Genomic DNA, 142,114 nt, shown 5'->3' with positions numbered 1-142,114 from the left:
TCTTTTGTTGGTTTTACTTTGAAAGCAATTACTTTTCATTGTTGTATGTTTTCTATTTCTAAAAATTTATCATTTCTTATTGTATTCTTTTTGACAATTGAACTAGACACATGGTTTCTACTATGTGAGTGCACTTTCAGAAAGTATAAAGTAGTTTTTCCCATTATGACATATGTTTAGGATGGTGCTAAGTTGTTCAGTCATTGCTTTGCAATAAAGAAAATAGATTGAAAGGTTATGAATAGCAGTATGGTGGTAATTGGGGTGCTTGGAATTTCATGTTACTACAGTATGTAAAAGCAATGTCTTTACGGCGGTGCATGAAAGTTTGAATCTTAAAAACCAACCTTTTTCCTAAAAAGGGTGGTCTGTTATCTCATGGTATATGAACTTTCTCCTATTAAAATCCAGAAAGAGATCTTAGTGTGTTCATTTACATATTATTCTCTCTATTTATAATGATAGTCCATCTTTCCATTTTTGACTGTCTCAATTTTGTTCAGCACTAAAAATAAGGAACATTAATTGTGTTTTAGAAGGATGATGGATTGAATAATCGTTGCTGTAATAGGACAACATATTTCCATTTGAAGACAAAACATAATAAATAATTGAGGTGACTTATGCATAAATTGTCACATTCATCAAGCCTTGTGCATTTTCAAATAAGACAGATATTGGCATGTATATACCATATTCCTTTAAGCTCCATTTGCTTCTGACAATGTGTATGATAGGTTTATTACTGTTTTTTGTTTATAAAGCCACGTTTTACGAAATTATCAATTCATAATTCTTTTACTTTTCTTGGTGCTCTGCTTATTTTCACCTTTTTGGATGCGAGTAAACTTACAAGGAAACAAATATTGAACATCTACATCACTGCTAATGCTCATTGAACTTATTTGTATTTCCTAGTTATTGATATTTTTCCCTTCTTTACATTGTGTTTTTCTTTTTTCCAATCAGATTAGTAGTTGGCAGATCCCTAGTGAAGTAGCAGAGTTGAGAAAGAAACAGGATAATGATGTTTCAAAGGAGCATGCTGTGCCAGTACCAAATATTGATGTTGTGGCGGAAAAAGGATCTACTCCAATAAGTTTGAGTGCTCCTGCTGTTAGCACAGGTGGTCGTGATGCCATGCCTTTAAGAACCTCGGTGGTGCCAGGTTCCTCATCTGCACTGGATTTAATTAAGAAGAAGTTGCAAGACTCTGGAGTTCCTTCTTCTTCATCATCATCTGTTCCAGTTATGCCAGTAACAGCAGCACAAGAATTAAATGGCTCAAGAGCAGTTGATGTTAAGGGCTTGCAAAGTGAGAACAGCAAAGATAAGCTAAAAGATGCTAATGGGGATGGTAACATATCTGATTCCTCTTCAGATTCTGAGGATACAGACAGTGGACCTTCTAAGGAAGAGTGTATTATGCAATTTAAGGTGTCTGTAGTGCTATAGTTTGTTGCATATTCCAAAATGTGGTTATTCTTGGTTGTATTACTGCAATTTGATTTCGTAGCTGTAGTCTATTTGTTTATCATGCAAGTGAAATTTACAGGAAATGCTCAAAGAACGGGGAGTAGCACCATTCTCAAAATGGGAAAAGGAACTGCCAAAGATAGTGTTTGATCCACGTTTTAAGGTTTGTTGAGACTAAAGATTTTATATTACTTTTTCTTGGTAATTATGGGTGCCTTCCCTGTTGGTGAAATTCCTTGAGTCTTGTTTATTGGATTCATTACTTTGTGCACTTTAGGTGAGACTCGTTTCTGTACTCTGGGTATATTATCTTTTTGTATGTCTATTCAAATGGGTGATCTATTTTGTTGAAGGGCGTTTTTAAGAGGGGACCTTTTATTGTACCCTTTATTTTTAATTTGTTTTCTCGGATGAAAGGATGCTTTCCTGGTAAAGATCCTTGTTTTTAAAAAAGTTTAAGCTGAAGCCTTCCTTTTATTTTTCTTGCCGTGTTAAAACGTTGAACAGAATGACAAAATGATGGTTTAAGTATGCAAATGAAGAAAGCTTACAAGGCTGTTATTGTCAAAGTAACATGTGCGTTCTCTTTGTTGTCACACTCTTTGAGTTGGTAATAGATTTAAGTTTTCTTCCTTGATGTGCTTCATTATGAAGTCCTCCTATTGAGCATAATATTAACTATTGACTAGCAGGTTTGGTTGGAATTCTAATTGGTAGAAGTGCATACTATTGCAGGCTATTCCAAGTCATTCTGCTAGGAGGACCTTGTTTGAACACTATGTTAAGACGCGAGCTGAGGAGGAACGGCGAGAAAAACGAGCAGCTCTGAAGGCTGCAATAGAGGGATTTAAGCAGTTGCTGGATGAAGCATCAGAGGTTTCATTGATTGCTAAGAATTGAATGTCATCATTTGTCAGCTGTGGTAAACATCCTACTTCATTGAAATTGTTGAACTGTAGATTTCTTACAGGCCGATTCTCACCCTGCAGGATATTGATCACAACACCAATTATCAGACTTTCAAAAGAAAGTGGGGAAGTGATCTGCGATTTGAGGCTTTGGATCGTAAGGATCGGGAGCTTCTATTAACTGAAAGGTAATGTTACTAAGATAGACTCCACTCTTTCTCGATTTAATTTGTGCTGCTTTGCCTAGTTGTGCCAACCTGCTGTATCTACTTGGTTGTAGTGGCGATGGTGCTTTTACAAATGCCTAATGCACAAAGAAATATGTGCTTGGGCTTTCCTGAGTGCTTTAATTGACTGAAGTTTTTAATAACTTGTCAAAATTTTACTAAAAGAATTTGAATTGTTTATTGTTCTAGAATATAGATGGATGGTGCTATTTTCTTATGTTAACTTCGCCTTGCCCTCCTCTTTTTCTCTGTTTTCTTTTTGATCTCTCAAATTCGATGGTAAACATTTGGTACTCAACCTTTTCTTTCCCTCCCTTGCTTCCTCCCTTTCATTCCCTTCTTCCCCTTCTACTCTCTCTCCATCTCTCTCTCACGCAAACTAATGCGTGCAATGCTCACACAAATGCTATTGCACTAGCGGGCATGTTTGAAGACACACTCAGAGAGATGTGCACATGTTTAATTGAGCACTTGTGTTTCTACCATTGCAACAAGAGAAACAAGATAATTCTGTATCTGGCTGTGAAGGTCCCTGTTTAGACAATATTAGAACTTATAATATAGAATGCTTATAAGCAATTAGTGCGGCTGTGGTTCCGTAGTAGAAGAGTCTATGGCACTAATGTGAAAGAGCTATTCGTCTAAACATCTATTGATCACCACAGTATTTCACAAGCTGGACATGCATCCTGGACACTTTAAGCTGTTTGTGTTTTTGTGCTACTTTTAGCTTTTACCCTTTGATTTTTTTGGTAGACTTGTTAGACTAAAACATACTCTTTTCTTCCCTTTCCCTTTTTGGTTTCTTTTTATTATAGAAGTAAGATAAATGGCCTAGTCATATCTGTTGCTCACATCCAAATTCCTGTTTTGATCTCCCTGCACAACATGTGTTACGTCTCCACTGTGCTATTACAATTGCATATGATATTCTTTTGACTCAATCCTTATTAAAATTTATGTTGAACTTGTTCGGTTGTCCCTAGATAGAGGAAGTTTTCTAATGATAAACCTTGAAAGCAACATTTGTCAGCAGGTGGTAGGCTAGGGCCCAGATGCTTATATTCAATTTGGGCTTGTCCTTTAGCCCTTGATCTCTTTTGGTTTGAATGGTAAATGTCTCGTATTTTCTTCATATTTTTATGATCTGGTTATGAAATGTCTTTGCTTTTGTCTCAGGGTTCTTCCTTTAAAGAGGGCTGCTGAAGAAAAGGCTCAAGCTATTCGTGCTGCTGCTGCCTCTAGTCTTAAGTCCATGCTTAAAGAGAAAGGAGATATAACTGTTAATTCCCGTTGGTCCAGGGTATGTGAAAATTTAAATTGGGTTATTGGGTTTTTCATACCCTCTGGAGAGTATGTTCTTTGACATTAGGCATCTTGCATATCTTTTGTCTAGTTGAATTGGAATTTATCGGGACCATTCTTTTCATGAAAGTTTTTGTGCATCTTCATTGGATTGCTCATGTTTGTGTGTGAGTGTGCAGACATGTAAAAGAGAGAGATATCTTGGTTGTTATATCTTTTATGAGTGTGCCTTATGCTGGGAAATATGGCCCACTTTCTCACCTTTATTTTTTTGGCTGTTTCAGGTGAAGGATAGCATAAGGGATGATCCGAGGTATAAATGTGTTAAGCATGAGGATAGGGAGGTTTTGTTCAATGAGTACATATCTGAACTAAAAGCTGTAGAAGAGAAAGCAGAACGAAAGGAAAGAGTGAAAAAGGAGGAAGAGGTTTATATACTCTCTCTTGCTCTCTCTTTCTGGCATAAACAAACTGGTATTGCATGTTGGTTCTGATGTTTCAGGTTGTGCATGTTAAACTTCACTGTAGCCTCATGACCCATTAGTTCTGCGTGTGGAATTGTTCTGCCATATATGTATTAACAAATCTGATGTTCTTTTATCTGGTTCATCGATGTGTTATGTATAAAAGGAGTGATGGATGAAGTATTAAGAGTATGGTTTGAAAATTTCTAAGAAGCGACTTCATTTTGAAAGGGATTTTGAATTCTAATATCTCAAATTGCTTTTTCAGCTAAAACAATGATTGAATTGGCTTTTTCCTAAGGTTATTTTGGGTGGTTTTATAGACTCACATCATCACTTGAAATAATGTGCAAAGCGGTGTCATTTCACAGTTCCATAATAGAAAAATGACATTAGAATGGATGAAGGGGAGAGATAAACTCTCAAACAGACCTTCTAGCCATTGGTGGACTGTTTCCAGGTACCAGTTCTGTCCTCCTTCCTGAAGCTATTGAAGCTTCTCTACCTCCTTATGAAATTTAGTGATATTAGATTTGCTTTTTTTTTTTTTATTCCACTCATCTCTCCATAGAACTCTATTAAATTCTCACAACCACAATTTTGGCAATTTAACTTCTCTCTCTCTCTCTCTCTCTCTCTCTCTCTTACTTTGTTCTTGCCGCACATGTACACACTTAACTTCCTATTTTGGCTCTGGTGGTGGTGTTTGCTTGTGGTTTTGACATTATAGAGATGTTTTAGTGGTGTTGGAAGGTTGGGATGAACTTACAAGTGTAGTTAGATGGTGTTTATACAAGGATGCACAGCTATGAATTGCTGAGCAACAAAAGATAGAATTAAAAATTTTGAGTTGTTTCTCAAATAGATTCTAACTTCTTGAATTCTAACTTGCTGCATTTTTTATTCCCTTGATTCAACATTCTTAAAAATTTTGGAACCCTCTTCCAAGCACAGCTTAAAATTTCTTTCAAGAATGGGTTAATAGGGCATGGAACTTATGGCCCCATGAAAAATTTTGTTTTGTGGGAATATTGGAACAGATTTTTATTTTAACAAGTCAGACAAAAGAGATTAGACAACCCTTCTCTAATAGGCTTCCTAAATGATAGATCTGTTTATATGTAAGAGAAGGCTGTAGTTATTATGCTTTTTGCTTTTCTAATTATACCCAATGTGATTACATATTCATGTCATTTTTAATTTCATACTTTGATTTGTTGTTTGTTTTAGTAGGGAATTCTACAAATATTAAAAAAAACAGTTATGTATAATCAGAATTGCCTAAAGTATTTGAACAATTTTGACCTTTTATTAATCATTTGCAGGAGAAGCTGAAGGAAAGAGAGCGTGAGTTGCGGAAAAGGAAAGAGAGAGAAGAACAAGAAATGGAAAGGGTGCGGCTAAAAGTTCGCAGGAAGGAGGCGGTTGCATCTTTTCAAGCTTTGCTTGTGGAAACAATTAAAGATCCTCAGGTATATACTATTCTCTAACAATTTGTTTCTGGATGATACAAGACTAAAACAACTAATATTTTAAATCTATTTGATGCATGGACATCTGTATAGTTCCATAATCCGAGGTCTGTTCCAATCTCATTCGCTTTTTTTCCCTGTTTTATAATATGTAAATGGATTTTTTTTTTTTTTACATTGCCAGTAATAGAAACTGAATGAACAATTGAAATATAGTTAATTTTGAAGTCTGGATATGTAAATGTAAGCATTTATATTTTCCTGCTAGGTAGTGAGTTCAATTTACTTGTTCTGTGTTGAGTATACAGTTTCATATCTCAGGAAGTAAGCACTAAGTTTCCTAATTGGTTTTTTAATGTGAAAGACAAAGGTGTCAAGAAAAGTCAAAATTGAGTTTTTAGAATACCAGGAAATATGGCCTTCATTTGGTGTTTGAATGATTCAAGACTTTATTTAAGTTAGAATAGATAAGAATAACCAAGTTTTTTCTCTCTATATGGTCGTGTTTTTATCATTGCATTGCTAAACTAGTACAATATCTAGTTTGAATAGGTATCGTTTAGTGTATTTATTTTTTTATTATTATGACATAGACGAGGCATTCATCTATAATCCTGTCAGATGTAACTAATTGCCAAACTTTTTCTTTGAAGATTATGTTTTAAGCTTCTAATCTGTTTGAGAATTCAAATCTTCTTGAACCCTCATTTTTGGCTGGCTTATTTGGAATTTGACTAGTTATTCACTACCTGCTTCTATTAATCTTCATAGGCATCTTGGACGGAGTCAAAGCCTAAGTTGGAAAAGGATCCTCAGGGACGTGCAGCGAATCCTGATTTAGATCCATCGGATACAGAGAAGCTCTTCCGTGAACACATAAAGATGCTGTTTGAGGTAATTTTGCAACTATATGTGTCAATATGCTGATGAAATTATAAGATAATTCGTAATACAGTCCTGCTGCTCCCATTTTTTTTTTTTTTTTGAAAGGCTGCTGCTCCCGTTTATAGTTGATGCTAAGTAATATCTTTTCCTACGCTAGTTCTTTGGCAACAGCTGCATCATGTTAATTAGTTCTTTCCAAAATATGCATTTTCCCAGTATAGGCGTATGTGCTATGATGTTATATGGGTGTTCTCTTAGCATATGTGGTGAAGATGAATTTTTAAAGGAATGCTGTTTCAAAGAAGCTTCCCAGTAAATGTAGTCATTACATAGGCTTCAGGTCTTCTGATCCAAATCTATTTTCATCATCTTTTAATCCAAACACAGTCTTTTCTGTTATTTGGTGGTTTGGTGAGGATCACAACCATCTCTGGTGAATGGTGCAGCCAAGTTGAGGGTTACTTGTTTCGTTATCAGACATGAATAAAGCCACCAATATCTCACATACCAAAGTGGGTTAGTAATATCTGTTAATAATTTTTTTGTCATCTAAGTTTGGTGAGATATCATAATGATGTTTTGCTTCAAAAGTTTTGAAAATTTACATTTCTCTCTTAAGTTGCCCTAAAAATATATATTTATCCCCTTAAAAAATGTATATGGTGGCTTTTATAATTATTATTTTTTGAAATGACATCTCTAGCAAAAAATTGTATGGAACAACAAAGAAGCCTCATCCCGTTATTTTAGGTTGGCTGCATGGTTTATGTTGTGCCATTCTTCCCTATTTGAGACCTTATCCTCTGTAAACTTAGTAAAAGCAAGGTCCTTTTATAGTTTCCACTAATTTTTTCCTCAGCCTTAAACTTTTCTTTCATGACATGGTTGTCCTCTATCAAGTCACATCTTCTTACTGGAGTACTTGTAGTTGTAGGTGTTGCTGTGTTTCTATCTCTCATTTGTCCTCAATTGGTGTTATACTCGCCTTTTCTCAAATGCATTCAGTTTTAATTTTATCCTTCCTTCTGCACAAAGACATCCATCTTGGCATTCTCATCGCAGCTACAATAGTTTTCTGCTTAGGTTAGTACTTGGCTATAAAAGATTAAGTGCCACAGAGAAATGCAAGTCTTACCATTGTCCATAATTTTACCTTGAGTTAAAAAGCTACTGATGCATATCACTACTTCACAATCTCTTTTCATCATATTTGGTTAGAACTTATTGGTGTTGAAAGCAAATAGCAAAAGAAATTTTTGTTGTTGCCCAAGGTTTTTATTGTAACTTTAGGTGATCTAAATGCCGTATTAGTCTTTGTCCAGAAAAAAAAAAGTGCCCTATTTGTCATATATTGTATAAGTGCACTCTCAACTGTTGTTAATAGGACTAGATCTTTAATGGCCACTCATAATTTATCATTCTTTGATGGACAGTATATTGGTTGTAGAATTACAAGCATGTTTATGGCACCTTCTCGACACTCATTGCTCTAAAAGACTTAAATTTTTTTCCTTTACTAACAATAATTATCAAAGTTTATTAACCAGAGAATATAATGGTGTCTTTGATCATAGAAAATGTTCCTTTTCTGTTTCTATTGTCAATAAAAATAAAAAATTATAGTGAAAATGTGTTTGTGACTAGTATTGAAAGATGTGTCCACACTTATGAGCCAAAATGAAAAGGATGGCTATGGCTATATAGTCTCAATTTCTGCTTTGTACTATGGCCGTGGTGTGGATTTGAACCACTTCAAGAGACATGAAAACATATGCCAAAAGAGTTACTCCCATTTCAAGTCAACTTCTTGTGCGAAATGGCAATAACACTCAATCATGTTTGAGGTCTAGCTAATAAGCATCAGCCACAAAATGTCGTTTTAACAATGGAAAAACCTCATACTGCATATAATAACATGCAATATTCACTTGCATTAATTGACTTGATCAAGAACTTAACTTTAAGCAATAAACAAAGTCTGATGCTCATGTTTCATTTTTTCTGTCCATCTTTTTTTTTCCTTGGATGTTCCAATAACTGAGACAAAATAAAGTATGAAGGAATAGAAGTTATCTGAATCAAATGCATTTTGGTTACCTTTTCTTAAACATGTTATTTAGTCAAATGGGGATGATGAAAATAGGATTGTGGGAGAATCAATTGTTTAATGCTTCATCACTGTTTTTCTTTTATCTTCATGAAGAATCTCAATGAACGGCCAACACATTTGTTAATCAGACTTATTTACTATCAACGTTGATAATACCACTAAAATGTAGATCAGATGCGATGTGAATTAGGTTGATATGATATGGTATGATACTTACACATGCACACGTGTGCACACACACTCACACACTCTACTGATTTCCAAAAGTACAGAAATTAATCAATTATTTGTTTTATTACATCAGCTTAAGTAGGGGATGGGATGCATGGGTTATTTGTCAAAGATGCATTGGAGATAAAAAAGGTTAAAGGAGTTTTTAACCAGCCACTGGATTGGTTATGGAACTTTTCTGAGTTTGGTTTGACAGATTGGTTGTAGAACCAACATAACTGATATTCACTATTTGTAAATTATGATTGTTTCATCATTACACTAAGAAAATAATAGTAAAGTCCACTCTGATTTACAAGTTTCATTATTTTCAAAGCACTAACACAATTCATTTTTGCTAATTTCATTCAAAGACTCAGGTTTTTGGTTTGTCACCAAATACATTTTCCCAAAATTAAGAAACTAATTGGAACTCTTTCAGAGAATTGAAATAGGAAATGGTTTCAAAAACCAACTTCATCCTAAACCTTAGTAAATTTAATGTCATTGAGATGGGGTTCTTTTCTCGTTCTCTTTATCTCCCTCGCTCTCTCTCTCTGTGGAACCTGATATGAACTCAAGTTGTTGTTGAAGTTACCCTTTTACTTGATCAGTTTTTGTTGTCTTCTTGGTATAATTTAGAGGAAAAAGGACAATAGTTATTGTCTACTTTTTGTGTTGGACAAACAGTTTTAGGTACAGAAAATAGAAAGTTTGTATAATTTTAAGAGACAGGGTATAGTCCCTGTTTGTTTTGTGTGCATCTTATATAAGTGCCCTAACAGTAAGAGCAAGTGGTTGAATGTGCTATGTTTCCGTCATGAATTCTTTTGATCCTGTCAAAGTAAATGTTCGTTGTGCACTTTTTGTACAAGTTCAACTACACCCAGTGCTTTTAACTTTTAAACCTATAGATAAATTGCTACTATGTTTCCTTTGATTTAATACAAGCAGAATAAAAACCATGTAGGGATAAACTGAAGATCTCTTGTGTTAAAAGACAATCTCTATAGATCTTTGTTTGGATTTGAGATCTAGTTGACATCATTATTGCTCTTTTTAGTGAAATAATTCGTAACTCTAGATAGCTTCCCTTTCCGCATAATAATCCCTTAAAGAGTTACTGGGCGTCAGCTTTGCTCCTTTGATTTCTTTGAACCGATTTACAGTGGAATTTTTTTCAATTTAAGGCTCTCAGTTGCTGAAGTTTGATAATTATCAGCGTGGGGAAAGTTATATGGTTGAAGTTAAAACACTTGCAAGTGTTCTGTTTGTTTACCAGTAAAAGAAGTGGAAGGGTGTGATTTAATCGTAGCCCATCTGAAGTATGGTTACCATATTTAGATTAATTTGATTGTTTTGTAACTTACAAGTTATTTATACATTATTTTTCAAGGGGCAACAACTATGAACATGAACGTTTGAATAATCATCCGACATAACCCTTTTATTTGGCCTTTCTAGAGATGTACGCATGACTTCAGAGCTCTGTTAGCTGAAGTTATAACTCAAGATGCAGCTGCCCAAGAGACAGAAGGTGGGAAAACAGTCTTTAATTCATGGTCAACAGCCAAACGTCTTTTAAAGCCTGATCCCAGGTATAGCAAGATGCCGAGAAAAGAGAGGGAAGCTTTGTGGCGCCGGTATGCTGAGGATATGTTGCGGAAGCAGAAGTCGGCATTAGATCAAGAGGAAGAGAAACGCACAGATGCAAAAGTCAGAAGCTCTGGTGATTTGGGTAGATTTTCATCAGGTTCGAGGAAAGTCCATGAACGAAGGTAGCTTGATTTCTTGGGAAACTAGTTGTTTGTAGAATTTACTGATTTTTTTTTGCTTTTGCTATGCATAATATATATATTTAAAAGAGTTAGGCTGATTTAGTTCTTGGGGTTTCCCCATGCTATTTCCTGGAGGAAGAAAATGAATGGTTCAAAACAAAAGTATATTCACCCATTGATTTCAAATCTTGTGCACCCTAGCAGACGTGAGGTAGCTTCTGTGATCATTTGGGATGTGTATATGAATTAACCTGCTTATCCTTCCAAAATTCCCGTCTTGAAAGAAGTGTTTAAATCTTTATAGTAGACTTAAATTTTTCATAATATTTATTCTATTCCTACATGATTACTATTTTATTCTACGAACATGCCATTTGTCATGACTCAAATTGGGGAGCCGTGGTTGACATGCACGAGCTTGGCAGGCAAACTCGCGAGATCCGAAAAAGTCTCATATATACATCTTCGTTAACACATTTCACTCATAACAAGGCATTATAGCCATCATCATTTGCATAAAATCATCTTGTTTTGATATTTAATATTATCCCTATAGGCTTTTGAGTACATAAACATTGTCATATCATTGATCATATGGTCAAACGTTGGTTAACTCATTCAGTCTTTTAAACTTTACAATACAGAAGACACAAGGCAATGCAGTGCCCACATAATCCATTTACATTGAGTGGAAGCATATATCATATCTGTGACTTAGTAGACTCCTTAGCAGGATAATTCACCGGATGCCAAAATACGTCTGTCTAGACAACAATGCTAAACCACTAGAATTTCAATGTTTGCATGATACAATCGAAGGGGTGAGTCAGATTAATACTAAGTGAGTGGGAGCATAAATTTGAAAGTAAATGTGCATGGATAGTGATAACACATATCGTCTAGCATAAATACAGTATGGTTGGTGAAACATATGTATAATAAATCAGGTCAGACATCCCTTGTCATGAACCTTTTATCATTATTGTGGCAGTTGTACTACATTACTTACATATATGTATTTAGAAAACAAGGGTATCGTAGTCTATTCTTACAGTACCTTACCAACCTTATCATCCTAGTCATCTATAGGCTTCGTTTATCATATAAATGGACCCACCATATGATCGTCTATATACATGATTGGTATACTTACCTCATAAGCGCTCACATTGACGCCAAAATCCTTCAAACTCCAAAGAGCTCGCATTGCATCATCTTTCGTTCAACATACAAGTATGGCTCTTACCTCAAGCCTTTATATTCATGATAATTCATAAGCATAGCATAACATGGTTCATATTTGTACATCTTAGGGCATGCCATTATGTAGTCATAACATCATATTATAAAGTGGTCATCCTTGGACATAACAGTCACATACGGTGGCCAACCGACGGACAACATAGCATCATCATATCATGCTTAGTGCCAAAGCAAGTAGCAAAAAACATAACCATTCAGAGTATTCTCGAATCTCAATGGATGGTATTATAGCACTATAGGTGGGAATCACAGGTCGGATGAAACCATCATCCTTGCTTACTACCATCCCTGCAGGCGAAACATAACATTGATGCACAACAAACGAGACAAAACCACCATCCCTGCAAGCTGGAATCATAGTCACAAAGGGAGATTCACTCAAGCTCATGTCACATCATTATTCGGAATTATCCACGGATGGATCATACATTTCATCATGACATAATCAATTATTCATATTCATACCATAATCTTATCATATCATCACATCATCAAAATCATCAATCATGGTGCTAGGATGTAGTTCATTCCTAGAACACCAAACATCATTCTTTAATTTCATCTCAGGAGCATAATCATAACCACATTATTTTACTTAGCTTAGGTACAATACTTCGAGGCAGTTCACATGACTTTCATAGCATATACTAGTCTAGACACAACATTTCTAAACATACATAACACATAACATTCATACTATCATTGGGAGCATATATGCACACTTAGTCATCATGCTCTTAGTTCGTAAAAATCCCTACTCACTTTGACACTTCAGGTGTCCCTCCATCAACCTTGTGCTTGTAGCTCAACGATGCCTTAGCTTTAATCCACACAATTTAGTATTTGGGTAGCATTCTTACTCCCATAAAAACCTAACATTCAATAAATGCATAATCATCATTATTGATGTCGTTAGTCTCTATTTCATAGCTAAACTCTAGCTTTCAAGTTATTTCTAACTTTTCAAAATAGCTCAATCTATAACTAATCAACATACTATGCTCAAATCCTTTAAATTCTGCAACAATGGGCTTAATCTTTACCTTAGTTGTTGATTTGGCTCACTTTAAATCCCAAATTCTCAGCACTCTACATGCATAGTCACTAAAGTTAAAACATAGGATTTCTACATTATAAACCATTTAAATTGAAAATCAATAGGTCAAAGGCTTTAATCTTACCTCTAGATTAGATTTCTAGCCTCAAAATGCCTTCTCCAAGCTTTAAATTTCCAATATGGGACATGGGAGTCAAAAGGTAGTAAAAGGCTCTTGTTTCTCCTTTATTTTCTAAATGGACGGATTGCCGAAAGCCTTTTTTATTTTTGCAAGTTTACATGAAGCTAACGATAGATGACATGCATCTATCGACAGATCCTTCACGGATCTTAACTTTTTGCCCTTCATCTATCGATAATTTTTTCGAGTCTATCGATAGATGTCATTCTGTGCACTTTTTTTCATTCTCATAGTGCAACCTATTGATAGTTTCTGGGCATCTATCGATCGATTATACCCCATTCTCTTCATCATCATTCCCAGGCATTCATCTATTGATCGTCTTCGAACATCTATCGATAAATCATATCCTTGTTGCATTCAATTCATTCTTGGGAAGCTATCTTTTGATAGTTACCGAGACTCTATCGATGGTTATCTTTCAGCTATTCATCTTTTACTCTCGTGTGGACATCTTTTTTTCCTTAAACATTAAATTTCATTCAAGATAAAATGAGTGTCCAAAAACAAAAAAGCAAATCCATATCTATACATAATCAGAATGGTTACAAGAAACGTACTGGTTAGCGAAAAAAAACCCTATACTATCCTATTGAGCAATACAAAAAAGACCAGGTCACAATCAAGGAATACAAAAAACCAAACCAACACTCAAAAGCGCACAGCAAGGGAGACAAATCAACAAGAATAACAAACACAATCATCAAGCCTGCTTCCTATTCTTGCAAACCCTTGACTTGTCATGAAAAAGCACCACAAGCACAAGTTTATCCTTGGCCTTTCTGACAAGGTGCATAATTTCCAAACACGTCATAAACTGGTCCCAAATATCCCTCTCCCAATCAAAAATTGCTCTCTTAAGCTCTATTTACCAGTGCCAACCTAAATTATCTCATGTACCAAACTCTTCAATTGTTCCGGTCACATTGGTCGCCAAGGCAAAGATTTTAGGGAACTTAATCCTTAAGGTGATGCCATCGCGATCCATTCATCCTCCCAAAATCGTATATTGGCACCATTCCCCACAGAGAAGCTAATACCCGCACATTACAAAGAAGCATATCTCCCTAAAGGGGTAAATGGGTTAATAATAGTTTTCCACATAGAGGATAGTCCTCTACCACTCGACACATATGGAGTAAGACTCAAATCATCCCCCTCATTTTTGGCAAAAATGACAAAACGCTACATATTCTCTTTTTCCTCACTATACCTTTAAATCTATTTATTCAGCAAAGCTCTATTTTTCAATCAAAGATCAAATAAATAGCCTTCCCCCATTTTTCAAGTTGCACACGGAATCCCTGTCAACCCAATGAATACTCCTTTTCCCATTCGAGTCGCCCCATAAAAACTGTCTTTGAATTTTATCAAGTTCCTCTTCAACACCTATCGGCATCTTAAAGAGTGACATGAAGTACACTAAAAAACTAGCACGAACTGATTTGATGAGAGTAACTCTGCCACTAGTAACAAGTAATATAAATTTCCACCTCGCGAATCATGCTTCAAAATCTCTCAACCACAAGACTCCATATATTGATAGAATGGTGTTTAACATCAAAAGAGAGGCCAAGATAAGTAGAAAGAAGACTACCAACCTGACAAGGGATCATACTAACCCATGTCTCCACCTCACTCCCTACCTTGATACCATACAAGTTACTTTTTTTGAAATTAATTTTAAGGCTTGAGATAACTTGGAAGTAACGTAGCACCCTCTTAATATTGAGAACACAATCTTTATTAAGGATGCTAAAGATCATAGTGTCATCAACATATTGGAGGTGAGAAATCATAAGCCCATTACCCCCAACCACAACACCCCTACATAGGCCAATATCCCTTGCTTTGTTCATTAAAGCACTAAAAGCCTTAGCCACAAGGTTGAATAGAAAAGGAGACAGTGGACAACCCTGACGAAGCCTTATCCTCATTTTGACCTGTCTAGTAAGAAAATTATTACTCATAATTGAAACCGTTGCAGAGCTAATACAGGAAATAATCCACTTCCTCCATCTCTCCCCAAAGCCCATCTTACAAATAACAAAGTCCAAGAAGCCCCAATCAACATTGTCGTATGCCTTCTCAAAATCGACCTTAATAAAAACACTTCCCCGCTTGCTCTTTCGCATAGAATCCACTAATTCATTAGCAATGAAAGTGCAATCAATGATCTATCTTCCTTTACTGAATGCAAACTGACTAAATATTACAACCTCTCCAATTACCATTCTAATCCAATTAGCCAAAACCTTAGCTACCACCTTGTACATATGTCCCATTAAGTTGATTAGTCGATACTCATTCAATAAGGTGGGATTGATGCATTTAGGGATAAGAGTAACTAAGGAATCATTAATTTTATCAACAAGCTCACCACTGACATAGAAATTCATCAAGAAGTTCATCACTTAATCTTTAATTTTTAGCCATTGCATCTTAAAAAAGTTATGATTAAATCAATTGGGCCCTAGTGCTTTATTCCCATCACAATTGAAAATAGCTTCATTTACTTCTTTTTTTGCAAAAGGACTCTCCAACGAAGGAGTCGAGCTATTCGATAGAGTCCTAAGGTCCACATTTCAATCCTTTAGCTTGAGAACCAATCTATGTTCATAGAGATTTTCAAAGTATCGAACAATATCACCCTTTATCACTTGCGGATCCTCCACAACCAAATCATTCACCATTAATCTATTAATCACATTTCTCCTTTTCCTAGCAGAAACAGAGGCATGGAAACACTTGGTATTCCTGTCACCTGCCAAGAACCATCTAGGTCTTGATTTCTGGTGCCAAGATCTTTCTTCCATCTTGTAGAGAACCCATAATTTTATTTTCAGTTTAGATATCTCAACTTTATGACTTTCATTGTCTAGCCTGTTCTGCCATTTTGTTAACTTCCTTTGATTTTTTCCTCAAGAACTGCGATTCTTTGTTGGCACTTTCCCAAATTTGCCACTTGCCATTCCTTAATAGCTATTTAATCATTTTTAGTTGCTACTAAAGATTTCTTTCCTCAACTACCTTATTCCCACTTTCAATTCAAGCTCTTGAAAAAACCTCTTAGAACTTCTTGTCCTCAAGCCAGTGGTTGAAAAACCTAAACGGTTTCAACCCTAAATCCGAATTATTTTCCCCAAGCATCATAGGATTATGATTGAAAATGGCAAAAGGTATGCACTAGTGTCTCAAATTTTGAAACCTCACTATAACCTCTCATCAACAAGAAATTTGTCAAGTTTGCTGAAAATCACCTTCTTACGATTATTGCACCAAGTAAACTTGCTGCCACCCAATGGAAGATTAATTAAACCTACATCATTGAAAAATCTCTAAAAAGATTCAATCTTTTTCTCATCGGAATAATCCTTAATCTCTCTTCTACATTCAAAACTACATTAAAGTCTCCTCTAAGGCACCAAGGAATGTCCAAACTACTTATTCTTTATGCAAGGTCCTCCCACAATTCCTTTTTAGCCTAACCATTAGCTGGTGTGTAAACATTGCCAAATCCACATTCCCAATTGCCATTATTCAGCCTGTCTACAATTAGAACATAATTTTTGAATACATAACTATCAATGACAATAATAAAACTCTCTTACCATAAGGAAATGATACTCTCTGACACCCAATCAGATTCCCTAGAAAGTCATTTGTACTCCATTCTCCCCTTAATAATATCATAGGTTATACTATTCACCTTCTTCAACTTAGATTTTTGCAAATAAATTACACATAATTTGACCTTACTTGTCAAGTTCCTAATTGCCCTCTTTGTCTCTTGTTTACCTAAACCTTTTGCATTTCAAGTAAATGGATACATATGGTTTAAAAACTTACCCTTAGAAATGTACAAACTTAGGAAGCTCAGCTTGACCTTTCCTTCAACATTTCTCTTTCAAGTCTTAAAAATTCCTTTATTACTACTCTTAAGCGATCTGCGAATACTAACCCCAGCTTAGTTGCAACCTCACTATTTACTTCTACCTCTTCTTGGATAACCTTGATCCTACTATCAACATTAGTGTCTGTTCTGCACACTTGTGTTGGTACTTTACTAGATCCTTCATACAGACTTTGTACAATGGCTTACCTCAGTCTCCGTTTACGTTCAACTGCCCTTTCCTTTTGCACACCATTTGTAACTTATGTCCCACCATGTTCTACCTCGATTCCATCGTAACACTTCTTATTCTTTCACAGTTAGTTCGGATCATCGCCTAAACTTGCTCTCTACTATGAATTCCTTTATTCAATATCTCTCCAATATGACTTTTGGCCTTAAGTTCATGCCCACTAATTGGCTTCCCTACCTTTAACGCTTGAACTCTAGCTTTTTTGCATGGATTGCACCACCATTATTTGCCTCATTTCCATCCGTAACTGCTATAACCTTTTGATGGAAGTCACTGTGAATTCCTTCCAATCCTATACCTCTTGGATCTTTGACCAGTCACTTTACCTCAATCCCTGAACCATCAACTTTATCGTCCTTTGTGTCTTTAGGCTTTTTAGTTTTCCCTCTGCAAATCCCCAATTTCCTTCCTCTCACTAATTTGTTAATTCTACCCTCATTCTTACTTCGAAATCTCCTAACCTAACTAACAACCGTTACGAGTGGGATATTGTCGTCCCAACAGCTATTGTGATCTTTGTTCTCCCGTGCCATATTTTCCTCAATCTGCTTACCCAAACTCAAAGGATCCTTTGTCTTCTCCACCTTGTGACCCTATTCATCAAACCTCTTTCCCAACTTGCTTTGGACCTGGACCCCTTTCATAGTGTCCATAGCATTCAACATGAGTCCAGTCATCAAAACACATTTACCCGAATTATTAGGTCCCTCATTCACCATGGAGACTCTTCCATTTAGGCCTTCACATTCGTTTTGCGTTTTATCTTGTTGATAGGCTTTATCATGCTTACTTGAGGACCTAATCTCCTAGAACCTAAGAATAAGACTTATATTCCAAGTTTAATATAGTTCATTTTTAGAAGGGTGAACCCTTATGGAAAAAAAGAGTTTTGGCCCTTGAGGCCTAAGAGAACTTTCATCCATGTGAAGCTGCACCTTCTCACTTGTTCCAAAAGCCTTAACACTGTCTTTCCCCTAAACATTTCCTGTAGCACTATTATGCTTGTCATCCTCAAGCTCCACAATACAAGGTTTCTTACATTTTCTATGAAGGAAAATCTCTTCCGTAATCTCAATCCCCTTAAGACACTTAACCTCTATCCTTATTTGATTGGACATCTCTACGTTTTGTCCCCGAATCTTTATTCTTTTAATTTGAATTATGTTGACTAGAGGTTAACTCTGCACGTATCTCAAAATTACAGCATGTCCCTTGGTTCTCCACCGCTTCCGACGTTGGTTTTACCCTCTAGTAGCCATATGCTATCTTGAGCTTACATCGCTGTACTCAAAGTCTTCTTATCATTTTGATTCATTACCAGACCACCACTCCCCCCCCCCCCCCCCCCCCCCTTGTGTGTCTTTTTTCTTTCTCTGCTAAGGATTGAACATAAACAGTTAAGCCATCAATGTGGAGCTTGGTCACCAAAGGGATATGTGAAGGGTCATCCACCTCCACCAATACATGAGCTTGATCGAACCTGTATTTGTTATTGGTGGATTCATTAGTCATAATGAATCACCCCCATTTATCACCTAACACCCTGAAAAAATCCTCATGCCATAAATACCATAGGATGTTCTGTACACTTAACCAAACCTCTTTCATTGCACCAACTATTTCTTTCTTAAATGGTATGAATTCAATGAACCATGTCTTAAATTCATCCCAATAGAGCTCAATAAGTGTTTTCATCTCATTTTTTCCACAAAAGGTTACCACCACAGAGCATTCCTCGAGGATTCTCAGTTCCACCACTATTCCAGTTTTTACCAAATCTTCTTGAATGTTCCACAACCCGAATTTCCCTTTTAGTTTGCCAACTGTACTATGGGTCACCCACTCCATCTCCTCCTTTCTAGTCCCAAGTTAAACCAAACTTCCAACATGTTGTTCTCCGGTTTTGGTCCAATCTCTTCTGAAGGTTCATGCTTCATTGATGGATTAATCCTTGAAGAGCGCAATGCAAGGAATTTTTCCCCTCCTAACACCTCCTTAAACGATATTCCATTCGTTCGCACACACTGTTTCTGGACATTATGAATTCTCTCCCCACCTAGCCAAACTGTTTTCCTCTTTCTTGGAGCCCCTTGCTTGACAAGGAAGTATCTCCCACCCATCACACAGTTATCACCACACTCAATGGCCTTGAGCATCTCATGTTTGTCCATGAATCATACAAAGGCAAAAGAGCCTTCGTCTTTGTTATTCCCTCTCTTGAAAAAAACATCCATGGCTTTCCCAAATGGTTTAATCCAATTTTTTACTTCAATCTGAAAAACATTTGGGCTAAGGTTACCCACAAAGATAGAATGTAGACTTTCTCGCCAAAGATCAATGCTCTAATAGACTTTTGGGTTCCATTCCTTTCGTGTGTTTTGAAATCTATTGGGTTGTCCAAGGTTTTTCCAATCTCCGACATTCGAAGGAGCTATGCCATAGCCGTTTAACCCAATCCTCTTGGTCTCTCACTCTCACTCTCACTCGCTCTCTTTCTCATTGTAATGGCTTAGACGCCTTCACTCCCGTATGGACATTTATTGATAGTTACCGGCAATCTATCGATAGATGTTCTTCAACTTTTACATTTCTTTCCCTTTATTTTTCATCTATCGATAGGCCATGAATATCATCAATAGATCATACTTAAATTTCAATTCTTCATGAATTTAACCCTTCAAATTCATTCCTCTAGGTTCTCAATACATTTTCCTTCAATAATCATCTTATTTCGCCATGTTTTACTCATCATCAAGACATATATTTGTCACAAAACTTCAAATTCTCAATCATGCTCTATATCACATCGCATATCAACCATACTTAGCATAATTTACTTAAGTATCATATTCATCTAAGTGCCTAACAATTACACTATATCATTCATTCATGTGCCAAACATACACACAACATCATTTAGGTGCCAAACGAATGCAATATCATCTTAGGCCTTTATACCCATATATTTCATAATCATTTTGCTATAGACATAGGCACATCTTTTCTTCTTTTTTTTTGAAACGTACATCCTTAAGTTCATAAGCATTAAAGTTCAAATTGGTCCATAAATTAACTTAACTTCATACATAGCCAACATCAAGATCAAGGGCGGTATACTGTTAAGGTTTGAAATTTAATTTAACAATTGTATTTAACTCAAGTTAAAATCTTTAGCAGCTAAAGGACAAACTTAACCATGCCAATTGAAAGTCAATTTTACTCTTTCATTTTGTAAAAATAAAATTCTTTGTTCACTTGTACATAGATGGCTATTTTTTTTATATTTTCTTCTAAAAAGATTTCCTTTTTAATTTTATTGTTAGTATTACTTTTTTTAAGAAAATGAAATGGTTATATTTTATTATGGATTTATATTTGATGCACTGACAATCTATAACTTTTGTACACTGTCAGTTCACCAAAATGTGCCACCTTATTTTGTTTAATTAATTATTATAAACTTTTTAATATTTAATTTTTAGTCCTTAAAGATTTTTTATTTTACCTCATTAATGAGGTGCCATATTTTGGTGAATTGATAGTGTATAGCTTCAATACACTGTCAGTGCATCAAATATTAATCGCTAAAAAAATAAAAAAAAATCTAAAAATTGCTCTTGGAGTTGTAGAATTTTACAAAACTTAATTTTAATGGATGAAGAGGAGAAGAAGATGATAGAGTTGGAGAGAGATAAAAGATGAGAACAAGAAAAATAATATCCGAGAGAGATAGAAAAGTGAATTTTTTTAATTAATTATTTAAACTTTTTAATATTTAATTTTTAATCTTTAAAGATTTTTTATTTTATGAAGTGTCATAATTTGATGAACTGACAACGTATAAAAACTATACATTATCAATGCATTAAATATCAACCTTTTTATTATAAGTCTAATACCGTAAAAAAGTTTCTTGCAACTTAAAACATTTTTGGAAGACCAAAATCTTTATCGGCATTAATTTACGAGGAAATTCAATTCTTGGGTGATGTAAATGCAACCCATTAAAGACATCCTTGAGATGTAAGCAAATTTTGGAATATCATTACCAGATCATCAAGCATGATAGTAGAAGAAAAGAAGGATGGCAAGTTGCAAAATGAGAGGATACACTCTCCATCGAGATTTTATGAATATAAATTTGCAGTTGTTGCAAACAAAGAATTATAGCTTACAAGATTATGAACCCAGTGACTAAAAATATCTGACAAAATTTTGATACATGGAAAAGAATACAAGGTCCTGGGATTTGTTGCTGCGGTATTTTCCCTAAAACAGTATACAGACGGGTGCAAAAAGTTCCCCTCCTTCCTCATAAACTGTGACAAAAGAATCAAGGAAAAAATTCCTAATAATCTCAGAAATTACATGAACATGAACGTATGGAAAAGTTTTTCCAACAAAGGTGGTTTCGTGTTTGCTTCTATGACAGAAATAATGCCTCCAAATAATCATCAATGTAAGCTAAGCATGGCCAGTGATCAGTTCTAATCCGAACTAAAGTTGAAACATCACTTACTTCCATTTGGAACAGGAGATGGAACATAGGGGGAAGGAATACCAATATGTGAATGCAACCCATACTTCTTTTGCTGATATTCAACTGACTTTCCCTCTCGTCTTCATTTCCAGTGAAAGTAAGATGGAGGGGCGTTCTGTCTAATTCAGCAACTGAGGTGGTGGCATCAAGCAAAAGACCAAAGGCCTCATCCTTCCATACAATGTCCCTGATAATTCCTCCATCCTTTACCATGTTAACAAGATGCTCGCCACTCACACTTACAACAAATGGTGCCAGATAATGCTCAGTAGCACGAATTAAAGAGACTGCAGGAATCTCAAGCAGCTTCACTGATCGGGTTCCATTGACTGCTGCAACCCCCTTGCCTCCCTTCAGGGGGAAAGCCTCCCGCCCAGTGTTGGAAGTAGTACCACAAGCATCCCACAAAGCATTGAACAAGTCTGTGTAATAATCAGGTAATACATCTTCTAGGATGTCTGGTGGGGCAATAGCCTTGAGAAACAAGTCTTCAATGCCTACAGTAATACTCTGCAGCTGACCAGAGATGATCTGACCATCTTCCCCATTTGTTTCAATGAAAACATCAACCAGACCAGGTGTTGGCTCCCGTGGTTCCAGTTCAATTATCACAGGAGCTTTATAGATTTCTTCTTCACCAGAACCATTGTGTGTAGCAACGACGTCTAATGAAGCAGTTTCACCAGGGAAATAATCACCCACAGGAGGTTGACCAAGAAGAAAAGGTATGTGACATGATGGAATAGACCCATATGGTGCTGGTGATGAAAATTTCAACACAGTTGCATATATGGCAGGGGAGGCATCTACTCCATGTAACCCACTTTTTGGGGACTCACCTCCCCATACATGATTGAAATGCTCTGAATCAAATCTCAAATTGCATGGAATTTTGACCTTAAGCCCCGGCATATGTCTAAAATCAGGAATGCATGAGAAATGTCTCCTCAATATTCCTAAAATCTCTGAAACTTTTGAATCCATCACATACAGTGGAACCTGTTGTTTATCCATTCTCTCATCTTCTGATATAGTCTGAAGTTGAATATTGGCATCAAGCTCTCTTTCATCTGTTGAGGCTTCACTATCCCTGATACCACCAGAAAAATCATTTTTGTTACTCCCAAAACCTAAAGGTAATAGAGACAATGACCAAGACTGTTTGACAAGTAGTGGTATCATCCGCTCAAGATGGATATAGGATGAGATGTTTCTAGATTTCTTGAGATCCTGATAATGTCGAGGAGATGGCACGCTGAAAAATGAACCAGAATGAGGTGAGGAGGAAACACCAAGGAGTTGCTCTCCAAGGTTTAGCATGCCTCTAAGCTTCACTCCAGGTACACAAATCAGCATCCTCAGGTAGATCCTGTAAAATGACATAATGGAAAATAATCAAATCCTCAGATAATAATGCTTATATATCTCTTCTTGAGATTCCCTATTGTTTAGATCATTCCTTTTCCAGTTTTCCTGTAAGTTTGACAGGAAACTGCAGATAATTTTAAGAGGAATGGAAAAGTTAAAAGGCAAAAAGCAAAGCCATTCCCTTCATCATACCTTGCATGGTCACGGACCTCTAAATCAGGGAAGTAAAGGCAGGTGAATGCAAGGAGACGAGATAATCCGAGGAACAATCTAGAGCTCTGATGGTGAATCAGCATGGTTCTGCAAATGCCAAGAACCTTACTACCCTGAGACCAAGATTTCCCACCAGTATCTGGGCCATGTTTCTCAACAAGGAAAGCCATGAACTTGGTTAGCAGGTCTAACAACCTACGAGGAGGTATTGTTTGATTTTCAGCAATTCTGTCGAATATTAGAAAGTACGAAACTAGTCTATAATCAATTATGACTCTTGGATGCAGATTCTCATCGACTGTTTGAAGCAGGCGCTCTCCCAACCAATGATGCTTTTGGCAGCCCAACAAACGGTCAACAAAAGCAACAATGACAGGGACCAACCTCTGAAACTCCAGTATCATGTCAACCAGCATCCCCTGAACAAAAGAAGTTGCAAACATCAGCATAGGAAGTATTGTTTTTTTTCGTAGCTAGTTAGGAGCAGATAAAACATAAATTTCAAGTCCTCTAGCTCTGAATCCTTCCTTTGAGTGCCCTGTAAAGTGCCATCCAAACAATTACAGAATCTGCAAAATTATCTATTTCAGAGAAAGATTACAGTTAATGAATGCTGTGTGTGTTAAATAGATGTAAGTTAGACTTGTCAAGTATTTTTACTGACCTAGATGAACATCTAGTCCCACTGAAGAGATGTTGAAGTAGACTTCCGTATTTATGATTTATTTAGAGAGGTAAGAACTATACATACATTCATATGTACATACATAAATGTATGTACACATGTACATATGTATATATATTTGCAGTACAAAACAGACAAGTGCTATTCTATAAAAGCTAGTGCAAGTACAGACCAGTATATCTATTCATTTTCATTTAAAGTTAATGGTTTAACTTGTAATTTTCTTATCATTTTTATAAAGCACCAAATGGTTCAATACTTTTCCAGGACAAGAATAATCAGAAGGTTTAGAATTAGGAGCAAGGCTAAAAGAGGAAGGTAAAAGAAAAAATAAATACCTTCAGAAAATTAAAGATGGCAGATTCCATGAGTACAGTAGTGGTTGAAGGATCAGCATCAAAATGAGATGAGGCACCTATCAAAAACTTATGTAAGGTGCGGAACGCCACTACAGTTTCCGTGCTCCAAGGAGGCAACCACTTGAAAGCTGAAACAGATACTAGACCATCTTGAAACAGTTTCACCACTGAATTCCCGTCCCCAATAATCATATCCGACACACTCTGAGGTTTCAATGAGTCAATACAAACAGAACAAAAAGCAAGTAAATCAAGCTTCAAAGCTTTCAAGGAAAGTGGATCGAACACACTCGGATAAAACATGAAACCCATCTCAACAATCGACTTCTTATTCTCCACATTTCCTCCATTCAACATCAATCCATTCAATAAACCCATCAACCAATGCACTGAAAGCAAGCGAAACACCAAATAATGCTGCATTTCCAACGAAACCAACAGAAGTCTTCTCACAATCTCTCTCTCCTGTTCACTGAACGCCTCAGCAAAACGAGAATACAAAATCAAAACAACATGACACAATACAGGATCAAAAGAATAAATCATCCCGAAAAACTGAACTTTCAGCATAGAAGGCTGCAAATCCAAAGCTACAGCAAGTGGCATTACCATTCCCATGAAAACCATCATTCCACAAGGAGTAAAAACCTGCGGCCATTCCAATAAAAACGCCATGGCTCTTCTCAATTCCTTAAAATTCAACCCTAACCCTTCCTTTTCCGATCCTAAAATCCATTGCGGTAAATTAAATGGTATTAAAGGAACAGAAGTATTCAAAATAGAAATACTCAACTTTCGATTCACAATACTATAAATTACTGTGGTAAACAACAAAATGTAACTCTGCGAAGCGTGAGTTCGCTCGCTTTGGCATAAACTCCACAAATGACCAGCGATATCGGAGAGCAAACAAGGGTAAGAATTTTCTAATTCGCGTAAACATTCACAGGCAATGGCACGCGCGTGGCGGTCCGATCCATGGTTCGGCCGGTTGATAACCGCCAGCAAAAGTTCCACCACGGCTTCCGTTAACCGAACCTCAACGGTTTCGACGGAATTCGTTGAGATCAAAATTGAGGTCGCTGAAACCATCATTTGTTCTTTCAAAGCGTAGGTGATGTGGACGCCGTCGATTGGGGATTGGACGATGGTGCGGAGGGTTTCGACCAGACGGTCCAAAAGGAGGGAGAGGGAATTTGGGGGGAACAAGAGGTGGGAGAATTCGTCGAGGAAGATTACGAGGGGGATTTTGACAGGGAATTCCTTTTTGACGATGGAAGAAAGGGCCAGTTCGGCGAGTGACGGGGAAAGGGAACTCCATTTCTCGCGACGAGCACCGCCGTGTTGGAAGTCTTCCACTACGGATTCCCAGTCCTGAGGTGTCACTGGCTTTGGCGGTGGTTTTTCTGTCATTTTTGGAACCTTTTTGAATGGAATCTAGATTCAGCTTACGTTGAAATTTGGAAATTGAAATACCATTGACATTGTTTTCCTGATCAAGGATGAAATTTCCTAGTGAAACCCAAAGCGCAATTCACAAATAAGGGAGACACAGCGAGCGTGGGCGCCTACAGCAGAGTTCAGTTGAGACAGTAAGCCAGCAGATTACGATTTTTTGAATTCGGATCGGCGACCCACCAGCCCGGCTTTTATGCAACAATAACCCAACAACAGATCAAGCCCACTTCATATGGGCCAATGGCCCATTATCACATCCTATTAGTTCCCTTACATGGATCATAGTGCACCGTCTTGTATTAATTTTTGAACTTTTAAAATTTCATAGACGAATTTCGATAAGAATTTATAACGGGTGAGCCTATTTTCACGTACAGTGTTTTCTTCTCACACGTCAATTAGTCACATGTAATGACATGTGAATCATATAATATACTTGTTTGATCATTTATATTTACGTGAGAGAAATCAAATTATGCGTGAAAGTAAATTCACTTATTTTTAATCTATTAATTTTTCTTAATATTAGTATTATCCACCAATTTGCAAAAATTTTAACGGTGAATCAATTTTTGAATCCTTAATCCTTAATTTAATTAATGTTGATCCCATATATTTCTTTTTATAAGAGGATTGATCCAGTAGCTTTTATTTTCTAAATTCATATTTTTAATAACATTTAGTTCTAATATGCATGCTATAGAATTGTAATTTACATTTCAATTTCTAATACCAAATCCGACAAAAATTTACCTAAATCAATGGATTTTTTGAAAGATAATATAACTATTAAGATATTATTAAAGCAAATTAAAAAAATTAATTTCCTTTTATTACAATTTGTATAAAATTTCATAGGTCCATCAAAATTGACACAATTATGCATTTACATTGACACGACATAACATGGCATCAGTAACAAAGTCAAGACTTAACATTTGGGAAGGCGACTAAGAGGTGAGTTGACCGTGGAGCCTTGGAGTAGTGAAGTTTGGAGAATAATTTTACTGCAATAGGTTTTACTTTAATCCTTAAATCTATTAAAATTAATTATTGATTAATTGCTGCAGGACATTTTACCAAACAAACAAAAATTATTGTAAGAAAAAATTAGAAACTTTTTTTAAAAAAAAATTATGAAATTTTAAGATTTTTGAGAGGATGGGAACCCTACTAGCCCCCATTCCTTTCAACACTGCACGGTACTAAAGTGGTCGTTTTCGTCGATGGGGTGATAACATAATGGTACAATGATCTCTTTATTGAGTCAAAAAATGCAATGTTTGATTTGAGAATGAAAACCATTACGCCTTTTTGCCATGATTTTTGATGAAATTAAGAAAAATTATTAATATATCATAAATTTTGATTATTATCTATATTAACATAACATGACATATTATTATGGTATGATACAGGATAACGTGATATTTCATTCTTAACGTTAATATCACGTTTACGTCATTAGAGTATAAAAAGAATAAATGATATTTTAATTAAAATAGTTAATTAAAGGTTTATTTAATTTAAAATAAAAATATATAAATTTAATTAAACGTAATATAAAAAAATAAAAAAATTTTAAATAATTCAAAAACTTTTTAAAACAATATGATTTCGCATAACCTTGCTCTTCTTTCTTCGTTGTTCAGTTTCAGACTGTCTCCCTTTCACTCTCTGTACCTCTACTAGCATTTCTTCTTTCATTTCTTCCGACGTACTCGCGGCCGGTTATTGGCCACGTTCTGGCATGGGTCCAACCTAAGGTGATCCATATTTCATCCCTTTCTTTCACGTCTCTTCTCTCTCTCTCCATACTCATTCTCCCTGAATACCAGAATTAAGGAGAAGCAAAGGCAACTGGGAAGGAAACGTGGGGCTGAAGAAAACCTTTTTCCAATGGCCACGAAGCTTCTCTCCCCGCCAAAACGGGCGAAACTCGGCTGCCTGTGCTTCTGATCTGAATAAAATATAGTGTACGCATCATGCATGTCAATTCCCAAAATTATTTAAGTTAAAAGATTTAGCACCTTTGCTTCCAAACAATATTGTAGGTAAGTATAATTAAGTTCATAGATACACCAATAGTTAGGCGGAATAGACATAAACCGGTGCCCAACCAATAATAAGATATACAACAAGTTCCTTCCATTAGCAAAGTGGAAGCTGTTGTTCTTGTTGTTGTCCTATCCCCAACATTGCCTTTTACTATATAACTTTTCTCAATCAAAGGCAAAGGGTTTTTCTTTTTCTTGGCGTGTGACAATGGCGCGCATGGGTCTTCCACTAACTAAACTTTACTTACTTACTATTTATTTTATTCATTTATTGTTGAATATTAGACTAGATTGGAAAGGTGGCCTTTTGAGAATTATTATATATAAAAATGTCTCATGATAATTAAGTAAAAGGTTGATTTAATTAGTAAAGTGAAAAGCGATTTGCGGTGTTTGATTGTTTAAGTATTTACCAGAAGCTTGTTGACCTTTCTTTTTAGGTTAAGAGGTCAGTCACGACTTTAATAATTCATTTTACTTGGTGTATGATTTCTTTGTAATTTTTTAATTAATGTCCAATATTTTTCCACTATAAATTTGTGGTCCCTCTACATGGCAACGTAAGAAATGACGACCATGGAACTCCCTCGTGAGTGCAAAATCGACGACTTAAAACCAACCCTTTATATATGCACCTACCCATACAAAATACATTTCAAAGATGAGTTGAAAGACATATCTCAGATAAGAATATGTACATAAGAGAATGGAGTAAATTCGGGGTTAATATTTATGTATTGACACCTCCTTAATGAGGTAAAAAAATAAAATTTATTTTTTATTTACATCAAATTAATAAGGTTTCAAAACGGCATATCAATATTTTATTTTCTTTAAAATAATATCTTATTAATGATGTATCAAGATTTGATGATCTGATAATATATAGAAATTATACACTCTCAATGCGTCAAATATTTTTTTATAAATTTAATTTAATTTTCTAAACACATCCTCATATTTAACTAAATTACTACTTTAAGTTGTCGTCATATTGACTTTCATGTTTATACGACTAAACTCAAATTTTTTTTTCAAAATACTTATAAATACTTGCTGTTATAACATAATCCACCTACCCAAAATCTTTAATCTTGTTCCATGTTTTGATATTCTTGTAAAAAATTTACAAATCCATTTCAACCACTTCAATTTCGTAAATTTAATAATTTAAGAAGATTACTCGGAAGTTCCTTCTTTCCTTCTCTATGGGCTGCACTTACATCCCTAACTAGTGTATAGATGGCAAGTGTGTCTTCACCAATTTTAGGGGACAAACCATATAGAAAGCTAGTGGAGAACGATTTGTAGTTATTAATTAGCTCAAATCTTTCCCCAAGTTTATTCACATAGCTAGCCATCATGGGTGGGTACGTTATCATGAAATCTAAGGGCAACTAGTACAAAATTCCTTCATATTTATATTTTGTTAAATTAAAGTGGAGGATATATATATATATATATATATATATATATATATATATATATATATATATGTTCCTATTATCATAAAATGTAAGGACAATTAGTTTAATTTTTTTTTCTCAATAATTTTAAATGAGAATTTTTTTTCCTTAATATTGAAATATTTTAACTTGTTATAAGCTTTTTAGTATCGAAATTTTGAGTTCATCAAATATTTTATGTTTCCTATTAATGAATCTTCCTCACCCTTAATCTTATTTATATTTTCTAAACATCGATAGTTCTGATTATCACTAATCTGGCCACAAAGCATTTAATATTTCCTAGATCAAGTTTATAGGATCTTCCGATCGAAAATAAATACCAATAATCAACAATATGTAAAATATCAATTAAAAATATTATATTGATCTATATACAAAATTTGATTAATACTTAATAATAATTTAATAAAAAAAACCTATTAATTAAATAAAGTATAAAAATTATTTAAATTTTGTATACTTGACCAATTTAATAACTCTTTTTTTTCAATTTATCAATTTAATTATCTTAACTTTTATTTGATTATTTTAATAAAAAAATCCAACGATTTTGATAGAGAAATCTAATTTAAATATTTGTATAATTTGCCTTTACACGATGGATATAATGGTGTCGGTAATAATATATATATATATATATATATATATATATATTGACAATTTAAAAGAAAAAGTCAACTAATTTTTTAAAAGTAGAAAAAAAAAAAAGGTTCTTTTAGTATTATTATTTGACCACAAGTTGATGGGTATTTAAATGGACATGCGTGGCTGGTGGAGACATCGTATTGCCAACAATTATAACAGAGCCGAATACTAAAAGATAAGCACCACAATTCCAAGCACAATCCATAACATGTATACATCTTGATAAATAAATGCAATCATTTGTCATCAAGAATTTACCATTGTTTCTTGACTAAAAAAATTCCTTTAAATCACTTAATCAAAATCACTTTAAATAGTATCAAAGCATAACATTCCGTACGTAAGAAGATGAAATGAATTAAAATCTAAAAGTCACTTACATAACTATCAAATGAGATCTTGTCGACTCATGCCTTAATAGATACTCGAAAGCTAGCATCTCAAAATTCTCTTAACATTAATTACCTTATCAAACTTGAGTTCTGCAAAAGATTATGGTGTCGTCCGCGTATCTTGAAGAACAAAGACTGCTGCAACTCCTAATTTGTCCGTTCCCTTTTGCATTTCCTCCTTGATCATTGATCCTTTACTGTTCTAAACAATCAGTCCCAGCTTGGACGTGACTTCCCATGTATCTTCAACCTCTTTCAAAGTAAGCATGTTAGGGTGCACGATATCCTTGTCTGAGATCGAATCATCGGATAGGAGTGGCACTTCTCTGCTAGCTGTCACCATTGAGCACGTTCACAATGCGTAGCTTCCTTCTCCTTCTCAACGCCGACCCTGGTTTGAAGACTTTGCAATTTATGGCAACCCAACTTAATCTAGATCTTTCCATCCTTCTGTACACTTGACTTTGACGCCTCTCCAGTTACTATGCCCTCCTCCTCTTGAATCAGAATAGCATCATAGCTCGATCCTAGTGTTGGCTCTGAAATCAGAAGTTCTCTTTGAGACCTCTCTTTTAAATTCTCAACCGTTCCTTGTCACTCTCCTTTACCCCCAATGTTCCTGCATCTTCCATGTTCCCCGTGAGACCCTCGATCCCTTTCTTATCACCCTGTTTGGTTGTCGCCCTCTTCTTTCTTATACAGTTGCCCTTTTTCCTAGAATTCTTCTACTTGTCCTTGCTGTCGGGCTCAACCCCTCCACGCTTAAGCCTGTTCTCCAACTTCTCATTGCAAGTTTGACTAAGGGCTTGGACTGTTGCTCGCCAAAGGAGGCAAAGAATTTATATATTTGTCCTCAGATTTTATGTGTAAATAAAATGACAAACTCATTCTAGATACTAAAAAGGAGATAATTATAAAATCACGTTCTTCTATTTATATATATTTTTATGTAAAATTTCAGAATTTTTGAAACGCAAGTCTTGCTTGAAGAGACAACAAAAAGATTAAATCTCAAATTTGGATACCATTCGTCTAAATAAATTATATAGTTAAACTCCTACTCAGGAGTTTGCAGAATCAAGAAACATGATCTATATATGAATTCCTTGTAGCAGACCGTCCATAGTGTTTTTGTTAATAGGACAATTGGGTACCCAGGAGTTTGCAGAATCAAGAAACATGATCCATTTATTAATTCCTCGTAGCACGCCGTTCATAGTGTTTTGTTAATTGGGCAATTGGGTTCCCTTATTTCCTCAAGAAGCAGTGGTGTCATGCAAGCATGCACCTCATCCATTTAACTAAAGTTATGGTGTTTTCACTCTGGAAGGAAAAGAGAGAGGGGAAGAGGTGTACAATACATTGAAACACTATCAATCCCATAAATGCTAAAAACTTGTTTAAGTTAGGTAGGCCAAAAGCAAAATCCTTGATGGTAAGGATCAGTAATATAATAATTGTCCCACGAACTTAGTGGAAAAACTCACGTTGCATTGTTTATTGTCTCCCCATATTATTGATAGATATAACCTTATAAAGGCCCCCCCACACCCATTCACTAACAACGGATGCATATAGTCCTTAAATTCTCCAACTCCCACCCAAAGCAAAGGAAGAAAAAAAGGAAAGGAGTTAAACCCAATAGCAATTTTCTCCCACTACTAGCTTGCTACAGATATGGCTGAGGAGTGCACTGCTAGCTCTGCTATAACCTCTTCTCCTGCACCGCACACCTGGTGGGATATTCTCCACCCTGCAAACTCTCTTTCCTCATGGAATAGTAGCACTACTAACAGTCCTACTACTACTACTACCTCTTGGCACCAGCATCATCAAAACCCTACTTCCAACTCTTCTAATAATTGTGATCAGGATGATGTTTCAATCTCTACTTCCTTGACCAATGCTTCCAACCATTCAGGGCTAACAGTTGAGTCGTCCGGCCGCCAGCTTGTTGATCAACCTGTTCCTCCGTCGACCAATGACTTTATTGGAGAACATGCTTCGGATAATCATCTTTGGAGCCAGGTTTTATCGTAAGTTTTTTTTTTTTGTTGCGACTTGCACCGTATGGAAATAATTAAACAGACCATTGATATTAAGAAAGATAATCCTGTAAATTACCGAATTCCACAATTTCCATCTATTATGATTATTTAGCTGAGAGGAAAGAAAGAATCTTATATTAAAACAAAAAAGCTCTCCAGGGGAAGCCTCGTATAGGTGAAATGAGAGAAAAGTTTCTCATGTTTTTACTTTCCTTTCTTTTATGTGTATGCATGCGTCCATGCAGATTCAAGTAGTTGCATGTACTATTAGCTTATTCCTTTCTCTGAGCAGTGCTATGACTTACGAAGAGAAGTATTACTTAATAGACTGATTGCCTTAGCTAATTTTCTGTAATTTTTTGTTCTTTTGTTGGTTTTAGGAAAAGGGTTTTTTTTTTTTTTTTCCTTCTTTGGGTATAAATTTCCAATTATCAAGGAAAATTTTATCTGCATATATTGTCCAAAATCATTAAAAAAATGGGGGGTTTTGATTATTTTTGGCAGGAGTGTTGGAAGCAACTTGCGCAACAGTCAAGATGTTGGAGAGAACTTGTTTGAGGCAATTTCGTCAAAGAGCAGCTCAGCTGGAATCTTTGAACCTGCATGTGACTACTTGAAGAAAATAGATAACAACTGGGAATTCCCAAATCCCTCATCAGTTTTCAACAATTTTGTCAAAAATTTAAATGGATACACGACTGATGATAACCAGAGCTCAATTGAAAGCGAAAGGTTAACCAAGTTGTCCAACTTGGTCAGCAACTGGTCCATTGCCCCACCAGACCCTGAAGTCACTCTCCAGTTCAATCCAAAATCTTGTGATCAGATCCCTTTGACTTCTTCAGTGGAAAACTACACACAGCCTGCGTTTGGTGGAATGGCAACAATCAAAAACCCAGTTTTCTTATCATGTTATGGTCATCATCATGATGTAAAAATGGAGGCCGAAGGTCTTGATGTGGAAGCTCCAACTTCCCATTTTCGAAGGGCTTTCAAGGGTAATAATAGCAATGGATATCATCATAATAGTCTTATCAACAATTCATCGATGGAAGCTGACAACTTCTATGGATCATCAATGTCTCATTCTCCATTCACAAGTACCATGACTTATAGCCGATTAAGCAAGCCTTTGATTGACATTCATGCATCAAAGCCCTGTTTTAGGCCCTTGAATAATTTATCAGATTGCAAGAAACAAGGGATCCAAGCTGCAACTAATTCTCTGCAGGTAAGCTAAATCAACCTAACTACTACCATATCAGACATGAGTTTCTTTTTCCTTTTCCTTCGAAATTAATCTTTTATTAAACCATTTAGCAATAAATGCAGACAAGAACCAGAAATGGAAGAACACAAGGGATTACAAATGAGGCAAAGAAGAAAAGAGGTGAAGAAATCTCGTATGACACAGTGTTGAAAAAGCCTAAGCATGAAACTTCCACAGCTTCATCTGTAAAGGTACCCTAAAACTTTTTATTATAATGAAACAGAAAATAATTAGAGAAACGTAGTCATAGTGCATATTATTACTGGTGAGAAAACTAATTTCATTAAATTAATAGATGCACGCCCCAAAAGTCAAGCTTGGAGACAGGATCACAGCACTTCAACAAATTGTGTCGCCATTTGGAAAGGTAGAGACACCACTAAGATAGTAGCTTGCTTTTTTTCTAGTGAACCTGACGTCGTATATCATCTTCTTTGTAATCTGATCCAAACTTTGTTGGCTGACTTTCAGACTGATACGGCCTCTGTGCTACTCGAAGCAATTGGATACATAAATTTTTTACAAGAGCAAGTGCAGGTGAAAAGCTGCTCAAAACATATATAATACTGCTAAAAGAACTAATGATTTTGCAGCTTTCATTTAAGGTAGCAAAATGTATTGGAACATTATATTTACTAATTGCTAAAGCTTTTCTTTGTTTGCATTCTTTGCAGTTATTGAGTAATCCTTACATGAAGCCCAATTCTCATAAGGTAAGCAGGTTTTATATATAGTAGCATATCTTATCATTAAATCAGACACAACATAGAAATTAACTAAGGTTATTCTTGGTACTCATCCTAGGATCCATGGGGAAGCTTGGATAGGAAAGATCAGAAAGGAGATTTGAAGGTTGATCTAAGGAGCAGAGGTCTATGTTTAGTTCCAATATCTTGTACCCCACAAGTTTACCATGAAAACGCTGGTTCAGATTACTGGACCCCAACATATAGAGGATGTTTGTATAGGTAAAAACTTTGTGATTTCTGAAAACATATATAGTAACTTAAATTTTACATTGGAATTGGAATTATTGGTGGGCAGTGTTAATTTTCTCTGAAGTTGCCCTCTTCTTTGCAGTTAAGTGTTTCCCTTTGCTTACCATTTTGATTATAGGAGAAAAATTAAATATGGTAGGTACTTTCAAACGCAAGCATTGGAAGATGAACATCATCCACAGATCCAGCCCCCCTTGGACAAGCAATTCATGCAATGTAAAAACTCTTAATAAGGGGCAACTGCGAATATTCTGGAAAAACTTTGGCATAGTCAATAATTTCATTGTGACTTGCCTTCAAGACAATAAACTTTATGTGTCCCACTGTAGTTTAATTTATTTAAAAGCTTCTACTGGCATTATTTAAAAAAAAAATTAAAGAAGTTTTGCATGTTTATAACTCTCAAATTGATAAATGCATTTGAAGAACCAAAATGTGGGTCACTCCATTTTGTCAATTTATGTGTGCCATTCATTTGACATATAGTGATGGTTTTTTAGGTATATTATGACTCGAATTTAAGAGTTCTATTCAAAATTCTGCATTATCTTTATTATTTGATTTTAATCCAAATGACAAATGAAACTATTTCTTTCTTAAATAGTTAATCATTCTCACTGAACTTTTAAATGGTATAAAAAGTACAGTGAAAATCAATTCTTACAAAAAGAATTAAGTTTCAAAATGGGTGATTAGGTATCACGAAAAGAAAATTAACTAAACCATTATTTTCATATTGTAATATAAGTAATTATAGTATAAAAGTTAACCATATATGAAATAATATTAAAAACCCATATTTATGAAGTAATTAAGGATTAATTATTAAAGAAATAGAAAGATAAATTGGATTGCAAAATATGGTTATTATTATAATTAATTAATGAAATAAGGTCACAAATATAAAATTTATAAATTATGCTCTAACAATGTAAAAATGTTGAATCACTTTAAATATCTATTATACAATTAGAAGCATTCAAAGTATCATGTACTTTTTAATTATTTTTATCTCTTTAACAAATTTTAGTTACGTTTCTATCATAATTTAACAAGACATTTATTACCATTACAAGTATCTTAATTCCAGCTAGGCCTTAGGTGAAAATACAAAGATTATGAGAAAATAAGACTTGAGCTATATCTTAATCTCTTTTTCTCGGTTTATGTATATATACATAAACATGTACACACAATTCTAATACTTCTTTTTTTATTTTTTATTATCATAAAATTATATTCTTTTGTTAATATTTAACAGTAATTTTTTTATATTGTAAATATTAAAAATTATTACAGACATCATTTTAGAAAAACTATTGTATTAATTAGTTATATATTTTTTTTTAAATTACATGAAAATCATAATAAAGACATGGAAAATAGGACAAAAACGAACCACATGACATGCCATAATTTAGTCCTAATGGTCTTTTCCACGTGTCAAGCTTTCATTAGTCCACGTCCGTTTTAGACTAAAAGAGTCGTGGGAGTTGATAATTAGACCGTTCTTAATTTGAGCAATGACAGATCCGTCTCTCAAGCACCTCCTTTCTCAGGTCAAACAGAAATTGCTTTGACTAGAATTCAAAAGACATAAAATTGATACTTAATGCTTTTTTTAAGTTAAATTTTGAATCTTTGGCTTTAAAAAATGTCATTATGAATTAAAAATATAATTTAAATTTAGCTATTTTAACCAAAAAAAAAAGAGTCCGTTTGCAGGGATTGGGGTATCCAAGGCTCATTATCCAGAAAATGGGAATATATATATATATTAAATATTAAAATTTTATATTTCATTTTGTCACTTTTCTCTGTGAACATTGTACATGGCATCCAAGGTATAAAATTTGCTCTCTTTTCTTTTCTTTATTTTTTTTTTCACAAAAGGAAAGTATGAAGTAGACTTGACAATTTTTATTTTCGTGTCTTAAACGTGTCAGACACGAAACACTTTAAGATTAAATATGAACACGACACGTTTAATATTCGTGTCTTAAATTTAAAATACGTACACGTATACGTTTAATACACGTATAACACGACACAATTAACATGTTTTACACGTTTACTAAACGTGTCAATATACGACACGACACGATTAATAATACATTTAACACGATTAACATGTTTAACACGATTAAATAAAAATATTTATAATTAAATATAATTTTATTATTTAAATTTAAAATTTATAATTATAAAAATAATTATAATAAATAATAATAATAATAACATCAAATATAATAAAATTTAATATAAATAACATACATAAAATTTATTATCATAAGGTTAAAATATACATCAAATAATTATTAAAAATTATTTATATAAAGTTAAAATAATCTTTAACTATTAATGTTTAATAGGTTAATAAACATATTATGTATACACGTATACACATTTAAACACGATTAAGTAAACATATTTAAACGTATTTTAAACGTGTTTGTTGTGTTTTCGTATCTTAACGTTTCAGACACGATTAGATATGAAATACGTTAAAGATAAATTCAAAATCTGTTTAATTCGTATCTTTTGTATCGTGTTAACGTATCATGTCTAAAATTATTAGGTCTAGTATGGAGTAGTAGTAATGAAAAGGGAAAAAAGATAGGGGAAAGATGGGAAGCAATCTGTCAGTTTATGGGAAGGAAGAGAGACATACGACTTTCATTTCCCTCACTGTACAATTCTTGATCCCTCAAGCAACAGACAAGCAGCCAAATTTCTAATTAAAACAATCGAACCAAACCCAAAACAAAAAGTTGAGCATAAGTAAAGGAATAATACTAGTAAGAAATCCAGTGTTGAGAAAAGCAACATGATAGTAGTAATAATAGCAATGGCAGTCCACTGATAGCTTGCTTTCTCCTTTTTTTTTTTTTTTGGGAGTGTTAGATTGAAAGCAATTTGGTTTCATTTTCATGGATTACGAAAGAATACAAAAGCCTCAGGTACTTACGCTTCTCGCAATCTCTTTTTTTTTTTTTGTCACTTTTTTTTTAAATTTTCTTTTGGCTTTCTCTTCTCCCAATGCTTTGTTTCTTTGTTATTTTTAGGCAAGTAAGAAGGAAAGAAAGACGAGATTTCATTTTCGAATTTTTCATTCGTTTCAATCCCCAAAAATCAACCTTCGATCCGTTACTCAAATCCATCTCATCTTCATTTATATATATGAAAAAAAAAATCTTTGTTTTTGTTTAAATGCGTAGGGAGGAGGTGGATTTTCCCCTGCCAAGCTAAGGACTATGCTGTTAGGAGTAGAGAAGAAAAGAAAACAAGAAGAAGAAGAACAAGAAGAAGTTGAATCTTCTATAGATTTAAGATCTCAACTTTCTCACCTTGATGATACAGGTATTTATCTTTCTTCCTTTTTTTTTGACGTATTTACTTTTTTTAAAAAATTTCTATCTTTTTTTGAAGATATATATCCGAAAATACATTTAACAAAATGATTAAGGAGAGAGAGAAACAAATAGGAATAGAAGCGGAAAGTGGTCATTGTTGATTTTATTTATTTTTACAAGTTTTTAATATTTCTTTTTTGTGTGCGTGTGTGTGTGTGCAGGGGGAAGTGGTTCAGATAGTTGCAAAGATGTAGATGTGGTGAGTGTGCTTCCAGAATGTTCGACTTTGACGACAGCTGATTCGATGGCTGCTGTCCAGAATGGTAGTGAACGGAGGTTAAAGGATCATTCTTTAGGCAATACTCGAAACCGCTTCATTGAGGATCATCCTGGTTTAGATTATGATAGTGGACATGACAATATGAGTGTGTCCTCCTCGTCCGTCTTTGAGTTTCAGAAGACTGAACGGGCACAACAAAGAGTTCCCATTGGGCCGTTTTCGAAACCGGCACCTTCTAAATGGGATGATGCTCAGAAATGGATAGCTAGCCCTACTGCGAATCGGCCAAAGACAGGGCAGGGTGGACAAGGGGTGGGATCAAGAAAAGGTGGTAACTTTGGTTATGGGAGACAATCATCCACTAAGGTGGTTGTTGAAGTTTCTGATCAAAAGATGGTTGCTCTTGAAGAACCGGATACAAAACGGATTGATATGAATCATGCTAAGAAGGATAACGGGTTGCAGAAGTTTGTAAATTGGGAGAGTAATCCATACCCAATCGTGGATACATATGGGAAGCCCGTATTGATGTTTGAAAACTCTGTTGCAGAGTCAGCTAGTAAGGGTTTATTTTATGTTGAAAGTAGTTTATGCTTAATTACATTTGCACTTAAATGCTTTCTGTTGAAGAATTAGCCCTTGTATCCTTACTTATCATTTGCAATCATGCTTTTAATCGAAGAATTAACCCTTGTGGACATACCATGTTAAACTTAATATTGTCTTCAATATTTAGGAATTGTTTTGGTACCAATGGTTGATAAGTTCACCATAATAATAACATAGTCACCAAATTTTGGCTGACAAAAACAAATATCATTCGATGAGGATGCCTTCTACTTAAATCTTTTGTGCATAAAAAAAATTTTCTTCATGTTACTGATACTTTTAGAAGTATTATGTTCTTGTTTAATCAACCTTATGTAATTAGTTTTTATATTTTCTATAATATTTTAAGTAAATATCCAGTGTTAATTTTGCTGCCACAGAGCAAAAATCTTAGCCGTGACCATGTTAACGCCCAAACTTAGCTTAAAGAGATTAGCATGCCATTTTGTCTTCCTTGGTTTCACTAAGAAAGGTGGTTCCAAAATATGATTTACAGCCTTTCTACTGGCTGGAAATATGTTGCTTTTCAAAGCAATTCAGGGAGCAGGTACCTTAGTCTTTTAGATCTTTAAACCCCATTATTTAAAGCTGTGAGCTGCTCTGAACAATGAGGGAACTTGGAAATTTTTATGCAAAGCAGATATGGTGAACTTGCAGTTGGTGCTGCCTGAATGAAGTGCCTAAACTTAAAATGCTGGTATATGGGTGTTTAGTTATTTCTATAAATATCTCAACTTTTATGCATAGATTGTGTCTAACATGAAGCTTCGGTAGTAATTCGCAATGTACTATGTAAGAAAATTAATTGTTGATTTCCTTGCAGTTAGTCTTAGCCAGCATGATTCGTCAATGTCTATACATAGTGCTACTACATTTATTCCTCCTCCTTCAACAGCTAGATCAGTATCCATGAGAGATATGGGCACTGAAATGACTCCTATCGCTAGCCAAGAACCTTCAAGGACAGGAACTCCTGTGCGGTCAACAACACCAATTCGCAGCCCGAATTCATCCAGGCCATCAACTCCCAGCAGAGCTGTGCCAGTTTCATCTCCAGCAAATCCACCTTATGACCACTTAGATCTGAAGATGGAGTTGTCGGAGAAGGAGCTACAAATGAAAACAAGGAGAGAAATTATGGTTCTTGGGGCCCAGTTGGGTAAAACAAATATAGCTGCATGGGCTAGCAAAGAGGAGGAGGATAAAGATGCATCCACTTCACTGAAAACTGTAACACCAGAACAACCAGCTAAAAGTGTCATTGAAACCCGTGCAGCAGCATGGGAGGAGGCAGAGAAAGCCAAGTATATGGCCAGGTATTTTCGTTCTAAGAAAATGTGAATGCCTCCTTTAATTTTTTTTTCCTTATTTTGAACCATGCTTTACAGTTTTCAATGAGAAAACTGGCATTGCATGGATCTGTTGATTTAATAAAATTTTAAACAACACTAAGTCACAAATCATAATGCCTTATTCGGCAATTTTTAAGTCTTTAAAATGCTGCTGAAATGTTTATGATAGCCTTTGAGATATTGATGCCTGGAAGGAGCAATATGATATATTTAATTTATCTGAAAGAATTAGTGATGTTATGCCTTTTCATTTGGTGCATGGACCTGTACAGAGAATATATGCTTCCTTATATGCTTGCTGTACAAGATATCTGTGCAATAATCTTCTTATGTCTTTGGAATAGGACACTTGGTTTTAAGGGTAATTGATTTACATAAAAATCTGCATTCCACTATGCACTGGTAGTTGTTAGTTAACACTCCATTTGAAGTGAATACTTATGATGCAATTATATAGGTTCAAACGTGAAGAAATGAAAATTCAAGCATGGGAGAACCATCAAAAAGCAAAAACTGAAGCTGAGATGAGGAAAATTGAGGTATTACATAGCATCTTCCAGCAACATTTTATTTTTTATTGCCATGCTGTTATTTCTTGAACCACTACATTGCAAATCCTAAAATTAATAAAATCAACTATCAAATCATTTTCTTTGTCGGTACAATCCTTGCAGATAGTTTTCTTAAATTCTTATGTTCATTATATCGCAAGGAACAGGTTACATACAAGAAGTGTTAATGACTTCTACTAGATGTGTTTATGTGAATGCTTAGAGTTGAAAGAACATTTAAGGGGAGATAATACAGATTCAATCTATGTGAACTAATTAGGGTTGAAAAGGAGGCAATCTGGACCAAGCAGCTTATTATTCAAGCTCTGCTGGGTCACTCTCTGTTAGCTTAAGCTCAAGTGAAGTTTGACTCACATTACAAGGCCAGATTGACCTCAGCTCATACACTTTTTGCCAAGCACATAACTTTAGCCTACTGATTATCCTCAATATCTTCATACCTATCTCGTATTTCATTAAGATGAATATGACTAGCATAATAAAGTTCATCTGATCTGCAGTACGCAAAACTGAAAATGTAGCTGTCACTATAGACTTTTCTTTTTTTGGAAAGTAGCTGTCAATATGGACTTAAGAGAGCAATGTCCATTTACCTCTATTTTATGGATTGTTGTATTGTTTTAAATATTAAATTCATGCAATGAATGTGATTGCTGCTTAGTCTTTATGTGGAGGTTTAACAAATCTAGTATTTTCACTTGCTATCTCACATTCTGCTGATACTGGTTATAAGTTCTATTGGTAATCAATAGATATGAATTCATACATGACTGTATGGTTTGTGGCTTTCAGGTTGAGGTTGAAAGGATGAGGGGGCGTGCTCACGATAAGCTCATGAATAAACTAGCCGCTGCAAGGCACAAGGCAGAAGAGAAGCGTGCAGCGGCAGAAGCCAAGAGAAACCAACAAGCTGCAAAAACTGAGCAGCAAGCAGAATATATTAGAAGAACTGGCCGCATCCCTTACTCATTTCCCTGCTGGAATTGGTGTTCCTGAAATCTAGATTTCTCTATAAGATTTGCCTGCTCAAGTCATAAACGTTTTTGCACTTCCCAATTTCTATCAGATTTTTCTTTTTGGCCCTTTCATGTCATGCTGTTGTCAGGTATCCAGCACCTCATACACCCATATTGAAAATATCAAACTCCTTTGCACTCCCACTGTAAAGCTAAGTTGTTATAGCAAAACCAGATAAACTGGTCAAATCTAAATGCAGTTCTCTTTGCCTCTTTATTCCTTTTTCAAACCTGTTGGGATTGAATTTTAATTATTTAGGGATGTGTTTTGTGAATTATATATTTTATTGGATCAATTACAATTTACATGTATTTCTATGTGTTTTGGGTATTTAAGCTATATTATCATTTGGGTTAGGAGTAAGCTAGGGTTCAATGCTTTTCACTATGTTCTGGAACTAGGCCAGAAGAAATTGAGATGGAATGGGTGGAGAAGAAAAGGTGGGCCCAATTTACATATATTTCTATAGTATTTCTCTTCCATTAAAGTGTTTACCATATTAGGAAAAAAGAGCCACTAACCCTTTTGATCCCTTCCTTTTAATGGAAACAAAATGTAAGAAACAATTAGAATTAACTACAAATCACACTAACGTATCAAGTAGACAAAGTAGCTTCGTCTTTATGGTGACAATTTAAAGTTTGTAAATAATATAAGATAAAAAGGGCAAGGTGAGAAAGGTAGAAGAACATGTAGAAAACAACCCTTTTTGTTTAATTTGAATAGGAAAGAAGAGAGAGTAATAAAATTAAAAAGTTTCTGGGGTAATACTATAACTGAAAAAGAAGGGAAAAAGGTTTACAAATAAGAAATCTCAAGCTGAAAAAGTAGGATGCTCTGCTAGGATCTTCATGATTTGAAGGCAATTTAGAATCATCTGATTCTCCTCCAAACTCTCCACTCTCTTCATATTGGCTCCAAGCACATATAGGATAATATAATTTTGCAACATTAAACATTAGAGCACACACTATTGCCTTTTTAAAGTCATGAAACATGATGTTTACTTGCAAGGGATTCCATTGGTTATTATTGTTTAAGCTAAGTCAATAATAAAGAACCAGTAGAGAACTAGCAGTAAAACAATTTTCCATGGGTTGCTATGGATTCAAGTGAGGCAAATAGATCATGTAACTACAAATTAAATTCAGTGGACGATGCTGGCTCACTTGATCAATCTACTTGTAAATCCATTCATTTGCACGACCTCCAGACTCATCCATGTCTATAAATATGCTGACTGCCTGCATAACATGGAAAAACCATATAAACATGAATAATGGAATAGTGATGTAATCCAACTCAACCAAATAAAAAGAACACTAAAGTTCAGCTTATAAAACAGCATTTTGCTAGCCAGCTATTTGTAAGGTCATATGCTATCAGTGATCCCAAAACCCTTTAGCCACCATTTGTGCAGCAGTAAACTTGCGTGTATGAAGAAAGGAAATATAACATTCATGTTTTAGGGCTCAATCAATCTCCAAAGATTAATATGATTTCATGTTTTCATCAATTCTGATTTGAAAAATTTTTATACACCAATGAAGGGTGTCCATGTGTGCTCCACATGGAAAATTCAAAACAATGTTATATTTCATGCATGGCATAGACACGGTGTGTTCTTATCGGCTCAATGCCAAGCGGATTGGGTTAACAGTGTTAGCTGTTAGACTAACTTGATACACAGAACTAAAGTTTGGTACCACATTGAATATATTTTTAATTCAGGTAACACATTAGACATTTTACTATACTATAGGGGCCAAAGGAGTAATCATTCCTACATTTGCCAAATAACCTTTGCAAGGCAGTGATAAACTCAATAATCTCCTTTGGTTGCAAGTGAATAATTCTCCTATTGGCTATTGCACAATGCTGGCTGCATTCAAGAAATCAGAACCTTCATAAGCAAATGAGTTCCTTTATCTTCAGCAATCTTCAATTATATTCTTGATAGCTTCCCAAACTTGTATAACAAAACACTCATTAGATTGCTTGCAAGTGCAATGACTGATTACCCTTTCATTTTCTTAAATACCACTTATCCACCCCTAGTTGCATTCATGTGGCTATTTAAGTATGTAATAGCTCCCTAGAGGTCTCTCTTACTTACAAGGCAGCTTCACCTGAATTTCTTGTTTGAAAATAACATAAAATCCCCAATAAGCAAAACAATCCCCTATTTTGCTGCACTCCACAAAAATAAGTTCACTTAAAATATGTGAAAAGCATCTTTCAGAATTTGCTTCAATCTTGCACTCCAGTTTTGATCTTTCCTCTATAGATTGATTCCTGTATATGGGTTGCAAAACCACTAAAGCAGTTAAACTACTCACAAGATCCCATCATCTCCTTTCTTATATGGTCCCTAATCCATTATCCTATACATTACTAGATAAGCATGGACGGTATGTTTTCTAACAGAGCAGTTTTAGAGCAACAAATTTTGTCAATCTAGATGGCAGCATTTATTTTGCTTGCAACATTTCCCTCAAATGCAGCTCTGTAATGAGTACTTGTCTAATTCCAAGTTAAGGTCATGTATCTTCTTCAGATTTGACTTGTGACGATTGGGGAAGCATCATTGCTAGATAATAAGAAGGGTTGGATCATATTGGCAAGAAAATGGTTCCGTTGCAGGGGAACAAAAAAACTAGAGTTTTTATAAGGTCAATCAAAGTCCAAAGGAGTGGGTGATAAAAAGAAATGTTCAAAAGGATAAGAAATTGTAACAGAAATTAAGGTTTCTACGAGATTGTAATGAGATTACAATTACAACAAGGAAATTAGCAATTTGGAAAACCATACAGAAAATTGAATGAAGCAAAGATGAAGGCTCTAAGCTTCACATCAACAGTTCCTTAGCTTTCACACCTAAGGTTGAGACAATCAGCAAATAATGTTTCAAAATTATCTAAAAATCACTTTATATTTGCATAAAAAGATCACGTAAATACATAGAAACTTCTATCATTCCCAGCCCAATATGGACTTCAATAAATTCTCAAGCTTGATATTAAAAGTTTTTATAACTGAATTAAATCATATAAATGCTCAAGTATTTCTCCTTTCAGATACGGAACTCTCATCCTTGCATAGTCTAGTAATGCTCATTTGATGCTATTGTACATCTTAGAACAATCCAAAATGTGCATTATAACGGATCATTCTTATCACTCATTTTATGCTATCATGTTTCTTGATTGACAGCAGATTGCACAAGACAACATTTTGATAAAAGTCCTCAGAACTCAAATAATAAAAGATGAAATTACCTTTAGTTTCTGACATTGTTGCACACAAATAAGGTTAAACTTAATGAAAATATTCCATTTGGCTGTAAGTCAAGCAATTGATGGACAAAACTGAAGTAAAACACCCTACCTTCCCTATTCGAGGCCGCTCTTTCAGTTTTGCTAAGCTGTTTCGAATGTGCGAGACCGCTCCCCAACATTTCAATGTGTTTGCCACATCATCAAGCCTTAGAAGATATTCTTCTTCAGTCAAGGGAAATGATCTCTTCACACAAAAGAAAAGATGAACTTAGCACATGCATATAATGCACGCTAACATCAACCAACATGCCAGTAAAGCTTCTCCATTCTTGCTCAAACATTACAGGATATCATGACAAATACACACCAGGAAACAAATTGGGGCATTTTTCCAAAAAAATATAACGACATAGGTTTAACTAGAGAGTATGATGCAGGCGCATATGAAAATTTATTTAGTATTTTAGTTAGTTTAGGATTTTATTTTATTTATTTAGTTTGAAATTCTTTTTCCTATCTTTATTAGAATTTTAGTACTTTAAGTCTTTATTTAGGATTAGAATTACTATTTGATTAGGATTTATCTTAACTATTATAAATAAGTATCTTAGGTAGAAGATTATCATTATCATCTTTTGTTATTTTGAATATTTATTCAAGAGGTTTCTTTGAAAACCCAATTATCTTTTTATTGTTCCAACACAATCAACCCTATTCTAGCCCTAATTGTTGAGTTCTAATTGCCCTAAACCTTTCGGCTACATCAAGTGGTATCAGAGCAAACGATCTTACTATCCTATAAGGATTTGAGTTAGGAGATTATGGTTGGTCGAGCTAGAGGTCGAGGTAGAGGCAATCAGCCCCAACAAGCTGAGTTGGCAGAGATGCGGAGAATGATTGATGACTTGACCCGGGCTGTGCAAGCCTTGCAGCGTCAGGAACCAGTGGAAGCCCGAATGGAGAATCCGGAAGGTGACCACAACCCCCTTGAGATTCACGATCTCGAGGATGATGACGAATTTGAGAACGAGAACCCCTTTCATGAAGATGGACCCGCAAATCAAGCGGCAAGAGTTGGATTGGAAGGCCGGTTATTACATGCTCTTGATTTAAACAGTGGAGGAATCAGGATCGAAGTAACTGATTTTCATGGAAAATTTCATGCGGAAGAATATTTGGATTGGAAAGCTAGTTTGGAAAATTACTTTGAATGGAAACCCATGGCAGAAAATCGGAAAGTGTTATTTGTAAAGTTGAAATTAAAGGGTACTGCACTTCAATGGTGGAAGAGAGTTGAAGAGCAACGTGCACGACAAGGTAAGCTTAAAATCAGCACTTGGGAGCACATGAAAAGCAAATTACGAAAGCAATTTTTACCTGCTGATTATACTATGGAATTGTATGAAAAGTTTCATTGTTTGAAGCAAAATAACATGACCGTTGAAGAGTATACATCGGAATTCAATAACTTATCAATTCGGGTTGGGTTAGCTGAGAGTAACGAACAAATTACTTCTCGTTATCTTGCTGGTTTAAATCATTCTATTAGAGACGAGATGGGAGTAGTTCGTTTATACAACATTGAAGATGCTCGTCAATATGCTCTATCAGCAGAAAAACGGGTTTTACGCTATGGTGCTAGAAAGCCTTTATATGGCACCCATTGGCAAAATAATTCTGAAGCAAGACGAGGTTATCCAACATCCCAACAAAATTATCAAGGGGCTGCCACAATCAATAAAACTAATAGAGGTGCAACCAATGTTGAAAAGAATGATAAAGGCAAGAGTATAATGCCTTATGGAGGACAAAACAGTTCTGGTTCTTCTACAAATAAAGGAGGCAGCAATTCCCATATTCGATGTTTTACTTGTGGGGAAAAGGGGCACACTTCTTTTGGTTGCCCACAACGAAGGGTAAACTTAGCAGAATTAGGGGAAGAGTTAGAGCCTGTTTATGATGATTATGAGGAGGAGGTAGAGGAAATCGATGTTTATCCTGCACAAGGTGAGTCATTAGTGGTACGAAGAGTAATGACAACAACAGTAAATGAGGAAGCAGAAGATTGGAAGAGGCGAAGTATTTTTCGCACACGAGTTGTTTGTGAAGGTAAAGTGTGTGATCTTGTCATTGATGGAGGAAGCATGGAAAATATTATTTCAAAAGAGGCAGTGAACAAATTAAAGCTTCCTACAAACAAACATCCTTATCCTTACAAGATTGGGTGGCTAAAGAAGGGACACGAAGTACCAGTAACTACTCAATGTTTGGTGAAATTTACTATGGGAGATAACTTGGATGATGAGGCCCTATGTGATGTTGTGCCAATGGATGTTGGTCATATTCTTGTGGGTAGACCTTGGTTGTATGATCACGATATGGTTCATAAGACGAAGCCAAATACCTATTCTTTCTACAAGAATAACAAGAGGTACACTTTATATCCTCTTAGAGAAGAGACTAAGAAATCAGCAAACAACAAGATCAGCAAGATCACTGGGTATTTATCTGCTGAAAATTTTGAAGCTGAAGGTAGTGAGATGGGTATTATGTATGCTTTGGTAACTAAGCATTTAAAAAGTGATCAGATGAGTAAATCTCCTCAATATCCAACAGAAATTCAGCAGTTATTGAAGGAGTTTGGAGAATTGTTCAATGAGGATTTGCCGAAAAGTCTACCACCTTTACGAAGCATCCAACATGCAATTGATTTGGTACCAGGAGCAGCATTACCAAATCTGCCAGCATATAGAATGCCACCTATGCAGCGAGCTGAGGTACAAAGACAGGTTGAGGAGTTGTTGGAGAAAGGTCTAGTGCGTGAAAGTAAAAGTCCTTGTGCTTGCCCAGCTTTGTTAGCTCCTAAGAAAGATGGTTCATGGAGGATGTGTGTGGACAGCCGTGCCATAAATAAAATTACAATCAAGTATCGTTTTCCCATTCCTCGATTAGATGAGATGCTTGATCAATTAGTTGGTTCAAGAGTGTTTTCAAAGATAGATTTGAAGAGCGGATACCATCAAATTAGAATGAGGGATGGAGATGAATGGAAAACAGCTTTCAAAACCCCTGATGGATTATTTGAATGGTTGGTGATGCCATTTGGCCTTTCAAATGCACCAAGCACATTCATGAGAGTCATGGCAGAGGTACTCAAGCCCTTCTTGAATTCATTTGTGGTGGTTTACTTTGATGATATTTTGATCTATAGCCACACTAAGGAAAAGCACTTAAAACATTTACGACAAGTTTTAGAAGTTCTTCAAAAGGAGCAGCTTTATATAAACTTGAAAAAGTGCAGTTTTATGCAACCAGAAGTGGTATTTCTTGGTTTCATTGTGTCTGCAGAGGGTTTGAAACCAGATCCAGATAAGATTCGTGCAATTTCAGAGTGGCCAGCACCTACATCTATCAAAGAAGTAAGGAGTTTTCATGGTTTGGCATCTTTTTATAGGAGATTCATTCGAAATTTTAGTTCTATTATGAGTCCTATAACTGAATCTTTGAAGAAAGATGGATTTGAATGGTCACATTCTGCACAAAAAGCCTTTGAAAGAGTTAAAGCTTTGATGACTGAAGCCCCAGTTCTCGCACTACCAGATTTTGAGAAGTTATTTGTTGTTGAGTGTGATGCTTCATATGTAGGAATTGGAGCAGTTCTTAGTCAAGATGGAAGGCCTATAGAGTTTTTTAGTGAAAAGTTGACAGACTCTAGACGACGTTATTCAACTTATGACTTAGAGTTTTATGCTTTGGTAAGGGCCATTCGTCATTGGCAGCACTACTTGGCTTATCGTGAGTTTGCTGTTTATTCTGACCATCAAGCTTTAAGGTATTTGCATTCGCAGAAAAAGCTTAGTAATCAACATGCTAAGTGGAGTTCTTTTCTCAATGAATTTAATTTCTCTTTAAAATATAAATCTGGGCAGTCTAATACTGTGGCTGATGCTTTGAGTAGGCGATGTAAAATGTTATCAGTTATGAGCACTCAAGTCACAGGATTTGAAGAACTTAAAAATCAGTATAGTTCTGATTCATATTTCAGCAAGATAATAACTGATTTGCAGGGTTCATTACAAGCTGAAAATTTACCTTATAGGTTGCACGAAGATTATTTATTCAAAGGTAACCAGTTGTGCATTCCAGAAGGATCTTTAAAGGAGCAAATCATTAGAGAACTTCATGGGAATGGTTTAGGAGGACATTTTGGGAGAGACAAGACTTTGGCAATGGTGGCTGATCGTTATTATTGGCCAAAAATGCGCCGAGATGTGGAGAGGTTGGTGAAAAGATGTCCAGCTTGTTTATTTGGTAAAGGCAGTGCTCAAAACACTGGTTTATATGTTCCTTTACCTGAGCCAGATGCACCTTGGATTCATTTGAGTATGGATTTTGTTTTGGGACTTCCAAAGACAGCAAAAGGATTTGATTCTATCTTTGTGGTGGTGGATCGGTTTTCAAAAATGGCACATTTTATTCCGTGTTTTAGGACTTCTGATGCAACTCATATTGCTGAATTATTCTTTCGTGAGATTGTAAGATTACATGGAATTCCAACTTCCATTGTTTCTGATAGAGATGTGAAGTTTATGGGACATTTTTGGAGAACTTTGTGGAGGAAATTTGGGACAGAGTTGAAGTATTCTAGTACTTGCCATCCGCAAACAGATGGTCAAACAGAAGTTGTGAATCGAAGTTTGGGTAATATGTTAAGATGTCTTATTCAAAATAACCCAAAGACTTGGGATTTAGTCATACCCCAAGCTGAATTTGCTTACAACAATTCTGTCAATCGAAGCATAAAGAAGACACCATTTGAGGCTGCATATGGGTTAAAACCTCAACATGTGCTAGATTTAGTACCCCTACCACAAGAAGCTAGAGTGAGTAATGAAGGAGAGTTATTTGCTGACCATATTCGAAAAATTCATGAAGAGGTAAAGGCTGCTTTAAAGGCCAGCAATGCAGAATATTCTTTTACAGCAAATCAACATCGTCGCAAGCAGGAATTTGAGGAAGGTGATCAAGTACTTGTGCACTTGAGGCAAGAAAGATTTCCTAAGGGTACTTATCACAAACTCAAGTCTAGAAAGTTTGGACCTTGTAAGGTGCTAAAGAAAATCAGTTCAAATGCCTATTTAATTGAGTTACCACCTGAGTTACAAATCAGTCCTATTTTCAATATTTTGGACTTGTATCCATTTGATGGATGTGATGGAACTGCATCTACCATAGACGCTCAAATTCAGCACCTTCCAATTGCTAAGGTTGAAGTTATTGAGGATGTGCTAGATGTAAAAGAGGTTCGATCTAGACGGGGGAACCCGTATAGACGATTTTTAGTGAAATGGCTTGGTAAACCTGCTAATGAAAGCACTTGGATTGCAGAAGAAGAATTGAAAAGAGTGGATCCCGACATCTATGAGGAGTATGTCAAGGCCTACTCGTCGGAGTCGAGTCTTTTCTGACCCGAGGGGACTGATGCAGGCGCATATGAAAATTTATTTAGTATTTTAGTTAGTTTAGGATTTTATTTTATTTATTTAGTTTGAAATTCTTTTTCCTATCTTTATTAGAATTTTAGTACTTTAAGTCTTTATTTAGGATTAGAATTACTATTTGATTAGGATTTATCTTAACTATTATAAATAAGTATCTTAGGTAGAAGATTATCATTATCATCTTTTGTTATTTTGAATATTTATTCAAGAGGTTTCTTTGAAAACCCAATTATCTTTTTATTGTTCCAACACAATCAACCCTATTCTAGCCCTAATTGTTGAGTTCTAATTGCCCTAAACCTTTCGGCTACATCAGAGTAGAATAACATAAATGTCAGTTAATAATAAAAAAAGGATAACAATATTCATAACCTCATTGAAATCAAATTGTTGTAAGCTTCCTTCATATTTTGAGAAAGATAAACTTAACAGTCACTTTAAGTTATTTGAAGCAGTACACAAGGTTTCAGATTTAGTTTCGACATTATCAGTAATCAGACTTGGCAGAACTTTGGGCAGCTAGTGGAGATTTTGTCATAAATGCATCCAATGGAACACAAGGTTTATGTATAAAGAAAAGCTAGAACCATAAGGGCATTTTGGTTGATAATATCTAGAGACTAAAGTCTCATTTACGAGATTATAGTGAGCAATTCTATAATAATAATTTTTCATAAAGAATTTTTTTTTTTTTGGGGGAAGGGGGGGGGGGGGGGGGGGGTGGGTGTGGCAGGGGCAGAGGGGGCATATAATTGGTGGGCATGTCAGTGCAAGTAAAAGTACCCAACACCAAAGTCATCACAATTTATGAGGAGAGAAGTGAAAAAAAAAAAAAGCCTGGTTAAATGAGCAAAAGTTTTTACACAAAAGGTCTCAAGGAAACTCTGCAATTAGTGATTTCAACAAGTTTTTATATACAAAAAATCATAATCAGCTCAACCAGTTTTAAAACTTAGTAATATTTCTTGTAACGTGATATTACGACTTTTTTAAGGCACAACTCTGTAGCTCACAATCTGCTTACCTGCTCCATATACTTCCACATAACATTCAGTGCAAGGAGATTTCTTCCCATGAACTCCTAAATTAAGGCATGCAAAGGTAAACTTAGTCACACAAAAAATATTAGAAGCAAACACAAAGTACCAACAGAATAAACAGTTAATCCAACCACCATGGCACAGTATTGAATGAAACTTTAGAATATGCAAATATGGTGCTGAACTCTAAATTTACACCTATTTAGGGCAGTGCACCTAACTTGCCGTCCATAATAAGCAAGTCTTAAACCATAATCAAGTTATGCAATACTCAAAAAAGCATACATTCGTTATCAAATATCGTGTTATCTACTATTGGTGTCATAAACTTGTTAGTCTGCATACTATAGTTAGAAGGCCCACATGGTTTTGCATACGGTGGACATAGAGATTTTCTCTTTACCCCATCAGACAAGGTGATAAAATATCAGTAGATAATTCCAAATGAAATGCTGAAAAAGGGACATCATGGAAAAAATTCTGTACAATTGAGCTACATGTTGGGGCCCCATTAATGACATTCATCAACATTCTACACATGGAAGGGCCATTTCAAACTTTTGCTTAGCGAAACCCAAATCTCATTATAAGTTATCGTTTCAAAAAGCATCATCAAGAATCCAAGAAACTATAATTTAGAAGAAGTAAGAAGCTGATAAAGCCATCTTCTCCTTTGGAAATGCATACCTTCTTTATCAATTGAACATCATAAGACCTGCCATATTTGTTCCTAATAAGAGTTGCAAGGTCTAAGCCATTAAATGTGGAATCATCTCTGCCAACTATTCGTTCAAGGTTTTCTCGAAGCATTTCACTGTTTATCTGAGACAATTGTAAAACAGGACCATCAATAAACACAAACCACTAGGCACGCAATAGGATCTTGTCTGTAAAAAGAGAAACCTGGAATGAAGTTTTGTCCACAAAGAACAATCTATAAAAAGAAGATCACGTGAATCCACCAAATTACTAATTATAGGACAAAACCAGCTTCTAGTTCATCCATACATTCTATCAAAATGCCAGTCCACTCCAGCAAAATGGACATATTCCTTACCCATCGCAGCCAGATTTTGCCTAAACCCAATCTGACCCTACTGGCAATAACTGAAAAAGTAAATAACCAAAATCCAGCCCTTATCAAAATAAACTCCAAAAGTCAACAGCTCAAACCAGACCTTGACACAAACCTGAAGCAACTGAAAAAAGTCAAAACCGATAATTGACCCAACCAACCCCATTGCCATCTCTGCGGATATAGCTTTTTATGGTTTATAAACAAAAATTCAAAGATAATTACCCATCATTTTAACCTTCATGAGTAATGAATTCAACAATTACAGGAGTTAAAGAGTAGGAGATTCCCACTTGAGCTTAAATCAAGTGGCAGGGTGGGGCGTGTTATCGCTAGAATTCCTAGGTTCAACCCTTACCTTTGTACCAAAACAAAAAAAGGAGCAGGAATGACCCTTTGTAAGTTATAAAGGTAATGTAATTGGCTATTATGATCAATGGCATATTAACAAAGTAAAATCCAATAGGCAAATTCCATGGCTTTTAATATTTTTCAAGTATATAGAATGATTAACAGCAGACTAGAATAGCAACCCAACATGCTTATTCAATGAATATGAATAATTGAATACCTTAAGCTCAAAGACATCATCTTGCAACAAACAAAACGGAAACTCTATTTTCTATTTTATTAAAAAGAGAAGATGAACGTACTCCTCCGGTCTCGCCTTGTGAAGATTCTTTCTTGTCATTCCCATCCTCAGCGTCATCTGGGTCCACGCCATCATCATCCACGGCACTGGAAAAGATAGGCCCACATCTCCCACGACTTTGGGACGTACTAGCAAGGTATTGACCCTGGCCCTGGGAAAAACTAAATCCTCCCAAAGGAAAATAGTACGGACCACAACATCCCAAGCTTGGAACCTTATAAAATCTTCCCCTGCCCTTGCAGACGTGTTCCGAAACTCCAACCGACCAATTACAACTGTGACTTGATAAAAAGCTCGTCATTTTATCCTGTAAGTTTTGAAAGTCTCGAAAGGTGAAGAAGAAAAGGGGAGGTGGGGATGGTGAAGAGGAAGAAGGAGAAGTCCCAAAGTAAGAGAAAAGCAGAGAAGAGGAGTGATGATGGGTGTTGAAGAGAAGAGACAAAGACAGTCATTTTTGTTGGGGAAGGAAAGAGTTGTGGTTTGGGTTTCAGATAGCGTAACCGTGGACTACTCATCTATCCTTCTCCACTCGCTCAATCACCACCGTTGCCTTGATGCCTTTCCCGGTTCCTTGGAATTGACTGAATTCTTTCAACAAATATATAAATAGAATTTCAACTTTAATAAATATAATAATAAATTTACCACATAATTTTATACTTTTAAAAACAAAAAACAATTGACTCCCGCAACGAAATAAATAGTTTTGATGAATTTACATAAATAAATAATTTTTGCAAAGAAATGTAAATCATTGGTTTTTCTAAATTATTAAACAATTACATCACATTCGCATCATATCAACCTTTTAGTTTTACAATCTCTTTTCTTGTACTTATGGTGTAATTACTGGTTATTTTTTGGGTTATATAGTCTTTTATTAATTACTGTAATATCATCTTAACAAGTGCCTAAGCACTCTATAGCATTTGCCTTGTAATATTGTGGTGGATTGAACTACAATTGCTAATGATAATTAGGTTTTATCTAAGCCACAAGGGTGTTTCCAAATTTTTAAAACAACAAAGCTAATCTCATTGAGCAAAACCTGTAATATTGTAGCATACTAAAAACTTGAAGTAGGCCAACATTTAAGGCCAGAGAAAGGGTATCCCAAAAGGGGAGTCTTCCATTAGCAGTTTATTTAGTATTAAAGAGATGAAGTAATTAGTAACTCAATAAACAGATAGAAAACATAGTCAGCAATAAGCATGATATCATTGGACAATATTAGTTACATGATGTACAAAATTTGGCTCCTAAAGCCAGCTGAGGATCACTGAACTGTGACAAACCTATCACAAAAAGTGTCTTCTGTAAATAGGCAAACAAAATTTGTGCAGTGAATCCCCATAACTTTTGCCTTTCTAGCAAAATTCAAGTGGAAGAATATCGATTAGTTTGCATACAAACTGACAGCACGAATGATGACCCTTGAAATCAAAGTTGCCAATCTATCGGGGGCATCCCCATTTGCTCCAAAAGCTGGTTTGTGCGAGAGAAATGCCTGTTTTAAATGTTACAAAAAAGTGATTGATATCAGACAAAATAGCATCATAAATTCACATCTTGACTTAACCATAGTCATTTACAAGAGACACCTAATCTTATATAATCTGCAAAGAATTAAGATCTCAATGCTATAAGAGTGTGTATATAGCAATCAAATAAATATAAAAGGGCACATAATCACTGTTCAATTGTTTGTGTTTACCTACTATTTGATGCTGAGTTCAATCCATTGTTGTTACCACAAAACACAATCTCAATAAACCAAACAATCCCATCTCACAATCCAAAAAACCAATATTATATATATCAAAACCAGCAGTGTGTAACTCACAAAGGAGTAAACTTGTTTCTCCCCAAAACCATACTAACCTGCAACCAAAGAAGCCTCTATTTGCAGATAAACCAGAAGGATGCGCTGCTTTGAGAATGTGATGCTTTTTCTGATCAATCAACCTGTGACAGATTAAGAGAAGTCCCAACCAAGGTTGTCAATGTGGTCATGGTGAATGCTTTAGTTCCCCTATTGAAACAGTGCACTTTATACTAATTGTTGTAGTGCAGTATCTCAAATTTACCAACATAGTATGATACATAAAACAAGATAAACAAATTATAATAGGAGATTTTCTAAAATTCCACTACTTTACAAAATTATAATAAGCTGGGTTACGTGGACTCAAGTACAATATGCTGACACAGTGCCTTACTCAAAATTCAGAGTCACAAATTCAGCTAAGGAGTCCAAAAGTAAAGTAGGGTTTCCTGGACACATCTTACAGTTTTCTCATGAAATCATTCATATCTAGCACTTATCAGCAAAATTTAGGAATGCCACACAATTATAAACAAACTACACCCCCCCCCCCCCCCCCCCCCCCCCCCTCCCTTCCTCTTCCTGACCTATACTTAAAAAAACTAAAAACAAAAGAAAGTGGAAGATATTCATTAATAATTTCTTTTGATTTTAATTTTTGTAATGGTTTTCACTGTGATAGACTTTGCATGATGAAAATAAGCATTAGAGGGTCAGACATGTAGGTAGCCTTATCAGCCCAAACCCATCAGCAAACTAAATACCCTAACAATTAAGTTATAAAGATTTACTGTCACAAATACTCAACCAAGTCAATAGGTCAGATCTGCCATCTATATCATTTATCTTTCACTTCTCCTCTCCATCTCATTCTCTCATCTATAACTCTCAAACACAATGCATTGCTCCTTTCCTTTCTTCTCCATTTTTTCCCTCTTTCCTCATTTTTTCTTGAGCAATTCTGGAAGATCTACTGGTTTAGGACGAGCATCAAATTGAGTGAGAGGCAACAAGATTCAAAGAAGCCAAATCCATGCAGAACTGCCACGTCAGTCACATATTCCCCACCCACACACATGTTGTGCTGAGTTGACACTTGTATAGAGCCTAAAATGGCAAGAACATATAACATAGAAAATAAGTGAAGATAAAATATTGAATGGAATTTATTCTGCCAATAATGAGTTGAAGAGCACTATTTAACTTCTGCAGGAAAAAAATAAAAGTCCTACAATCATGAATATAGAAAGAAAGTGGGGAGAGGGAGGGGAGGGTTCAACCATTAATACTACTATTGAAAAGTAGAAAACCTGGATTTCTCTTGAGCTGAGTTCCCCCAGAGGAGGAAAATAACTCCTTCCTTCTTTTGTGAGATAGTTCTAATAATAGCATCAGTAAATTGCTCCCATCCTTTCTTGGCATGAGAATTAGCTTGGTGCTTCCTAACTGAATATCAAGAATGAAAGCAAAAACATCAGGAAAGCTATAAATTAGAGGGAGATGGATAACAAGAACCAAAAATAAAGCTTCATTTCCAAAGGAGGTGATGCCCTGAGGCGTTAAAACATCCCACTGGTTATGACTGTATAACATGACAATTACTTCGTTATCTAAACAAGCACTGCAACTATGTTAATGTCCACAGCCTTTCAAATCCTAAAAGAGATGACACTTTGAAAAACTTGTACCTGCATCTAATTTTGAACGAAAATGTGGAATATACAGACTTCTCCTGGTGGTTTTAAGCTAGCTTCTTTCATGAACGTGCTATGACAATACTTGTTTGCTATACAGTTCCCTTTTAAATTCATATCATGCATAACTTTACCGGTAAACCAGCCTTTGCCAAACCATTGCCATAATCATCTTTCCATGAATCTAATCAAAAACTTATTTCCATGAACAAAGTCATAAAAATCCAATTATAAGATCACGTAAAAAAATATATATCAGAATCTCAAGTGTGGATAAGAACATCACCTGTGAGAACAGTATTGAGCAAAAGAACACCCTGCAAGATTGCAAAAATTAGTGTCAGCATGTTTCTATTAAAACAATTAGAGAAGAAGCTAATGGTAAAAAATCTCTATTTTTATTCATAGGTTCAGTTACTAGTGCACATCTTGGTGCTTGTGATAATTAGATTCAGTTGAGGATTCACCTGAACAGCCCATTTCTCTAGATTTCCATGGGACGGAATCGAACAGCCAAGATCTTGCTTAAGTTCCTTAAATATATTCACCAGACTTGAGGGAACCTTCACTCCCTCTGGCACAGAAAATGAAAGCCCCATTGCTTGACCAGGTCCATGATAAGGGTCCTGAAACAACAATTTCATATGCTCATAATCATCAATAAAACTCTGCTCTAGTTTCGGGTTTTTATCAATGGTCATGTCACGTCTCCATTTAACTACAAATACAACACTGAATTTGTATAAATTAAATTATACGAATCAATTGAATTCGTTGGTAAAGATTTTGAACTGTACCTGTCCAATAATAACTGCTTTGACCCTGTGAAATGGAGTAGAATTAAGGGCATTGAAAATCAAGTGCTGGGGAGGATAAATGGGCACGCTGCCACTGGATATCTCGCTCTCAACAATTTTGCACAAGTTATTAGCGTAAGGCTTCTGAAGCTCCCCGGGTAGGGCCTCGAGCCACGTGTCCTCCACCAAGAGTTCCTCCAGTTTGACGAAACCCGATCCTTCAACCTTGGACTGCGACACCTTCTGGGAACAGATTTTGAGGTTGCGTTTTGATTTGGCGACACATTTGTTAAATTCCATGCGAGATTTTTGCTCGGCGGTGAGAGAAGGAAAAGGTTGGTGATCATCGGAAGGAGTGGAGAGTTTCTGACGCTTGGCTGGGCCTGGGTTTGCTTGGAAGAAATCGGTTATGGTTTTCGAGGAGGCGGCCATTGCTCTGGCCTGTAGGGAACACGGCGAGGAACACACACGAAGGAGCATCAATTGGCAGTAAAGGGGAGGATTAGGAGGGAAAACCAAAGAGGGATTAGGAGGGAAAGGTGGAATCTTTCGACCTTTCGTCACAGTCTTGGCCTGGCCCAAATTATAATATCGAAAACTACACAGTTGTTTTTCAACTTGAGCAATCAAGTGTCTCCAACTTGGATTAACAACAATCGCAAAATTATGTATTTACCCCCTAAATTATGACAAAATATTCAATTTGATATTCAAAATTTAAAGATTTACAATGTTTATGTTCAATTTTTTGTTTCTGTTTATTAATATGCACATTTTTGAACTCCGTTAATGACATTTCTATTAATTTATTACGGATTATATTTCATGTATTACCCTTATTAAAATGTATTATTTTATTAATATAATAAATTAAATATTTAATAATAAATAAAAAAAATTTCACATTCTATTTTTTTCATTTTTTTTATTTCAATTTTGCACCAAATTTGAAACAAAATTGAAACTTTTTATTTATTTCAAGGAATGGAAAATCTTGAATCATTTTTTTATTAAGACTTTTAGAAAGGAAGATGAGCAAACAAAAAACATCGTTTTAAATAATTTAAAAGGAAGAAAGCCGGATAGACAATGTTTTGGATGATGTGATAAATAAATCGAAACATCTAAACTTTTTTGAAAAGATTTTAAGAATATTTTTATCAAATTATGATAAAAATAATTATTATTTTTGAAATGAACGTACAAAGTTTACAAAGTTAACTATTTCTTACAATTTGCTTTTTTTTATTTTCTTCCTAAATTTTTCTCTAACCATTTTGTCAAAGGTGAAGTAAAAAATAGATTTGGAATATAAGAGCTATTTTTTTGTTTTTTGGTTTGACACACTAAAAACTTTTTGCTCAATTAAAGTACAATAAATCACTTCGATTAAAGTGCAACAATTTACTTCAACAAGAGTTGCTACCTCACTTATTAACTTATGCGGTAATTACATAAAGGGTGCCACGAGATAAGGTCGATGTTCAATACGGTATCCAAGCTACATAAATGTTCAATGTACCACTTTACCTATAAAATCTTGGTCAATTTTCTCAATTAATTAAGACTAGTAACTTATGCTAGTGAGGGCTGAGGTATCTTAAAACCCTAAAAAGGGATATTTGATGTGATATAAGTGAGGGACATTCTTTGTAATTAAATTATAAGGAATCACATTACGATGTTTGGTTTGTGTTTTATACAAGGTAAAGTGATCCCATGACAATCGCATTGCAATGATGGAGAGAAAGTTCCATTTTTTTTTTCCTAAATTGTCCCTCCCATTAGCTCGACCTCTCTGCTATTTTCTCATCATCTTCTCCTTCCTCTTCTCGCCACTCGCCTGCACATTTCGGTCAAGCCCTTTCTTCTATTCTCTCTTGTTCTTCTTTCTCCTTTTTTCATGGTTGGCTATGGTTCCAGAACCATCTTCAATCTATATGAGTTTCCTTGAGCTAATTTTTTTTTTGTTTGAATCAAAGCTTTTGTGGGCCTTTTGGATCTTTAAAGTTTGAACATTCCCTGTCCCTGGTTTGTTGGATCTTTAAAGAGAAAGGAAAAATTGTCAGTTCTGATTTTGTTTTTCTTGTTGTTATAGGTTTGCCTTGATTTTCTTCTTGTCTTTCTCATTGCTATGCCTTTGTACCTTGTTGCATTCGTGTCTTGGATTTTGTTTCTGATGTGAGGAGTTCTATTGTTTTGATGGCTCCTCCCTATTTTTATTAATAAAGTTGTCATTAAAAAATATTTTAATAATTAATATTTATATATTATATTATTTTTATCATATTATTATTTAAGATAAAATATATTTATTTTCAAAATTTAATCAAAATTACACGAAAATTTATTAATTTTTAAAATAAATACTTCACCATAAAAAAATATTTTACGTTAGATATGTCGGTCTAGTTGTTAATTAACCGTTTATAATTTCGTTAACTTGTTGATGTGATAAAAATAAAAAAATAATTTTATCCTTGATTAAAATTTATAATCACTATTATATAAATTTATTATTTTTTATTAATTAAAAAAAAAGGTCTCATCTAGGGAGCATCGGTGCTTCCTTGGATAGCCTGATTTAGGGCTCCCACAATTGGGCCCAAAGGGAGCACTGGTGCTCCCCTTTCTTGGTAAGTCGGGGAGCACCGATCGGGCTCCCTTTTTTTATTTTTTTAAAATATAATAATAATATTTTAAGTTAATAAATAAATAAAGAGTATTTTAGTTTTTTCATATTTTCTGTTAACGATGTTTGTATTTTTGGACGCGAAATATTTATTTCGAAAATTAATAAACATCCGTGTAATTTTGATAAAAACTTAAAGGGATAAGTGTATTTTACCTTATTATTTATTATGTTAAGGACTAAAGTTGAAAAGTTAAAAATTACATTAAAAATAAGATTAATTTATTCAACTTTATATTTCATATATAAGGATAATTTAGCAAAATTATATTATATTCTTTCAAACCAAATACTATAATGTAATTTCTCATCAATCACGTTCCTTGTAATAATCATTTTTCTATATAATACTAAACGCTACAAAGTTTTCTTTCTAACAATCACATTGGCGTTTGATACTTTACAATGCAATATGATTATAGGTAATATAATTACAAATAATATGATTGTAAGGAAAATAACATTATAGTGTTCGGTATATAAAAAAAATAATGATTAAAATACAAGAAAAATAATATTATAACGTTTGGTTTACAATAACTTTATTGGGAATATAATGTCAATTTTTATAATTATCTCTATTTATTAAAATGTAAATTTAATATGCTTGTATATTTTTATTGTTAATTTTTATATAATATCATCTCTTAAATATATTTTTAATGTCATATATTTTATTTTAAATTTTTATTATAATCTTATAGTTTATTTTCATTTCTTTAATATAATTTCGTATATTATATATTTTATTTTAAATTCTTTTTCCTATATTATACAAACTTTTAACTTCTTATATTTTATTTTATTTTAATTTCTAATTCCTATATTATATATTTTATTTTATTTTTTATTTTAATTATAACATTACAAAATATTTTTAACAAAATAATAAAGTTGAAATGTAAAAATGTTTTTAATAACATTACATAGCGTAATACAATGTGATTACATTGATTTTAGACTGCAATCACATTACATTCATTAGTTGTAATGTGATTTTATTATAATTTTACATTATAGTGGTTTGTTATAAAAAATTATACAATGTAATTTAATTAGATACATTACAGGGAATGTGCTCTCACTTTTCTCATACTAAACTCTTTTATAATCACATTTTTTACAAAATACCAAACACGACTTAAAAGGTAATTGCTTCAAATTACATAATAATCTTGAAAACAAGATAGTTGGTTATATATGAAACCAATAAATATTGTTAAGTCAATCCAAAGCTAATAATAGAATGGAACTCGTAAGTTAAGGATATACTAAATACAAAGTTCTACCCACGTAGGTATGTGATAGGTAATAACGAGAAGTGGTATACTAAGGCGTCGACGAGTGGTATATCAGCATGATGACCGGATGTGGTGTTGAGAAGAAAGACAATTACACATGACATGCGTTCGGCCAATACAGAAATACTCTCAAAAAGGGTGTGAGTGATGTTTGAGATCATTTCTGTTTGATACGCGACTCCACTTCCATAGGCAAGTCAAAGCCAAGAGTGAACTGGATGAATCTGCTCCCCGTAATTCCTAGGTGGAATTGACGTCCTTGCCAGGTCAGATATTCTGATTAAGAGAAAAAGACAAAAAAGAAAAAAAGAAAAAGAAAAAGAAAAACCTGAAGCAGTGGCCTTTGAGAGTTGAGTTTGGCGGCCTTTCCCTACTCTCTCCCTATCAAAACAAATTAATCCCGACTCCCCACCAAAACTGACACTCCAAACCAACCAAGCACCACCTTCCCCAAGATGATTCTCCCTAAACCCTAATTCAAAACCCACCATCCCTTCTCTCGCATTTCATAATGATTAATGGTAGCGATGATGATGCAGCAGCCGCAGCAGGCGCCCCAGCCAAACCCTCCTCCTCCTCCTCCTCCTCCTTCTTCCGCCTCTTCACTTAGATCCCCTACACCCACTCCCACCCAATCCCCTCTCCCTCTCCCTCCGCGTCAGCCCCTCGATCATGTCGTCGTCCCAATCTCTGCCGCCAATCCTTCCGGTGAGCCTCTCCTAACCATGGGGACTACCCCATTCCTACTCCCCAGGGTTCGCTTATCGGATATTTCTGCCTATGATGGTGCCCCTTCCGGTTCCTATGTAAGGGCGGTGGAGTCCTTGTCGGGGTCTTTGATGAGGAATAATGCGGCGGTTATCGAATTTGGGAACGAGGACGCGGCATTGATGCGGTGCGGCCTGGAAGCTGCGCGGTTGTACTTTAGGAGTAGGGTCAATACTGTTGGAAAAGGAAGCCGTGGGGTTTATATGTATAGAGCTGGAAGGTATGTTTTTTCTGTTTGCTTTCTCGAAATTTTAATTCCACAATTCCTTAATTCGTTCAAATGATTGCTTTCAGTTAGTATGTTAATGCTAAAGCTAGTCTTTGCCTTATTTAACAATTCTCGCTTTAACTGAGCTTATTGCTAAAGCTCCTAAGTAATTGAGAAAGTGTTAAACAATTGCTCTTTTCTTGCAATATGTGTACCTCAACGAATCAGATTGCGTTAGCAAACTCTGTAAAAACCAAGAATACTGTATGAACAACACAGATTGATCAAAAGCTTGTTTATGTACCTTTTCTATCTCGTTTATGGTTGCAATGCAATTTTGCAGCATTCTTAGTAATAACTTGGAGTACATTTGGCAGACCTTTTCCTTCAATTGCTTTGAGTACATATTCTGCAATAGTCATACCCTTTTCCTATTGAAGAAGCTCGTAAGTTCTAACCTTTTATTTTCTTTAACTGTCTCACAAAATTGAGGATCTTACAGTAGACTAAATAAAATGTTATTTGTTCAAAATCACCTCACTTACTTTTAAATCAACCAAAATCGTACTCATTATACCAAAGGCATCTTCAATAGGCTAATCAGGGAGTGGCTTATGCTTTTTGGTTATTGTGGAATTTATTATAGATGCAAGCATACCTTTTTTTTCTTTTGTTAACCTTTATCCTTACTCTTTATATTCAGCTCCATTCATCATAAGTATTGGACAATGTTGGATTTGCACTTTTTTCCTTGCTGGAACACTGAAACAATGACTCTGCCTTCTAGCATATAAATTGGTGAACTCGTTCTTGTAGTGTTTAAATACCAGGATTTATCCCTATTTAGAAAATTGGTTCCAAAGGGGCACTTTTTGATTTGGATTTGTGTCAATGAGACAGCCGACAAGTTCTAAAAGGTTGTACATGGAGGTGGTCGTACATCTTTGCAGTCACTTGGTCATTTTTTGGATGCAATTGTTTTTGTTAACTTTAAGTGATGCCAAGTTAACTTTTGCATGAGAAGTTTTATGACAAAATTATCCTTAAGCTTCTTTGGCTTGTTTATTGCCGGTGTTGCTGCACGTTTGGGGCCTTGTTTTAACTTGTTGGGTTCTTTTTGACTATGTTAGTCTCCTGTCAATTGCTTAGCTGAGCTGTTGAAGACTTCTCCACAATAGGATTTATCCTTATTCATGCACAAATTAATTAGCTTGGATATGGTTATCCGCAATTGCTTTGCTAATTTTGTGACTGAAAACTTACTGTTTTTACCAGATGGATTTGCTCTCGGTGGTGCTTGCTGTGGGGTTATGTACCCACTTATGAGTGAAGTCTATGGGTCTATATATTTAGTACCATCATGACTTTTTGCTACATTTAATAATTTTAAAGTATCTTATATTTAATTCTTTTGCTTTCATTGCTTAATTTTGTTTTATTTGAATGTCTACTTACAATTATCATATCACTTTTTTTTGCATTTAATTGTTTATTACTTTTACATCATTAGTTTTCTTCGGGCAGGGCTTTGGAAGATTGGGACTCATCTCCACCTTGCATGGCTGATATTTTTAGGTGCATGGGGAAGGCAGCTCGTGTTGCTTTATGTGCAATTGCGCGGCACCTTCGTTTGCGAAGCGAGTAAGGATGGTGATGGTGGATTATCATATTAGTATTTAATTTTCTCCTTTCTTTTTCTGCCTTCCACCTTGGTAATGATATCAAATTGCAAAATATGCATTGTGCAGTGTGTTCAATCATTTACTTGATGATACTCCATTGCCTGCTAATGAGGTGTCTTCATCAGTGCTTGTTGCAACCTACTCTCACATGTCTTTGCAAAATGGAAAGGGGGCTATTGGAGGAGGGAAGCCAGGAATGAGTGGTGAAGTCGAGAAGGGGTTATTGACATTGATTTCTTCAGATGGTCCTGGCCTACAGGTCTTTTTTTTTTTCTTGACAAAAAAAGAAAAAAAAAAGTTGGATTCTTTGATGTAGGACTATTTCATTAATCAATTGCTTTTTTCTGAATCTGATACTTTGCATATATATGTTTGTGTAAAGATAAACGCATATAGAAGTATGGGTATATACTTACATGCTCATGTGTATGCATAATTTGTTTGGGGTGTTTGATTATGTGACTTTTTTCGGCATATCTGTTAAATATTTTCTGCCTTAGGTTTGTGACCCCAACGGTCGTTGGTACCTAGCAGATGGTGGATTGGCTCCTGGGGATATGTTGCTCATTACTGGCAAGGCACTTAGCCATGCAACTGCTGGTCTTCGTCCTGCTGCCTCATATAGAGCTGCTCCAGAGTACCTTTCGGGCATTAATAATGGTGGCAGGTACATGTAATTCATGTTTGGCTCTTGTGTTGCTTCTAATGTGGTAGCAAAGTTCTTCAATTGTTGCACTTCTTGACTAAAATGAGTAACCCTTTTCTGCATTTGGTTTCAGGACATCACTTGCATTTAGGCTCATGCCACAGGGCAATGCTATATTAGATTGCTCTCCAGTTGCAGCTGCTGGTCATGTAATTCCACAGAGTTATGTACCAATATCTGTTAGCCAGTTTATGGATGAACTCTCTGCTGAAGAAGATGTAGTGTGCAATCGTTCTGATAATACTTGTGTAAGTCCTGACATCTCACGCAATTCTTCTCTGGAACAGTAGAATCTAGAATGAAATAGGAAAGTGAGGGTAAATAACTATCTATCTATCTCAGTTAATGTTTTTTATTTCTTTCAACTGATTTTAAGGCGTTAAAAACAGTCCTTGGCAGACTTTGAAAGCTTATTTAATGTACAAATATACTTTCTACCATTTTGAGTTGCTCCTCTTCTTATTTCGTCTCCATTTGGTGATGTCTTTTCTTTTTGAATTTTGCAAAAAATGAATAGAAAGTAAAAGGCCAAAAAAAAAAAAAAGAATAAATAATAGAGCAAATAGTGAAATCGTCAACCAAATGGAATCTTAGTAAATTGATGTTTGACTTTTTTTAGGTTTTTTATTAGGCAAAGTTTTCAAATACATGTGGTGGATGATTGAAAGTGAAGTTTGATGTGTTGATTCACATTCTTATTTGGTCCTGAGTTTATTGATAACAGTTTCCTGATAACATTTTTGTTTTCTGGTTATATCCTTACATTTCAAATTATTTCACAACTTTTTTTCTTCCTTTTTAAATGAACCTACTTTATTTTGTTGCTTGCAAATTGCAATTTTGAATATCATATTTTGGCTTCAATTCTTGTTAGAAAACCTTATTATGAATTTTGGATTCCCAGGTATCTCGAAACAATTTTAATAAGGAGCCTTCATTAAGAAGTGTTCTCTCAGATCCATTGTCGTAAGTTGTCTCAATTTCATTCAGCTTGTCTTTACTCTTTGGTTAAGCTACTTGATAGCCTTTTCGAGGTGTTGTTTGAAATGTATCCCTAGTATTTCTTAGTATTGGTAAAATTGTTTATAACCGTATAGTGAGTGAATCAGCATCAGTAAATCCTTGTTGAAAGGCCCCAACCCCGTTTTGAATAATTTTGGATTTTATATTTATATCTAATGACTTTTTTGAATCATTTTCATCAACTTCTTGACCTTATTAATGCTGATTTGGTCAACAATATTCCTTTCTCATTAGAAAGATACAAAGATGTTATAAATTTTCGGGATTTTATCACAAGAAAATTGCTTTCATGCACTTTATATGATTTTTATGGATCCATTTCTTTCTTTGGGTTTTTCCTTGATGTGCAGTGGTGCATTCCTTGAAGATGCTATGGTTGTTTCTTGTGGACATTCATTTGGTGGTCTCATGCTAAGGAGGGTCCTTGATATGGTAAGCAGTATATCTTCTATTAAGGGTAAATGTTTCCATTGTTTTCAAGTTGCATGGAATCCACATCAAAATGACAGTTCTCATCTTTTTGGGGATTGGATGGTGAATCATTGTTTAACTGTAGGATTACTGACAGACTAGAGGGTGAACAAATTACTTGAAAAAAAAAAAAAAGAAAAGAAAATTCAGCATCTTCATGCTTTTTCCAAAGCATGTAATGTTCTTTGGCCAACCACTACCAAAACTCTTTGTTCTTTGAAAAGAAAGCAAATGGAAGGCAGACTTTGTTGACAAAGGCTAATGCCTAGTAATTTGAAATCTAACCAATACTTTAATTCTCTAGATATCCTAGGAGGCAGTTGCATTTCATGTGTTTGAGCAAATGCTAAAACCTTGTATCCTGAGAGATTTTCAACTTGTTGAAAGTTGTTTTATTTTTATCTGGAAAGGATATTCAAGATACAATGTTGGTTTTCTCAAACATGCAGGTGTATGCGCACACCAAATTCTAGAAGGGTGTATCTGTTGGTAAAAATTGAACCATATTTTTATCACCTTATAAATTCTGTAATCACCTTCAAAGTCTACTTAAGTCTAGTTGAAGAATTGGGTCAACTTCATATTAGGCAATCTGTAAACTCGTAAATATTAAAGGAGCTAAACATAAATCAGAAGTGCCCAGAGAAGATCTACCAAGAATTTTTGAAGGAAAGGGAGATCTTGTCATTTTGTGGCTTATAAACTCTAGTTTTATGTTAGCATGAATCTTTTATTCGTTTATGTGTATGCTTCCACACATGTGCTTAAAGTTGTCTGCTTTTATTAATTCTGTGGCTAGATCACTGCTCCTCTGTAGATTGAGGCTTATCATTATGGGATATTCACTGGTGTTTCCTTTTCATTACTGTTTACAATGGATTTATTATCTTTAGATGGGAAGAGACAAGAACCATAACTACAATTATTGTTTGCATCACAGTCAAGATGTACACTCTGCAGTGCAGACATTGACTCTGGGTCTTTGATCCCTAATATTGGTACATTCTGATAGCTTCATTAATTTTCTTCAACCTTTTGTGCCTAGTTTTGCTATGTTCCTTTTCATTCTGCCTTGCTCTCTCCCCTGCTCTTTCTTTTAGGCATTTGATTCTGTTTGTGTGTGTTTCTCTCTTTTTTCTTAATTTTTTATTTTCTTTTCCCCATTTCCCATATTTTCACTTTTGTCCAACAGCTCTAAGAGCTGCTGCTGCAGCTGTGAAGCAAGAGGATGATCGAAGGTTATTCCATAATGCAGCTCTCCGTAAACGAAGAAAGGAAATGGGAGAACAAATTGATCCATCGAGAAGATCAAGCAGGGTATACTCTAAATAAACTTCTTCACATAGTCCTTCCAAACTTTTGGTTGGGCATGCATAAACTGTCATAAGCATACTAAGGATATTAGACTCTCAGTTCTTTTGCAAATGGAAATGGGAGGAGATGCATGTAGGATGTTCCACATGTATAAAAAATATTGCAAGAATTTTACTAATTTAAGCAGTATAGGTTCCTGAAATTGATTATATCTGGCAAATGTAGTCTCTATTATGAAAATGGGAAATGAGACGACTGAAGCGCAGTTATTGGACTTGCTTTGCTTCATTGTGCTAAAACGAGACAATTAAAGCTTGATGTAATCAATGTATCTCTACATGGTCAGTAGGTGTAAATTGATTCCTATATTGATGCATGTCAGTGAAATTCCTATTATGTAAGGTAGCATGTGGAAGCCTTACAATTATGTGCTTCCATGCTGGGTGATGACTTAGCTACATTGCAGATAACCTATCTTATCAGAAGTCAGATAGGAATTAAGCTTAGGAGTGGATAGTTGCTTTTGGGATTTGAGTTTATAGTGCCTTATGCAATGAATGCGAAGCAACAATTTGTTAGGATAATAGCTAGTTAATTTTTAAGACGTTTGAGGAAATAAGGGGATATTTACAGTGAAACGTCATTTACAATGTTTTGAGCACTGGGATTGAACTTTCTAAATGTAATTCGTTATGGTCCTTAGGGAGTTGTTTTTAACTTCAAATCTGACACTGATCAAATACTTGTCTGCAGGAGAATGGAGATGTTGCTGCTGATGATGGGTTGCATAGGGGTGTGCAATATCCATTTTCGGTAAATGAGAAGGTGTTAATTAAGGTGTGCATTTTGCTGTCTGTTTCATTGTAAAATTTCGGCTGACTGTTTCGACTTGACAATTAGATTGAAATTTGGGATGGAATGTGCACTGAAATGTACAGGGAAACAGGAGGACACCAGAAAAATTTGTTGGGAAGGAAGCCGTTATTACATCCCAATGCCTCAATGGCTGGTGAGTTGGCTTGATCCAAGATCTGACACCTGCACAAAATCATGTGTCTAGTAGTCTTCAATGTGATAAATGCTCATTGAAACTCTTTTATAGATTCCAGTTATGAATGAAGCTGTAGAGGCTGTAAAAGCTTATCCAACCAGAATTGCTCAACTTGATTTGCTCAAAGCCTGACCTAAACCAACTAAACCTGAGCTGAAAGCTGAAGTGGCCCAAAACTTAATGATTAAAAGTAAGAAATGACGTGAACCTGAAACAATAAATGACATTGACATGAACTGGCTTGAACATGAAATGATCTGGATTTGAAGCAACCTGAATTTAGGACAACTTAAGACCCAAAATGTTTCAAGTCCAAATCTTAAAATGACCTGAACTGAAATGACTAACTGCTACCTAAAGGTTTTATGATTGAGCATAATTTCTTTTTAAATTTCATCAGGATTTTACTTTTAATAAAAAATTTGAAGTTTGAAATGGCAATAAATACCATATACTAAGCTGCATTGCCAATGATTTGGAAAAGATAAAAAGATAGAAAATTTTATCTTTTTCACTTTCTTGTATATTATTTCTTTTATCTCTACAAAAATTATATTATAATGAGACGACTTTTGTACTTCGGTATGCACTGGCCATTCACCTCTGTTGTTCGACAATGTACTCAAGAAACTTTGTTGTGGTTTGTTCTTATCATTTATGTTGAGTAAACTGTTGTTTCTCTTTTCTCCCAAAAAAGAGAAAAAACTAAGTATACATGTCAGCAAAGATGGAATTGGGGCTTAGTTTCTACTGGTGAGTATCCCCATGCTTTAGTGACTTTCTTGCAGGTATTTGCTTAAGATTATTGGAACTGGTGAGAATGTTCGTCTGCAATATCGTTCTCTTTGTAAGATCTTGAACCCACAGCCTATTGAAGATAGATGTCCTTCACAACCGATTCAGAACAGTAGCTCATAGATGTAAATTTCATTTACTCACGCCATAAAATTTCATAGTGCATACCTAGCGGAATATTGAACAGTCCGGCCGCCAGAGAGATGTAATGTGTTTTTTTTTTCTCTTGGGTACATTATTGTATTTGAATGTTGTTTATTTATCCAGGAAAAGAAAGTTATTTGACTCGCGGTATTAGGTAAGAAGCTCTGTAAAGAAAGAGGAACTGTGGCAAAAGTATATTACAACCAGTGCTTGCTTGTAACATGAGGATGGGGACTATTACATACACATACATATCTTACCACTGGTGTTTATACGTTTATCTTTTGTGGAGAATACTCGAAGTAATTTGTTACGCATGGTCAAGGGTCATTTTGAGTAAAAATGGACTTGGTATAAAGTCCCCTGGGACAAAGACTTGTTGGCTTAAACTTTATGAAAGATTTATCAAAACAAGAATTATGTTCTTGATTTTGGGAAGAAATTCATTTTAGACAGATTGAATTCAATGGAGTGTATGTATAGTCAATGCTAAGTTTAAGTCCATTTGCTATTGCCTTCATCCAGAAAAGTTTTCAAAGACAAGGTAGGATCATGTTGGCAAGAAAAATCCTTAAATATTCAATCTAATAAGGGTTATGAAAGGTCATTAAGTATCTAGAGATGATTGGTTTTAACATGAAAACAGAATCCACTTTGCTCTTTTAAGTGCAATCTCCTGCATGCATGCATCTAAAACTTAAGAATGATGCAACAAAGCAAGTTTGTGGGAATCCAGAAGTACATATTTTAGGTCTCATATCAATTGTGCGCTTGCTTTAGTTGCTAAGATGAATTGTTTGACAAATGTTTTGTTTGGATTGGGGGGACTGAAAGGAAAGGAAAGGGAAGGGATGGGCAGTGGTATTCTTCCTCTTGCCTGGAAAATATGGAGAAGAGCATTCAGCAGAAGCATGCCATTTTTAAGATATTGTGAGCATATTGATGATGATAGGGAAATAAACTTTTCTCCAAAACTAATAGTGAAACTTTACAAACGCAAGGACCTTAAAAACTATGATGAATATCCCATTCTACCTTTTTAGCTGAAAAGAAGCATAGAGCAAGCCTGCACCCACATTGTTTGGTTTAAAGATTTACTGTAATTAATTAAGAAGTCTAATCCACCTCGTCAGCTGTCAACAATGCAAGCACACATTGTGGAATATTTTCTCAATCCGCATCAACATCAAATGCAAATAAGCTACAATCTGTAGCATAATCAGCAAGAGTCAATTGAACTATAAAACTATCCATCACCTGGTTCAGACTATGGAATTCAGAATGAGATCCATCAAAAGCAATGAACTCATGGGTTGCACCATTGACTTCTATCCAGCTACACCCTGGTGTCTTTTTAACACCTTTCTCTTTCATGAGCTTTCTTATCTGAGCGGCTGAATCCCATTTTTGGCACCTCGAGTACAAGTTTGCCAAAAGGGCATATCTACCACTATGATTCGGCTGCAACTTGATCAAATGCTTTCCTATACATTCCCCTAGGTCATATGCCTTGTGAATCACACAGGCCCCAAACAAGGCTCCCCATACTCCAGCCGTCGGCTCTATTGGCATATCTTTAATCAACTTCCTTGCTTCTTCCAAGTGCCCTGCCCGACCAAGCAGGTCAACCATGCAACTGTAATGATCTACACTAGGAGCCATACAGTACCTATGCTTCATCATTGCGAAGAGCTTACGTCCCTCATCAACAAGACCTCCATGCGAACATGCGCTAAGAACATTAAGGAAGGTAACTTCATTTGGATGAATACCGCTGCCTAACATTTCCCAGAACAGATTAAAGGAGCCTATTGCATCACCATGCATCGCCAATCCATTAATCATGGCATTCCAAATAAAAAGATCCTTTCCACTCAGCTTCTTAAAAACCATGAAAGCCTCATTCAAACACCCGCACTTTGTATACATATTTATCAAAGCCGACCCAACAATGGAATTCATCTCCAGTTTACATCTATCCATATATCCATGAACCCACATTCCTTGGACCAAAGCCCCCATTTCGGCACAAGCAGTGAGAACACTAGTAAACGTAAATTCACTAGGCCTAACATTCTCCATTAGCATATCCTGAAAAACGACAAGTGCCTGCATAAATCTATTACATTGCACATAGCCAGCTATCAAAGCACTCCAAGAAACCACATTTTTTCTTGGCATTTCATCAAAATATTTTCTTGCATCATCACAGCACCCACATTTTGAATACATATCAACAAGGGCACTACCAACGAACACATCCCATTTGACTCTCCCTGTTTCCATAAAAAATCCATGAATACTCCTTCCAAACCAAATATTACCCATTTTTCCTGCAGCACTAAGGACACTAACAACAGTCATTCCATCAACTTTTACACCTCTTAATCTCATTTCCTTGAAACATGTCAACCCTTCAACAAGAGAACCAGTTTTTAAATACCCATTGATTAAAGCAGTCCAAGAAACCACATCCGCTTGCTCATTTTCATCGAACACTTGACGAGCGAGTTCCATGCGTCCAGAGCTGAAAAGGGCTGAAATCAATGAATTCTTTACAAAAGGGTCAGAATTCAATCCGAACTTAACAATATGAGGCCAAAGCTGATATGGGTTATGGTTTTGAGACTTGGAAACGGATTTGAGAAGGGAAGGGAAAGTGTGCATGCTGGGAGTTACACCTTTTCTTCGCATCATGGCATAGACAATGAGAGACTTTTCGGGTTGGGAGCTTGCAGAAATGTCTCTGATGATGGCGTCCCATCGGTGAATGCTGGGTGTATCGTTTTGATCAAAAGGAAGCGAAATGGAAGCAATGTCCTCGGGTAAAGGCAAGAGATTGTCGAGACAGAGCGAGTTATGTGAGATTGAACGATATGAAATGAATCTCCTTGAGATCACTGAGATGGTGTGAGATTGGTGGTTGCAGTTCCAGACATGCATTTCACTGCTTTGGTAGTTTGGAGTTCGGACTTCGGAGACCCTATGAATAAAACATGTGCAGTTTATAAAACTATAACAAAGTCAATCAAATGATCAAACTCCATCGCAATACTTCTGCAGGCCTGCGATCATATCCCAACATCCCAGTTCCTACCTTCCTAGGGGTTTCACGTCCCTTTTCACTTACAAATGTCGGTAAGCCTATCTTTAATTCGATAATAATAGAAGTATGTATTTTTATATGTGTAATTAACTCGAAAAAGTTCATATTAATTTGTCAAATTTATAAAAAAGTTAGTAGTTCGTCGAGATTTTTAGTGATCTGGGTCAATTAAATATGATTTTTCAAAATAATTTTACGATCATATTTAATTTAACTTTTACATAATAATTATGTATTCTTTCATTATTATCACTAGAAAAACATTTTATTAAAGAAGTTTAAAACACAAAAATAACAATACATTATACAATCCCACAAAAAAATACATTATACAAAACTAAAAAATAAAAAATATATATTTTTACGCTTAATTGTTTTATAAATTTTTAAAATGATAATCAATATTTTTAGTTTTTATATGATAATATGTCCTTTATATAATTAAGCATAATATTTACATAATGGTTAACTTTGCAATTAATCTGTATACTCTATAAAAATTATGAATTTGGTCCCTATATAATAATATATGTGAGATTAATATTTGATGGACTGATAATGTATAACTTTCATACACTGTCAATCCACTAAATGCTGCTATCTCATTAATGAGGTAAATAGCAAAATTTGTAAGAGCTTAAAAATAAATATATATGGATAAATTGAATTCTTATATCTTTTTAATTTGTTAATTTCAATCTAATCTTAATATCATTAAATTTTAACTGTCAAGTATGCGTATGCATTCTGATCAAACTAACATGATATTGATTGAGATAATATGATTTTTTTTAATGATGTGATGTTGATTATATACTATCTTGGCATTATCATTTTGATATGATATTGATTGGATTGATAATAGTTTACGTTGATATGGCATTTGTTGATGTGACTAAAAATGTTGATGTGGCATTTATTGACATAAGGTTTGAGGGTTTTGTCCATTGGTGGCTATTAACATTTCTTGTTATATTAACAGAAACTATTGTCAGACTAATTAATATCACATTAGCCTGATAAACGTAAAGTTAACACATATCAATGTCATATTAGTAAAAAAAAATCACATTATCTCAATTAATATTATATCAACTTGATCAAAATATTACGTCAATATATTTAACAATAGTAAGATTTGGATTGAACTTATCAAATTGAAAAAGGACAAACACTCAATTTATACAAGTTATTATATAGAGATTAAATTAATATTATTTTAATATATAATTTGACTTTATATAATCTATAATTTTTCGATAATATTTTAAAATATCTTTATTAACTTGAGATCCAAAAGTTTAAGCCAATCACTGTACAATCCCATTATGATAACTTTTGGTCTTCAGTCAAGTTTAGAAATATTCAAGCTTGGCTCCATTTTTCACTGTACAATCCCATTATGATAATATTTTACAAATTGTAGGAAACCTTGAATGAAGCTCCATTTTTCTTGACATCCAATCATTTGTATCATTAGTTGGTATATAAACTTCCTGCTTAAAGAGTAAGATTCGAATCCCCCATCTCCCAATTATATAAAAAAAAAAACCTCCATTTTTCTTGCTTCATTAGTCAAAAAAGTTCAACCTTGACTCATTGAGCTCAATCTTGAGCCTAACTCAAAGTTGACATCAGTGTTGTTTAGCATCAAACCATGGAATTCAATTGGGTAAAATACATTGATTTTTTCAACTTTTAATCGTAATAATATACGGATATATTAATTTTCAAAATAATATTTCATCTTAAAAGAATATTTTTGTTGGACCAAAATTTTTAAAATATTTTCAAATTATATTAAAATTTTAAATTTTTTTATAAATTCTTTTAATGGCCCCGCAAAATAATTTTTAATTTAATAATTAATACAAAAAAATAATAACAAAATGATTCCATATGGTTGACTCAATTTTAAAGTTTTTTTTATTTTTTAATTTATATTATTATTTGTTTATTTTTTTTTCATTTCTATTCTATTTATTCATATGTTCTAAATCTCTATAGATTTTCTTCCACAAATTCCTACAAACCATCAACCTTATTCTTTTTCTTTCTTTTATATTATGTCTTTTATGAGTTTTATTTTCTACTTACTATGTTTTTCTTTTTTCTATTATATGAATTTTATTTTCGATGATTTTAATTTTTAAAAATTAATAAATTATTATGTAATTTTCAAATATAAGTTGCAATGTTGCACTATTGCTTAGATTTTCATCAATGTATTATTTTTTATTCAAAATAACCAATGCATTAAACTTTAAGTAATAAGGATATACATACAAGTTGACATAATGAAATGATTGTATTTTTTTCAATACAATTTTATTTATTATATATAATTTTAATGGCCATCAAAATAATTATTTTTATTCCTCAAACAGTTTGATGAAATTAGAATAATTATGGTCAGCATATTGCTAGTTAATCTTAGCTAGTAAATTCTAACTTAATATGTTAAACTTATCAAATTTTTTAAAAAATAAAAGTGAATCTACTAACCCAAATTGACTAAGTTTTAATATAAATTTAAGTCTATCATAACATATTATATTTTAATAGTTCAATCCAATAGCCTATCATAATATATTATATCTCAATGTTCAATCTAATAACACAATATATTAATTAACAATATAAAGGACAGATAGAAAATAAGGGAAGAGCTTTCTCAAAAAACTACTAATTTCGTGTAAAGCACAAAAAGTAAAGAGACAATTTATTTGAGTTTGAAAAATTATTTTCTCTTCCACTCTTATGCATAGAAAGTGAGAGAGACTCTTTTCATAATTCTATTTAGTCATATATATAAATATCACCATCGTTATTGTTAATGTGTGTGTGTGAATTTTATTTAATTTTTTAGATGAATGAGAATTGACTTATATATAAAATTCTTTTTGACTGTTTAGTGTCTTATTCTGTTTGGCTCTTTTTTAAAAATGCTCTAGCTCCACCTCTATAGACACATAAGTCCTGTCATTAATCAACCGTCAATGTTTTTGTTAGTTTGATGACGTAATAATATTATTAAGATAATTTTATCATTGATTAATTTTAAAAATTACTACTATATAAATTATATTTTTTTAAAAAAAAATTTCTTTCTTTTTCAACAAAGAATAATCTCAACCAACCACCCTTCGATCGACGACACTCCCCTAGGGAGCACCAGATGGGTACGAGATTGACTAAACGAATTGGAAATGTAGCCAAGAACTCATCAAGGGAGCACCAGTTCTGGTGCTCCCTAGGAGAGCTTGAGATTTGAGGTTAGCGGCTAGATCTCGCTCTCCCCTAAAGAGATCTGATCGTATCTGGCATTCTATGGCCAGATTCGGCCATGGGTAGCTAGTTGGTACAAGGGGGTGTCGTCGACTAACTTGAGAGAAAGGGAAAGAGTGAAAAAAGAAGACATTTTAGATATTTTATGTTTAGATAATAACGTCCTTTACATATTTAAATTGGAAATGTCTGTTTTAAAAATTAATGAATATACGTGTAATTATTATCAAAAATTGAAGAGATAAAGTATATTTTACTCATGAAAATTTTTAATATAAAAAAAATTGTAAAAGTATTAATAGTTTGATTATTACTTTTATATGACATTCGAGCAATCAAGAAATCAACTTAACGAGCAAAATAACATTACTTAGAGCCTAAAAAAATACAAATAAAAATGTCTAAAAATATATTGAAATGGATTTGAATGTACGAAGATAGCTATGGACAAGTAGGTTTAGAATGGATGATAAAAGAGGGGGAAGAGAGCAAGTAGGCCAAGTATTTGTCCTAATAAAAACCCACAAACATATTCTGTAGCGCCACTCGTTAAGTTATTAGTTTAATTAAATAATAATAATAATAATAATCACGGGATCATACCAGTCTTTGGCATTATTAATCACATGCACTTATGCTTACAATTAAAATATAATTTGGAAAATTAAATCAAATCAATAACTCTCTCTCTCATCAACTTGACAAACCAACTAGTGCTGCAAAACCATGTTGCAGAACCCGCCCCACGGTTTCCCTAATTTAGACTCTTGGCTTCTTTCTCCCACTATTCCCTTTTTTTTTTTTTTTTATTTCTTTCTCTTACATTTCTCAATTTGGCTCTTCTGCTTAAACCCTACCTTCCTCGGACCTTCTTTTCAATTTTAATAATGCAAGTTAACCACCATATCTAGGTTCATCCAATCAATATATATATATATATATGAACCATGTACAATAAATAAAGAAAAGAATTTAAAATAATTAGAAATATCGATTAACCAATTACCTATTATTATCAATTAATTCAGCCGATTAACTCCGTTGATGGTTATTTAATTGTGAAAAGGATTCAGCTAATGGATGCTTACAAACACTTAGTAAAGTTAGTTGAATTATTATTTTATATTTTCATCAAATTCAATAGAAGACAATTCATGGATTATAATTTTTTTTTTTTTACAATACTATAGTTTTAATTAGTAATTATAGACACCCGGTAACATTTCTCTTGATAAAAATATTTGTTTTAATCAAAATGACACTTAAAAAGAAGACATATACATATAAAAAACACTAACAATATGTAATCATTTACTTTGGAAGTTACTTTTCAATATGATCAAGTAACCATACATTTTCTCAACCAAAAAGAGAAAAAAAGTGTGAATCTCCCCTTGCCAAACCTATCAAAAAACGAATCACTTTTCTTTTCAGTAAGAACACTCAAGAGTTTTCAACAATATCTTGGCAAAGTTCTGCTGTAACAAGGGGTAATGGCAGTATTCGGCCTTACCAGCCTTAACATCTGACCCTTCATTTCCCGGCATGCTTTCTCCAACTCCACCACTCTCCATTGCATCTTCTGCAGATTGAGTTTCATATCTTCAGTCCCTTGTGATGAACTCTCCTCTGATGACTCTATGCTGTCATTGAACAGGATTATTTTTGAACAATTGCTTTTGCTGGGACTCTCATGTACGAACTCATTTTGAGGTACTTTGGATTGCTGTGACCTGAGTGCTTGAACAGCAACATTTGGTGGGATTCTAGGATTCTTGGCAAGGTCTTTGCTTGCTTCGAATGTAAGCTTTTCGTAGTTGAGGCATCTACATAGCCTTGATCGCTCCTCGAAACAAAGACTAGGATGGGACTGCAAAAGCCATTATCAACAATAAGTGCTTAAAGTCAATTTTCTATCTTCACCCTGTTTTTAGTTTCTCACAAATTTTATTTCTTTAATCACGTTAACTCTATGATGAATCATTTGATAGTTGAAGTTTAAGGTTCAAATCTCCTTTTATCTTCTTGGACTTCCTCCAACTTAACCAAAAACGTATAAATCAAAGCAAAATAGAGGAAAAAGGGTATGGAGTAGTCACCTGAAGATAGATATCAATAGCTCTATAGATCCCATCAAAGCAATCTCTGGCAGAATCCGGCAAACTCTCGGCAACTCCAAGAAACTTAGAGATGTTCAGGTTCGGATCAGGAGATATTTCTCTTAAGTACTCATCAATTAATCTTCCCAGCTTCTTCATCTTCTGTAAAGACACCCCTTCACCGTTGACAAATACTCTTACCAATCTTATTACAAGATTAACGTCATAAACACCCTTGTTATGTCCTGATACCAATAAGTCATCGACAGTTGCTTCATCAAGATTCTCACCAATCAATCTCTCCAAGCCAACCCTGTAGTCTTTGCTGAGGCTAAAAGCAGATACCACTCTCAAAACCCAAAACAGTTTTCTGCAAGAAAATTTAGTTTTTCCCACCAGGATGACCCCTTGAACAGCTGTGTCGGCCAGACCACTATATTCAGATTTTGATTTTGGTGAACCCTGGGGTCTACTTTTCAGGTAATGGAGAAGGAACCTTGTGAGTGTAAGACTGTTGTTTTGGTTCCCATAAGCTCCCAAATTCTTTATGATTTTTTCAACAACCTTTGGACTTAGTTTAGCCAAGTCATCGAACCACCAAGCCTTGCTCGATTTATTGCATGGACTGGTCGACTGAGGGGTGGCTTTGGATGCGGAAGAGAATCTGAGGCCATAACTTGTTTCAGGAGAAGGTGAAGATGAAGAAGAAGAAGTGATGAAGTTCGTATCTGAATTCTGAGCAATCTTCGCTAACAGTGCAAAAATGTGCTTTTGGATAAGTCCATATGAATCTGCATATGAAAAGAATGACTCACAGCTCCTTAGACTTACAAGTATATCATTCCAGGACCAATAAAACATTCCTTCAAGAAACCTTTCTGTTTGTCTCAAGAGATTGTTAGTTGAGGTTTTCTCAGTCATACCAAGAAAGAATGCACAACAATAAAGCAGTGACACATTAGAAACTGTGATTTCAACTCTACCATTGCAGTAACAGAATCTTGAAACCTGCTCAAATCCATCTGGACCTCCAGGAAAGTCATTGAGCTCTATAACGGAATTTTCAATCTGGGTTCTTCTCTTTTGTTTCTTAATGATCTTCTTCAACCTTCCTGAGTAAGCTGATAAAATATCCTGGCAGAAATGTTCAATAAAACATATTCAGAAAAGTGGTTCTATTGAAGGTAACAAGAAAAACAAAAGAATGAAAGAAGTTTGAGATTACCTCGTTAACAAAGAAAGCGTGTTCATCATTAATGTGAATTTGAAGAAGGCTCAACAGAGGCATTGCTGCTTCCAGGTTTCAGTTTTGCATTGAATGAAAAGCAAAGGAGCCTTTTGTTGGTATTGTGACAAGAGGGGAAAAACTGAAGGGTGTGCAGTGGCAGAAGAGAAGAAATGAACAAAGTTTATATATAAGAGTAGCCTAGAATCACAAGTAGCAAATAATAGAGAGTCATTAGGTATGGATAAACCTGCTATGTGATGCCAATTGCCAAACATGCTCCGGGGTTTGCGCTGCCAAAATATAAAAGAAAATAAGATGCTTGTATACACTACTACAAAATGAATGATCTTGTCCAAAGAGAATCCTACTACACTATTAGCTTAAGACAACCTCTAAAACCCTTCCCTCCTTTTTCTTTTTATTTTGGAAAAAGAGGTTAAAATCTTACTATTTGATTAACCAGATAGATGCATATCGATTACTGAATCAAATATTTATGCACAATAAATATGAATTTCATTATCCAGTTTTTGTTTAATTACGTTAAAAATTTGACAACAGAAGATTTTTCTCAATAAATAATTGCTTCAAACTGAGGAGGGGTTGGTTCCATTAAAATATTTTGGTAATTGGATACAATTATTGGACGTGGTTTGGCTTTCCTCTATTATTTTGTTTTTTTTTTTGTCAAAATTGATTGAAACCAATAGGGCCATAATTTGTCGGCCTTTTCCTTCCAAAATTTTCAATCCAAAGCTTCACACCTGTGTCTTAACTCTTTCCTTCACCAGCCCTTTGCTGTCACATGGCTACATTGGCAGCCTCTTTTCTTTTCTTTTTTTCCTTGTCTTGCTTTCACATTCCATATCCGAAACACCCACAAAATCGAATCTTCTTTGATCATCCAACAAACTTGTGCCCCCCACCTAAGGTTAAGACAAGTGTAGGCGACTCGATTTTCTTGTTTCTAGCTCCATATTGGACTGACCTAGGTCCTTTTCTTAGTCCATGTGAAATTAAACCACAATCCTTGATTGGACTGATTAACCTGCATGAAACTCTCCAATATCATCTCTAGCAATAGCGTCAACAAATGTCCAAGGTTGGCATAGTTATGTTAAAAGGCCAGGAGAAAACCAAGAAAGCTTAAAAGTAGCATGAAGTTCGATTGTAAGGAGATAGAAATTAAGTTAGGTTGAAAAATGTTCCATTGCAAAATCTACACCAGAAATGATTCCTATAGCAGCAAAACTGTGCTATAGCACCCGTGACACTAAAATCTAGAAATACTTAAAACTGTAGAGTGTAGTCTCAGCATTCCAAGCACACAAAAGATGCCAATTCAACTCAGAAGCTTCAATCAAGTGTCATCTTCCTGACCATGGAGACATAGCAAGCACAATACCTAGACAATGACTTGTCCTTTCTCAGTAATACCTGCTTCGGTCTCGATCTCGATCTCGATCTCGATCTCGTTCCCTATCCCGTCCATATTCTCTATCTCGGTCATAAACATAATCACGGTTGCGATCCTTTCCCCTATCCCTCTCTCTGCTTCGACTACGGCGTCTTTCCCTATCTTCACGATCTCTATTCTTGCTACTTTCTCTATCGTCCCGTTCCCTTCCCCTATCTCTGCTTCTTTCTCTTCCATCCCTGTCAATCACACCTACAGGTAACCGCTTTTATTAAGACATTAAGATACTCCAAACATCAATACACTGCAGTAGAAAAAAAAAAAGGGATCACCTTGTTTTATTTAATTATTCAATTATTTAAGTTGAATAAAATAACACTGTTTTCTACTTCGGGTTGAAATTGTTTAATCTTCAGGCAGTTTCATCTTTAAGCATCTAAGTAGCATGGGTGGTCAGGAAAAGGGATAAAAAAGCATCCAAATGTCCATTATGTTTCGAAACACAGAAGGGGTGGCTTATTTTTCTACATCAGTGGCACTGTGGAGACCCAATAAGGGAGCAAGCCAAGGCACTACATGTGCCTTTGTATAGTAATGAAACAATTCTACAATTCTTAACAATTGGAAAAAGAAAAATAGAAATAAATAAATGTACATACATATACATACACAAACATATATATACATATGTGTGTGAGTGACAGAATAAGAGGAAAAATATAACAAAAATATAGAATATGTGTGTGTGTGGGTGTGGGGGTGTTGTGTATGACAGAAAAAGAGTAAAAATATAAGAACTTACAAGTGCATCTAATTGTGACTACAATTCACACTTGAACACAACATCGCTAGATCAGTGACTGTGGTTGTTTCCACATTATGAGAGAAGGACTCACGTAGGCAACAAGAACAGTTTGTAATTAAAGATTGGTTAAGTAGTGCTGGGAGCAGGGTTGCTTTCAAGATGCAAAAGAAATTGTCAGAGAATCTTAATCTAGCTATTCCTGAAAAAGTCACTGCAACAATAATATATAACACCTAAATATATTTTTTCATAATAATGCTAACATTTTATCAAAGGTTTACATATTTGGTACATCAACTATGGTTAAATTATCAATTTGGTACCTGAAGTTTTAAAATTTGCAATTAGGTACTTGAAATATACTTCTGTTAAGCAATTTGCACCCTGGACTAATACCGTTAGTCATATGAGAGACATGGTAAAAAATAGCCAATAGAAATGCACTATGTGTCTAAAAAATACCTTCGAATCTTTTATTTTTTTATTTTAAAATTAAAAAAAAAAGGAAAATGAAAAAAAAAGTAAAAAAGAAAACCAAAAAAACAAAGGAAAATAATCAGATAAGGAGAGGGAAGGGAGGATAGAAAGAGAAGGGGAAGGGCAGGTGCCAATCTACCCGTGCTGGTTAGCTCAACATTTCCCCTTCCCCTTCCCCTTCCCCTCCCCTTCTCTCTCTCCCTGATTCCTCTCTTTCTTTCTCCCCAAACATTTTTTGGTCTCCTGATTTTTTTATCATTATCCAGTTTTTTGAATGTCTAAAAATAAATAAGTTTTAGGAAAAAAACATGTATGTTTTTTTTTTTTTTTTTTGTCCAATTTTTTAGGTTTTTCATTTCAAAAATAAAATTTTGTAGAAAAAAACATTTTTTTTTCTATTTTTTGTTTTCCAAAATTTTTTACATTTTACAGCCAAACTAAAGCAAAATTAGGTTTGATAAGGTTTGGTACAAAAAAAAGGAAATAAAACTCTTAATTCTTACTTTCATTTCATCCTTTTAAATTACCCATAGACAAAAAGAAACATAAATAGGCACAGCCCTACAGCATCTGATATGTATATAACAATAGATAAGTTTTAGTGGCACATCTTAAGTTGAAATTTTTTTCCCTTGAAAATTTAGATGTTTTAAGTATTCTATACCTTTATGGAAGTTTAAGATGAGTATCTGTCTGATATGAAGATGATATGAAATGTGGTTACCTCCTACATCTATTTTAGTACCACAAATCACTAGTCAAACTGATCTGGGGCCTACCAAGCCTAAATAGAAGGTTTCTTTCACATTGTCTATTTGTTGTAATCTATGTTACAAAGACTCGAAGTTGAGTGTCGGATACAGGTACATTCAAATTTTTATAAGTTTTTCCATATATTTGGAGGGCCAGACCTTCATACCCATGTCTATTGGATATGTGTTGAACATGGGTGCTTCAGGGAAAACGAAGAGTCAGAGCAACATAGGTTTTAATAGCCTTCACATGTATGACAATCGGTATCTTAAACTACCAAATCCTAATATGAACCAGTTATCAAAGTAATGATCCCAATACCTAGTTCCTCAACCTCCCAGCCAGCACGGCCCGAACCTGGTAGCCCTCGTCCAGCTTCAGCTTGTTGTGTTTTGGCTCGGAATTTTTTCTTGAGATTGCCAAACTCATCATACATCTCACCATCATCCTGAAATTGGATCATAATTGCCATCACATTAAGATACATAATAAATTAAGCTTCAAGTAATGATAGTGGAGGTATATTTTACTTCTTCTGCCTCACGTCGACGTCGTCTTGTTTCCTCTATCTCTTCTTCATCAAGTTCCTTGTAACCACCACCACGTCCTCCTCTGTTAAGAACAGGTTTAAAGCAAACATAAGAATTTTTGCACATAGCAATACACTCAAAGAACCAAAGGGGGCAAAAGCTTGGTAAAACTGCAGTAAATTTGGCATCATGACATAAAGAACTTACTAGCAATTCACTCCACTTACAAAAAGCCCATTAAATGAGTCAAATCAATGGGGTGGAGGAAGTGAAATGTTAAGAAAAGAATGTAGATAAGAAAATGATTCTAATGCTTGATAAAATCAATTAACTATAGCATGGAATGCCGTGGCAGCACAGAACAAGAATGCATATGCAGTAACACTGCTCACTTCAGAACACCAGATAGAACTAGGTAAATACTGGTTACAAGGATTCGAATGCACTGTGTTTAAGAATAGATGCAATTCAGGTCATAAGAGGAAACCTACTTTTCTTTCTTAGTTTGCACTCCATTGAAATGAATGTGTATATCATAAAATTTATGAATTCATGGAAACTCATATTTTCTTCAAGAACAAATACCCTAAATCTAATAGTCATGCCAGGACATACAGAGAGTCTTCTTGCTCCACATCTTAATCATAGGCAGACACTAGAACTATATATTCTAATAAGTTCAAATGATGGAAATGGGTAGCTAGGGGAAGATGATGGAATGAACTTTAAGAGTGTTACATACCAATTGTACTAATAAAACTCAATCAAGCCATTAGAAATAGCATTTAATCCAGCATATTGAGCCCTAACTATCATCACATTTTCCATTTACATGGAGCCCAAAACAGAATCAAACTAACTGAGAAACATATTTAACAGAAATGAGTGAAACCAGGGTTCCCAAGACATTTGACTCTAATACATAGGAAGAAAGTACTGAAAGTAGTTTGCAGTAAACAAAGCCTGAATACTCTAACAAGGAGCATAAGTAGATGTAGATCACATTGGTAAAAGCAAACAAAAATAAAAACAAATAACATTTATTCTCCACACAAAGATTTTTTAGTGAGATGCTTAAAATGAAGAAATTAAAAAAAAAAAAAACTAGTAAGTGTTTCAGACCATTGCGTCCTGTATCATGAATAAAATTTGCTAAATATGAAAGAGATAAAGCACAGGCAAATACAAGAATTAACTTGTGTAATGGAATTTGCTTTTATTTTCCACCTCCTTCCAGTCAAGGGAGCACAGAACAAGTTGATTTTCCTTTTTTAAAGAAACTGATAAGTAAGGAAAGGTATAATGCATTTCAAAGAAAGCAAAACCACATTTCAGCAACTTTATTTGAATTGGGGAAGGTGGATATCAGAAGGAAGTCTGTCATGCTTAATTGGCAATAGTAACCCAAATAATATCTACACTGCTAATGAAACATGGTTCAGAGCTTTCTTTATAACAACTAAAACGCAATAAACAGAAATTATATTTCGGAGAGAGAGAAAGAGAGAAATTAAAAGAGGTGCAAGCAATGCCCATCCAAAACCAAAAAGGTAAATCAGAGAAAACAGAAGCACTCACAAGATTATATGAAAAAAATTATTTATACATATATAAATTACAGGTGAAATAACCTCAAGGATATTCCAGTAATAAGAATGAAATGAAGCAAACGATACAACAACAGAAAACAATATGGAAAAGTACATGAACTACACAAAGATAAAAATTCAATTTTTCAATGAAAATATCTCAAAGATTTTATTTGCATCTAAGATAACACATGTCAAATAGTTATCACCTCACACCACCCTCATTGTGACCAGGTTTATTGGTGTTGCATATATTGCATTTTGTACGCTTAGCCCAGTTAATGTTGCCACACCTATAAAACAAAAGTTGAAAGAACTGGTATGAATAATGCTGCACTTAGGAAACATTTGCATTCAAATATCGAAAACATGCTCATTTCCAAACATTTGCACAGTATAAGTGTTACAAAGTGGAAGACACCACACAAACTACTCCCAGTGGTTAGGACACAAGTTGAACAGTCAAGGTAAAGGAACCAATTTAAATAGACCAGCAAAGGGTTAGAGACTTATCAAGTGGACTTAGCTCAAGTGGTAAGGAAGGGATGTTGTTAGGCTAGAGATCCTAGGTTCAAGCCATAGTGCTCTCCCTTGTACAGAAGAAGAGAAAAAGAAAAAGAAAACCTTGACTTGCCATGTGCAATCAAAGATTCCGATTCAAAATCTCTGAAAAAGTAACCAAAACTGCATCTTAACAGAGATATAATGAAAAGACTTGCGCATGTGGAGATGCACATAGAAAGAGCAGGACATGCATGCCTCAAACACTAATGCCAAACCTGAGTTAAAGCAGAAGTCATAAATTACAAATCCACCTACTTGGCTATATGTACTGCAAGGCTTGACAAAAATTAGGATTTTAGAGATTGAACACAATTGTGAAGAGCTTAACAAGAATGGAGAACTGCAACTCTATGCCTAAGATCAGACAAGGACCATAATAAAATAAAACATCTCACTTAAGCATTAGAAGTCATACATAGGACAAGGCCAATCATTTGGGCCGAAAAGTCCACCAGTAGCACCTACTGCTCCTCGGCCATGACTGCCAGAGTCATGGGCACCACGTCCCTTCCCATGACCACCAGCCCCTCCACCACCACCAGATGCACCTGCAGGTCGAGCAGTTCCACAGCGGTTGCACACACCACGGAAGGCGAAATTTACATTGGAACAACTGCAAACAAAAAAATAAAATGAGGAAGTATCTACATAAGGATCAGAGTTAAAGAGAATTTAAAAGAAAAGGTTATAAAGGAGCAAGAAGAAGCTGCTCACCAATATCACATCACAGACCTTGTATTGGGACAGTGCCAGTCTCCCTCCTGTTGCCATGTTTGTCCTGAAGCATCATCCCGACCTCTACCCCTTCCACCACCCCCATTCATGTCCCTAGCCGCATCTTCCTCCAATCCACCACCATCACCAGCCACAGTTGGAGGATCGCCACCAGCATTACTATTCTTACTCTCTGCAATAAAAACGCCAATCGTGCTTCCATGGAAATCCTTGTTGTTAAACCATTCAACAGCAGCCAATGCAGCATGGGGATCCTCATAAGTAACGGTAGCATCTCCTTTCGGCTCATTTGTTGCCTTGTCTCTGTATAACCATATCTTAGGTCGACCAGTTCGCTTATCTTTCTAAAAAAATCAGCAAAAACACAGTAATAAGATATATAACACATGCAGCTGCATATCATTGTTTTTAAATTAAAAGATTATACCTTTAGCAAGCCAATGGTCCCGAAATATTCAGCTAACATAGTTTCATCCGTTCCCTGAGGTAGATTACAAACATAAACAGAACCATTTGATGGGACTCCTCTTCCTGAATGGCTTGCCATTGTTTCCCCAAATTCATCAAAAGCCTCCTAGAAAGTTCTAAGGAACATTATATGCTTAGCTAAATTTATAATTAAAAATAAAGGTAAAAACAGAAAAAGAAAAATGAGAAACTGAAAATACATGGTGGCATTAACAGAAATTATAATAATAATAATAATAATAATAATAATATTACAACTAAAAATGATACGATAGATCGCAGCTTCGAAAATAAATTTTAAAAAAAATCTTTAAAACGAATTAAAGCTTTAGCGAAACATAAATTAAATAGAATCGAAAAAAGTTAGGGTAATCTACAAACAAGAAACAGAAGGTAAAAGATCTGAAGCCTAAAAATTAAAATCGAGGGAAAGCAGAAACGGTGTTCTCACGGTGGCCGAGGCGGATAATGGAATGTCCAAATTTTGTGACGGTGGTGACTTTGTCGCCGGCGACACCTGCAGTTTCTTTTCTCTTCTTCGTTACGACTTACGAAAGGATAGAGACGAGGGCTTTCGTGTTATTACGACTCCTGGCGTCCGCTGTGTTTGATTAATTAATTCGAAGAACGTAAACTAAATATGAGTGCGACTTTGTCTTTTTTAAATATATAAATAGTTCATTTTCATTTGACTTCAATTTGTTATTAGTTTTATCTTTTTCCCTGTAATTATTTACCACTTATTTAACAGTTATAGTAGGCTTAATTCAGAGGGGAAAAGTTACGGTAAAATTCATTATTATTTTAATTTTAATAAAAATCTTACGAATTTGTTTAAAAAATCTTATTGGTGCCTTTTCTTGTATAAATAATTATATAATCCTTTTAAAAATTTTAAATTATTTAAAAATTTTAAATAAATTTTTTTATATTTCATTTAATTAAATTTTTTATTTTTCAAATAAAAACCTAACAGTAAACTAACTATAACTTAACATTTTATGTTTACGTTATTATATTTTTCAACTAAAAACTTAATCATGCTATCTTACTATATTAATATGTTATGTTATTATTTACTCTGACACGTCAAGATGGTATGAGATAGAAAGTTAAATGGTATTTTAATTACTAAATTTATTTGATCGAAAATAAAAATATAAATTTTTAATTAAACTTAATAATAATAAAAAATTTATTTAAAATTTTTAAATAATTAGAGATGAATAATGTTTTAATTACTTAGTATTCATAGTATCATTTTTTTAAATTATTTTTTCATTTTATTAGAATGTTAAATTGTACAATTTTTTTTTTTGGTTTTATCCATTGGATCAAATTGAACATTAGGTGTTTTAAGAGCCTTCATATGCTCACTCTTACTCCTAGTCTCATGCTGTTTTAATGGAGTGACAACACTCTTGTCAACTAACACTATGGATGCTGATCTTGGATTCCTCTTCCCCCTTTTCAAGCATAATTTCTTTTATGCATTGGCATAGGTTTTATTATTGTCTACCCTTTTTGACTTATACTCTCTTGAACTATGCCCTATTTTCTATTTTCCCTCTTTCCAGCCTCTATTTTGCTTTCTAAGACCTGTTTTGCTGGGGCAATTGCAGAGCCAAATGTTGGTGATGGTGTGGTTAGCCACCCCACAATAGCACTGAGAGTTACAACAGCCTTAGATGAACTATATAGTGGGCTTAAGGGATATAAGAGACTAGGCTATAGCTCATAAAATTGAGTATAGTTTCTCTTGATACCTTATGTATTATGCTATCTGGTCTTTTTAAGCCTTTTAGAAGAGCACTTTATATCTGCAAATCTTATCCAAACACTATACATACAAAACCTGAAATAGAACAAGGGAACATCAATCTTTTAGCCAGATCGAAATATATAATAAGAGATATATATAAATAAGGCACGCAAGTAATTTGTTTAATTAGATGATATTGCCATTGAAGAAGGTGTTGAGAAGGTTATTTTCAAATTTGTAGCAATTCAAGATGATGATAAGATACTCCATTGAAGCCAACTTCATGTTGGAACTATCAATCAGACTTAATATTTGTATTAGGTGGATTAATGGCAGCTGCATTGGTCCTTTTGAGGGTTTAAGTTTAGCCCTTCAATTTGCTGCAGTGTCGACTAATATTAGTCATGTTGAATACTCCAAGGATTAGCAACAGTGGCTGCCTAAAACTTATGGTGGGATCAACCTTCCAATGGCGGCACTACTACATCTTGAATAGCTGTCAGCTTTGCTTTACCACCATACTCGACTGGCACGGCTTCTTCACCTGCCTCATCTATAAAGCATTTCTTCTCATCTTCATTGGTCACAATCACAATCTGCATTCATTGTTGCAAAACAAGCCAAATCGGTTACCACATAACATTATATTGCGGTTCACTAAAACACAATCCAATTAACTTTACAACCAGAAACTCCTTTAACAGCATAAATCTACATGTGATATGAGGCATAGAAGCAGCAGGGCAGTCAGGCATATTGATCTCTATTTTTCGGCTACGAAGATGCACTAAATCCATGTTGCAGACATATATCCACCACCATTAAGTATAAAAATCATAGGGGCTAGTGAGTTTTTTACATATCTAAAGAGTTACACTTCTGCTAAGATTCTTAACACCACCATTTAAGAAAAAGAAGTAGTAACTACCTTTTCCAGTGTTGACTTCTCAATGAAGCGAGAAACCATCCTCCAAACACTAACAAAAAACCGTGGCATATGTAAAATGTACAACTTTGCTAAGCGCTCTGGGAAATATGCCTGCATGAAGTGAAGATTAAGACTAAATAAGTACCAGTGAAGAAAAGGCATCGAGTTTATGAAACAGAGCTTAGAGATAAATTCACCTTATTATCAGTCGGGATTTCAGAGAGTTAAGTACAATTCTTCTCATATTATCTATTTCCTTAATTAGACATGGAAAATAGCCTAGGTTCTTTGGGAAATATGGTAGCAAAAACGAACAAGCAGGGTAGAGAGACCAATTGACAGGTAGGATAAGAATCTAGTGAATACTTGGGAGACAAAATGGCCCAAGTTTTAATTTTAAAGAATGCTATAAACAGTTTCTAAAACATGACCTCATAATCAGATTATACACTAAATCAACCAGAAGACATATGTCATATGTTAGTACGTCATTAAGTAGGGTTCTGCTTACTAGGATTTTATTCCACACAGATACAAAACATTATTAGGCCCAAGAAAGTTAATAAGAATTCAGGATACCAGAAAAAAGTGTTCAGAACTTTACTTAATTTTAAGAATATATCCCTGCTATTCTGTAGCCCACATGGAACATTTAGCTTCTTTGTACAATAAGTGATATTAGAACTAGCAAGTTCAAGTAACAGAAAGAATTACCAACCTCAACTTTGCATACATATGAATAATTTGGATAAAAGAATTGGGGAAAAGCAAATCTACGACAAAAGTATGGTACAAAAAATTGGTTTACCTGTTCATTTTGAAGGGAAAAAAACAAGAACCATTAACAAACATTCCAAAGCAGGGTCTAGAAAGTGGAGAGCTGGACAGAGTTATAACTTCCAGCATTAGCATGATCTCAGCAGGCCAATATGGTATGCCTCACAGCCTGAGAGTTATTTTTATCTCTTACCAAAAAATATTAAATCTATGGGAGGTGAAATCAGTTTTCAATGGAGTCAACTCTACTCTGAGGGTGGTTTCTGCATTTTTATGACACGTACCCATATTCTCTCACTTTTTACCTTTATATGAATTAAGGGATACCATGTCTGAACGACAAAACTCTTCATACCATTATACAAGTTACCATTAAAGACATCAAAAATATTTTCAGCAAAATCACAGAGCTATCATTTTTTTTTCCCATGCCCTATCCTGGTTCCCCTTTTCTTATATAAGCCACATAAAATATTGTTCTTCTGAACTTTTTCCGAAAACATAGGCTTACCTGTAAGAACTGAAATCCGGTTATTAATCCACGCGCATCAACATTTTTGTATGTAATTTGTTGAAAATCAAGAATGCCAATCAACTTTTCATTTCCGATTTCTCTTCCTTTGACAGCGCTGAAATAGGCACAACTCACCAAGTCAAAAAATAAAATAATAAAGAGAGAAGCAATCAAATAAGCAGCATCACGTATATGAAAATATGAGCCTTGGAGCTTGTATTCCAAAACAACCTCACATAACAAGCATCATTTGTAAATCAGAATAATACCTTGCTATGGTTTTGTCTAAGATATAAACCACAAACTCTGCATCAAGAGATAAACAAAATTAATCAAATTTCACAAGCTGGCCACTTTTAAGAATATGTAATGAGAGATAATCAATTTCAAATAATTCTACCATTTTGGTACTAATAGTCATTGGCAGCAGGATAATGCAAGTTACAGTGCAATGCAGGCTTAGTACATCAGATGAAGTCAGTATCAGATTTCCACTCCCAATTACCAAAGAAGGCCACAGTAAAACATATATGAAACTAGCATATCATCTTATGAAGTCATGCGTACACCACAGCAGCTGCATGATACCATCCAAAAGCTGTCATACTCAGTTACTCACCCATCAGTGGGAAGTGGCAGAACCAGATGTATAACTTTTATAAATCTCCTATTCCTTAAGGATTGAATGCCAATCTATTTATGCAGTGAGATGTTACTCAACCATTTAATTTAAACGTTGTTCACTTTGGACCTAAAATTCCAGATTTTGTGTCAATTCTCAAGTCATTACTCAGAATAAAGTCACTGAAGTATGCTCAAATATGTTGTCAAAAGTCAAAACCCTCTTCTAACAAATAGGTCTCAAAAATCACTACTTTAAACTATAAAAAAAATCTAAAGAATTAAATTTTGAAACATAAAGAAAGATAGAAGGAGTCTTGCTTGGAACAAAAGACAAACATAACATATGAGTAGAATCTTACATAAGCTTCATTATAGTATTTCTAATTAAGATTAATTATTTATAAAGTTTATGTGCAAATATAGAATACTCTAAACTTGAGAGGCCACAAGTTTAATTTCTGCAAGGACATGTGTGAGTTACCTAATGTAATAAACAGGATTTAAAACGTTTTGGACCACAGTTTTATTTGGCTTCCCCACTATGTTTCGCCTTTATGATAAAACTTTTTTGTCATGAACCCTACAATTTTAGTGATCCATTTCATATGGACAATCCTGATCAAAGACATCATTTCACAAATTGGAACAGAATCAAATTTGTGGCAAAACTAATCATAACTCCATCAATATGCATGAATTATAGCAAATATTTTTCCCTCATGGATAACAAAAAATTACAGTAAATTAGAAGCATATTGATCAACCATGATAAAGAAGAGTGGAATTAATGAGCTAACTAATTACTCTTGAACTGGATAAGATCCTTTGGAGGAAAATGCTTGCATGCTTTGACAATTAACACTGGATATCCTGTCTTTGATGAGTCTTGCAAAAATATCTTTCTGGCTTCCAATTGATCAGGCACTTCAGACTCTGCAATGAACCCATTTGGAACCATAGAAGACCTCCATTGGAGCCAGTGGACAAACATCTTTGCAGCCTTTTCTGTGTCCATTGATCTTGCAATCAAGAACCTCATGAGTGTTGGATCCCCATATTTCTACCACACCAAAAAAAAAATTCCAAAAACATATTAAAAAAAATATGAATTGAAATTCAAGTATAATAAATATTGCATTTCTGTCACAAAAGGAATTGGTTAGCTACCTCTGTTGAAAACCCAAGTTTCTCAACCGATTTCCTCATCTGGGTCAGTGCAAGTTCTTGGCTTTTCTCCATGTTAGCGCAAAAAGAAGCTACTTTTGGCTTGTTAGAGAGTGATTCTGAACAAAAACCTGAGATAAAAAAAGAAGAAAGAGTTTTGACCCAGTTTCGAAAGAGGTTGCTTTACTTGTTTTGGCACGTTAAATGCAAGACAGAGAGAGATGGGTTGGGCTTGAGTTTTGACAAAATGGAAGAAAAGCAGGTGAGTTAAAGATGACAGAGAATAGGTGTGTAGCCAGAGAAATGGGGAAATGCTGAGAGTGACATAAACAAGTGGTTGGCTGTTGCTTTGGGAGTCAAGCTCCATTTTGAAAGCTACGCGTCTCAATTTTAACAAGTTCTTTAGTCTTTCACCCAACAAAAAAAAAAAAATAGCTACAATACATGAATATTGGAAGATGATTAAACCGATTGGTTGGGAAGCTATTCTTCTATTAGCCACAGAAGCAAGCAAACATCCATTAGACTCTTTGTACAATCTAATCTCTAAATTATACCGCCAATTCATGTTTCATTTCTTTGTCAGGTTAAATAGATAAATATGAACACGTTACAAATAATTATTTATATTAAAATTTAAAATATTTATATAAATATATTTAATAATTTTATAACACAATACGAATGTCAATTTTATTTTATACGATATTACACAATTAATAAATACGATCAGAAAATTAATATATATTTTTCTAACATGATTAAATTAAAATATTTATAATTAAATATAATTTTATTATTTAAATTTAAAATCAATAATTATAAAAATAATTATAATAAAATAATAATAACATCTAATATAATAAAATTTAATATAAATATTAACATCCATAACATTCATTGTCATTCTAATAAAATATATAATTAACATCCAACCTTAAAATACTAATAACATTTCTTTTGGAATAGATCCAATATGAAGATTCCAAATGAAAATAAAGGAACAAAACAATTAGAGTATGGTATTATTACTTTATTATCTTTATCAAATTTAAACAACTATTTAAATAAAGTTAAAATAGTATTTCATTACTAATATTAACGGGTTAACAATTGTGTCATTTATAAATATTTAAATACGATAACTCGATTAATTAAATATATTTAAAATGTGTCTTAAATATGTTAAATGTGTTTGACACGGTTATGATACGAACGCATAAAGCTATATCTAAACTTATTTGATTTCATGTCTTTTCGTATCGTGTCCAAAATTATCAGATCAATTTTAAATATTATTTTATTGTATTTATCCACTTTTAAGATCAAAACTCAAACTTGAACTCTGTCTTTGGTATATACATTGGCTCACCTCACAAGCTTGTATCCCTATATTTAATATCCCTTTTCAGTTTCCCTCAAAGTCAACTTATATTTAAAATATTTATGTAACATTAAATATTTGTTTAGTGGTACATACATCTATTTTTAATTTAATTTTATCTCTTTCTCAAAAAAAAGTTTAATTAACCAATTTTTATAGTTAATTTTTAATTATGTAGTAATTTATCTTTATATTTAAACCACTTTAATATGTACACCTCTTATTTCATGTTTTATGTAAAAATTTAATAAGCTATTTTTTTATTTTTTATTAAAATTATAACTTATCAATGTTACTAAACGAATTTTACTAACAAATAAGATAAAGAAACACTACATTCAATGTATTTTTTAGACTTTCGTACCGAATCAAATGTGAATATGCTATTAGAGACAAATAAAGTAAATATATAGCTTTAGAAAATCAAATGTACTCCCTTGATCTCGAATCGTTTGTCCCTTATTGACTTTTTTTATCAAATAAATTTAAGTTTGATAATTATTTTTAATAAAATTATAAAGTCATAAGATGTTAAAAAATAAAAATTACAAATTTTGGGCTTCAAAATTTTTAAAAATATATTTTTAAAAATTTAATTTTATATAATATTTTAAAAAATTCATTAAAATTGAATTTATTTGATTAAAGAAATTAACAAAAAGACAAATAAAATAAGACAGACGAAGTATTAGAGGGCTGCAGTGTAATTTTATTGGTCAATTTTTTTAAAAAAAGAGATATTCAAACTCATATTTTTTAAATAAAAAATTCATATATTAATTAATAAATCAGAGATACGAGTGCTTGTTGATCATTCTTTTGTCCTCTTCTTTTACACTTACTAATATTTCTCCGCGGAAAGAGTCAAACTCAAATTAATTTTGATAACTGTTTTGCCAACTGACTTCTTTTGCTTTTATCTATTCAGTTTCTCCCTTTTTGAAAAATAAATTTCAAGAATTAATTTGCAGGTCATTATTCGAAAGTCTAAACAAGACAAAAACAAAATTTTTCATAGCAAAAGAACAAAATTAACTTTATTTTAGCAAGGACAAGGCTTTGGACAAGGAATATTCCTTGGATGGAAATGGTAGCCAGAACATATTCTTGGGTTGAAAAACCTGAAATAATATTAAAAAAAAAAAGAAATTTCTTTTAGTTAGAGGATGGGTTATATCATTTTAACTCATTGAATAACTTTTAAACATTTACAAGTTTTATAATGAAAAATTATCTTATATGTTTTTTTAAAGGTATAGTATTTTAAAAAGTCTCTAAACTATCTAATAAAATTCAAATAAATTTTTATATTTTTATTACATTCCATTAAATTTTTATATTTTTATTTTAAATTAAATAATCTTTATAACTAATAATTAATTAATTGTCATTAATTAATCTACTACCTGTCATTTTATACTCACTTGATACTAATGCGTAAAGTGAAAATGCTTGTAACCATGTCATCATATCATATTAGTATACTATATTACCATTCACCATGACATGTTAGCATGCTATATTATTGTTACGTGATATAATAAATGATAAATAACATTTTAACTAATAATAATTAGTTAACTGTTAATAATAAATGTTTATTTGATTCAAAATAAAAATATAAAAATATAATAAAAAAATATAAGTTTATTTAAAATTTTTTAAATAATATGTAAAAAAAAAAAAGCTCCACAAGTTTATATTATAGTTTTGTTCATGAATAATTACATTTATATGGTGTTAAAGATAATAATTTTCTTAGTACATAATAAAGTTAATTGAAAAAAGTCAAATCATTTTAAGTTGGAGGAAGATTCCCCCATTTGTTTTTTCCTTTTGAAACATTTGTAGCAATATAATAATTCAACTAAGCTAGTGATCATATCAATAAGCCAATTTATTTATTTTGGTGAGCTGATTAAACTTAGTTGTTGAATCTGATCAAGACATATAGCCTACTCTAAAAATAAAAAATTTATAATATTAATATATCTCAAATTCTCAATGTATATTATATGTACTATATACTTATTATCCTAAGATATTAAATCTTTTAAACCTCAATACAGGGGTTTAAAGTATCAATAAATGACTAATTGTTCATTCAAGTAACTATGTCAATTTAACAATTTTTTTATTTATAATTTAATAAATACATATAAAGTATCTATACCTAATTGTAGAATTTAAAATTTAAATGATAATATATAAAAATTTAGTAATTATTTTTATCATAAAGGTTTAATTCTGATCTTTATTTTTTTTAAAATATCATATATATCATTAAAATTTCAAAAAAAAGTTTGGAAAGTTTGAAATTTAAATTGATCAAATCTTAATTTTTTAAAAATTATAATTTTATGATTTTTTAAAAAAGTAAAAGATCAAACTTAAAATTAAGTTTATTTGAACAAAAACCCAGCCGCACCACCTCTCTAACACGATGGTTCCTGGGTTTCTCTCCCAACCAGAGGCAAAGGCGGGGCCTTTAACTTTTAAAATTTAATAATTTTTTTAATTTTATAGTTTTATTTTCTATTTCTTAAAAAAATTATAATTTTGTCTCTATTAACATTGAATTTTTTGTTTTCACCTCTTCAAACATAAAATTTTGACTCCCCCACTGCTCTCAACCTTCCTTTCCCGAGCCGTGATCACTTGTCTTAGCTTATTTTAGACGTTAACCAAACAAAATTAGTTTCTTTTAAACACTAAATTGCCCAATGCTATGAAAACCCTTTCCTTGGCTCACAAAATCTTAAATATGAAATTTTAGATCTCAAATCTTATATAGTTTTTTATTTTTTTATCTTTGAATAAATTGTGTTGTCAAAACTGATTTTCATCTCCAAAGTTTTTATTAATGCCAATTAATGGAGATTACAGCTAAAATATTCAAGGTAGCTATAAAAGAATACTTCAAATTGAGAAACATTGACTGGGCCATCCAACAAAGGTTGGCAGTTCTTGACTTAAACCCGAGTTACGGATAGTCCAAAAGTATATTGTTGCTTATCTGGTTCACAAGTTTATATTTATGCTAAGCCTTTACAAGAAGATGAAAATAGACGATACCCAGGTATTGCTATATTCGATTCTCTTCATCAAAGATTGTTCTTCCGTAGTTGATGTTGTTATAATTATAAAACGTTATAAGGAAGTGGCGCCCTTGATCCATCTAGACAAGGATCATTCAGACGTGGTTAAAGGTGCTTTCAAGATTGTTCGTCAAGCTGGAAAGACTCTCTTATCTTATCACAACAAAAGAAAAAAAAAGATTGAGCAAAATGAAGTTTTTTAATTTGGATTAGATTCATTTTTATATGTATTCAAAAATTTTATAAATAATACATAATTAGCTTTGATTTTGTTATGGTTTTATTCCTTCTTTAGATTCAATTTGGGTTTGATTCTTAAGGTCAATCCAATTTTAAAATTAATCACAATTATGATTCAACATTAAAAATAAATTTATTTTAACAAAAATAATTAATGAGTGATAAGCATATTAGGTGCGCTCGAGTATTTAGCTTATTAGATGTACTCGAGTATTTAACTCATTAATTGATGTATGATATTTTTACTTAAAAAAAATTTTGAATTCTTTTTACTCAATTTATAAAAAAAGACATATCAGATAGAAAGGGAGGCCCACAACATAAATGTAGGAGGGGTCAAAATATATAACTTGAAAACAATATTTTCAAATGGCAATGGGGGACCAAGGCTTATGCCAGCTCCCTTAGGCTTCACCTCTGGCCTCATATGTACTTCTTAATTAGCGTTGTTAGGCTCAAATTAATGCAAAGGGCAAGCTTCTACAAAGTCCAAGTTTAACTTTTTAAAAATAATAAAAAAAATAAAAGTGGAATTCGTTAGGAAAAATGTTTATCTGCTAGTACATAAATCTCAACAAAATGAAGAACATCCTCTAAGCTCTACAAGCTAAAGTATGAGCAATCATTGAGAACAAGTTTGGCTTTCTTAACTCGAAGAGGTAAAAAATTTTGTTAAGTTTAGATATAATATTTTAAAAAATTTTAATTATTTATAAAAATTTAAATAAATTTTTATTTTTTATTACATTTAATTAAATTCTTATATTTTTATTTTAGTTTAAATTTAAATTAAATTTTTATAACTAATAAATAATTAATCATCATTAATCAAACTGTTACTTGTCATTATACGATATTTAATATTCACGTGATATGTCTTGTCATTTTGTGATATGTAATGTTAAAGTAATATACTAAAATATTATATAAGATAACAACGTAAAATAGTTACGTGATATGATGAGATGTCCATATGCTAAATGTCATTATGTTTGGGGTCAAATTTCACGACTTTAATTATACACGTTCTCGAATCTAAATGCCAAATGAAGTCATAAAAGAAAATAAATTATAACATCCACAGGTAGCCCCCAACAAATTTGGTAGAGCTTTCACATGGTTTGCCTGATCCATACGTATAACCGGCCTCCTCTGTTTGTCAGCTGCAACCGCGTGGTCCGTAATCACATGACCTATACCAGAAAGCCAGAAACTTAACTCCATCCACATTTGATCTTTACCAATTCACATGACTCGTTGGAGCTGTCCGACTCACATGGCTGAAATCAGGGCTTGGTGATCACGCTCTCCATCACAGCTGCTATAATCTTGGACCGACCCACCAGCAGTAGAGGAGGGAGACTAGGAATCTGCATCCCTCTCCATGAGGTTTCAGCTGCCTTGTAGACTGCCAACTTGCCCTCTTTATTAGGGATTTTTGTACTTTCTGTTTAGTAGTATCGCTAAACGATAGTCACTCTTATAGTCTAAAAACTTCCATGCTTTCATAAGACAGATCATAACATCAATTTTACAATTCTAAGCGATTTAAAGTCGACTTAAATCTTATAATTTGTTTTTTTTTAATTCTTAATTAAGTAATGATGTTTTATTATTATGCATGTAAATTACAATGAAACAGCATACAAAGTCATGAATATTCAAGAAAATCCATGCATTTATATTAAACTTCACATTATAATTAATTCACCATTAAGTTTTAATACTTTTAAAATCTCAACTTTTTTATTTAATGTTGTTGATATTTTTTGTTTTTTTTTACTCATTTGTTTTTTATATTGGATATAAGCCTTTTAAATAAGTAACTCTTTAGTTTAAGGGTTAAGATCCTTTAAAAAGATGCTTTTTTAATGAGTTTAAATCTTACAATTTGTGAATATTGAACTTATTTTTCATATAATTTTTAAATAATCATTAGTTAAAAATCGATCCAATGTACCATAGCTTTTCCAAAAAAAAAAAAAAAAATCGATACAAAACTCGATTTTACAATTTGATATTTTTATTGAGAACAGGTGGATAAATGTTTCAAATCGTTAATCATCCTAAAAAGTGTTCCTCCTAAACAATTTAGATTCTGAATTACCCATTAAGAAACAAGACCACCCTAAAATTAATCCAATTCCAAATCATAAACCATCCTAAAAGTGTTCCTCCTACTGTCAGCCACTTCAGGTTTAACGCAACCGCCTTCGTTCTCACCTTTTTTCAACATCAGGCTGCTCAAGCATTGACTTGCCCTAACGAGCGCTCCTCAACTTGTCTGTTTGCTGTGGTTTAGCTTCCATACGAGATTCCAAATTGTTATTTTCCAAAATTTCACTATTCCCACAAAACATTTCAGTATCATCAGCAGCTGCATCTCCTTCTTCATGCCTGCTATCAACTTCTTCACTGGTCAAATGCTGATTCCTAGCTTCTAAATGCAAAGAGAAACTGTTCTGGCCTCCACAAGAAGGCAAACACTGCAAATGGTAAATTTTCATTAGAGAATGAATCAAGTGGCAAAATATTTTTAGTGAAAGAAATGCCACATTAGAGCAACCAAAGGCCAAATCAACTTATGCACGTGCATGCTGTTAAGCAAATTCAAATTTATGAATGACCAAATTAAATTACCTATTCTGTGAAAACACTCATGAGATCATTTGGAGGAAATTGTTGTAGCATTGGTAAGCCCACTTTCACATTATCTACAAATTTCATACTTGCCTCCTATTGGCGATATAATGAAGCACAGAAAATTTCAAGAAAGTTTGAGGTGTGATATTACCATCCTTAAAGATAATTTTGAATCTTTTCGGAGTACAAAACTCGTTGTAAAATGATTGTAGTGGTTATCCTTCAGTATTCAATAGATCCTTCCTTATAGTTTGTACAAACTAGTAAGGGATAACAAGAATAACTAGTAAAAAGATTTTTCTGAAAAATAAAGCTCAGCAAGAAAGCAATGCAAATAGAGAAATAGTATGCAGAGAAGCTTAAGAGAAGAGTAGTAGAGAAGCTTTGCTTGGTGTGTGTGTTGTGACTGAGGTAGAGAGGCTATATTTATAGGCAAAAGATGAAGTGAACGTTTCATCAAATCAGGAGAATGAGGTGAATGTTGTACCAAATTAGGGGAGTTGTGAAAAAACCTAGATAACATGTATACTTAGTCAAGTAGACGTTGGGAGAGTTTTAGTCTGATCAGGTAGACGTTGGTAGAGTTTAACTTTGGCCTAGCCCACACGAATACTCATGCACAAGGGGAAAATCTGAATTTCTCAAAGCCTAACTCGATCTCGTGTGCACTCAAGTTCAAGTTCACTCTTTTTTTTTTCTTTGCAACAAGCCCAAAATGGGTTTGCTTATTTAAAGCACACACACCTTTATGTACCTTAACAATGTGGGTTGTTTGAATTTTATGAAATACACTATTTTTCCAATAATTCCCCACATATTTTGTCGTGATTAGTGCTTTTTAAACTATAAATCAGACCTAGAGAGAATGAAACATAAATTACAGAATTTTGGTGAAGTTTATAACTTATATGAATAAAAAATTCTTTATGTAAAATATAGTTTTTATCAATCACATTACACCCCTACAATTTTTGTTGTTCAACGCGGCTTTACACAAATAGGTCATCCTCGTACCTGGTTATTCATAAGTGCTATAGAGAATTTGCGACAATTATCATAGGAGCGACCCCATTTCATACTTATACAGGTGATTCCATCAAGTGTATACAACATTTTAATATATTACCCATTAGGGATATAGAATTTATTAAGCTCCTGTTTGGCTTGACTTTTTTCTAACTTGAAAGCTATTATGAAGCTTTTATGAAAAATAATAGCTTTTAAAATTAAGTTAAAGTTGTTTGGTAAAATTTTTTTTATAAGTTCTTTTTTATAAGTTATAATTTTTGTTAAAATTATTATAGAAAGTATTTCTTTTTTTTGAGAGGGTAATATTGTAATTATTTTTAACAAATAAGGATTTTTTGAAACAAAAATAAAAATTCTCTTATATTTTTAAAAGAAAAGAAGAAAAAGCTCATCCTTGGAGTTTTTTTTTAAACTCTTTTTTTAAAAATTTTGTTCTTAAAAAAAAAGTTACTTTTTTTTAAGAGCTTATCAAAAAATCATGTTTGATCTGGCTTTTGCTTTTAAGAGATAGATAAGCTGAAAAAAAATTAGGCCAAACATGCACTAAGAGTTTAACTCAACCTCTCTTTTATTACAGTTTTGCACTATCCATACACTATATGAGGGACAATAATTTTAATAATGCAATAATTTATCAACAAATAACTTGTTATTATCCATATAAACCTAATTCATGGGATCTCTGATCACATAGGTTATGTTACCATTATTTGTTGATTTTTTGCAATTAGTTTAAGTTTCATTCCCCTTGATGTATCATTAATCAATTTTCTTTCCAAGGGTTTAGTTAGAGGATTGGCCAAATTCAACTTTGACTTCATATAATTAATGGATATAATTTCATCTCTAAGCAGCTGCTTTACTACGTTATGTCTCAAACGAATGTGTCTTTTTTTACTATTGAAAGTTTTATTTTTTACAATGGCTATTGTCGCTTGGCAATCACAATATATAGGCACAGAAGGTGTTGGTTTCATTCCCAATGGAATATCAGTTAAGAGGTTTCTTAACCACTTAATCTCATTGCTAGCCAACTTTAAAGCTACAAATTCTTACTCCATTGTAATTTTAGCAATTATTGTTTGTTTGGTTGATTTTCAAGTTATAGTACCCCTACCAAGGGTGAATACATATCCATTTGTGGAATTTGTCTAATCTGAATTTGAGATTCAGTTAGCTTTATTGTACCATTCTAATACAACGAGAAATCCATTATATAAAATACTATAGTTTATGGTACCTCTCAAGTATTTCATTACTCTACTCAAGGCAATCTAATGATCTTGATTGGGATTTTGTATATATCTGCTCAGTATACACACAACATAAGCTATATCAAGTCGAGTATAATTAATCAAATGTATCAGACTCTCAATAGTCTGAGCATACTTAGATTGCACCACATTATCACCTTTATTTTTTTAATTGGGTATTACTATCATAAGGAGTACTCACTAGTGTGATATTAAAATGTTCAAACCTTTTAAGTAGCCTCTCAACTTAATGTTATTGCGTTAGCATTAAGCCACTATCACATCTTATGATTTTAATACCCTAAATAACATTAGCTTCGCCCAGATTTTTCATATTAAAATTAGATGTTAAAAAAAAATATTTTATTTTATTTACCACATCTATGCATATTCAAAACATCAATAATTTAATGATAAGCACAACAGGTCTCGAGTAAGTCTATATCTTGTGGGACTCCCCACATCAACATCACATCTTTACATAGAAGATACTTTTGTGCACAAAGCTCACATTTACTGTCGTTACTATAGGACCTAAATCTGAGATGGTTTTAAAAATATGGTCATTAAATCATGGGGGTTTCTAACATGATTCAAAATCAAGTATTTCAAATCAAAATGAATTTCCAAAGCATGACATGAAATTTATAAACATTGATGCTATCAAGCAAGCAGAAATTTCAAGCTTAATATTTTATGCCATTTATGCCCATTTTCAAACAAAGTATAAATCTCATAAGATAGCCACTATAGCATTAGAAATAAGGATTCTATTTTGAAGTAAACCTTGTGGATTAAATCAAATTAAAGGACTTGTTTCCCAACTTTGTAAATCATTATATATAATAGTATTTATCTATATAACAATATCCTTATAAATATGTTTTAAATCAATTTTAACAACCATGCTAAACCGCAATTAAAATAATCAAAGTCATGCTTCCAAATTCTAACCATATGCACCATAATATATATGCCGCCATTTAAATTTTTTATGTAGATCCATCACCTTTAACAATGTAATTCAAATACATTTCTTAAACAGATGAGCAAACAAGGAAAATGTATAACTAAAGCCAATTATACTTGAAGGTAGTCAAAGCTCTAGAATTGCAGAATGCACATAATCTAAAGGAGTAAATTATAAAAGCATAAGTTAAAAGATTGTAACTTTGTGACGTGAATAATGCAAAGCCAATAATGAGGCAAAGTAAACAATTTCTTAGTCCAGCTTGAATAACATTCTATATCTATTCCAATCTAAGCTAACTATCATTCTGCCAAATGTACCTTAAAACATGCAACAGTATACCAAATCAACTTCATAGAAACATCACACAAAATAAATAAGTAATTCTATTAACTTTTAATAAATGAAAAGTATCAACCAAATAGAAGTTTAGTTTAGGTAAATCATATGTATATACAACACAACAACCAAAATGATACTAATTAATAAGGTTTCCTGTTAGGAATTTGAAATCTTCTTTTTCAAGTCAAAGCAACAGGTCAGCTACTTTATTTTAACCATTAACCTAGATAAAACAAATATAAGCCTTTTGGTTAAAACTTGAAAATTTCTGTCAAGAGACAAATATGTATACAGTAGCTCATACTTGATATGTACATGGCTATGCTAACAAAAAATGCAACCACAAAAGAAACTCAAAACAATTTTTGCCATGAAATTAAGATTTTGTTTATAAAGCAAATTAGGGCAAGTTAAACAGGAAATATTATAGCCTATAAAAATAATAGTAAATGTTACAAAAATGTTTGAAGGACATGGATATTGAACCTAACAACCTTAGTGCACTATGCAAATGAAGCAAAAGTACACAAAGAAAGCACGTGGTGATGAATAGTATCTTTTGATTAAATTAAACCAAAAAGAACAAATAAACAACACACTCTTACCTTTAGGGCATTTTTAAGTGTCACTTCATCCAGCAATTGGCCTAGTGAAGTGGAAATGTTGTTGTCCTTCATCTTTTAAACTATTCTCAAAAGCTGATCCATTAAGTCCTTAAATAAACATTATATGACCTCTCGAAAAGCAATACAAGCATTCCACAAAGATATTTGCATTCTAAAAGTCTACCTAAAATTATCCTCAAGGTTGTTGGTGATATAATGAAGCATAGAAAATTTTAAGAAAGTCTAAGGCATAGTATCACCGTCTTTAAGGATAATGTTCGTCTTTTCAGAGTACAAGATTGGGTGAAAAAGACTGTAGTGATTATCTTCAAGGATTCAACAGACTTTTTCTTATAGTTTGTACAAACTAGTAAGGGATAACAAGAACAATAGAAAGATTTTTTTGAAAAATAAAACCCAGTAAGAAAGGAATGAAAATAGAGAAATAATATGCAGAAAAGCTTGAAAGGAAAGTAGTAGAGAAGCGTTGCTTAGTGTGTGTGTGTTGTGACTGAGGTAGGGAGATTGTATTTATAGGCAAAGGATGAATTGAACGTTGCACCAAAACAGGAGAATGAGGTGAAAGTTGCACCAAATCAGGAGAGTTGAGAAAAAACTAGTCAGCATTTATACTCAGTCAAGTAGACGTTGGGAAAGTTTGAGTTTGATTTGATTATACTTAGGAAGATGTTGGTAAAGTTTAAGTCTGAAGAGTTTAAGTACGTTGGTAGAGAAATAATATGCAGAAAAGCTTGAAAGGAAAGTAGTAGAGAAGCGTTGCTTAGTGTGTGTGTGTTGTGACTGAGGTAGGGAGATTGTATTTATAGGCAAAGGATGAATTGAACGTTGCACCAAATCAGGAGAATGAGGTGAAAGTTGCACCAAATCAGGGGAGTTGAGAAAAAAACTAGTCAGCATTTATACTCAGTCAAGTAGACGTTGGGAAAGTTTGAGTTTGATTTGATTATACTTAGGAAGATGTTGGTAAAGTTTAAGTCTGAAGAGTTTAAGTACGTTGGTAGAGTTTAAGTTTGATTTAATCAAAGGTTGACAAAACTTAAATATAGAGAAGCTTTGCTTGGTTTGTGTGTTGTGATAGAGGTAGAGAGGCTGTATTTATAGGTAGAATAAAGTGAACATTGCACCAAATCAGAAGAATAAGGTGAATGTTGCACCAAATCAAGGGAGTTGAGAAAAAACTGATCAGCATGTATATTCAGTCAGGTAAACGTTGGGAGAGTTTGAGTCTGATTTGATTATACTCAGTCAGATAGACGTTGGTAGAGTTTAAGTATGATTCAATCAAAGGTTGAGTAAGCGGAGTTGAGAAAAAACTGATCAACAAGTATACTCAGTCAGGTAGATGTTAGGAGAGTTTGAGTTTGATTTGATTATACTCAGTCAAATAGACATTGGTAGAGTTTAGGTCTAATTCAATCAAAAGCTGAGAAAGCTTAAAAAAAAATTAAAGCCAAGGTACAAAAATTAACTTGAGCCTAGGCCACATGTATACTCGCGTGCATGGGGAAATTTGAATTTTCTCAAGGCCTAACTCGATCTCGTGTGCGCATAAGCCCACTCTTTTTTTTTCTTTGCAACAAGCCTATAGTGAGTTTGCTTAGTTAAAACACTTATAACTTTATGTACCTTAGCAATGTAGGATGTGTAGACACCCAAAAAAATCAAAAAATAATAAAATAAATAAATATAAAATAAAATAATGAGAAAAACGCCTAACCATCCCTTCCCCCAACCACCCTGAATGATTGGGGTTCTTACTACCAACTCCTTGGTGCCAGAACCCCATTACCGGATTGTCCAAATTTTTGGACAACCTGACTTTTAAAGATTCACAACTTGCAAAAAGAAAAATGGGGGTAGGCAAAAATCAAAGACTAAAAAATCCTATTTTTCTAGCAGCCAAGAAACCACAATCGGCAGGTAAAAAAATATATACCTAGTCTCTAGCAGCCACAACACAAAAAAAAAAAAGTAAAAAAATATACCAAAAAATACAAAAAATAAGGAAATATGTATAATGAGAAAAAGAGAATGGTTGGGGCTTTTGGATGATTTTTTTGGCCCATTTTAAGGGAATTTTTAATGGGTTTTTTAGGGAGATTTTAGAGGTTTTGTGCGGCTTTTTTGGGTGAGAGAAAATAGGGAGGAAGGAAAGAAGGCTTGGGTAGTGCCGTCGGCCAAGGAGAAGAAGCTTTGGTTGGGCTTGCCGCCAACAAGGGGAACAAAGCCGAATTCGGGTAACAAGAGAGAGAGAGAGAGAAAGAGAGAGAGAGAGAGGGGACCGAGCCGGCGCTGCAGGCTTGGGGAGAGTTACCGCTGGTGAAAAAGGAAGGGGAGCTGTCGGTTGAGGTTGGAGAGAAGGTAGGGAGATTGGTTTAGAGAGAGAAGTTGAAGGGAGAAAATAGAAAGAAGGTGAAGAAAAAGCCCTTTTATACCTAGGGTTGGGGTATTGAAACGACGCCGTTTTAGCACTCGGAGGCTACTGGGCAAGAGACCAGACAGTGGGCTTTGGAACGAACCGCTAGTCAGGCCGTTTATTTGGGTTAACTTAACCTAGAAAGGTAATCCGGTTATCAGCTTCTTTGGTCCTTCTGTGATTTGGGCTAATGCATCTTAGTGATCTTTGAAATTATTGTTTAATCATGAAGAATTAGCTTTAGGGTATTTTAGCATAATGTCCAAAATATTTAAATATCGTTTTCTGGCTAGAAAAAATGATACTCATAGAGAAATATAAATATAAATACGTAAATAAGTGAAACAAATGATAAGCAAAATATTCATATATATAGATTAAATTAAAAAATTAGAAATTATTAAATTATTAGTGAGGTACTCTTATATGAAATATGGAAAAGAGCATGGGAAATGTTCATATAAATTAAAATATATGTTTAGTAAAATATAAAAAATATATTCTGTTAGGAATTATAATAATTACAATAGGATATATAGTAAATCAACCATAAAAAATTTTTGACTTCAAAATACTATAAAACTAATTATAAAGGTACTGATAATGGGATGATTGGTCCGGACGCGAGGAGTCGCAATCCCGAGCTAATTTTTCTTAGGTTCAGGATCCGAATTAAGACTCCACCAGTACGATGGGAGGGCCTCGATTTATAGATCTTGAGATTTTTATTTTAAATAAATAAAATTTAACTACATAAAAATTAGTCAAAAAATAAAATAATAAATTAAAATAAAAAATAAATCTTATATTTAATTTATCGTAAAAATAATAAAAATAATAAAAATAATAAGAATTTATAAAAATATTAATACCCATGACAATAAATAAAGAGATGAATAACAAAAATTGTAAATGATGGAAAATTCAAAATAATAAATAACTTGTAGTAAATATTTTACGGTATACAATATATTAGGTTAATAAATGATATAAGATAGTTAATAAAGAGGAAAAATGGAATTAAAGAATATGAAATTAGATACCATGAGAGATTATTCATATAAAAAGAAAAATGCCCACTTAAATAACATAAAATTATAAATAATTCATATAGGATACTTAATTGCAAAAAAAGGATATAGAAAATACAATCCTTAGGAAATAGCAAGGAAAATATAAGAGAAATTTAAAATAAAAAAGATAAAACAATAATAAAAAAATATAAATAACAAAAATAATAAATAGATAAAAAATGAAAAAATAAAGAATATAATAATATAAAATATAAAAAAATAAAAACAAAAATAAAAATAAAATAGGAATAAAGTTCACAAACATAACATATATTCCTATTGCATCATGCATATCATTGCATATAGATATTTATGTTTACGAGTTAAGTCCCGATTATGGGATTTTTCGAAGATCTTGCGAATGCGAGTTTTTCTTGGAAAGCTCTCTAGGTGAAAGGATGTCCCCAAGTCCCACCAGTATGATGGGAGGGCTTGAAAAATATCTTTAATAAAAAGGTTTTTGCTCGTAATAGGTTCATGTTTACGAAAACATTATTTTTTAAAGAAAAACGTACGACAATCTCGATGACGGGATTTACCTAGTAAACTTGCGAAAGCGGGTTGCTAAGGGATTTCCCTAGGTGAGAGAATACTTCCGGATCCCACCAGTATGATGGGTGGATTCGGAAAGTACACTCAATAAAAGATTTCGTTTGGTATTATCCCGATTTTATGTCAGACATTTCACAATTGCATCTGTGCATGTTAAACCTGTAAAAAATAAAATAAAATATTCTAATAAAAGATGAAATAAATAAATAACAATTAAGGAAACATAAGAACAAAATCAATGGGTTAGGATAGTATATGATTAAATGGTACCGTTTGTGGAACGAGCGTCACGGGGGTGTTAATTCTTCCCCGTGCGTAACCGTACTCCCGAACCCCAAATCTAAAGGATACGTAGATCAGTTCTCGTTTTTTTGATGAACCTAAAATTAATTTAGGATTTCGTCGATTTGAATCAAGTTAATTGGTGTCCAATCACACCTAAATAAAAAAAATTGGTGGCGACTCCTAGTTACTCGATTTTCGCCCACGTCTAGCGATCGGGTTTCCGAACCAGCACGTTATGACAAGATGTTTAAACCTTATGAAATACACTATTTTTCCAATAGCTCTTGCTTCACTCTAGTACCATTATTCTTGGCAAAGACTTTTCCACGGCTAGAGGAGCTGCTCATTGGTGATTGAAATTCATCAACTGCAAATCGAGTTGGAAGGTAAGCCTCTTTATTAAAATCTCCAAGAGTGCTAAAGCTTGATCAAGCACTTCTCCAAACTTAGTACCAGAATAGAGACCTTGGAAAATAAAAATAAAAAAAATAAAAAAAACCCAGCCACACCACACCACCACTCCTCTTTAGCTTATTTTAGAGGTCAGCCAAGCAACATTAGCTTCTTTTCAACACCAAATACCCACCAATATAAAAAGCCCTCTTGCCTTAACTCACAAAATATTCGACATCAAATTTCAGATCTCAAATCTTATATCGTTTTTTATTTTCTTGGAAGAAATCGTGTTGTAATGGCTGATTTTCGTCTTTAAGGTTTCTGTCAATCTCAATTCACAGAGATTGCAGCTAAAAAAGCTAAAGTTGCAGCAGTAGAATACTTCAAGTTGGGATTTCGACAAGGCCATTCAACAAGCATTTGCAGCTCTTGACTTAAATCCAGAGTTACGAATCGTCTAGAAGTATATAGCCGCTTATTTTATTCACAAGTTTGCTTCATGCTAAGGCTTTGTAAGGAGATGAAAATAGATGATGCTAAGGTGTTGTATTTGATTCTCTTTATCAAAGATTATTCCTCTATCGATGCTACTACAATTAGAAAACGTTATAAGGAAGTGATGCTTTTAGTTCACCAGGACAAGAATGATTTGATTGCGATTGAGAGTGCTTTTAAGATTGTTTATCAAGCTTGGAAAACTCTCTTATGTGATCATAACAAAAGATGAAAAGTTTGAGTGAGATTAAGTTTTTTTGCTTTGAATTAGATTTATTTTTATATGTATTTAAATTTTTTATAAATAATATATAGTAGTTCTGATTTTATTTCTTTTTTAGATTCAATTTGAGTTTAATTCTTAAGGTCACTTCAATTTTATAATTAGTCACAATAATGATTCAAAGAGTGACAAACATAGTGGGTAGAAAGGTTACGAAACTTTAGTTAGGGGGGGGCGGGGGAAGGGTCAGAGTAAATATTCATTTATTTTAATTGGGAAAAAAGTATATAACTTAAAACCAACATTTTCAAATGGCCTCATTTATTTTAATTAACAATTAGGCTCAAATTAATGCAAAGGACAAGCTGCTACAGAGTTGAGGTTTGACTTTTTTAATAAATAAATTAAAGTGGAATTCGTTAGGCGAAATGTTTATCTGCCAGTACAAAACTCTCAACAAAGCGATAACATCTTCTATAAGAGCTTTACGTGCTGAAGTATGAGCAATCATTGAGAACAAGCTTGGGTTCCATAGAGGAGAGAGACTAGGAATCTGGACCCCTCTCCCCTCTCCTTCAGGTTCCAGCTACCTCGTAGACTTCCAAATTGCCCTCTTTATTTAAGAGTTCTCTACTTTCTGTTCAGCAGTATAGCTAAACGATAGGCAGCCTTTACTGTGAAAACTTCTTGATATCAGGCTGCTAAATTAGCTTATTTACTTCAGACTTAGTCCATGCTTTCATAGGACGGATCATAACATCATTTTTACAATTTAATGCGATTTTGAATCGAATTAAATCTTATAATTTGTTTTTCTAAAAAGATTATTAATTAAATAATGATGCTTTTTTTAAAAGATTATCAAATCTTAATTTTTTTTTTACAAATTATACTTTTATGATTTTTTAAAAAAGTAAAAATCAAGCTCAAAATTAACCTTGTTTGAACAAAACCCAGGCGCATTACACCACCTCAATCATGACTGAGGGTGCTTTTAAAATTGTTTGTACAACAAAAGAAGAAAAAAATTTGAGTGAGATTAAGTTTTTTTATTTAGATTATATTATTTTTACACGTACTTAAATTTTTTATAAATAATATATTATTAATTTTGATTTTATTTCTTTTTAAATTCAATTAATTTGAGTTAAATTCTTAAGGTCACTTCAATTTATAATTAGTCACAATGAGTGACAAACATATTAGCTAGAAAGGGTACGAAACTTTAGTAAAGGGAGTGAGGGGTCAAAGTAAATATTCATTTATTTTAATTGGGAAAAAAGTATATAACTTGAAAACAGCATCTTCAAATAGCCTTATTTATTTTAATTAGCATTGTCAGTTCATTGTTAGGCTCAAATTAATGCTTATTTATTTTAATTAGCATTGTTAGTTCATTGTTAGGCTCAAATTAATGCAGAGGACAAGCTTGTACAAAGTTCAGGTTTGACTTTTTTAATAAATAAAAGTGACCTTAAAATTAATCCACTGGTCCGGAGCAATATGTGAATAATCCTAAACCGTTGCTCCCCCAACTATGTAGCATTTGCAATTGGTGGATTGCCTGCATTGCTTGATTTCTTCCGCTTGTTACTCTGCTTTATTTTAGTCCCTGCTGCTTTTGTTGGCAATACTCCAATGTCAGCCGCTTCAGGTTTAACGGAATCACCTACACTCTCACCTTTTTCCAACATCAAGCTGCTCAAGCATTGACCTTTCTTGAAAAGTTGCCTTGCCCTTGCGAGCTCTCTTCAACTTGTCTGTTTTGCTGTGGTTTAGCTTCCATACGAGATTCCAAATTGTTATTTTCCAAAATTTCACTATTCCCACAAAACATTTCAGTATCATCAGCAGCTGCATCTCCTTCTTCATGCCTGCTATCAACTTCTTACTGGTCAAATGCTGATTCCTAGCTTCTAAATGCAAAGAGAAACTGTTCTAGCCTTCACAAGAAGTCAAACACAGCAAATGGTAAATCTTCATTAGAGAATGAATCAAGTGGCCAAATATTTTTAGTGAAAGAAATGCCACATTAAAGCAACCGAAGGCCAAATCAACTTATGCATATGCATGTTGTTAAGCAAATTCAATTTGATGAATAACCAAATTAGATTACCTATTCTGTGAAAACACTCATGAGATCATTTGGAGGAAATTGTTGTAGCATTGGCAGGCCCACTTTCACATTATCTACAAATTCCATACTTGGCTCCTGCTTCACTCTGGTACTAATGTCCTCGGCAAAGACTTTTCCACGGCTAGAGGAACTGCTCATTGGTGATTGAAATTCATCAACTGCAAACCAAGTTGGAAGGCAAGCCTCTTTATTAAAATATCCAAGATCGAGAAAATGAGCTTGATCAAGCACTTCTCCAAGACTTAGTACCACCATAGGGACCTTGGGCATCACGCGTGCTATGGACAAATCCTGGCAAGTGCCTGGATGCTTTAAACGTCATGCTTGAGGTTTGAGCTAGACGATTAGTACAATTGTCAGCATTCAGAGAGCAGGATGACACGGATGGAGAAAGGGAAGCAGGGGGATGTACCCACTACGAACGCCTGTAGTTTGGAGATCCTCGTCAGAGACTTGCCCAATATTCAATGAAGAATTGTTTGATTGAGATGAGAGAAGACTGTTATCATTAACAGGAGTCCTACTAAAGCTGCCATTCTGGTTTACAGAAACAGCACTATTTCCTGACTGAAAACCAGCGGATGACTGAGAGGGTACAACAAGGCAACATGGCTGCACATTGATCGAACGACTGGGCTCAGGAACAGTAGACTGCTGCTGCTGCTGCTTTGGTTTCTGGAGTCGTCTGCTGCAACAAATCAATAAACATGTTTCTGTTCTGAGAACTTAACCCTCAAAGTTTGCTACTGGGAGCCGTTGTACCAATGTTATTAGAGGGCCATGCCCCCAATCCAGAAGAAACATCTTCAACGGATACAATAGACTGTGGGAAGTGTTTGGAAATGCTGGATTGGCATTTTACTAGAGGTTGACCAAATACCACACCATGCTCAACTGGAATGCACTTGGGCCCTTGAAGGGATGCTTGAAGAGGAGCTGGCTAGTCCATTGCTGCAACTAAATTACCTGTTAGTCGACCTAAGAGCTCAGCATGGAGGGCTGCTAACGTTTGTGGAGGAATTTGTCCAGAGGCAGCCAATGCTTGGATGTCAAATCTTCCAAGTGAACCAATTTTAACATTTTGTTCTAGCGGCCCACAAAGTGGATTAGAAATTCCACCTTGCTGAGCCACACCACTTATTCTCTTCAAGTATAGTCTGAACTTCTGCACATACAGAGCACAGTAACTTAAAAGTAAAAATAGAGTTTTTAACAGTTTTCAGGCAGCTAAATTTATCTTGTCAAAGGAAATAGATACTTTGATGTGTATATTCTTGGGAAAGGAATGTGTATATTTAACAGGATTCAAGCTCCTAAACAAGTTATGTGTTCAGAAATAGCTTCAGCATAAGCAGCTGGCAAGTGACAGGTGGTCCTGCAGTGCAGGCAAAACATCATATCACACTTATTAATCCAAATTTGACAAGCAAAACAAAAAATGAGCAATGCTATAAGCATTATTAACCATTGTAATTGTTTTTTATTTTGTACTCTTAACTCAATTATAAGATCCATTTCCAATAAGATGAAACATGAATCAACTGGTGCTCAAAAGGTGATAATTTCATCAATTCACCGGATGTCAAATAACGGCACAACATATAATGTTGTGCTTGAACAGGTTATACATTCAGTGATCACTTCAGCATGAAGCAGCTGGCAGGTAGTCCTGCACTCAAGGCAAAGTCTCATATCATAATCCAACATAAAACCAATTGTGACTTACAAAAGGAAGTACAAAAATGAACTACAATACAATGCTTATTCACCATTGTGATTCTTTTATAAGAAAAATTTAAAACTCAATTACGAGAACTACTTTCAATTAGACAAATCAAACTTGCATCTACTAATCCTCTTAAGAAGATGTTTTCATAACTTCACCAATGTCAAACAATGATATACAACAAATCATATAATATGCTTTAGATTGACATGACTTTAAACTTTATTTTTTTTATCACAATCAAATCTAGACAATCACCTAAAATTTATACGATTCACAATAAAATTAAGATTATGTTAAATATAGTTAATTATGACTCATATTCCCTTAACTTTGCAACAAAATTACCCTATACGGATACCAGTACAACAAATACAACATTTGAAATCAGAAAATTTATAAAACTTCAATCTTTATAGAAGGATGAGATGATGGATTCATAGCAGACGTTGGGACAAAAAATTCAGAGTAAATTAAGATTAAACCCTAAATATATTGTTAGGTCGAAGACAATTGTTTGAGCAACTCTCATTACCATGCAAGCTAAGTAATTCTATTTGAAAAAAGAAAAAGAAAAAGAATCACTTAGCTGAGAAAGTCATGAGAGTTCCAGGAAAAAAAAAAAAAAGAAAAAGAAAATGCAGTTGAGATACACATGGTGACGAACCAAACCTGCAAACGGCTTGCAACATTTTCTCTAGTTAAACAAGGCACATTCATCAGCTCAAAAATTCTCTTGGGAACAGCCTCTGAAATGGCAGCCACAATGTTTTAGTCAGCCATAATACAAAGAAGCAATTAGTATTAACAATTTTACTCTGCAGATTGTGCAGAGTACTAAATTTAAAGTAATAATAAATGTTTAATTGTTTATTCAAGTAATTATGTCAATTTAATAATTTTTTATTTATAATTTAATAAATACATATCAAGTATCTACACCTAATTGTAAAGTTTAAAAATTTAGATGATAATATAAAATTTAGTAATTATTTTTTATTATATGAGTTCAATAATTTTGGTCTTTATTTTTTGAAAAAAGATATTATATATATAAAATTAAAATTTCAAAAAAAATTATGTTTCGAAAGTTTGAAATTTAACATTATCAAATCTTAATTTTTTTTTTTAAAATTATAGTTTTATGATTTTTTTAAAAAACAAAAGTCAAACTCAAAATTAAGTTTATTTGAACAAAACCCAGCCGCACCGCACCACCTCTCTACCACAATGGTCCCTGGGTTTCTCTCCTGGCCTTCCTTCTCCTTTCCCGAGCCGCAACTCCCCACGACTAGCCTTTGCTTATTTTAGACGCCAACCAAACTACGTTCAGCTTCTTTTAAACGCCAAATTGCCCACCAATATAAAAGGCCCCCTTGCCTTAACTCACAAAATCTTAGATATCAAATTTCAGATCTCAAAGCGTAGATCGATTTTCAGTTTCTTTGAAGAAATCGGGTTGTAATATGGCTGATTTCCGTCTCCAAGGTTTCTGTCAATCTCAATTTACGAAGATCGCAGCTGAAAAAGCTAAGGTAGCTGCAGAAGAATACTTCAAGTTGGGAAACATCGACAGTGCTATTCAACAAGGGTTCGCGGCTCTCGATTTAAATCCAGAGTTACGGATCGTTCAGAAATACGTAGCTGCTTATCTGATTCACAAGTTTGGTTCAATGCTAAAGCTTTGCAAGGAAATGAATATGGATGATACGAAAGTGCTGTATTCGATTCTCTTTATTGAAGATTGTTCTTCCGTTGATGCTGCTACAATCAAAAAACATTATAAAGAAGTGGTGCTCTTGATTCACCCGGACAAGAATGATTCGGTCGCTGCTGAGGGTGCTTTTAAGATTGTTCATCAAGCTTGGGAGATTCTTTTATCGGATCACAACAAAAGAAGAAGAAAAGCTTGAGGGAGATTAAGTTTTTTAGTTTAGATTATATTCATTCATATATGTACTCAAATTTTTTATCAATAATATATTATTAGTTTTGATTTTATTTCTTTTTTAAATTCAATTAATTTGAGTTTAATGCTTAAGGTCACTTCAATTTTATAATTAGTCGCAATTATGATTCAATGAGTGACAAAAATATTGGGTAGAACGGGTACGAAACTTTAGTGAAGGGGGGGAGGGGTCAAAGTATATAACTTGAAAACAACATTTTCGAATGGCCTCATTTATTTTAATTAGCGTTTTTGTTAGTTCATTGTTAGGCTCCAATGAATGCAAAGGACAAGCTGAAGTGGGCACAAATTGTACATTATGCTTGTGAATAGCCATTGAAGATGGCAGCAAGGTGCCACGGCCAAGGAGTAGCGCATTCAGCCATGCGTACCATCAATGGAAATTGGTACATTTGGCTCCAATTGAAGCTAAAAAAAGTGCATTAATTTGTTGATTCGGGACTATTGACGATCATAGAGGTTGTTGATAGAGCTACAAAAACTGCCAACTGAAATCTTTGAGGAAGAAAAAATAACAGTAAATAAAGCTATTTACATTCATGGTCTGTCTGACCCTGAGTAGGGAGCGGCCACTGGGCTGTGAATCGGTTGGTTGGTTGGTTGGGCTGATCTTACTTCCTAATGGTCTAAATGGCGACTCACATGGGAATTCATTCTCTCAATCAACATGTACTGAACTAACAACAAGTGAATTGTTTGAATTTAGCTTCCTAATTTTCTTCTCAAAGTTACTTGAAAGCCACTCTGCTCATAATATTTTAGCAGGAAGTTGATACTAAACAACAAATGAAACCTACTGATACTAGATCCTGCCCCTCTGCACATTCTTTTCTTGTCACTTTTTCCATCTCCTCAAATCTTGCTTCTGATATAAAACTAGAAGCTTATGAATGCAGAATGTCTTATACTCTGGGTTCAGATATATGCATTTATTTGAGTTAATTATCCGTCCATTAAAAGCCATACTGATATGCGAATTCAAGTAGTGTCTAATGTATTCAGTGATGCTTTGGATTTTTAAGTACTTCACTGGAATTGGAATCACAGTGCATTCTTTTGCAGTTTTCTGCTCAGGTTTTCAGAACTTTTGACATCATTTATTATAAGAATTTCTAGTGATGGTAAGGAAGAATTGTTCACAAAAAGTGGGAAGCTGTCATGGAGGATAGCATGAGAACGAGTGAGAAGACAGAAACCATGGACAATAGTGCAGTGACAAGCAAAAACAGGAGAGGGAAAGAGCTCTAGCGAGATGAGAGAAGAAAACTAAAGTACGGTAGGAAATAATAAGATCCCTGTCAAGCTGCCTATAACTAAACCCAAAGACTAGTCACCTCAGTTCTGATACCCGCCCGACCCCAAGCATTGCTTGTCACCACCATTACCTAAGGATATCATTAAAGAAAGAAAGAAAAGTATATGTGTGTGAGTGTAAAGACCTCTCCGACCAACCATCCAGGTATATGTTCATCTCTACAAACTAGTCAGCTTGTGCAAAGGGGAAAAACAAAGACAAGGGAAGAGAACAAAACCGGTCAAAAAAACACATTGACTCATAATAAATAAATGAGAATTCTAACATCACAAATAAACATTTCTCAACAACTGATTCTACAAAACAATCTCTACCCACACGGAGAACTAAGACAGGTATGCTCACCACGCAATGCAAGCCTATTGCACAAGAGCAGCAGAATTGGATTCAGTAAACACTTAATTATTAATAAACATTGTAAATATTGTCTACATGCATGCCATAACTCTTTCCTTAAACAACTGCACACCTACTCTGAAGCATGTTAGGTTTGATAAACTTCCTAGTAAGTTGATTCAAACAAGACTAGATCGGTGTCTATTTTCCAAAGTTCTTCAATAATTTATTACATCATTAAGGTCACTAATATGATGCTAATAGAAATCAAATTAGTACATACGATCATAACTGGTCGAATGCTGATTCCTAGCTTCTAAATGCAAAGAAAAACTGTTCTGTTCTTCACAAGAAGTCAAACACAGCAAATGGTAAATTTTCATTAGAGAATGAATCAAGTGGCAAAATATGCTTAGTGAAAGAAATGCCATATAAAAGCAACCAAAGGCCAAATCAACTTATGCACATGCACGCTGTTAAGCAAATTCAAATTTATGAATAACCAAATTCAATTACCTATTCTGTGAAAACACTTGTGAGATCATTTGGAGGAAATTGTTGTAGCATTGGTATGCCCAATTTCACATTATCTACAAATTCCATTCTTGGCTCCTGCTTCACTCTGGTACCAGAGTTCTCGGCGAAGACTTTTCCACGGCTAGAGGAGCTGCTTACTGGTGATTGAAATTCATTAACTGCGAACCGAGTTGGAAGGCAAGCCTCCTTATTAAAATATCCAAGATTGCTAAAATGAGCTTGATCAAGCACTTCTCCAGACTTAGTACCACCATAGGGACCCTGGACATCAAACGTGTTATGGACAAATCCTGGCAAATGCCTGGATGCTTGAAGTGTCATGCTTGAGGTTTGAGCTTGACGACTAGTACAGTTGTCAGCATTCAAAGAGCAGGATGACACAGATGGAGAAAGGGAAGCAGGGGGATGTACCTACTAAGAACGCCTGTAGTTTGGAGATTCCCGTCGGAGACTTGCTCAATATTCAATGAAGAATTGTTTGATTGAGATGAGAGAATACTGTAATCAATAACAGGAGTCCTACTAAAGCTGCCAGTCTGGTTTACAGAAACAGCACTATTTCCTGCCTGAAAACTAGCGGATGACTGAGAGGGTACAACAAGGCAAGATGGCCGCACATTGATCGAACGACTGCGCTCAGGAGCAGTAGATTGCTGCTGCTGCGGTTTCTGGAGTTGTCGTTGCTGCTTCTGCTGCAACAAATCAATAAGCATGTTACAGTTCTGAGAGCTGAACCCCCCAAGGCTGCTACTGGGAGCCTCTGTACCAATGTTATTAGAGGGCCATGCTCCAAATCCAGAAGAAACATCTTGAACGGATACAATAGATTGTGGGAAGTGTTTGGAAATGCTGGATTGGCATTTTACTAGAGGTTGACCAAATACCACACCATGCTTAACTGGAATGCACTTGGGCCCTTGAAGGGATGCTTGAAGAAGAGCTGGCTGGTCCACTGCTGTAACTAAATTACCTTTTGGTCGACCTAAGAGCTCAGCATGGAGAGCTGGTATTGTTTGAGGAGGAATTTGTTCAGAGGCAGCCAATGCCTAGATGTCAAATCTTCCAAGTGAACCGATTTAACATTTGGCTCTAGCGGCCCACAAAGTGGATTAGAAATTCCACCTTGTTGAGCCACACCACTTATTTTCTTCAAGTATAGTCTGAACTTCAGCACATAGAGAGCACAGTAACTTATAAGTAAAAATACAGTTTTTAACAGCATTCAAGTAGCTAAATTTATCTCGTTAAAGGAAACAGATACATTGATGTGTATATACTTTGGAAAAGAATGTATATGTTTAACAGGATTCAAGCTCCTAAACGTGTTATATGTTGAGAAATGGCTTCAGCATAAGCAGCTGGCAGGTGACAGGTGATCCTGCAGTGCAGGCAAAGCCTCATATCACACTCATTAATCCAAATTTGACAAGCAAAATAGAAAATGAGCAATGTTACAAGCATTATTAACCATTGTAATTGTTTTTATTTTGTACTCTTAACTCAATTATGAGATCCATTTCCAATAAGATGGAACATGAATCAACTAATACTCAAAAGGTGATAATTTCATAAATTCACCAGATGTCAAATAACAGCACAGTATATAATGTTGTGCCTGAACAGGTTATATATTGAGTGATTACTTCAGCATGAAGCAGCTGGCAGGTAGTCCTGCATTCAAGGCAAAGTCTCGTATCATAATCCAACATAAAACCAATTGTGACTTACAAAAGAAGTACCAAAATGAACTACAATACAATGCTTATTTATCATTGTGATTCTTTTATAAAAAAATTTTAAAACTCAATTATGAAAATCACTACTTTCAATCAAACAGATCAAACTTGAATCTACTAATCTTTTTAAGATGATACTTTCATAATTTCACAAGATGTCAAATAATGATATACAATAAATCGTGTAATATGTCTCAGGTTGACATGACTGTAGACCTTATATTCATAAGATTTGCAACAAAATTGAGATTATGTTAAATCTAATTAATTATGACTCATATTCCATTAACTTTGCATCAAAATTGTCTTATATAGATATCAGCACAACAAATTCGACATTCGAAATCTAAAAAAATTATAAAACTTCAATCTTTATAAAGAGGAGGGGCATGATGGATTCAGAGCAGATGTTGGAACAATGGATTCAGAGTAAATTAAGATTCAATTCTGAGTATGTTGTTAGGTCTATTCTACAGATTGCGTAGAATACTAAATTTAAAATATTAGTAAATGTCTAATTGTTTATTCAAGTAACTATGTGAATTTAACAATTTATTTTTTATAATTTAATAATTACATATCAAGTATCTATACTTAATTGTAGAATTCATAAATTTAAATGATAATATAAAATTTAGTAATTATTTTTTATCATACAAGTTCAATTTTGATTGTTATTTTTAAAAAAAAGTATTTTATATATGATTAAAATTTCAAAAAACTTATGTTTTGAAAATTTGAAATTTAAAATTATCAAATCTTAATTTTTTAAAAGAAATTATAATTTTAAGATTTTTTTAAAAAATAAAGATCAAACTCAAAATTATTATTATTTGAACAAAAACCCATCCGCACCACACCACCTCTCTACCACAATGGATCCTGCGGCCTTCCTTTCCCGAGCAGCAACTTCTGATGACTTGCCTTAGCTTATTTTGGACGCCAACCAAACAGAATTAGCTTTCTTTAAACGCTAAATTACCCATCAAGATAAAAAGCCCTCTTTCCTTAACTCACGAAGTCTTAGATCTCAAATCTCAAACATTTTTTCTTTTCTTTGAAGAAATTGTGTTATAATGGCTGATTTTCGTCTTCAGAGTCTTTGTCAATCTCAATTTACAGAGATTGCAGCTGAAAAAGCCAAGGTAACTGCAGAAGAATACTTCAAGTTGGGAAATATCGACAGGGCTATTCAGCAAGGGTTCGCAGCTCTTGATCTTAATCCCGAGTTACGGATCATTCAGAAATACATCGCTGCCTATCTGATTCACAAGTTTGCTTCTATGCTAAGCCTTTGCAAGGAGATGAAATTGGACGATACTAAGGTGCTGTATTCAATTCTCTTTATCGAAGATTGTTCTTCCATTGTTGATGTTGCTACGATTAAAAAACATTATAAGGAAGTGGCGCTCTTGGTTCATCCGGATAAGAATGATTCGGTCGCTGCTGAAGGTGCGTTCAAGATTGTTCGTCAGGCTTGGGAGACTCTTTTATCTGATCACCACAAAAGGAGAAGAAAAGCTTGAAGGAGATTGCAGTTTTTTTTATTCGGATTAGATTTATTTGTACATGTATCTAAATTTTTTATAAATAATATGTTGTTATTAATTCTAATTATATTTTGATTTTTTGTTTAGCAGTATAGCTAAACGATAGTCGCCCTTTACTCTGAAAACTTCCTGATATCAAGCTGCCAAATTAGCTTTTCTTGCTTCAGATTTAGCCCATGTTTTCATAGGACGGATCAAAACATCAATTTTACAATTTTACGCGAATTAAAGTCGACTTAAATCTTGTAATTTGTTTTTTAAAAAATTATTAATTAGGTAATGATTTTTATTATTATACATGTAAATTACATTGAAACAGCATAACAAGTCATTAATTTATCATCAAGTTTTAATACATTTAAAATCTCAATTTTTTTATTTAATGTTGTTGGTATTTTTGTTTTCTTGTTCATTTGTTTTTTATGTTGGATGTAAATATTTTGAATAAGTAACTTATTTGTCATATAATTTTTAAATAAGCATTAGTTAAAAATCAATCCAAAAATTCGATTTTACGATTTGATCTTTCTATTCAGAACAAGTGAGTAAATGTTTAAAAATCATAAATCATCTTAAAAAGTGTTAGTCCTAAACAATTTAGATTATGTATCATCCATTAAGTTAGGAGATTACCCTGAAATTTATCCAAATCCATTGATCTCCCTCAACTATGTACCATTGCGAATATATTGAACAAAATCATCCTGATCAACGGCTAGCTACAGCAAAAAGACTCAATTTATCAGCAATATTGTTTATGACAAGGTAGATATACCCATTAACGAAGCGATTGCAACGTGTAGTGACCAGTTTTACTAAGACTTAAGGGGCTACATAAAAATGTAACCAGTAACTTAAGTAGAAATTATTATTGGCGACGCTAAAGTGAGTAAGCTGAATTGGCCACAAATTGTCCATTATGCTTGGGAATAGCCATTGAAGATGGCAGCAAAGAGCCATTCCACATAACTTGTCAAGCCACAGCCATGGAGTAGTGCATTCAGCCATGCCTACCAGCAATGGAAAGTGATAAATTAGTTGATTCAGGACTTGACGATCATACGAAAACCACCTACTGAAATCTTTTAGGAAGAAAAAATAACAGTAAATAAATAGAAACCCGTGTTCTTGGCTTGTTAATGTTGTAGGTGTTTTAGGATTTACCTTCCTACACTAATGTTGAAACCTAAGTTCGTAACCTCGCCTTCAAGTAGCTAGAGATTTACCTCAAGTGCTAGAAAAGAAAAAACAAAAGGACTTGCTACAAAACGAATTTGACGGATCAGCGTATTTACATACATGGTCGGACTCTGAGTGGGAAGCATTGTTCACAAAAAGTGGGAAGCTGTCATGGAGGATAGCCCGAGAACGAGAAAGAAGACAGAACCCATGAACAATAATGCAGTGACGAGCAAAAACAGGAGAGGGACGGACTAGTCACCTCTGAATTTCTGATACCCGCTCGATCCCAAGCATGGCTTGCCACAACAATTCGCTAGCTACCTAAGGATATAAAAATCATCATATGCTTAAAAAGTAAATAAAGAAAGAAAAAAAGTGTATGTGTGTGTGCGCGCACATATAAACACAACACCTCTCCGACCAACCATCCAGTTATGCTCATCTCTACAAACCAGTCAGCTTGTGCGAGGGGGAAACAGAAAGACAAGGGAAGAGAACAAAACAAGACAAAAATACACATTGACTCATTTGAGCAATAAATAAATGAGAATTCTAACATCACTAAACCCAAATACTGCACAATTCTGTTGGCAAGATGCCACCATATTGCACATAATTTCAATTTTCAAGCTCTGTCTGACAACTTATTTTTCCTACAAACTAATTAGGACATAATCATTCTAGGCTAGACACAAGTAGGGCCTACGCTGTCACCCTAAATATACAAAAGAGAGCAGAATTAAATTCCTTCTCTTTAGAATTGCATATACCGAGTGGCTTCACAGTGCACTACCATCTGGTGTAGGTACTAGGAATTAGGTCTATAGTAAAAACAAGACTTCAACCTGAACCTTTCTCAACAACTGATTCTGCAAAACAATCTCTACCCACAAGAAGAACTAAGACAGGTATGCTCACCACGCAATGCAAGCCTGTTGCACAAGACCATCAGAATTGGATTCAGTAAACACTCAATTATCAATAAACATTGTAAATATTGTCTATATGCATGCCATAACTCTTTCCTCAAACAACTGCACACCTACTCTGAAGCATGTTAAGTTTGATAAACTTGCTAATAAGTTGATTCAAACCAGACAAGACCAGTGTCTATTTTCCAAAGTTCTTCAATAATAATTATTACATCATTAAGGTCACTAATACGATGCTAATAGAAATCAAGTTAGCACCTATGATCATAACTGGTCAAATGCTGATTCCTAGCTTCTAAATGCAAAGAAAAACTGTTCTGTCCTTCACCAGAACTCAAACACAGCAAATGGTAAATTTTCTTTAGAGAATGAATCAAGACGCCAAATATTTTTAGTGAAAGAAATGCCACATAAAAGCAACCAAAGGCCAAATCAACTTATGCACATGCATGCTGTTACGCAAATTCAAATTTATGAATAACCAAATTAAATTACCTATTCTGTGAAAACACTCATGAGATCATTTGGAGGAAATTGTTGTAGCATTGGTATGCCCACTTTCACATTATCTACAAATTCCATACTTGGCTCCTGCTTCACTCTGGTACCAGTGTTCTCGGCAAAGACTTTTCCGCGGCTAGAGGAGCTGCTCATTGGTGATTGAAATTCATCAGCTGCAAACCGAGTTGGAAGGCAAGCCTCTTTATTAAAATATCCAAGATTGCTAAAATGAGCTTGATCAAATACGTCTCCAGACTTAGTAACACCAAAGGGACCTTGGACATCACACATGCTATGGACAAATCCTGGCAAATGCCTGGATGCTTTAAATGTCATGCTTGAGGTTTGCACTTGATGACTAGTACAATTGTCAGCATTCAGAGAGCAAGATGACACAGATGGAGAAAGGGAAGTAGGGGGGATGTACCCACTAAGAACGCCTGTAGTTTGGAGATCCCCGTCAGAGACTTGCCCAATATTCAATGAAGAATTATTTGATTGAGATGAAAGAAGACTGTAATCAATAACAGGAGTCCTACAAAAGGTGCCATTCTGGTTTACGGAAACAGTACTATTTCCTGCCTGAAAACTAGCAGATGACTGAGAGGGTACAACAAGGCAAGATGGCTGCACATTGATCGAACGACTGGGCTCAGGAACAGTAGATTGCTGCTGCTGCTGCGATTTCTGGAGTTGTCGTTGCTGCTGCTGCTGCTGCAACAAATCAATAAGCATGTTACCGTTCTGAGAACTTAACCCTCCAAGGCCGCTACTGGGAGCCGCTGTACCAATGTTATTAGAGGGCCATGCTCCAAATCCAGAAGAAACATCTTCAACGGATACAATAGATTGTGGGAAGTGTTTAGAAATGCTGGATTGGCATTTTACTAGAGGTTGACCAAATGCCACACCATGCTCAACTGGAATGCACTTGGGCCCTTGAAGGGATGCTTGAAGAAGAGCTGGCTGGTCCATTGCTGTAACTAAATTACCTGTTGGTCGACCTAAGAGCTCAGCATTAAGGGCAGCTAACGTTTGTGGAGGAATTTGTCCAGAGGCAGCCAATGCTTGGATGTCAAACCTTCCAAGTGAACCAATTTTAACATTTGGTTCTAGCGGCCCACAAAGTGAATTAGAAATTCCACCTTGTTGAGCTACTCCACTTATTCTCTTCAAGTATAGTCTGAATTTCTGCACATAGAGATCGCGGTAACTTATACGTAAAAATACAGTTTTTAACAGTATTCAAGTAGCTAAATTTATCTTGTTAAAGGAAATAGATACTTTGATGTGTATATACTTTGGAAAAGAATGTATATATTTAACAGGATTCAAGTTTCTAAACAAGTTATATGTTCAGAAATGGCTTCAGCATAAGCAGCTGGCAGTGGCAGGTGGTCCTGCACTGCAGGCAAAGCCTCATATCACACTCATTAATCCAAATTTGACAAGCAAAACAAAAAATGAACAATGCTACAAGCATTATTTACCATTATAATTGTTTTTTATTTTGTACTCTTAACTCAATATGAGATCCATTTCCAATAAGTTGAAACATGAATCAACTAGAACTCAAAAGGTGATAATTTCATAAATTCACCAGATGTCAAATAACAGGCACAATATATAATGTTGTGCCTGAACAGGTTATATATTCAGTGATCACTTCAGCATGAACCAGCTAGCAGGTAGTCCTGCACTCAAGGTAAAGTCTCATATCATAATCCAACATAAAACCAATTGTGAATTGCAAAAGGAAGTACAAAAATGAACTACAATACAATGCTTATTCACCATTGTGATTCTTTTATAAGAAAATTTTAAAACTCAATTATGAGAGCCACTTTCAATCAGACAGATCAAACTTGAATCTGCTAATCCTCTTAAGAAGATGCTTTCATAAGATGTCAAACAGTGAAGTACAACAAATCGCATAATATGCCTCAGATTGACAGGATTTTAGACCTTATTTTTTTTATCACAACCAAATCTAGACAATCACCTAAACTTCATAAGATTCACAACAAAATTAAGATTATTGTTAGATATAGTTAATTATGACTCATATTCCATTAACTTTACATCAATATTGCCCTACACAGATATCAGCACAACAAATATGACATCAGATATCAGAAAATTTATAGAACTCCAATCTTTATAATAAGAGGGGGGAGTTGGGGCCGGGGGGAGGGGGGGGGGGGTGGATTCAGGGTAAATTGAGATTAAACTCTGAGTATGTTGTTAGGTCTAAGACAATTGTTTGAACAACTCTGATGACTTTGCAAGCTAAGTAATTCTATTTGAAAAAAAAAAAAACAGAAAAAGAATCACTTAGCTGCCATAGTCATGAGAGTTCTAGAAAAAAAAAATACCCTAAACCCATTACTACATTAAGTTTACTAATTAATTACAAATGGGAAGGAAGTCTAAACTCTACTGAATGAGAAAGCCGAGAAAAACCAACAAGAAGAACCAGGCAATATCTTCTCACTTACTCAAAAAAAATGTAGAAAATATGAGAATCTAAAAGGCATCATTTCCAAAGACTCAAAGTGAACAGACATATAAAAATGACAAACTATCAAACCCTTGCCATCAGCCAAAATCTAAATGTCCAAAATGAACTGGGATTGTCCGAGCTAACAGCATCAAAAACTGCTTTTAACTAGTCCACTCTAACACTGCTGAGAGCCAATCTTTAAAAACTCAAATATATTTATGATCAGTTCAAATTACTAGTGGATGAAAAAGAAAATGCAGTTGAGATACACATGGTGAAGGACCAAACCTGCAAATGGCTTGCAACATTTTCTCTAGTTAAACCAGGCACATTCATGAGCTCAAGAATTCTCTTGGGAACAGCCTCTGAAATGGCAGCCACAATGTTTTAGTCAGCAATAATAAAAAGACGCAATTAGTATTAACAATTCTATTCTGCAGATTGCACAGAATACAAAATGCAATCTCCCGTGCACATTCAACATCTTAAGAAAAATAACTATTAAGTAATAATCATTGGAGATCGTACTATCAATCCCTAGCTGATTTACAGCACTGACAAATTGTTGATGCAGTTCCACCGACCAAACAACACGTGGTTTCTTTGATGCGGATGGATCATCATTTTCAATTTCACCATCATCTTCTTCTTTGGTGTTGCTCCTCTTTTTCTGAGGTTTCAATGATACATCTGCCCCATCATTAACAGAAGAAGCATATTCAGCATCATCATTTCCTCGTTTATGTCGGTCATTATCATCTAAGCTTCCTGAATGTTCCAGCTCTTTATTCTCATTCCATTTCTTCCTAACAACATGCTGCCATATATTCTTCAGTTCTTCCTCACGTATGGGCTTAATCAAATAATCACAAGCCCCATGTCTAATTCCCTTCATAACAGCATTTGTTTTCCCATCAGTGGACATCACTACAAAAGAATTCATGAGGTTAATAAGCAGAAAGAAAATATTTAAAAAAAAAATCTTTATTGGAAAACAAAAGAATACTTACTAATTACAGGAAGATCCATTTCAAGCCCAACATGTTCAAGGAGTTTATAACCATCCATATCGGGCATGTAAACATCACTTAGTACAACATCAAAACACCCTTTTCTCTCACGTAAAAGGTTCAGGGCAACTTTGGCTTGGGAGCAAGTGGTAACTGCAAAAAATGGAATTTATTTTTTAAAAAATTGAAATTATGAACAAACATCACAACATTTCACTAACAGACAACAAAACTAAGGTGAATCCATGATATTAATTAAGACCCCTTTTGGTTGATAGATAGCAGGGAATGTTAGACATGCAATTTAGCTACTTGCTTTTTTCTTCTGAAAGCAAAAATATAATAAATGTGTTTGGATACAAAATCAAATACATAGGCAACATTTTTAAAGAGTTTTAACACTTAAAAATATGTAATTTTTGTTAGATAACAAAATGTCTGACTTTACTTTTATAGAAGAATTACGTTGGAATATGGTTGTTGTATTTGAGTGATTTGTTCATTTTTAATAAATTATAATTTAATTTTTCTCTGTTTGCTTAAAACTAACAACCACGAAAATAAACTACAATTTATGCTTGATTCGAAATGAAAGTTTCATAAGCAGAAAGTGCATGCAAATATATAAAAATTAAATTAAAAATACAAAATTAAGCACCGATATAGAGGCAACGGCGAAGCATCTGCTCGAGAATTCTTAAGCAAGTAATGTCATCGTCCACAACCAGAACCCTCAATCCAACCGGGAACTGATCGGAGATCACAACCTCTGGTCCTTTGCACGACGACGAGCCACCGTAGCTGCTGGTGGCAGCGGCGCTCGTGCTCACACTCGACTGCGCCACTCTCTGCATGGTAGCCATAGCCAACGAACACAACTCACTCACACATTTCAAAAGAAAAAAAACCTAGAATCAAAGTCTTTCTCCCTCTTTAGTAGTCGAATTCATCAAAAAGAATAACGAAATTCACCATCACAAGACACAATTGAGAGAGAGAAACCCTAGAAATGGAGGGCGAAATTGAAAGAAAAATAGAGAAATTTGACGGGTTTGAACCGGGATCGGATCAAGGAGAGAATAAAAGAAAGATAAATCAGCAAGATTTTATTTCCTTTGATGTTTTATTTCCTTTCTGGTGATCGAAAGAGAGTTGAAAATTTATTTTATAGAGAGAAAGAAGAAGAAATAATGAAGAGAGAGGGTAGAGAGATAATGGGAAAATTAGAGAAAAGTTGTCCTTATCTATTTTTTCAAAAAATTTATTTATTTATTTTTGGGGGTGGGGCCGGTGGCAATTAATAAATAAAAACGGAGCGAAATAATTGGAGTGAGTTGGAGGGGGTTGAAGCGAAAGGTGGGACCCAGATGAGCAGGGTGAGTCAGGGACAGTGGCTCGCGTGCCTTTTGGCGGTACGCCATTCTTCGGTTTCGCTCGCCCACGGTCGAGTAGGTAGGGCTCAAGCTTGCGCATAGGGTTCACCCAAGCCAAGAGTTGTATTTTTCCTTTTTTTTCTTTTTTTTTTTTCTGTTTTTTTGTGTTTTTTTAAGCTTTGGAATTTCAAGCACTGAGAAGAAACAAAAAAATTTTGACGAAAGAGTTGAATTTGTTGATGCAGATGTTTTGCTTCGTTACATTGTTATGCTTCTACGAGGAAGTTGCTTTGTTTTGGAAAATATGATATAGCAAAATTTTTAACAAAAATGGACAAATCATAAGACCCATTACGTGGATTAAGAATAATTACGTATTAAATGTTTGATATTTTGATTTAATTATAAATAAAAATAATATTCTAAAAAAATTTTAATTATTTAAAAAATTAAATAAATTTTTATTTTTTATTATATTTAAGTAAATCTTTATATTTTTATTTTATACTAAATAAGTTTTTGTTATTAACATGTAAAGTATCACATGATCATATCATTTGATATGTTAATATGTAATGTCAACGTCATGTGATATTAAATAATAAATAATTTATTAATTAATGATACCTAATTAATCATAAAAAATCTATTTGATTTAAAATAAAAGTAAAAAGCCTTAATTGAATAAGTAGAATAATAATGATTTATTTAAATTTTCTTAAATAATTTTAAAATTTTTTTAAGTATTATGGCTTATAAATACGGGTAGTTATGTTTTGAAATTGTTTTAATAAAAATTTTAAATAGATACTAAAAAATTCAGATTTTTGTTACACAACAAGCAACCATTCATAATATTTGAGAACACATATTTCTCAACTTTATTAAATATTCTTTATGTTACTATTATTATGTCATTTTTTGCTTCTATGGTAGTATTAGAGAAAAAAAATTATGCTCCTTGTCTCATTTCATTTTTTTCAATTTAACTTTTACAAATTTTTTTAAAAATTTGATTTTATTGTATATATAAAAATTTTTAAAATGTTCTATAAATTTGATGTTTCATATCTTTTTAATAGCAAAAAGTGAAAAAGATAATGAAAAACAAATTTGAAATATAAAAAAGTAAGAATATTAAGTATTAAAAAATATATGCACCAAAGTATTTGACTCATTGATTGGTATATGATTTTCTTCTAAAAAAAAAATAGAGTTCGAATCCCCTTTCTCTAAATATAAAAAAAAATTGAACAAAAAACATGAAACTTATGTCATATTCTTTCTGAATTTTGTTCTTTTTTTTTGTTCTCTTAATAATTTCCGTACAAAAGTTGTGGTAATTTGGCATAATAAGAAAAAAGAAAAAACCCTCAAATATAAACATTTGATCAATCTCATTTTGATTTTTCTATTTAAGAAAAATAATATTGCAACTCTTCAAAGTAGTCAAGCAAACTGGCTAGTGTTTATAGTATACTAATTCTTTATTGCTATTTTTTTAATTATATTGGGTTGTAAGAAAAATGACAGGATGAATAAGATATGTTAGAAAAAGCATGAACCTTGATGTTAACTTTAGTATGAGAAACTAATAAACATATTAAATACACCAACATGCTAATATAAAATTAGATCAAACACGTACACGATAAATTTTAATTTAAAACTTAAAAATTTTAGACACATACTTCTTTATCATTGAAAAAATATCGCATCAATAATTACCTTATTAAATTAGTTAAAATCAGGACTGATGAGATGTACAGGAACATGTAATTCAACAAATAATTCCATTCTTACTTGTCATTAAATTTGTCAAAGGAAGCCAAATTACTTAGGGTGATAAAAAAAATTAGTGTCATGTGTTATAAGCTATGAATGCCAATAAAGTGTAAAATTATCTATATAAATTCCTAAAATTATCACTTTCTTTTAAAATCTTAATGGAATGTCCATGAAGTTTTTATGGGGCCAATTAATAGAAACATAGGGCAACAGGATGATAATGAAAAACATGGGATGAAAATGATTCCATTAATTACAAGCTTTAATGCCTGACTCAGAGAGGGTCTCTGGCAGCAAATAAATTCCGTGCATGCGTTAACCGTTATAAGTGACATTAATTAATTAATTAAAATTATCTGTAGGTTATGTATCTTCGGTCGTGAGTTAGGGTGACATGTACTTGTAGGGTAGTCTTAATCTGACACCAAGTACTGAAATGAATGACTTTTGACAAAACAAATACTGAATTATAGGTGTAGTGCCTAAAATGGGAATTCTTTCTCCCATCTTATATTGCAAGGTTAAAATAATTATATAAATTATTCAATTACAGTTATTATATAATATTACTATAAATTAAAAATATTTAATTAGAATTATATTCCAATGCTATTTTTTAGTCATAATTAGATTATTAATACAATTAGTCTGATATATAATTTAAATTTTTTAATAATATATACAATTTTATAATATAAGAATTCTCTTTTTGCAACGTGTATATTTACAAGAATTCTCTTCTTATAAACATATATATATTGATTATTGTGAATTGTAGAGGGAGTATTATTGTTTAAAATTTATAATTTTTACCCGAATCTCATTTTATTTTTATCACAAGTTCAAAGGTAAAATTATATTTGCCTCTAGGGGCCCCATTGGAATTATTGATATATCAAAGAATTAATTTGAGGTTTTCTTAGAAGATTTGAGTGATTCGTGTCTTTGGAGAGCCCTAACATGATTGTACATGTTGTCGAGATCAACTTTTACAAACAAGGCAAGACAAACTATTAGATGTTGTGACATTATAGATGTGGGTTATGTTTGGTATATAGATAGGTTAAGATGACATAAAATTCATGAGTAAATTGCCTTCATATATTTTATCTTAATTTATTTTTTCTGTTCATTGTAATGTATAAGAGAAAACAGAAATTTAAATCTTAAATCATCAACCATTCTAAAGAATATCATTCTAACAATTATGGTAACAATCATTAGATTACTTGAAATAGTTATTATATTATATGATGTCTTGAATTTATTAAATTCCCCATATTACTAAAACTTATTAGAGGACATTTCCCATGTCAAATTGAAAGTTAAAAAAAGTGTATACGGATTGAACAATATTGAAATGGGCAGGAATGAAGTCAAGAGGGTGATGGATGGTGACGATCACTCTCGATCTACACATAAATTAAATGAAAATTACGACTTCAATTACTATATTTTATTTTAAAATTTTAATTTTTTTTTCATAATATTAATGTTGCATGATTCTGCAATCTCTAAAAGATTTAAAAAATCTTTCTAAAATAGAAATTAAAATCATATATAAAAGAATCTGAACAATTAAAAGAAAAGAAAAAGCATCGGGTCACAATTCAGAAATGAGGTCCATAGCGGAAACAAGGATACCCTGTTCTTACACCGGTATTAAATTTATCAGTTGCTTATGTCTAGTCGGTCACGGTTTTAGGTGGCTGGTAGGTAAGGCTAGGGTAAAGATCAAGTGGGGGTGAAGGGTTGATATTGTACAGTGGGAGGCCACCATTAATGAGAAATTTGCCCACCTTGAAATAGTTTATGTTTTCTTTGGTACACTTTCAATTGTGTTAGTGTTATGTCATTTCGTAAGGGAAAAAGAAGATAATAATATAGAGGGCTTCGACTTAGTATTTGGTCCAATAATAAAATGAATATAGTGTATGTACTTTTATTTGGATATTTTAAATATAAAAGATTGAATATGAAAGAAAATTGTCTTGGTTTTTCTATTTTATTATGATGTATTTATAGTATAAAGATTAATTGATAAGATTAATTTCAAACACAAAAAGTTATAAATGAGATGATTATCAAAATTCTACTTTAAATAAAATTTTTCTCATCTTTTGATTTGAATTTGTCATCCGTGGCGCTTCCTTCTTGTTCTTGGATTGAGTTTTTGTTTTAATATTCAAAGGGTTTAAGGCTTGTGTGCATGTTGAATCGATACTTTGATGCTTAGAGTAACCAAGAAGCACACAAGTTGTAGTTTGCTTTAAAGTTTATGTATGTTATAAGATTTAAGTTATAGATAACATAAACATTTAAAGATTTTCAGCATAGTTAGGGTACTTATTAATAGGTAATTGATAAAGGACTTTTGTTTCCAATGACGATAGATTGCAATCTATTGAGTAAATAAGATGCATTTAAAAATGCAAAAGGCCAATATGACAAGGGCATGGATGCTTGATGCAGTAAAGTAAATCCAATTTCAATTTACCTTCAATAATTGCCCTGCATCAAGGGTTAATGGAGGTGTGTGTAAATGCTATATGCCAAATGAATTGAAGAGAGATTGCAGCTTTATGAATTCACCTCCACAATCAAAATATAAATCAACAATGAAAGTTTTAAATAACCAACATAATAATTTTACAATAATTTAAAAAAATTTAAATAAATCATTTTTTATTATATTCAATCAAATTCTTATGCTTTTACCAAATAAACCCTCATGATTAGTGGTAAACTAATTATCATTAGTCAAAATATTGCTTATCATTTTATGCCATGTAATATTGATGTGGCATGTTAACATGTTATAGTGGATAGTGACATGATATGTTAATGTGTTATGATGACATGACACCCTTCATATTAATATTATGTCAATGTCACATGGACATAAAATGATAAGTGATGTTTTGATTAATAGCAATTAATCAACTGTTAGTTATAAAGACCTATTTGACTCAAAATAAAAATACAAAAACTGGATTGAATGAAATAAAAGAATAAGTGCTTATTTGAATTTTTTTAAATAGTTTAGGAGTTTCTTTTTAAAGCATTAAACCTTTTCACCATACTCTTAAATTTAGGAAATAGAGAAAATACATCAAATTTAAAATTTAATAGAAGGATCTAGATATATCTAGTATAATGTTCAATAAAAGAGATGTAATATGTGTAGCCTCAAGTGCTAGGAACCTTGGCAAGCCCCTAACATCAGTATATATGATGTCTAAAGGTCCCCTGCTAACTAAACTAGACTTATGAAAAGGAATTTTGCAAATTTTATTACAATAACAAGTATCACATGATGTAATTTGTTTAGTTGTAAAGCAAGGTAAAGATAGGTCTTGATAATTGATTGCAAAGTTTGAGAAGAAGGGTGACTGAGTCTTTGATGCCATGTATAAATGTCTTTCTTGATATCTTTAAAATAAAATGTTTGTCTTGAGCCTAAGATTAACAAGAGCAGAGAGCTTAATCAAAAGCTCAATCTTTTAAAATGCATAGACCTCATCTATAATCAGGCCTTGAGCAAGTGGTCTCTTTGTGTGAAGATCCTTCACTAAGAAAAAAGAATGAAAAAATTCAACAGAGACATTGTTGGTGGTAGTGAATTTTGAAACAGATATGAGATTAGTTTTTGCTACAAAATCACAATGAACATTATTTAAAGAAAAGGATTGAAAAGAAGAATTATATGAAGTTGAGTTAGTATGAGAAATTGATAAATTTGTTCCATTATCAATAAAAAAAATTCATTGAGACCTCCATACTATGATGTAAATTGTAAGTTCTGCAACTAATTAGTGACATGATGAGATGTACCTGTATTAACTAACCATTGAAAGATAACGTCCCTCTTTTGACATGATTAGCAGTTGGAATAGAAGATTTAGTTTTAATTTTGAAATAATGATTGGCTAAACGTCTTAATTTATCACAAAATTGAAAAAAATTCTTGAAGTTTGAATTATATAAATTCTTAGAAGAATCAGTTGGTGAGAAAAATCTAGTATTTTGAGCAGGTTGATGTTGCTTTAGTTTGCCAAAATGAAAAGAAGTAACTTTGGCAGTAAAATAGGAAGAAGTATGACCATATAAATTGATGATTCTTATTTCTTTACAATTAATTTCTTCATAATCAACGAACTTATCTAGCAATTCTTCAAAGATAATGTAAGATTCCCTAGCTCTTATATCAACTGCAATTTCCTTGAAGTCAAAACCAATTCCATAAAGAGTATGGATGACAAGTTCATCTTCACTTACTGGTGGATTCACCAATACAAGTTCATCAACAACGCTTTTGAGATTCTAGAAGTATTCAGAGATCATCTTGGTGCCTTTAGGTTTGCTAAGATTTTCCTTTATGTTTATCATTCGACATTTTAGACTTATTAGCAAACAACTTATTAATTTTAACTCAAGCATATCAAAGGAAGTTTCAGAGGCAAAAAAAGGCACAATAACTTTTTGTGGTAGATGAAATAATGCAATGAAGCAATAGCTAATCTTATCTAATCTAGTGATCATATGTTGGATTAGCAATGATAATAAAAAAGGTTGAAACCTTGTTGTGGTATCATGGTAGGAAGGCCAAGTTTGGAACCATCCACGTATCCAAGTAGCTTACATCTAACTAAAAAAGACTTGAATTGAGTCCTTTGAGGGGAAGTTGAGAAGGGTGTGTTTTATAGGTAGTTGTGCATGTAGCAACATTAACAATAATAAAGGGATTTGGTTGATTGGAGAAAAGAAGTGTAGGATTATATGGGGTTGTTGGAAGGTAGGTTGTATTTTCTGAGTTTGAGGAAGGCAAGGTTAGTTGAAAAAAAGAAACATTATTGACTCGATAGAGCGTACAATGGCTCTAATACCATAAAGTAATTCAACATAGAAAAATGAATGTGAAGGAAAAACTGCCTTGACATTTTCATTTCACTATAATATTTTTATAGTACAAAGATTAATTGATAAGATAAGATTCAAATACAAATAATTACAGATGAAATAATTATCAAAATTCTACTTTTGATAAACATTTTCTCATCTTTTGATTTGAATAGGTGTGCTTCCTTTTTGTTCTTAGAATGAGCTTTTGTTTTGATAACCTAAGAGTTTAAGACTTATCCTTAAACTTCAACAAAATTTCAATTAACAATGTAATCAAACTTCCAATCTATTGGATAGGGATGTTGGATAATTCTATTTATTAATATGATTGTGAAATTTTTCTAAATAATAAAAGTGTGAACTTACATTATTTAATTTATTTTTTTTATCAAAATCGGGTTAAGTTGATGTTTTCTTCATAATGAGACAATATTATAGCTCATAATATAATCTAATAAAATAAACTAAACTCTAATGCTATATGTGGATTTAACATAATGTAAGTCTGTGTAAGAAACTTTAAATCTTACGATAAGTGAGACTAGAAATTCGCTATATAAAAGTAAAGTTTGATCTCTTCTTTTGCCTAAAACAGTTAAAAAACTCACTCATTGAAGAATTGTAGATTAAGGAAGAAGATTTTAGTGTACTAAATCCCATCAGTTTATTAGACTAATATTGTTTTTGTCATCCAATCACAAATAAAAAAAATCAAGTACTTTTTTATATTCTAAATTTCAACCATCGTGAATCTTGAATTAAATATAATTAATTATACATAAAGTTTAAAGAATATTAATAACTAATTACAAATACTTAAAGAATAAAATATTATATTTGTTTTAACTTTCAACAAGTAGGTTTAAATTCACTAGCAATGCTACAAAGGCAATTGGATATCATTTATACTCTAGTTGTTAAATCGAAATACGTATCGTGTATCAAAATCTTATTTTTTAACATCGAGTATCAGATTGTAAGATATGATAAAAAATTTTAAAAATTAATTATAAATAATATTTATATATGCAAAATAAAAAATTGAAAAATATTGTATATTTTAATAGAAACGAATATTATACGACATAAATTGAAATGATAATTATTTTTTTAATTTAAACTTTCAGCATATTCTTTAAGAATATAGATTTTTAAATAAAATATACATTTTATCATATTAATTTATTAATTAAAAGTTAAAAACATTTATCATGTTAAAATTAAAAGGGAATTCAATTTTTTAGCATTTTTATTTAAAATATAAAAATTGAAACTCATAAAATATAATTTTCATGTTTTAACTCAAAAAATAATAAAAAAGTTAAATTTTTAATAATCAATTAAATATAAGCTTATAAAAAGTGTATCTACTGTATCTTACGTTACGCCCTCATATTGTAACATGCGTATTGCGTATTGTACGATACACTTCGATACTTGATCAAATGCGATACAGTTATAAATACGTATCGTTTTCTATTAATATTGTATCGTACGATATGTATCGCCAATTGTACGATAATGATAATTATGATCTATATCTATATGCTAAATTTGTCTCCAGAAAGGTCTAATTGATCGCCATATGTCATTTCTAGTTGATTAACACGTGGAAGTCAATTGGCTGCGTTGAGAGAGAAGATTTTTTTTTTTGGGTTTTTTTGGTGTTTGCTTCATTTGGAGGTCTCTTTTCGTCTTTTAAATCTTTGGTCTTTTTTCCCTTGAGGGAATTTTCGGATTTATCATTTGTTTTAATATTTTTTTGTCTTTTTATGTTGTTCTTTCTTTTTTTGTAATTTTTTTCTTCTCTTTCTCGGATTTAGTGTTTTTTTTTTTAGCCTTTTCCAACTTACTTGCTACACTTTCTTCCTTTTAGAAATTTCTTCTACTGTTTCTCAACTTTTCTTTCTTTAGTGTTTTTTTCCATTTTCAACATACTTAACAGTCATACTTCTTTGTTCTTTTTGGGTTTTGTTGTTTTTTCTTCTTATTTCAATAAGGTTGGTTTGCTATCTTTACTTATGGATTTTTTTGAATATTTTCTTATTTATTCTTCTTTCACTACATGCTTGGTTTAGTCTTTTTTCTTGATGGATTTTATATTTTTTTTTATAGTTATAAACAGTTTTTTCTTTGTTTACTTTTGATTTTTTTCCTTTCATTTTTATGGTTGGTTTTATTCTTGTATTCTTGTATTTACTTTTTAATTGTATTTTTTGTTGATTTTCGTTTTTGATTTTTTTGTTTTTTGTTTGCTGTTGTGCTTTTAGGCTTTTTTTCGTATATGTGTCGTAACGTGCAGGTCCGGGAACCCGATCGCCAGACATGATGAAAACTCTAAAAATTAGGAGTCGCCACTAATCTTTTTTACTAGGTGCGATTGGCCACCTATTGACTCGATTCTAATCGATGAAGCCTTAAATTAATTTTAAGCCCATCGAAAAGAACCTTAAACTGGTCTACATTTTTCTAGATCTAAATTCGAGAGTACGATTACGTTCGGGGAAGGATTAGCACCATCGGGAGGCCCGTTCCATGAACGGTACCATTTTTAGATTATTCTATTAGGCTTTAATTTTTTAAGTTCACTATATTTTCTTAGTTATTATTCTCTTATTTTATCTCCTATTCAACCTAAAATAAAATGCAAATGTGAGGCAAGATGAAATGTATGACGTGGGATAAAAATATGTCGAACGAATAACCTTTTATCGAGGATATTCTCTTAGATTTGCCCATCATACTGGTGGGATCTGGGGTATTCTCTCACCTAGAGAATTATTCGAGAAATTCGCCTTCGTAAATTTGACGATTAAATCCCGTCATCGGGGTCATCGTACGTTTTCTTTTAAAATAATATTTTCGTGAATAATGAACCTAATACGAGCAAAAGTCTTTTATTAAAGATATTTCTCAAGCCCTTCCATCATACTTGTCGTAACGTGCGGGTCCGGGAACCCGACCGCTATACGATGAACTGTGAAAACTCACTAAAAAATAAACTAGGAGTCGCCACCAATCTTTTTTTACTAGGTGTGATTGGCCACCTATTGACTCGATTCTAATTGATGAAAACTTAAATTAATTTTAAGCCCACCGAAAAGAACCTTAAACCGGTCTACAATTTTTTGGATCTAGGTTCGGGAGTACGGTTACGCCCGGGGAAGGATTAGCACCCCTCGGACGCCCATTCCATGAACGGTACCATTTTTAGATTATCCTATTGGGCTTTAATTTTTAATTTCACTAGATTTCCTTAATTATTATTTTTTATTTTATCTCCTATTTAACCTAAAATGGAATGCAAATGGGTGGCGAGATGAAATGCATGGCGTGAGATAAAAATACCGGACAAATAACCTTTTATCGAGGATATTTTCCGAATCCGCCCATCATACTGGTGGGACTCGGGATATTCTCTCACCTAAGGAATTATCCGAGAAACTCGCCTTCGCAAATTCGACGAATAATTCCCGTCATCGGGGTCATCGTACGTTTTCTTTTTAAAATAATATTTTTGTGCATAATGAACCCAATTCGGGCAAAAGCCTTTTATTAAAGATGGTTCTCGAGCCCTCCCATCATACTGGTGGGACCCGAGGACATCTTTTCACCTAAGGAACTTTTCGAGAAATACCCGCCTTCGCAGGATCCCCGAAAGATCCCATCATCGGGGCTTAAACTCGGAAATAGAAATATTTATATGCAATGATATGTATGATGCAATACATACATGCCATGCTAATGCAATTATCTATGTTTTTTTGTTATTATTAATTATTTTTATTATATATTTTATTATCATATTTTCTATTCTTATTTCTTATTATTATTTTTTTTATACTTTACATTTTTTGTTCTAAGTTCTTATGTTTTCCATTTATACTTAGACAAATTGCTTATGATTCTATGTTATTTTAGTGAACAAAAATTATATATTTTTTATTATACTACTTTTATTTTATATATTTTTATATTTTTTTTATTATATTTTCCATAAGCAATCTTTTATTCAAACCTAATGCCTAAGATCTTATTTATTATTTTTTTATCTTTATCTTCACGTTTCTTTATGCCACTTAATACTCAATGTTTAATTCTGATTTAGTTATTTTTTTACTATTATATATTTATTTATTTTTATTTATTTAATGTCATGTATATTGTATTTTCAAATTAATTATTTATTATATGTTTAAATTGTTATTATTTTATCTCTTTTTTTTTATCATTTATTATTTATTTATTATTTTTATCGAGTAATTTTTTTGTATCATCAAACTCTTTATTTATTAAGAATTTCGGAATCTTGAAATCGAGGCCCTCCCATCGTACTGGTGGAGCCTTGATTTGGATTCCGAGCCTAGGGAACATAAGCTCGGGATTGCGACTTCTCGCATCCCGATCGATTATCCCATCATCGGCATTGTTTACTTAACTTATTTAATATTATTGTGTCTTAAAATTCAATTTTTCCAAGGTCAATTCTAATACCTATCTTATTATAATTATTTGACTAGCTCAACTATATATTTTTTTATTTAACATAAAATGTTTCTTCCTTGTTTATTCTCATTCACTAAATATATTTTTATAATCTAATGTATAAACATATTTTATATGCTCCTTACATGGTTTTACCCAAGAATACCTCACCAATGTCTCAATAGTCTCCAATTTTTACTTAACTTAACCTTTATATATATATATATATATTTTTTTTGCCTATCATCTATTTCATTCATTTATATGTTTATATTTTATATTTAGATCTCTAGATCTATCACTATAAACATATTTTATTTAGCAATTTATTATTTTTTTGCTATGTGCTTTATTTTCCTAAGTTTCAATACCTCTAATAAATATTTTCTTACATTTGAATCCTTTTCTTATGTAAAAATTTTTATATTTATATATTCCTTTATTTGTATTACTTTCTTAAATCTCAAAAATAAAACCTAAGGATTTTAGAACATTACATTGAAGTATTAATCTTAAATGATTAAACAATAGTCCTACAAATAAATAAAATGAACCAACTCAAGCCATAAAAATTTAAGAGAAATGATAAATATTTTACCTTTCTAAGCTCCTCCAAATCTACAGCCCACTCCAATCAAGCCAGCAAATTTTATTCTTCCAAAATATGCCATTTGGGGTGGGAAATAGGAGGTCTACCTATAATACACTTTAAGAAACCCCATTATTTTTTATCATTTCTTCACTTTTTCCTCCCCTTTCTCTCTCTAGTGCCCAGCTACTTCTCTTCCTCTCCACCCGTTTCTTTTTTTGCTTTCTCACCCAAAATCTCTTTTTGCTTTCTCACCCAAGATCTCCTTTTGCTCTCTCACCCAAGATCTCCCCCTTCCTCACTCACCCAAACCGGCGGCACTAAGAAAAAGCCCCCTGCCCTCTTTCTTTCTTCCCCTTTTTTTTTGTTTGTGGCTTCTCCCTCTTTCCTCTTGAAATCTGGAAAATTTTTTGGTGTGCAGATCTTTTTTTTTTTTTCCCCGAATGCTTCAGTGTCCCCTCCTTTATACCCGATTCTTGGGCTCTGGAGGGGGCACGCTCCACTACCTTGCCAGACGCGAATTTTTCGCGTCTGGCAAGGTGAAGGAGGTGCCTGGCAGGGTGCGGGACGCACCCTGCCAGTTGTACCTCACTCCCCTCTTTTTTCATTTCTTCTTTATTTTAATTTTTATCATTTTTTTTATTTTTCGTTTATGATTTAGTGTCTACAGCTGCCCCTCTTTGCGCATTTCGAAAATTTGAAATAGTGCAAAGACGTAGACACTGTATTTGACTAAATTCTTTAATTCTCTTACCAATTTTTTTTATTTTTTTTTATTTTAATAAATTCCTCAAAACTGAGGCCACGAGACTTTTAAAATGAACTCTTCAAAACTGAGGCAATGAGACTTTTAAAATGAACCCCTCAAAATTGAGGCAACGAGACTTTAAAAATGAACTCCTCAAAACTGAGGCACCGAAACTTTAAAATGAACTCCTCAAAACTGAGGCAATGAGACTTTTAAAATGAAACCCCTCAAAATTGAGGCAACGAGACTTTAAAAATGAACTCCTCAAAACTGAGGCACCGAAACTTTAAAATGAACTCCTCAAAACTGAGGCAACGAGACTTTAAAAATAAACTCCTCAAAACTGAGGCACCGAAACTTTAAAACGAACTCCTCAAAACTGAGGCACCGAAACTTTAAAATGAACTCCTCAAAACTGAGGCAACGAGACTTTAAAAATAAACTCCTCAAAACTGAGGCAACGAGGCTTTAAAAATGAACTCCTCGAAACTGAGGCAACGAGAACTTTTAAAAGTGAGTTCCTCAAAGCTGAGGCAACATACCTTTAAAAATGAATTCTTCAAAATTGAGGCAACGAAACCTTTTTTTTCTTTTTTTGAAATGGTGAAAAATAATCAATTCCTCATCTGAAATTCATATGATTTTAAAGATGAATTTCCCTCTTTTTCAATTATTTTAAAATTTTGAACATGTCAATTCATCTTCATCAGTTTCCCTTTCTTTTGGTGTTTTTAGAGCCTTTTCTTTGATCAATGGGGG

The 142,114-nt window shown here is 33.6% G+C and overlaps 12 protein-coding genes and 1 pseudogene across 23 annotated transcripts in view; 4 read left to right on the top strand and 9 right to left on the bottom strand.

Annotated features, from left to right (window-relative positions):
• The window catches only part of PRP40C (pre-mRNA-processing protein 40C), a 15,946-nt gene extending 4,842 nt beyond the window's left edge, over nucleotides 1-11,104 (top strand). The window contains exons 6-14 of the mRNA XM_007045260.3: nucleotides 970-1,437; nucleotides 1,556-1,639; nucleotides 2,212-2,352; nucleotides 2,466-2,572; nucleotides 3,791-3,914; nucleotides 4,201-4,344; nucleotides 5,706-5,852; nucleotides 6,624-6,746; nucleotides 10,522-11,104. Coding sequence (XP_007045322.3) covers nucleotides 970-1,437; nucleotides 1,556-1,639; nucleotides 2,212-2,352; nucleotides 2,466-2,572; nucleotides 3,791-3,914; nucleotides 4,201-4,344; nucleotides 5,706-5,852; nucleotides 6,624-6,746; nucleotides 10,522-10,839 — 1,656 coding nt within the window. The 3' untranslated portion in view covers nucleotides 10,840-11,104. The remainder of the gene's footprint in view (nucleotides 1-969; nucleotides 1,438-1,555; nucleotides 1,640-2,211; nucleotides 2,353-2,465; nucleotides 2,573-3,790; nucleotides 3,915-4,200; nucleotides 4,345-5,705; nucleotides 5,853-6,623; nucleotides 6,747-10,521) is intronic.
• A 10,469-nt stretch (nucleotides 11,105-21,573) lies between these two features.
• Nucleotides 21,574-26,247, bottom strand: LOC18609906 (AP-5 complex subunit beta-like protein). The gene is made up of 3 exons (XM_018116496.2): nucleotides 24,626-26,247; nucleotides 23,582-24,021; nucleotides 21,574-23,390 (listed from the first exon to the last, which is right to left on the bottom strand). The coding sequence occupies exons 1-3, from the start codon at nucleotides 26,057-26,059 to the stop codon at nucleotides 21,905-21,907; spliced, it is 3,360 nt and encodes a 1,119-aa protein (XP_017971985.2). The 5' UTR covers nucleotides 26,060-26,247; the 3' UTR covers nucleotides 21,574-21,904.
• Nucleotides 26,248-32,230: 5,983 nt separating this feature from the next.
• LOC18609905 (basic helix-loop-helix (bHLH) DNA-binding superfamily protein) lies at nucleotides 32,231-35,350 on the top strand. Of its 5 annotated transcripts, none has more exons than XM_088803237.1 (8): nucleotides 32,231-32,703; nucleotides 33,223-33,946; nucleotides 34,048-34,176; nucleotides 34,281-34,352; nucleotides 34,457-34,522; nucleotides 34,660-34,698; nucleotides 34,790-34,953; nucleotides 35,102-35,350. In XM_088803237.1, exons 1-8 carry the CDS (start codon nucleotides 32,345-32,347, stop codon nucleotides 35,211-35,213), a joined length of 1,665 nt encoding a protein of 554 aa, XP_088659363.1. In that variant the 5' UTR covers nucleotides 32,231-32,344; the 3' UTR covers nucleotides 35,214-35,350. The 5 variants fall into 5 exon arrangements, with proteins under 5 accessions (XP_088659363.1, XP_088659364.1, XP_088659362.1 ...); XM_088803238.1 differs by having other exon boundaries at nucleotides 32,239-32,703; nucleotides 33,220-33,946; nucleotides 35,123-35,349; XM_088803236.1 differs by having other exon boundaries at nucleotides 32,239-32,703; nucleotides 33,220-33,946; nucleotides 35,102-35,349.
• Nucleotides 35,351-37,608: 2,258 nt separating this feature from the next.
• Nucleotides 37,609-42,483, top strand: LOC18609904 (Remorin family protein). Of its 2 annotated transcripts, none has more exons than XM_007045255.3 (6): nucleotides 37,609-37,943; nucleotides 38,202-38,343; nucleotides 38,558-39,175; nucleotides 40,121-40,541; nucleotides 41,035-41,116; nucleotides 41,942-42,483. In XM_007045255.3, exons 1-6 carry the CDS (start codon nucleotides 37,914-37,916, stop codon nucleotides 42,143-42,145), a joined length of 1,497 nt encoding a protein of 498 aa, XP_007045317.2. In that variant the 5' UTR covers nucleotides 37,609-37,913; the 3' UTR covers nucleotides 42,146-42,483. The 2 variants fall into 2 exon arrangements, with proteins under 2 accessions (XP_007045317.2, XP_007045315.2); XM_007045253.3 differs by having other exon boundaries at nucleotides 40,049-40,541.
• A 661-nt stretch (nucleotides 42,484-43,144) lies between these two features.
• Nucleotides 43,145-54,181, bottom strand: LOC18609903 (uncharacterized). Of its 3 annotated transcripts, XR_016024580.1 has the most exons (6): nucleotides 53,714-54,181; nucleotides 52,673-52,807; nucleotides 51,970-52,026; nucleotides 45,554-45,688; nucleotides 44,978-45,043; nucleotides 43,145-43,410 (listed from the first exon to the last, which is right to left on the bottom strand). XR_016024580.1 is itself a non-coding variant. In XM_018115656.2 (5 exons), the coding sequence occupies exons 1-5, from the start codon at nucleotides 54,011-54,013 to the stop codon at nucleotides 43,345-43,347; spliced, it is 693 nt and encodes a 230-aa protein (XP_017971145.1). In that variant the 5' UTR covers nucleotides 54,014-54,178; the 3' UTR covers nucleotides 43,145-43,344. The 3 variants fall into 3 exon arrangements, 2 of the variants coding, with proteins under 2 accessions (XP_017971145.1, XP_088659563.1); XM_018115656.2 differs by lacking the exon at nucleotides 44,978-45,043 and having other exon boundaries at nucleotides 53,714-54,178; XM_088803437.1 differs by lacking the exons at nucleotides 44,978-45,043; nucleotides 51,970-52,026.
• A 712-nt stretch (nucleotides 54,182-54,893) lies between these two features.
• On the bottom strand, nucleotides 54,894-58,636 carry UNG (uracil dna glycosylase). 2 transcript variants are annotated; one of them, XM_018114591.2, is made up of 6 exons: nucleotides 58,029-58,628; nucleotides 57,699-57,857; nucleotides 57,518-57,548; nucleotides 56,848-56,983; nucleotides 55,594-55,677; nucleotides 54,894-55,219 (listed from the first exon to the last, which is right to left on the bottom strand). In XM_018114591.2, exons 1-6 carry the CDS (start codon nucleotides 58,506-58,508, stop codon nucleotides 55,153-55,155), a joined length of 957 nt encoding a protein of 318 aa, XP_017970080.1. In that variant the 5' UTR covers nucleotides 58,509-58,628; the 3' UTR covers nucleotides 54,894-55,152. The 2 variants fall into 2 exon arrangements, with proteins under 2 accessions (XP_017970080.1, XP_007045311.2); XM_007045249.3 differs by lacking the exons at nucleotides 54,894-55,219; nucleotides 55,594-55,677 and adding an exon at nucleotides 56,426-56,644 and having other exon boundaries at nucleotides 58,029-58,636.
• Nucleotides 58,637-62,374: 3,738 nt separating this feature from the next.
• On the top strand, nucleotides 62,375-70,405 carry LOC18609901 (RING/U-box superfamily protein). 2 transcript variants are annotated; one of them, XM_088804004.1, is made up of 12 exons: nucleotides 62,375-63,009; nucleotides 64,522-64,638; nucleotides 64,746-64,938; nucleotides 65,180-65,346; nucleotides 65,459-65,633; nucleotides 66,290-66,351; nucleotides 66,759-66,840; nucleotides 67,820-67,877; nucleotides 68,072-68,196; nucleotides 68,947-69,030; nucleotides 69,132-69,202; nucleotides 70,019-70,405. In XM_088804004.1, the coding sequence occupies exons 1-12, from the start codon at nucleotides 62,540-62,542 to the stop codon at nucleotides 70,101-70,103; spliced, it is 1,689 nt and encodes a 562-aa protein (XP_088660130.1). In that variant the 5' UTR covers nucleotides 62,375-62,539; the 3' UTR covers nucleotides 70,104-70,405. The 2 variants fall into 2 exon arrangements, with proteins under 2 accessions (XP_088660130.1, XP_007045305.2); XM_007045243.3 differs by having other exon boundaries at nucleotides 62,379-63,009; nucleotides 70,033-70,405.
• An 826-nt stretch (nucleotides 70,406-71,231) lies between these two features.
• LOC18609900 (Pentatricopeptide repeat (PPR) superfamily protein) lies at nucleotides 71,232-73,285 on the bottom strand. The gene has a single exon (XM_018115135.2). It carries the CDS (start codon nucleotides 73,124-73,126, stop codon nucleotides 71,354-71,356), a length of 1,773 nt encoding a protein of 590 aa, XP_017970624.1. The 5' UTR covers nucleotides 73,127-73,285; the 3' UTR covers nucleotides 71,232-71,353.
• Nucleotides 73,286-77,887: 4,602 nt separating this feature from the next.
• LOC18609899 (BTB/POZ domain-containing protein At3g19850-like) lies at nucleotides 77,888-80,251 on the bottom strand. Its single transcript, XM_088803268.1, has 4 exons — nucleotides 80,152-80,251; nucleotides 79,902-80,043; nucleotides 78,677-79,810; nucleotides 77,888-78,447 (listed from the first exon to the last, which is right to left on the bottom strand). The coding sequence occupies exons 2-4, from the start codon at nucleotides 79,962-79,964 to the stop codon at nucleotides 78,031-78,033; spliced, it is 1,614 nt and encodes a 537-aa protein (XP_088659394.1). The 5' UTR covers nucleotides 79,965-80,043; nucleotides 80,152-80,251; the 3' UTR covers nucleotides 77,888-78,030.
• Nucleotides 80,252-81,067: 816 nt separating this feature from the next.
• TAF15 (TBP-associated factor 15) lies at nucleotides 81,068-87,866 on the bottom strand. Of its 2 annotated transcripts, none has more exons than XM_007045240.3 (8): nucleotides 87,694-87,866; nucleotides 87,202-87,358; nucleotides 86,772-87,118; nucleotides 86,455-86,652; nucleotides 85,685-85,768; nucleotides 83,887-83,968; nucleotides 83,678-83,804; nucleotides 81,068-81,573 (listed from the first exon to the last, which is right to left on the bottom strand). In XM_007045240.3, the coding sequence occupies exons 2-8, from the start codon at nucleotides 87,319-87,321 to the stop codon at nucleotides 81,332-81,334; spliced, it is 1,200 nt and encodes a 399-aa protein (XP_007045302.2). In that variant the 5' UTR covers nucleotides 87,322-87,358; nucleotides 87,694-87,866; the 3' UTR covers nucleotides 81,068-81,331. The 2 variants fall into 2 exon arrangements, with proteins under 2 accessions (XP_007045302.2, XP_007045301.2); XM_007045239.3 differs by having other exon boundaries at nucleotides 87,202-87,348.
• A 1,315-nt stretch (nucleotides 87,867-89,181) lies between these two features.
• On the bottom strand, nucleotides 89,182-93,227 carry LOC18609897 (Sec14p-like phosphatidylinositol transfer family protein). The gene is made up of 6 exons (XM_007045238.3): nucleotides 93,015-93,227; nucleotides 92,652-92,907; nucleotides 91,493-91,529; nucleotides 91,221-91,338; nucleotides 89,933-90,043; nucleotides 89,182-89,600 (listed from the first exon to the last, which is right to left on the bottom strand). The coding sequence occupies exons 1-6, from the start codon at nucleotides 93,084-93,086 to the stop codon at nucleotides 89,463-89,465; spliced, it is 732 nt and encodes a 243-aa protein (XP_007045300.1). The 5' UTR covers nucleotides 93,087-93,227; the 3' UTR covers nucleotides 89,182-89,462.
• An 18,840-nt stretch (nucleotides 93,228-112,067) lies between these two features.
• LOC18609894 (two-component response regulator ORR21-like) lies at nucleotides 112,068-117,250 on the bottom strand (annotated as a pseudogene).
• Nucleotides 117,251-118,035: 785 nt separating this feature from the next.
• On the bottom strand, nucleotides 118,036-128,694 carry RR14 (response regulator 14). 2 transcript variants are annotated; one of them, XM_088803670.1, is made up of 6 exons: nucleotides 128,129-128,694; nucleotides 127,471-127,623; nucleotides 126,989-127,387; nucleotides 126,749-126,825; nucleotides 124,385-125,148; nucleotides 118,036-118,186 (listed from the first exon to the last, which is right to left on the bottom strand). In XM_088803670.1, exons 1-6 carry the CDS (start codon nucleotides 128,331-128,333, stop codon nucleotides 118,036-118,038), a joined length of 1,749 nt encoding a protein of 582 aa, XP_088659796.1. In that variant the 5' UTR covers nucleotides 128,334-128,694. The 2 variants fall into 2 exon arrangements, with proteins under 2 accessions (XP_088659796.1, XP_007045293.2); XM_007045231.3 differs by lacking the exon at nucleotides 118,036-118,186 and adding an exon at nucleotides 123,019-123,456 and having other exon boundaries at nucleotides 123,952-125,148; nucleotides 128,129-128,689.
• Nucleotides 128,695-142,114: the final 13,420 nt, after the last annotated feature.

The sequence above is a fragment of the Theobroma cacao genome, chromosome 2 (assembly GCF_053813885.1).
Source record: "Theobroma cacao isolate CCN51 chromosome 2, ASM5381388v1, whole genome shotgun sequence".
In the NCBI taxonomy this organism is placed as follows: Eukaryota; Viridiplantae; Streptophyta; class Magnoliopsida; order Malvales; family Malvaceae; genus Theobroma; species Theobroma cacao.
This window is presented reverse-complemented; position numbering and strand designations above follow the sequence as displayed.

What these genes read in the sequence shown, in the direction of transcription:
- LOC18609906 (XM_018116496.2), bottom strand. Translation starts at nt 26,059, where the DNA reads ATGACAGAAAAACCACCGCCAAAGCCAGTGACACCTCAGGACTGGGAA. An exon ending in CCATCTTTAATTTTCTGAAG is followed by an intron (nt 24,022 to 24,625) that starts GTATTTATTTTT and finishes TCTTTTGTTCAG; the next exon opens with GGGATGCTGGTTGACATGAT. An exon ending in GAGGTCCGTGACCATGCAAG is followed by an intron (nt 23,391 to 23,581) that starts GTATGATGAAGG and finishes GTCATTTTACAG; the next exon opens with GATCTACCTGAGGATGCTGA.
- LOC18609905 (XM_088803236.1), top strand. Translation starts at nt 32,345, where the DNA reads ATGGCTGAGGAGTGCACTGCTAGCTCTGCTATAACCTCTTCTCCTGCA. An exon ending in CTGCAACTAATTCTCTGCAG is followed by an intron (nt 33,947 to 34,047) that starts GTAAGCTAAATC and finishes CAATAAATGCAG; the next exon opens with ACAAGAACCAGAAATGGAAG. An exon ending in TATAGAGGATGTTTGTATAG is followed by an intron (nt 34,954 to 35,101) that starts GTAAAAACTTTG and finishes TTTTGATTATAG; the next exon opens with GAGAAAAATTAAATATGGTA.
- LOC18609904 (XM_007045253.3), top strand. Translation starts at nt 37,914, where the DNA reads ATGGATTACGAAAGAATACAAAAGCCTCAG. An exon ending in AAAGAATACAAAAGCCTCAG is followed by an intron (nt 37,944 to 38,201) that starts GTACTTACGCTT and finishes TTAAATGCGTAG; the next exon opens with GGAGGAGGTGGATTTTCCCC. An exon ending in CTGAGATGAGGAAAATTGAG is followed by an intron (nt 41,117 to 41,941) that starts GTATTACATAGC and finishes TGTGGCTTTCAG; the next exon opens with GTTGAGGTTGAAAGGATGAG.
- LOC18609903 (XM_018115656.2), bottom strand. Translation starts at nt 54,013, where the DNA reads ATGACGAGCTTTTTATCAAGTCACAGTTGTAATTGGTCGGTTGGAGTT. An exon ending in ATGTTCAATTGATAAAGAAG is followed by an intron (nt 52,027 to 52,672) that starts GTATGCATTTCC and finishes GCCTTAATTTAG; the next exon opens with GAGTTCATGGGAAGAAATCT. An exon ending in AGCGGCCTCGAATAGGGAAG is followed by an intron (nt 43,411 to 45,553) that starts GTAGGGTGTTTT and finishes CATGTTATGCAG; the next exon opens with GCAGTCAGCATATTTATAGA.
- UNG (XM_018114591.2), bottom strand. Translation starts at nt 58,508, where the DNA reads ATGCTCCTTCGTGTGTGTTCCTCGCCGTGTTCCCTACAGGCCAGAGCA. An exon ending in GCTCAATACTGTTCTCACAG is followed by an intron (nt 56,984 to 57,517) that starts GTGATGTTCTTA and finishes CTTGATATTCAG; the next exon opens with TTAGGAAGCACCAAGCTAAT. An exon ending in AGAGGCTTCTTTGGTTGCAG is followed by an intron (nt 55,220 to 55,593) that starts GTTAGTATGGTT and finishes CATTTAAAACAG; the next exon opens with GCATTTCTCTCGCACAAACC.
- LOC18609901 (XM_007045243.3), top strand. Translation starts at nt 62,540, where the DNA reads ATGGTAGCGATGATGATGCAGCAGCCGCAGCAGGCGCCCCAGCCAAAC. An exon ending in TATATGTATAGAGCTGGAAG is followed by an intron (nt 63,010 to 64,521) that starts GTATGTTTTTTC and finishes TTCTTCGGGCAG; the next exon opens with GGCTTTGGAAGATTGGGACT. An exon ending in ATCGTTCTGATAATACTTGT is followed by an intron (nt 65,634 to 66,289) that starts GTAAGTCCTGAC and finishes TTGGATTCCCAG; the next exon opens with GTATCTCGAAACAATTTTAA.
- LOC18609900 (XM_018115135.2), bottom strand. Translation starts at nt 73,126, where the DNA reads ATGCATGTCTGGAACTGCAACCACCAATCTCACACCATCTCAGTGATC.
- LOC18609899 (XM_088803268.1), bottom strand. Translation starts at nt 79,964, where the DNA reads ATGCCTCTGTTGAGCCTTCTTCAAATTCACATTAATGATGAACACGCT. An exon ending in ACGCTTTCTTTGTTAACGAG is followed by an intron (nt 79,811 to 79,901) that starts GTAATCTCAAAC and finishes CATTTCTGCCAG; the next exon opens with GATATTTTATCAGCTTACTC. An exon ending in CTATTGATATCTATCTTCAG is followed by an intron (nt 78,448 to 78,676) that starts GTGACTACTCCA and finishes TGGCTTTTGCAG; the next exon opens with TCCCATCCTAGTCTTTGTTT.
- TAF15 (XM_007045240.3), bottom strand. Translation starts at nt 87,321, where the DNA reads ATGGCAAGCCATTCAGGAAGAGGAGTCCCATCAAATGGTTCTGTTTAT. An exon ending in GGACCATTGGCTTGCTAAAG is followed by an intron (nt 87,119 to 87,201) that starts GTATAATCTTTT and finishes TGATTTTTTTAG; the next exon opens with AAAGATAAGCGAACTGGTCG. An exon ending in TGGCACTGTCCCAATACAAG is followed by an intron (nt 86,653 to 86,771) that starts GTCTGTGATGTG and finishes TTTTGTTTGCAG; the next exon opens with TTGTTCCAATGTAAATTTCG.
- LOC18609897 (XM_007045238.3), bottom strand. Translation starts at nt 93,086, where the DNA reads ATGGAGAAAAGCCAAGAACTTGCACTGACCCAGATGAGGAAATCGGTT. An exon ending in AACTTGGGTTTTCAACAGAG is followed by an intron (nt 92,908 to 93,014) that starts GTAGCTAACCAA and finishes TTGGTGTGGTAG; the next exon opens with AAATATGGGGATCCAACACT. An exon ending in AGAAGTCAACACTGGAAAAG is followed by an intron (nt 89,601 to 89,932) that starts GTAGTTACTACT and finishes CAATGAATGCAG; the next exon opens with ATTGTGATTGTGACCAATGA.
- RR14 (XM_007045231.3), bottom strand. Translation starts at nt 128,333, where the DNA reads ATGGCTACCATGCAGAGAGTGGCGCAGTCGAGTGTGAGCACGAGCGCC. An exon ending in AAATCAGCTAGGGATTGATA is followed by an intron (nt 126,826 to 126,988) that starts GTACGATCTCCA and finishes CTGCCATTTCAG; the next exon opens with AGGCTGTTCCCAAGAGAATT. An exon ending in ATGTTGCAAGCCATTTGCAG is followed by an intron (nt 125,149 to 126,748) that starts GTTTGGTCCTTC and finishes CTCTATGTGCAG; the next exon opens with AAATTCAGACTATACTTGAA.